We start from the raw sequence: 144,179 nt of genomic DNA on the forward strand, positions 1-144,179 counted from the left end.
TGTTTCTTGTAGAAAATATGACATTGCCGTGCTTTGTATGCCTCTGCAGGGAAATCTAGGGCATACTCCAAAATCGGAGTCCAAATCTCCTTTAATCAGTGTTGCACTTGTTCCTTTGCTGCTGTAATTTATTCTGCTACTAGAATAGACCCGATTTTTGCACACCACTGGGGAATAAGTGGGCCCTCTGGTGTCTTCAGCTCGAGCTATCATGATTTCTGCCGCCAGCAGGGGGTGCGTGATCAATGTGGCTCTCACCCCTGACCGTGGTTATACCTCTGGGACAGGGAGCCCCAACAGTAGCACCTCAGTTTCCAGCAACATCAGGACATAGGTGATGGACTCAATCGAATATACCAACTGTCGCAAAAAAACCTGAGCCTGTGGGCACCTCCACCACATATGCAAGAAAGTCCCATCTGCTCCCCATTTTCTCCAGAAGGATGGGTCTAGTGAGCTTTTGGTCTTGTGTAACCTGATTGGGGAGTAATACCAGACATATGTTAATTTGAAGGTGCATTCCTTATTGGCCATGCATAGTTTCTTGACCATATGTCCACCCATGTCCCTTCTATGGGGCTGTCCAGGTCTGCCTCCCACTGCGTCATGTAACTGGGTCGAAGTGCCCACCTATCCGTCTGTAGCAGCTTATAGATTTTAGATGTAGAGCCCGCCCTCCTGTGAGCCCCCTACTACAGCTGATTAAATGGTCCCCAGCTCCTGAGTAACCCCCCAGGCCCCTGCTGAATCGGGGGATGAACTGTCCAATGTCTGATCTGGGTATACCCAAATATAGGTATACCTATACCTATATAGGTATCTGCCTCAGTTAAGGCAAATTTGGTTTGGCAATATACAAAGGTTAGGAGAGACCCATTTTCAAAGAGTTGCGAGATGTGTTGTAGGACCCCTGTAACCAGCGGCGAAAGTCTGAGGGCTGAAGGACTGGGGTAAGATTTGGGTTGTGAAAGGTGGGGGTATGCCTGCCCACTTCTGATGGCATACCTGCCTGCCTCCTCACCCAGTTGCAAACCCTTAATGTTGCTCTTGTGGAGGTGATGAGTTTGGGTCATTGATTCCATGCCTGTCAGGACGTGTGTGGCAGGAAGCGGAGGGGCAGCGGGAGTTTGGCTTGCTCCAGCTCCATCCACTGGGGTGGTTCGTAGGCCTATTCAAGACGCACTCCTGGATTTCTTTTGTTGTGTTGCTTAGTGGAGGGTCAGGTTAGACTAGTTTTGGATGGAGAACAGACTCTTAGTTTGGACTACACTGTTGATGATGAGCACCCTAGCTAGCTTTGTGTTAGGTAGGGAAAACCTGTAGAATAGGGATAGAAAGGCATTTTCCTCATCATTTGAATAAAGAAACACTTTTGAAATGCCACCATTTGGTTCTCTTGTTCTACCGCGGTGCCCTAGAGTATATTTTTAGAAACCGACATTGGATAGGGATATCCCCGCCTATTGGCTTTTGGCACTAGGAGGATTGGGGTGACTTCACATATCCACATGCGCCAAAGAAGAATTGTATTACTCCAACATTTGAAGTTAAGTCAATTAGTGTTTAATGTTAATGAACAAATCATAAAGGTAGTTTTTCGGCCCTCTGTGATTACACGTGTTTCAGCAAACACATTGCCTTTTTCAAATCAGGGCAAGTCGTGATTACATTCTTTAGTCTCAAAGTCGGATAGTACCACTTTTCGTCATGGGTATAATCCCTCCAAGGAAATGTGCGTCCCTTTCCCGTCTGTCTCATGTCCAGCGGTTTGTTCATTAACATTAAACACAAATTGACATATCTTCAAATGTTGGAGTAGAACAATTCTTCTTTGGCACATGTGGATATGTGAAGTCACCCCAATCCTCCTTCTATTAAATCGAGCAGAGGAGCCTAGGTCTCTGTAACATCTTCACATTCATGCAACAATTTTACAAGACTAAAAGCAAGACAAGGGCACGGAGGTGGTGAAGTTGGTATCCCCTTAGTAGTTCCTCATACTTTCCAGCTTTTGGCACTAATTCCACCAAGTGGTTCCACTAAAACAGACATGCACTAACAGACTGCTGTGGGAGTGGTTTTGGAAGCTCTCAGGTGCAGTGGGTAAAGGCCATCTGTACCTCCATATTGGATTGGATTGGCCTAAACCTGCTTGGACAATGGGATACTATTCTCGACCAGATCTGCATTGAGGTCATCGGTCCCACATCCCTCATCTGGGGAGGGTGTAAGGAAGGCATGGAATCAACAGTAAGACAGATACAAGTGACCACAGTTCATGGTGTTTATTGAACTTCAAAAAGAGTTTGAAAAATGCCTATCTAATACTAAATCTATCTATGGAAGCAAAATACGACCATCAAATAATAACACAGTCCTAGTGGTATCTAGTCAAAATAAAAAAAGGGCCTATACTAATAAACCTATTGCCAGTCCTTACCTCTAAATACAAATAGTGTGGGGAAACAATGATATGAAAAGAAAGAAGTGTTCAAGAAATAATATGTCAGGATTTTCAGTCCATTGGCCTCCCTTCCCCACATTTTCATCACAGGATAATGCGGTACACTCAAGCTTAGCACAGTCTCTGGAGTTTGTTGCTGAAGGGTGCAGTTCAAACTTTAGCATCAGGGCATTTTGTGCCCAAGTCTCTTTGCCTTCCAAAGTCTCTTTTTGCAGAGGGCCTGATCCGACAAACAAACAATACGTTATTTTCCTCTCACAATTGCCCACATACTCAATTTCTCAGATGATTCACTATTCACCACCTCAGCCGGGGTCAGATCCGCTTTAACACAATCTTCAATAAGTCTCGCTCTGTTGGGTTCGGACAAATTCAATTCACTTAAACACAAACTGACAATTGATCTCCTTCTTTCGGGCTCGGACCAACTTTCTCTTTTTTGTCATCAACTTATTCAATTGATCGCCCTCGTTCGGGCTCCGGACCAACTTTCTCTACTTTGTCATCAACTTGCTTGGCAGTATCAACATTGAGGACTTTCGATTGTGCACAGGATTTTGCTTGACCGTCTCAGGACCACTTCTTAGCCACTCTTTCACCTTCGAATGAGAACGCACGCGTTGCCGGCCACTCTGTCAAGGTTATCCTATCTTAGTCTCAAAGTTCAATCACTCATCTGTTGTTCAATTTTTACCTGTATTAGTTATCACATGCGTTTCATACACTTTTCACTTCAGCACTCACCCTACAATGTTGCAGCTTGCAACCTTGTCTTCAACACACAATGGTCGGGTATCAGTCTCCCCACCTCACTGGTTGTGTATGATTTCACTGGCACTGCTTTTTTGTAGGAGCCAAGGACAGTACCACCGTGGCAGGTGATTCTCCCCACCCTGATTATCTACGTGGGAGGGATCCAGATACCTTTGACACACAATGCAGGATTCTTCAGCCTGGTTTCCTGGTCTTACGCTTTCTATTTGCGAGGCTTCTTGAAAGTAACTGTTCCTCGTCGAAAAAGGTCAAGGGAACTTCCCTCATTGCGATCCCCTTCTGTTGTGCTGTCTTTCTCCTCGTGTTAAACTGCTATCTTGGAACTGCTGTTTCCTCATGTGCTTTGCCCTGCTCAGAGTCTGCTCGTGTGCTCTGCCTTTTATCCGTGTGGGGAAGTGTAGTGGAAGTCAGGTGTGTGTGATGGTCAGTAATAGCCTGACCCTGGTTTTGGGACATGTTAGGTATAGTCCGTTTTCTCTCATAGCAAGCCGTCCATGAGAAAGTGTTTATGTTGTAAGGGGGAAGATTGCAGTTCCTAAGTATCCTACCTGATAGGATGGGGTAAAGGTGTTACAGGGAAGGGGATACTGTGTCTCGCCATCTGGGGTCCCACTCCTTGAGGACCCCTCACCCACACAATCCTCCCACACTGGTCCACCCCCAGGAACTGGATCCAAAAGCGATGGCCATGTCCTGGCCACCTGGATATATACAAATGACTCTGAGTCAGAGGCTTCCTTATCCTGTCTTCGCCTGACTGCTTTTTAACACCATTTAGACAGAAACAATTTATTCAAATTACTTAAACCTATGGTCTGAGTCCCTATGTCTAACTAAATGTCCCTATATTCGCTAATTGGCCCTCTCTTCAGGTAAGAGGCTCGCCCTTGGTGGTTACTAATATTACACCTGTCAAGGGTACACAAAAGGAGGTGAAGTCTATCCCTATCCTTGCTCACTACATTCCTGTCTGCTAAAATGTTGCACACATCATCAAGGTTGATATTTTTCTTTATTGTCATCCCCTTGGATCTGTGTGGCTTGCAGTACTCAAAGCCTTGATTTTACTAATCAAGGAATTTCTAAAACCAAAAAACAGCTACCTATCTTGTTGGGGCTGCTTATCTTAAAAAGATGCTACTATGTCTGTGCCGTGTCTACCACTTCCGTTTGTATCGAATACGGGATCTAGGTCATCACTCTTGGATCTGTTGTCTGCCGTTTTCAGAGGTATCTCATTATTTCCTGCTTTCTTCAGGACATATACTGATTTTAGCGTTACTGGTCTCAATTATTAATAACAGAACAGCAGAGCAGAAAAACAACAACAACAGGATTGGTGACTATTCTTGTCCAGTGTGGCTACGTTTATAGGTTGTGGATCCTTTTCCCCAATTTTCTGTAGGCCGTGGCATTTTGGTCACGTGCCCTAAAGGGGAAGAGAAAGGGAGAAGGGGGGAGGGGGTTTGATTGTTTTAATCGAGTGTATGTCAATTAATATCAAATATGGTTGCGTATCAGGGAGGATTTCTCACCTGTCTGCTCTTTTGTACAGATGATCTTATGTGTGCTTTTCCCAAACGTGTAATTCAGGTATCTGTAAAACATTCATATATTAGTTTTATATTTATTTTTTATATAGGAATATCCTTTTTGTCTCACCGCTACTTACATGGCCTGTACCTGTATCTTCCGGATCTGTAATTTCCTATTCTCCAGTTCTTTTCATGTCCCCGCCCGTGTGCGTGTTTATGGATAAGCCAGGCTACTGCCTTCTCGCTGTGCTTTCCACTGACTAGAGACAAGGGAGAAACACATTGTTTCTATTATGTGTATTCCCGGATTCTGCATATAATTATCCCAGGAGGATAGATGGAAACCAAAGAAGGACTATGATTGATTACTTAATGTTCTATTGTTATAAAAGCGGGGCGGGATACCTAAATGGATGTACAACCAATGTAAGACGACACGACTGCAGGAATATAAGGGAAGGTGAACTGGAGGGTGTCCGGTCAAATGGTCGAAAATAAATGGTCGAATGACCATTTGATCGAATCAAAATGGTCGGAAAAAAAAAGGTTGAATTTTTGTATTTATTTATATATTTTTTTTAAGTTTTGGTTGCTTAAAAAATATTTTTAATAAAGAAAAAGGGGGGTTGGGGGGAACCCCCCCATAAAATAAAATTAAAAAAAATAAAAAAATGCGATCTTTTCTTTCCACCATTTTACTTCGATCAAATGGTCATTCGACCATTTGGTTTTCGACCAAATGACTGGTAACCGAACTGGAGGCGGTTTGGGTTATTAGTTTGGACGGTGGGTTGATAAGATGCTATTTCTTTATAATGGATGCAAGCAGATAATGAACATAGTCTTGCTTTGGCCATTTCCGATACGACTCCTGAGTCCTTTTGTCTGATTTTTTAGGTTCATAGTTCAAAGAAGCAGCACAGCAGATCCCGGAAGGGGAATTGAGGGATGGTTTCCTTAACTTAGTTGGAGATGGTATGCATGCAATGTGCCAAACTCTCCAGTCGAGTCTGGATGCTTCTGACTGTGTGACTAGAGCGATGGACACAAACCCAGTGATGAGAAGTTTCTCCTGGCACTTGAAAAGGTCCTCAGGAAAAACAAATTCAAAATGGTTTAACTTTTTCATGTCATTCAAGGCCTGGAGATCCATGAACGGCTGGTGTCACATGACCTCCAGGGCGTTTACTTCCATGTGCCTATGCATCTCAAGCACAGAAAGTGTCAGAGGTTCGTGATCAGAAGTTCCCACTGTCAGTTTCAACTATTGCCATTCGGGCTTACCTCTGCCCTGAGGGACTTCACCAAATTGTTGTTGGTGGTGTATCCCAGTCCTTTACCTGGATAATTGGCTAATCAGGCCCACCTCATGGAGCCGGCCCAGCAGAATCTAAGCCACATCTGCTACTTCCTACACAAGCTAGGCTTCTCCCTCAACTGCAAGAAGTCTCAAATGAAGTTTTTAAAAACACTCAGACTCGCCCAAGCAGTCCGGTAGCACTGCCTCAAGCTCCTGCAGTTTCTCTATCTATCCCTGCAGCTCTGGTGATGGGGGTTGCAGAACGGGATCTCTGTCAGCGGTTCACCTAGTCAGGAAGGGGGAACACAATGACAGCCACCACTAACAGGCAGGGCTCAATCACTCATGATTGGGAGCTGTGCCAGGAAGCCCTTGCAGAGATACTTACCTTCTGGTGAACCCTTCAAGTGGATCTGTTTGCATCCAGTTCCAGCAAGAAGTGCGAGCTCTTCTGTTTCCGGGAATTTCCACCAAGAGAAGCAATTGGGGACGTGTTATACTGGAACTTTCAACTTCTATATGCGTTCCCACCGATTCCTGTCAACCCCCATGTCATCAGGAGGTTGAAAAGGTTTGGAACAACCATGATCCTGATTGCTCTGGGTTGGGCCAGAAGAATGAAGTACCCATACCTTCTGGACTTGGCTATGTGTCTCCCACAATGTCTTCCGATGAGTGTGAACTTACTCTCGCAAAAGGTGAGGCCTTGTTCTCCACCTGAATGTCAGCCCTCTCAATCTCCATGCTTCGTTTCTGAAAGGCTAATGTATAGAGACTGGGATCTCCTCAAAGATGGCATGGAGGTGTTGATTTCGGCTAGAAGGCCAGCAACTAAGGCTCTTTACAGCTGCCAGTGAAAGACATTTGCACCTGGTGCAGGGCCAATGACTTGGACCCCTTTATATGTGGTACTGCACAAGTACTTTCTTTCCTGTTATACATAGCCCATCAATGGTTACAGGTGGCTGCAGTCATAGGTTACTTAGCGACTCTTCCCATATTTTAACACATGCCTGACCTTTGCGTTTCCTGCTCTAAACTCATTGTACTGCAATTTTTGAAAGGCCTAATAAACCCCTTTTGCCTGGTCCCTTCTGTTGTGCCGCTGGGGATTTTAATGTGATCCTAACATTTCTAATGGGAGCCTTGTTCAAGCCAGTGCATTCTTTCCGGCTCAGGTTCCCTACCTGAAAAACAATTTGTGTTGTGGCAATCTCTTCTGCGTGCAAAGTGAGCAAGCTGCAAGTGCTATCTTGCAAACCGAAGGACAAGTTGATGCAAAGGCCATGTCCATTTTTCCTCCCTAAGGTGGTGTCCAAATTCCATTTCACTCAAAAGATTCCCTTTCCAGCTTTCTACCTTCCTCCTCACTGATCCAAGAATGAGGAAAGGTTGCATAGACTGCATACCAAAAGGGCACTCAGCTTTTATATTGCAAGAACAAGTCCATTCAGGATCGAAGACCAACTATGCTGGTACAAGGTTAGGGAAAGTAAACATTGTTGAGATGGATCATTTTGGCTGTCTTCGAGTGCTACAGTCTAGCTGGTAGAAACATTTGAGAGGGATGCAGGGCTCACTCTACCAGAGGGGTGTCAGCTTCTTAGACATAAACTATGATAGCATAAAAATAGATATGGCTAATTTAGATCAAATGCCTCTTTGATGGGATTTTAAATGTAACTGGAATGTCGTGAAACTTTTTTTTTACTTCTGCAAAGTATAATTATTATTTTTTATTATTTGTAATATAACTGTAAACATGCTGCTAAGATGAATCGGTATTAATGTACATACGTAATTATACGATGAACTGAAAATGATTGTATATATGTAAATACCAATGAGTGTGCAATGTAATCGTTGTAATAGTTGTAAAAAGTTTGTGAATCATACTAAAAACAACTAGATAAATAAAAAAGAATTTTTTTTAAAAAGAGTGTCAGCTTCTTGAGCGCTCCAGAGAGGAGTTCAAATTTTGGACGCATGACAGGCGGCGACATGGTCATCACTGCATACTTTCATCAAACGCTGTTGTTTGGATACTCTTATCAGGCAAGGATGCCTGCTTTGGCAGGGCACTATTAAAGAATGTTGTAAGATGCGACTGCAATAGAAGTTCACTCTTTTTCCATTCTCATATAAAGCGGTACTGCTATGGGATCCTGTCTAAAATGAGGAAACTGTGGAAAGGCACAATCCATTAGAAGAACAAATTACATACCTCTGGTAATGTTCTTTCTGATAGATCTTCCTCCCACGAATCCCTCATTGCCCTCCCATCCTGCCCTGCAATGAGCGCTCCTTTGTCTTATAAGTCTCTCTTTCATAGCCTTCCTGGCTATAATGAATCAAAGGATTAATCCTTCAAGTACTAAACGAAATTCCTCAATGCAGCCAAGCATGGGGGAAAATGAGTTAAATGAGGTCATGGGATGCATGCTATATATATCAACGTCATCTCTGGTACCAATGCCAAAGGACCTTGACTTCGATGCGGGCATGGTGCCCCCTGGTGACAAAAGATTTCCAAAATATGCTGCTGCAGGAGAATATATTAAACATAAGGAATCTGTGGGATGATCATAAAGAGGTAATTTGTTCTTCTATACCAATTGTGAATACAATGGCGAAGTATGTATAATCGAAGCCCATACATCTGCCATGTAATACATCACACACTGTGTTTATTTTAGGCTTCAGTGGTTGTCAATAACATACATTTGATGCAACATATTAGAGTGTATTCTTTTTGATGATCCTAGATGCAGTATTTTTTCGCTTGGGTATAGTATACATTCTAGTTTCATATAATATTGGCAATTTCCTCTTTGTACCAAAGTGTATTGTTTTCTTTATACAAATAAAAACAATTAAACATATTTGCAGTATCTGTATTCATACTCCCAGGCTCTTTGTTTCTGTTCCTGCACACATGTTGATATAAGGCAAGCAATGGGTGAGAGGAAGGTGGGTATCTAAGGAGTCAGTGAAAAAGGACATTGTTAAAACTGTGGACTTTGGCTAGTGAATGCCAGTGGTGTGGGTTGCACACCACTCAGTCTAGCTAAAAAGCCAGGTTAACATACAATAATGGTGTTGGTGATTTAGTTGCGTTCATAGGTTGAAAAATAGTAAATGACAACACGTTTTTGTTGAGACAAAGCAATGTGTTGACTAATATACCGTGGCCAATGCCAAAGAGCTACAAAGCCTATGCATTTCGGACCAGTTGTCCATCATCGGGGCATGTAGCTGTGCCTGTCATTAAGAAGGCCACCGTGACCGCAAACAATCAGTGTAGCATGGGCAACCCCATGCTGATGCCATAAAGATACATCATTAGTGAACTGTCTGGAAAAGTGAAAAATGCAAGTGGTAGTTTAATCCTGCCACCGCAATTACATATTTGACATAACACACAGCACGGTTAAAAAGAGACTAGAGGTCACAAAAAGGTAATTGATCACATGGTCCAATAAAACAATATCAATATGTAGTGGGCATCAATAAATCAAAGCAATTAGAACAATGTAAATGGGTAGGAAAAGAGAAGGGTGAAACAAATGAACAGAATGGAATTAGGTAATTTTTTTAAAAAATGGTATTAGTTTTTGACAACGAAAAACCTTTAAAGTAACAATACACAATACAACACAACACACATCTCCATACTACACAGATCCTCCAGGGTCTACATATACTGGCTTACAGATCATGACCTCCAGCATATTACATTGACAATTAACTTAGACTGGTTCCATTATAAGCCGATTTTCTATTTCAGATATCAGAAAAGTTAATGGCATTACTAGTTTCATATCCATTCCACTGTACATTTTCTGCCACCAATCATCTGCACACAAAGAAGGGTGATTTATCGACCAAGGTCCCAAATGTATTGCCCTCACATCTCTCAATGAACTACAAAACAGCACCAAATGTTTAAGTATCTTCTTTCCCTTTTTACACAGTCTACACAGGCAGTCTTTGTGTACATTCTCTGCCCATGTACAGAGACGTTCCTTAGTCTTAAATACGTTCAACCGAAACATCTTAAAAAGCCTCCTTGCATTCGACTCATGTAACCGGGCAATGTATCATTGAATGTTATTAAAACCCCTTGCTTCCGCAGGTACGTCTACCATCGCCTTTGAGGCTGCTGTCTGTGTCGACGTCAAATCCCAATTTGCTTGCCAGATCTTGAGCTTTGCCGCCATGGGATTCTTGTGTAGTTCCGGAGTGATGTCGAACTCTGTCAACAGAATTTCACAGCGTTTTACCCATAATGCAGTAATGTCATTTCCATTTGGTGTTACACTATGGAAAAGTTCAAAGTGAGTGATTTGTTCTCTCCCTCTCTTTTTTCGAAATAAAGACAGTAACTTCCATATAATTCTTGCATGCACTGATATCGAAGATAGTTCATATCTCATACATGCAGTCGAGATCCTTTTTGGTAGACCCAAGACTTTCGACCAGTAGATATTCTCCATGGTAGGCCACAAATCATGGGAGCATCGAGGTGTGTTTTCTGCACCATATGTTAGCACCAGTAATACTTTTTGTTGATAAAAGGTCAGAGCCGGTTTTAAGGAAAATTTGCCAAACTTTCTATTTAGTACACGCGCCTGGCATGCAAGTTGTTTGCATTTCCTTTTGATTTCTAAGATCCAGGGACCATCATATATACTTGCACTTATTACCATTCCCAAGTATTTTACACAACTCAACGTGTATAAGGGTTCGTGTGCCAAATACCAAGTGAATTTCTTTTTGCAAGTCGCTGTTTTTGTGTATTTCAAGTTTTTAAACAAAAAAATCTCACATTTCTTTGTGTTAATCTTCAGATGCTTGGAATTCACATGTTCTTGTACAGCGTCAAGTTTTCGTTGTAATCCAATTGGTGTTACGTCCATCAAGATCAAATCATCTGCATATAACCACCAACTGAGATGTGATGTATGTAATTTAGGTGGGAACGATTTCACAGTATCTATGCTGACCCCAATATCTGATATAAAAAGGCTAAATATTGCCGCAGCTAAGGGGCAGCCCTGTTTCACCCCCTTAAATGTTTTAATCTCTGTGTACAATGTTCTGGACTGATCTAGTCGAATCCGAATCGAAGTTGCGGTATGGAGCTCACGAATAGCAGCCATCAAGTCTTCTGGACAGCCCCACACCTGTAGCTTTCTCCATAACAACTCGCGGTCGATGGTGTCAAACACATAAGACAAATCAATAAATGCCAAGTAGACTTGTATTTGCGTTCTTAGGGCTTCCATTTTAATTAGGTTTAGGATCCTCAGATTCAGTGAGCACCTACATTTTTAACAGAACCCGATTGCCTCTTGTCCACTCAATAACATTTTGAAGCCCAATCGACTAATTTGTGTTTCAATAGAGTAGCGTAGATTTTGCCCATTACATCTAATAACGCTACAGGAATTAGGTAATGGATCGAGCTAATGTCGGTGCTATAACTGCTCAGAAATTAAATGTACCGTCCACCTACCTGGCACATAGAATGCACGTGGTGGTCAGGGTGTCTCAACGTGTCACAATAATCCCTTGTCCATCTGGCAGCACACCCATTGTTGAGAGCTTGCCAATGTGGACAAAAAGTAAAACACAGTGCATGTCGCAACCAACGATTTCTAATTCTGCAAATGAGGTAACAAACACCATAATGTTATCACTACAGTGCAACCTGCACTCAAAACAAATTACCCAGCCCGGTTCTGACATTATCTTACCTGTGGTAGCAGTGGGGGTGTCATCCTTCTACTCGCCTGGAGTGAAGTGCCTCACCTGTAACATGGTTCAAGTATAGTGTGTGCCTAATCACATTATCATAAGGATGACTCGGTAGTAGCTGTGAGGCCCGCAAGAGGGTGTCCTCAGCAGTGCCTGTCCCATGCGTGTGAGACAATGTGCGTGGCTAATACTACGTATATGCGGAAAGTATAGATGCTGCAATGCTAAGAACTGCAGGCTGGAGTGAGCTTGACAGAATACCAGTGCCTATTACTTGTAGGATTGGTGCACAGGGATGCCCATTCAACTACTGAGGTATCTGAACAAGTCAGAAGTACCTAGTCTGAAATATAGTGAAGTCTGATGGTGCCTCATTTGCAGTCTCAAGTGCTGCTGGGACGTACCAAGGAGGGTGACCTAACTCACTGAATGTGGTGATAATAGAGGTTAGGGCATGCAATGAAATACCCTGATCATATAGACTATAGTGTGAAGTAAGCGAAGGCGATGTCTGCGGGCACAAGGCCGGTTCAACGCTGGGGGCGTAATAAGACGGAGTGTCAACCCTGACGGATTCTGTGTGCCAGGAACTGAGAAAATAATTGCCAACAAAATGTGCAGTGCTGCGTAAGTACAGTGACAATCAGCAGCTGTATGACAGAATAAAAGATGCCTATTACAGAAAACAGAATAGGTTCAATTCTTTGTTCATACCACCTGGTACTAAGCATGCAAGCCTATGCACCCTGAAAGCTTCTCTCTCTGCTCTTTTCTTGGTGATGTCTCCTTGATATCCTTTGGTGCTCATCACTTCTAGCATTTGGAATCTCATTTGCGCTACGGTGTGTCTCATGGAAATGTCAGGCTACAGATGAGTTTGCCTTCTTGGTGCGTATGTTCGACTTGTGCTCGTTCCATCTGATTTGTGCTCGTCTCTTGGTATCTCCAACGTGGTAGCTTCCGCAAGGACACTTAATGCAGTATATGACATTCTCTGAAGCGCAAGTGACAAAATCTCTCAGTCTGATGTGTTCACCAGTGCGTGGGTGAAAAACTTGAATTGCCACAATTAAGACAAAGGTAGGTGCCCTGTCTCCTTGTACTGGTAGTGTAGGATTTGGGTTCCCCGGTGCTCACTAGCATGTCTCTTAAGTTCTCACTTTTCTGGTAGGCGAAGACTGGTATTTCAGAGAACATGTGTAGTTCTTTCATCACTCATCAGGATATTCCAGTGTCTGCTTATACTTTGTTTACCTTTGTTGCTTTGTAGCAAAAATGTAGAGACAAAGACCAGCGGGGGAGTCCTCTTTGCTCTCGTTGTCACAGGTTTCACTTTTTCTTACCTGTTTTCGCTGCTTGGCGGAATCCTTCGCCGGGGTTTTCTTCCGTGCTGTTCGGGTCTTGTATAAGCCCGCACGGCCGTCTTCGGATTCCAGGATACGTTCACCTTCTTCGTCCGGGATCAAGGAACTCCAGGAAGACCAGGAAGGAAGGCAACCTTCGGGGGCAGACCGCGTGGAACGTGGAAGGATAAGGTACAAGGAGAGGGGAAGGAAAAGGAGTAAAGAATCGGTTCCGGGAATTTGGGAAGCAACACAGTTCCAGGAGCACGAACTACGACACATGTCAAGCCAAAACTAACGGTAGCGTTGAGACGCGCAGAGCCTCAGGGGAGTAGCTAATTTATAGAGCGTGCTGCCTAGGACGTAAAGGTCGATAGACCGCGATCTGTGTATACGGTCATGTTGGGAGTACTACCGCGAGTAACCCCCGAAGTGCCAGGGACCAGGAAGACCAGAAAGGGCGTGATCAATGGATCATGACAGCATGCCCCCTTCTAAACCACGTTCCACCGGGTTTACCTGGATGTATTGGGGAACTTAGGTTTGAGACTGGTTCCCAGGTACGTTCACTGGGTGGATAGCCCTTCCACTCCACCAGATATTGAAGTTGTCCTCGTCTATATCTGGAGTCACATATTCGAGATACTTCGTATTCCAGCTGGTCATTGACAATCACAGAACTGGGTCTAAGATTAGTCCGGGTGGATTGGATGTAAGGCTTCAATAGAGATTTGTGAAAAACTGGATGTATTTTCTTCCAGGAATCTGGTAGTTTGAGTCGAAAGGCCACAGGGTTAATGATTTCTTTTATAGGGAAAGGTCCATAATAACGGGGAGCCAATTTATTCGGTCTGAGATGTCGGGGCTGTAGTTTCGAGGATAGCCATACCTTATCCCCAATAGTATAAGAAGGCCCTGGTCTTCTTCTTGAATCTGCATAGTGCTTGGTTTGGATTTGTGCCCTTTCTAGATGTTCTTTGGCTTCTCTCTATACATTCATGAGTGTTTCAATCCAGGAATCGACTGATGGAACTGGTGTAGGGTTATGGAAGGACTGAAGGTAAGACCGAAGGATGGAATCCTTGACTACAAAAAAAAGGGCTAGTCCCAACAGCCGAATGGTCCGAATTATTGTAGGCAAATTCAGCCACTGGGATTAAAAGTGACCAATCGGCCTGGACCTTAGTAGAGAAACAACTAAGGTATTGTTCAAGGGTTTGATTAACTTGTTCTGTGGCTCCATTGGTTTGGGGGTGATATCCCAAGGATAGGGCTCGTTGGATTCCTAGTATCCTGCAAAGATGTTTCCAAAACTGAGAGATATACTGTGGTCCTCTGTCCGATATGATCTTGGAAGGAAGTCTATGCAGTCGGAAGATGTGTTCCAGGAAGATTCCAGCAAGTTCTGACGAGGATGGTAATTTATACAGAGGTGTAAAATGAGCCATATGCGTGAACAAGTCAATGGTGACCATGATAGTGGTGTATCCTCTGGATGGCGGTAATTCCACAATAAAGTCTGTAGCAATGATTTTCCAAGGTCTTTTTGGTGGAGTAGGCTGTAATAAGAATCCCGCTGATTTCTGATTGTCATGTTTGTTTTGATTACAGACGGAACAAGATCGAATGTATAGTTGAACATCAGCCTTCATCCTGGGCCACCAGAATTGTCTTTGCATTAGACGGAGGGTGTTGGAAATGCCACGATGACCGGAGTGAAGATTATCATGGCAGAGGTTTCTTATTTTTTGTTGTAGTTTCTGTGTGGGGATGACCAGTTCAGTATTTTTAAACAAGTATCCATCCTTGATTCTCAGATCCAACTGATTCTTTTCTGAAAGACTCTTCCAGAGTTCTGACGTCTGAGTTTGCATACAAATGTCTTCCAGGAGATTTTTTGCTTGAGCTACAAATATTGTATGAGGAAACATCTTGGGATATGCCCGATCTCCCGGGGGCTCGTAGTCTGGACGTCAAGAGAGGGCGTCAGCTATTAGATTTTGTGTTCCGGGAACGTGGCAAATCTGGAACTGGTAGTGGTAAAGAAGAAGGGCCACCGAGCTTGACGGCTATTCCTACATTCCAAGGCCTGCAGTACTTGTAGGTTTCGATGGTCCGCGCGGACCTGGATGGGATGTTTCGCTCCGAGGAGTAGATGGCGCCACTCTGTGAAGGCTTGGTGGATGGCTAACAGTTCCTTTTCCAAGACTGAGTAATGGGTTTCACTAGGAGTTAATGTCCGTGAAAGGTAGGCGATGGGATGTTCCATCCTGTCCCCGAATAGCTGTTTTAGCACGGCTCCAATAGCGTAGCTGGAGGCGTCTGTCTCCACTATGAATGGTCGGTTGACATCAGCCTGAGCCAGGATGGGGGCCTGGGTAAACTCAGTCTTCAACCGTTGGAAGGCTTCCTCTTGAGCTGTGGTCCAAAGGAAGGGAGCATCTTTCTTTAACAGGGCAACAATTGGTTGGACTATCTCGGAAAAGGAAGTGTAACGCTCACCTGATTCCCGTAGAGGCGCCGGTCTTGACTGGGCGTATACCGTATCTTCAAAGGTGATGTGTAACACACGGCTGGCTCTTTGGGCTGGACCTCTGTGCACTGTATGTCTGACTCGAAGGGTAAGATGTCTGCAGATAGAAAATATGGGATTAAGGAACTGGGTTATTGAATGTCTCTCTCTTCTTCCCTTTCTCTTCTCCTGTAGAACCCCAAAGGTTAACGCTCTCACCTTAGGTAAGTGAACGCCGTGCTCTCCATCTGCCTCGGGGCAGGGTGCTGTAACCAGTTTCTTCACTGGATAAGGGGAGCAGGCCTCTTGACTTCAGAGGACTGCTGTCCGTCGTTTACTGCACGAACGGTAAGTTTCGAGTAATTCTAATGTCTTTAAAGTCTTTAGTAATGATGTTTCTTGTTTTGCAGGGTTCCGGCGATGGCGGATGACGGGCTGAAGTGAGTTGAAGATGGAGCCCGTGTGATGAATAGAAGCGCCTGGAAGCACGTAAGTAAGCGCTTGTTGCCTGCTTCACGATGCACTCTAACTGTCTTTTTATTTTGCAGGTACAAGTTCGGAGCGGCTGCAGGGTGCCGGAATACCCACTGGGTTAGATGTGGAAAGGAGTAATGGCACGTGAGTATTAAAGTTCCCCAATGTCTTTAAACACACCTTGTTTTGTCTTTCAGATGCGGGATGCAGCGCCGAAGGCCTCCGGAGCGTGCGAAGAGTTGGTAAGCTTTTGTCTTTCAGATGCCGGAATGCAGTGTGAAGACCTCCGGAGCGCACAAAGAGTAGGTAAGCCTTTGTCTTTCAGATGCCGGAATGCAGCGCAAGGCGTTGGTGACAGCCGATGGACCAGGTAAGTGAAGAGCTGTCACTGAAGACCGTAATGCTAACCTGTTCTTTCTTGTCTTTATAGGTGTTGCTGAAGACTGGATTCAGGATGGTAAGCCTTTTTCCTTAGGCCCAGGATCAGATGCAGAAGACACGATGAGCGTTCTGCTGCAGAGGGTGCAGAATAACGCAAAGCAAGATTCATCCATCGGGTGTGGTTTAAATAGCCTCCGGTAGTGCTTAGGTGTCTCCTTCCACAGCCACGCCTAGGTAAGAAAAGAGTTCCTGCTTTCCAGAAGAGTTCCAGTGTTCTGAATCTAGGGAGTGGCTCTTGCCCCACCCAACAGGAAAAGTAGTTCCAAACAGAAGAGGATCAGAGGCTCAACTGGCAGGCAAGTAAGCAGCATGGTCTGCTGCAGGTAAGTCCACCCAAGCATTATGAGCCCGGCGCTTCCAGCGCTGGGACTGGGCATATTTATGAGCCTGGTGCCACTGGCGCCAGGACTGGGTCCAAAAGGTCCCAATTGGGACTGGTTGGCACTCGGAACCTGGGTTATGGATCTGCTTCCAAGGGAGTTGGGAAAACCCTGACCTTTTGGAAGCAGAGATCATGACAGTGCCCCCCCTCAAGGCCCCTCGCAAACCGGGCTTCTCCGGGGGTTTTGGCTTGTCAGGAAATGTTCGGTGAAATCTTTTGATTAGGCGAGGAGCGTGGACATATTCAGCAGGTTCCCAGGATCTCTCTTGGGGGCCGTAGCCTTTCCAATCAATTAGGTAAAATAGTTTAGATTTGGAGATCTTGGAGTCCAGAATGCTTTTGACTTCAAACTCAAGTTCTCCATCAACTAGGATAGGTTTTGGAGATTTAGTTAGTCGGGTTTGAGGTTGCACGGGTTTTAATAGAGAGACGTGGAAGACCGGATGTATCTTCATGTGCGGGGGCAAGTCCAACTTGACCGCTACTGGGTTTACTATGGTAGTGATGGAATAGGGACCAAGGTATCTTGGGTTGAATGTGCGTGGCCCTTTTAGAGGTAGATATTTGGTGGATAACCAGACTTGATCCCCTACTTGATATTGAGGGGCTTCCTTCCGATGTTGATCTGCTCCTTTCTTGTATTGTTCTTTAGCCCTTTGAAGGTGAGAAACAGCTTCCTTAAAGGCTTGGGTGATTGTAGAATGCAGGTAGTCTACAGCTGGTGTTTCAAGATCTTGGAGGGGATCCAACTCCGAGGTTCGAGGGTGACTGCCGTACAAAAGAAAAAACAGGGTTTTCCCAGTTCCCGAATGGACAGAGTTATTGTAGGCATATTCGGCTATCCAAAGGATGTCTTTCCAAGTTTTTTCAGTTTGTTGCAGCATGCAGCGTAAATACTGTTCCAGAGTTTGATTGGTCCTCTCGGTTTGTCCGTCGGTCTGAGGGTGGTGACTGGTCGATAGTCACACATCAATTTGAGCCGACCGACAGCAACTTCGCCAAAAATGAGAAATAAATTGACTACCTCGATCTGAAATTAGAACCGAAGGAAAACCGTGCAGTCGGACGATGTTTTCGAGAAATTCTCGGGCCAGAGTTGCTGCTGTTGGCAAGCCTTTGAGCGGAATGAAATGCGCCATCTTGGAGAATAAGTCCACGATTGCTAGAATCGTATTGTATCCGGAGCATGGAGGTAGATCGGTGATGAAGTCCATAGAAAGCGTATGCCAAGGGCGAGGTGGGATGTCAATAGGGCGTAAGAGGCCTGCTGGTCTTTCCTTTTGACTCTTGTTTTGGGCGCATACTCCACAGGACATTATAAAGTCTCTGATATCTTTTTTCCAAGACGGCCACCAGAAGTAGCGCTTGATCTTTTCTGAGGTCTTGGCCATACCAGGATGTCCTTCCATTAAAGAATCGTGATAACAAGAGATTACTTTTTTCTGTAAATCTGTGCTGGGTAGGTATAATCGTTCTTGGAAATACAATAAGTTGTCCTTTACTGCAAAGTCCTTTCCCTGCAGATGCCAATTCTGTATGTCTGCTGGAGTTACAAGTTGCCTGGCTTTATCCTTAACTTCCTCTATGGATTCTGTGGCGATTACACCCAGAATTCTTTGTTCGGGAATGATTGGTACAGGTTTAGGGTTGATCAAGTGTTCTTCCACTCCCATCCGAGAAAGGGCATCAGCTTTACCGTTCTTTGTACCAGGTCGATAGGTAATTATGAAGTCAAACTCGGCAAAGAATAATGCCCAACGGAGTTGTCTAGAGGATTGGGCTTTTGCGGTTTTCAAATATTGCAGGTTTCGGTGATCCGTAATCACAGTAACGGTGTGTCGGGCCCCCAGCAGATAATGCTGCCAAGCCTTAAAGGCAGACTTGATAGCCAGAAGTTCCTTGTCAGTAATCGTGTAATTGATTTCAGGAGGCGAGAATTTGCGGGACCAAAATGCCACAGGATGCAACTGATTGGTTACCGGGTCCTTTTGTGATAGAACTGCCCCCATGGCAAGGCTTGAAGCATCAGTTTCCACGATGTAGGAGAGTTCGGGCGAGGGTGTTTTAAGATTGGTGCAGAGATAAATTTAGTCTTCAAATCCTGGAAAGCTTGTTCTGCCTCGTTAGACCATTCAAAACGTTTGTTTTTCTTTAACAAGGCAGTGATGGGCTGGACTATTCGAGAGAATTCGGGGATAAACCTGCGGTAAAAGTTAGCGAAGCCTAACATGCTTTGCACACCTTTTACGGAGGATGGTGATGGCCATTTGAGAACTGCATCGACCTTCTTTGAATCCATACGCACTCCGCCAGGTGATAATATGAATCCCAAGAATTCAACTTCAGTCACGTTGAAAACACATTTTTCCAACTTAGCGAAAAGTTTGTGTTGACGCAATCTTTCGAGGACCATTTTCACGTGTTTCCGATGTTCAGATTCCGATGAAGAATAAACGAGGATGTCGTCAATGTAAACAACAACACACACATCTATGAGCTCTCTGAGGACATCGTTCATAAAATATTGAAAGGCGGCCGGGGCATTGCAAAGTCCGAAGGGCATGACCTGATATTCAAATAGCCCATACTTGGTGCGGAAGGCCGTCTTCCATTCATCGCCCTCTTTTACTCGTACCAAGTGGTAAGCTCCTCTAAGATCCAGCTTTGTATATATGCATGCTTTTCTGACTTTGTCCAGGAGTTCAGGGATGAAAGGTAACGGATATCTATTCTTAACGGTTATCTGGTTCAGGGAGCGATAATCTATACAAGTTCTAAGGTCTCCTTCCTTTTTTGGAACGAAGAACAAAGCTGAAGAAGCAGGGGACTTGGAAGGACGAATAAACCCATTTGCCAGGTATTGATCCAGGTATTGTCGAAGGTGAAGGTTCTCAGGCTCGGTGAGGGCATATATTCTACTACAAGGAGGAGTAGATCCAGGTATCAGGTCTATCTGGCAGTCATAAGACCTATGAGGAGGTAGAGAGTTAGCCTGATCGTTCCGGAAAACATCTTGGTATTCTAGGTATTCGGGAGGTAACTGGGGAGTCTCTGAAGAAATTGCTGCCAGTGCAACACCAGGTGGAGGGTGACAAGTAGAGACACATTCTGGAAACTGGACCGTTCTTGCTCGCCAATCGATCAGAGGATTGTGTTTCTCTAACCAAGGTATTCCTAGAATAATCTGAAACTGAGGGGCCTTGATCACATCGAACACGATCTTCTCATGGTGTCCATCTTGACTTACTAGTGTCACCTCTTGAGTGGTATGCGTTACTGGCCCGGAGGCTATCTCCGTACCATCCACCGTAGTAATGAAGTCCTTTACAGCCTTGGGACAAAGAGTTAGATTCATCCTCAAAAGCATTTCATGATCCACATAATTGCTGATGGCACCGCTGTCGACGTAAGCTTCAATTGCATGTAATCGATCCGGATTATCAGGGCTAATGAGGACCATAGGTATCACGGAACTGGTTTTCACGCTCGGCAAGAGGACCTCTATTCTTGTCGGGCGAGGTCATTTCCCTGCTCAGAGTTTGTAACTTTGGTAACTGCAGCTCCTACTGCCTTCTTGGCAGGTTTCACCGGACAGTCTCGAAGAAAGTGCCCTGAGTTTCCGCAATAGAGGCATAATTGCAACTGTTTTCTCCTTTCCCGCTCCTTTTGTGTTAGAGGACCTTTCAGACCCCCTATTTGCATGGGTTCCCCGGAGTCTACTCCTTTGGAAGGAGTTGGCGGTTTGGAAAATACTCGAGCATCAAACTTGGAACGATCGGCCTTCCTGTTCTGCAGTCTGTGATCTATTTGAACGACTAAGTCTATATAGTCCGAACAATCTTGTGGGGGATTCACTACTTTGGCTAACACATCTTTGAGCTCTCCACGTAGACCTCTATAAAACAGCGTAATCCTTTTGTCCTCAGGCCATTGAGTTTCCACTATCAGTCTGTTGAAAGACGCAATATAAGCCAAAAGGTCTTGATTACCTTGTCGCAACGAAAGAAGCTCATTGTCCAAGGCCTGCCCCTGTGAATGTCTTGCGAACAGTTTTTCCATACTGAGCTGAAAAGCTTGAAAATCATGGAGGACCGGATCATCTTGATTTACTAGAGGGATCGACCAGTCTGCCGCATTGCCACTAAGGTACGAAAGCACGAAAGCTACTTTAGCTTGATCAGTTGGAAAGGCTGCTGGCCGGCATAAGAAATGCAACCGGCACTGATTGATAAATACTGCAAACCTCTTTGGGTCACCAGAAAATCGTTCGGGCGGAGCCAGAGGTACATTCCCAGGTAGGTTGATCTGCGCTGGATTCATAGAGGATGTAGAAGGAAGATTTCCCCCAGATGCGGGTAACGGGGTCTGTCCGGCTTGTGACTTTAGCAATTGTCTAGCGAGATCATCTGTTCGCTCCTTGGAAATAATCAGTTCCCTTCTTAGAGCGTTCGTTTCCTGACGGGCTGCATGCACTTCTGCCCTTAGTTCCCCAAGTAACTGGGCTAGCTGGTCGGTATCCGAGGTTTCCATAGCGCCTGGATGGGAATTTTGTGGTAGGCTTTGCGTTCTGTAACGCTCACCTGATTCCCGTAGAGGCGCCGGTCTTGACTGGGCGTATACCGTATCTTCAAAGGTGATGTGTAACACACGGCTGGCTCTTTGGGCTGGACCTCTGTGCACTGTATGTCTGACTCGAAGGGTAAGATGTCTGCAGATAGAAAATATGGGATTAAGGAACTGGGTTATTGAATGTCTCTCTCTTCTTCCCTTTCTCTTCTCCTGTAGAACCCCAAAGGTTAACGCTCTCACCTTAGGTAAGTGAACGCCGTGCTCTCCATCTGCCTCGGGGCAGGGTGCTGTAACCAGTTTCTTCACTGGATAAGGGGAGCAGGCCTCTTGACTTCAGAGGACTGCTGTCCGTCGTTTACTGCACGAACGGTAAGTTTCGAGTAATTCTAATGTCTTTAAAGTCTTTAGTAATGATGTTTCTTGTTTTGCAGGGTTCCGCGATGGCGGATGACGGGCTGAAGTGAGTTGAAGATGGAGCCCGTGTGATGAATAGAAGCGCCTGGAAGCACGTAAGTAAGCGCTTGTTGCCTGCTTCACGATGCGCTCTAACTGTCTTTTTATTTTGCAGGTACAAGTTCGGAGCGGCTGCAGGGTGCCGGAATACCCACTGGGTTAGATGTGGAAAGGAGTAATGGCACGTGAGTATTAAAGTTCCCCAATGTCTTTAAACGCACCTTGTTTTGTCTTTCAGATGCGGGATGCAGCGCCGAAGGCCTCCGGAGCGTGCAAAGAGTTGGTAAGCTTTTGTCTTTCAGATGCCGGAATGCAGTGTGAAGACCTCCGGAGCGCACGAAGAGTAGGTAAGCCTTTGTCTTTCAGATGCCGGAATGCAGCGCGAGGCGTTGGTGACAGCCGATGGACCAGGTAAGTGAAGAGCTGTCACTGAAGACCGTAATGCTAACCTGTTCTTTCTTGTCTTTATAGGTGTTGCTGAAGACTGGATTCAGGATGGTAAGCCTTTTTCCTTAGGCCCAGGATCAGATGCAGAAGACACGATGAGCGTTCTGCTGCAGAGGATGCAGAATAACGCAAAGCAAGATTCATCCATCGGGTGTGGTTTAAATAGCCTCCTGTAGTGCTTAGGTGTCTCCTTCCGCAGCCACGCCTAGGTAAGAAAAGAGTTCCTGCTTTCCAGAAGAGTTCCAGTGTTCTGAATCTAAGGAGTGGCTCCTGCTCCACCCAACAGGAAAAGTAGTTCCAAACAGAAGAGGATCAGAGGCTCAACTGGCAGGCGCAAGTAAGCAGCATGGTCTGCTGCAGGTAAGTCCACCCAAGCATTATGAGCCCGGTGCTTCCAGCGCTGGGACTGGGCATATTTATGAGCCTGGTGCCACTGGCGCCAGGACTGGGTCCAAAAGGTCCCAATTGGGACTGGTTGGCACTCGGAACCTGGGTTATGGATCTGCTTCCAAGGGAGTTGGGAAAATCCTGACCTTTTGGAAGCAGAGATCATGACAGGAAGATATGAATTTCCTGTAAAAATTTGCCAAGCCCAGGAAGGATTGGATTTGTTTCACAGAGGTGGGGCTCGGCCAGGATAATGTAGCCTTAACCTTGGATTGATCCATACCGATGCCTTCTGGACTAAGGGCAAATCCTAGGTAGTGTATAGTAGAAGCATGGAAGATACACTTCTCGGGCTTTGCCAGGAGCTTGTTTTCGCGTAGCCGCTGTAACACAGCCTTAACATGTTCTTCGTGCTTGGAAGGGTCCTTCGAGAATATTAGGATATCGTCCAGATAGACAATCACGAAAAGGAATAACATGTCTGAGAACACCCAATCCATGAAGCGTTGGAAGAGCCCTGGGGCATTAGCAAGTCCAAAGGGCATGACCAAGTATTCAAAGTGACCAAAGGGTGTTCGAAAGGCTGTTTTCCACTCGTCTCCTGCCCTAATACAGATCAAATGGTAGGCACCCCTGAGGTCCAACTTGGTAAAAACAACTGCGCCCCTTACTGCCTCCAGGATGTCTGAGATCAGGGGTAACGGATAGCGATCCTTAAGGGTGCATTGATTTGGACCTCGACAGTCCAGACACGGTCTGAGTTCCTGGGTGTCTTTCATAGGAACGAAAAACAGTGAGGCCCCTGCTGGGGATTCAGAGGGTCGTATGGTGCCATTTGCAAGATTTATATCCAGGTATTCTCGAAGGGCTTTCTTTTCTGGTTCGGAAAGGATGAACATCCTTCCAAAGGGAATCACAGCGGAAGGTTCCGTTTCTATAACACAGTCATCTGGTCTTTGGGGAGGTAGCGCCTGGACAATCGCAGAGGAGAAAACATCAGAATATTCCTGGTATATCTCGGGAACCTGGGTAATGTTTGAGACTGAAATTGTACCTTGATGGTTCGTAGGAAGTCCCTCTGACGGTGTCGGAACAAGGTCTGAAATTATGCACATACAAAACTCAGAACCCAGGAACAGGGAACCCTCTGCGGGCATTTTGAAGCCAGGGCATTTCCAGAACCACTGGGTAATGAGCCGACTTGATGATGTCAAATCTTATCTTTTCTCGATGGTGATTGATAGCAAGCTCAATTTCCTTGGTCTGAAGGGTGATGGGTTTTGAGGAAAGAGGTCTTCCATCAATTGCTTCTACAGGTTGCATTATAGTCCGGGATTCGTAAGGAATAAGATGTTTAAAAAATCTATGGAATTCTGGGGTAAGCTTCCGCTCTCGATGGCCGGTAGGGCCGGTCTACTTAAAATGGTTGCTCTCCCCCGCCTACTATATAACTTTACAAACGTTCCCTACAATATCCCCCCCTCCTTCTTTAAAAACATAAACAAACTATGCAGACGGTTCCTTTGGCAGGAGGGCAGACACAGGGTGGCGCTGGACACACTCCAAAGACCTTACGAGAGGGGAGGAGTTAAGGTCCCTAATTTCGAATTGTACTACCTGGCGAGCCAGCTAAGGCAAGTGATGCGATGGATGGCCGATGAGACCTCCTCGGACACTCGGCTCCTCCAACCTGCATTACCCTACCTCCTCCTGAGGGACCTACTGTGGGCACAGGGCAGATTCACACAGCCCCTTCCATACTTAATTAGACTTGGTATAAAGCTCTGGAACAGAGCGTGCAAAACTGTGGGGCCAGCTGATCCTTTCTCACCTCAAATCCCTATAGCAGCAATTATGGCTCATCAGCCATGGGGCTTTCACGAATCACGCACCCAATGGGAACCTTACGGAGTGGCCACCCTGGGAGACTTAATGCGGGATGAAGAGATCATGCCCTTTCCTGATCTCGCTGAAACTACGGGATTACCCGCTGGCCAATTTTTGCTCCATGGGGCAGTGATACACGCCATTAGGGTCAGATGGCCGGAGGCTACCACCCCCATGACGGAAAATACGGTCATAGAAACACTATTGAACACAGCCGAGGGCGGCCATGAAACCTCGCGATTGTACGAAACCCTGCTCCAGGGCACGACTAACACCGAGCTTAAATGTAGAGCAAAATGGGAAATCGAATTTGGCTTAGACTTCACGGATGCCGAATGGGAGAAAATAACCCATTACCATAAAAAAGTCTCCAGGAATGCCCGATTGCAACTCATTCAACTGTACATCACTAACAGAGCCTACCTAACACCAGAGGCTATATCTAATTTCAGGGGAGCCGAGGTCCAGCTATGCCCCAAATGTAGGGAGCCGAAGGCGGGTATGACGCATATGTTCTGGGGCTGCCCGGAGATACGCCACTTCTGGACACAGGTTCAGGGGAGGGTGGCGGACGCAGACATCGAGCTAGAGGTGAACTGCCCCGCAGTATGCATCCTGGGCAGATGCAAACGCAACCACAAAAACAAACCTCTGAACAAGCTCAAAGACTTGATCTACATAACTGCGAAGAGGCGCATAGCCATGGGATGGAAGAGCCCTAGGGCCCCGCATGAGGCATTGTGGTGGGGGGACCTGACTAAATGGATAACGGCGGAGACTGGCGCGTGGGAAACGGCAATCCTTGAACAAAGGCTAGACTCCAGCGGAGAACTACAACGCTGGGTGGCCTTGACTGAGCCACTTCTGCATCCTAATAACTCTGACGATGCCTCGGATGGATCGGACTTCCCTAGCCATCAATCTGGCCTATCGTAATGGGACAATAATGTTTACTTGGTCTTGAGTTGGGGGGGTGGGGGAGGGAGGGTTACGTTACTTTCTGATTATTCGTCTGATACTCAAGCGATGTATACTTGTTTTTGTTAATCTGTTAAAACCAATAAATACATTTTAAAAAAAAAAAAAAGGAATAAGATGTTTAAGGACCCATTCTTGGTCTATGTACATCCCCATAGCTCCACCGTCCACCAGTGCCAGGATGGGATATGTTTCCTTCTTGGATGGCGATAAGAAGGCCTGTAAGATTACCAAAGAATTTTGTCCAGGAGAGTTCAAGGATGGAATAGATGTGGAGCAGGCATCTCTCTCCCGAACCTGTGCTCCATTTAGGATCGGGAGCTGGCGTTTCCCGAACGCTGTGGGGGGGCAATTGGGCACTTTCTCACTAAATGTTTATCTGATGCACAATACATGCACAATCCGGTATGGATCCTACACATCCTATCCTGGGAGGATATAGGTCCACGGAATGCCCCTAGCTGCATAGGTTCAGGTTTGTTGCTGGAAGTAGAAATACCTTCGGTGTTCAAGGGTATTCCAATGGGATTCTTCTGGAGTGGTACCTTGTTTTTCTTTTTCTCTGCCCTTCTTTCTTGGATGCGAAAGTCAATCTGTAGGGCGAGGTCCATCAAGGCTTGATAGGAACTTGGGCGTGCCACTCTGGCTAGTTCATCCTTGATGTCTTCGTTTAGCCCTCTTTGGAATAGAGTAAAACAAGCTTCAGAGGACCAATCCGCTTCTTTAGCCAGCTGTTTGAAGCGAGTGACATACGTGAGCATATCCTGGGTACCTTGTTGAAAGTCGAGTAGACGTTCCTGGGCACTGTACACCTGTTCTGGGCAGTCAAACATGGTCTTAAGGGCCTGTGTGAAGCCGTCGTAGTCATCCAGGAGAGCATCCCCAGAGTTAACTAGTGGGGTGGCCCAGGTCAAGGCATTACCGGAAAGATGTGAGATAATAAACCCCACCTTAGCCCTGGGCGTAGAAAAATAATAGGGCTTAAAGGTAAAGTGGACCAAACATGCATCAAGGAATCCACGAAGGCTCTTTGCGGAACCATCATATTTATCAACAACGCCGCTCAGTATTACACTCTCTTTCGTGGCAGATTCACAGGATAACACCAATTGCCTTAAGGCGGCGTTCTCTGCATTTAAATTCTGCACTTCGTTCGTCAACTCTTGCATACCACGCATAAGGTCCTGGATGGCCGCTTCCATGTCCATATCAAAATCAATCAGGTGGAGTCTCAATCTATCACAGGTTTCACTTTTTCTCACCTGTTTTCGCTGCTTGGCGGAATCCTTCGCCGGGGTTTTCTTCCGTGCTGTTCAGGTCTTGTATAAGCCCGCACGGCCGTCTTCGGATTCCAGGATTCGTTCACCTTCTTCGTCCGGGATCAAGAAACTCCAGAAAGACCAGGAAGGAAGGCAACCTTCGGGGGCGGAGCGCGTGGAACGCGGAAGGATAAGGTACAATGAGAGGGGAAGGAAAAGGAGTAAAGAATGGGTTCCGGGAATTTGGGAAGCAACACAGTTCCAGGAGCACGAACTATGACACACTTCAAGCCACAACTAACGGTAGTGTCGAGACGCGCGGAGCCGCAAGGGAGTGGCTCATTTATAGAGCGTGCAGCCTAGGACGTAAAGGTCGATAGACCGCGTTCCGCGTATATGGCCATGTTGGGAGTACTACCACGAGTAACCCCCGACGTGCCAGGGACCAGGAAGACCAGAAAGGACGTGATCGATGGATCATGACACTCGTCAGCAAGAGCTCAGTGCGTGGTTGCTTGGCTGTTCTGGTGGTGGCTGCCTCAAGATCCTCTCCTGGGGCACCTCTTTTTCTGAATAAGTCTGAGAGTTTACTGAATTCCGCCCTGCATTCATCGGGATCACTAATGATTCTTTTGATCCTAAGGAGTTGACCATACGGAAGGTTCCTAAGAGTGTTGGGTGGAAGCTCACACGGTGGAGTACATTGTTTCTGTCAGTGGTCTTGGTGTACAATGTAGATGAGATGATGTTGTTGGTGACCTTTAGGTTAATGTCCAGGAAATGGACATGAGGTGTGCCTATCTCGGCCGTGAATTGGATCCGAGGAGCTATCTAGGGAGCAGGTGCAAGTGGATCTAGGTCACCTGGCCTAAGCCCCGCCTACCTGGCGCCTTCCAGGTTGCCGCTCTTTTCCCCACTTAGCAAGCCCCGCACACCTGGCACCTTCCTGGTTGCCGCTCTTTTCCCTACTTAAGGAGCCCTCCAGCCTATTTTCCTTTGCTGATGGGGAGCAGGTGCACGTGGATCTAGGTTGCCTGGCCTAAGGCCGGTCCAGCTGGCGCCTTCCTGGTTGCCGCTTTTTTCCCTACTTAAGGAACCCTCCAGCCTCCTCATTTGCTGATGGGGAGCAGGTGCCAGTGGATCTAGGTCACCTGGCCTAAGATCTGCCCACTTGGCGCTTTCCAGGTTGCTGCTCTTTTCCCCACTTAGCAAGCCACGCCCACGTGGTGCCTTCCTGGTTGCCGCTCTTTTCCCTACTTAAGCAGCCCTCCAGCCTCTTCATTTGCTGATGGGGAGCAGATGCAAGTGGATCTAGGTCACCTGGCCTAAACCCCGCCCACCTGATGCCTTCCTGGTTCCCTACTTAAGGAGCCCTCCAGCCTCTTCATTTGCTAATGGGGAGCAGGTGCAAGTGGATCTAGGTCACCTGCCCTAAGCCCAGCCCACGCTTTCTCAACTCTCATGCTGGACCTCCTTTGCACCTTGTACTCATGGTGGCCCTGAATCATGCTGTTATCATCTTCATCTTGTATCCTGGCTTGCAACATTATATGTTACTACTGACTTCTGTAATTGTATTCGCTCTCCCCTCTTGCTTTTCCACTCTTTTTGAATGCTTACCCTCTGTTCTCTCCTCCTCTCACTTTCTCCCTTTCCTATCTCCTCCCCTTCTCCCCTTACTTTCTTCGATGTAGTTACTCTATCAGAATTGTCCCTTGACTTAGTATGATAGCAGCCTTGTCTGTCTCTTTCCCCCTCCCCTTACTTGTCCCCCCCCCTAACACTATGTGAAATGTCATCAGGTCTAGTATGATATTCGCTTGTTTTGTGCATCCGCTCCCTTTCTGCACCCTCTACCTCACATTTGGTTTTTCTCCGGCTCTACCAGAAATGTCATCAGCCCTACAGTAGTCGCCTGTCTGTCTCAATTTTCTTCCCACTCTCCCCCTCCCTTCCTTATCTATGTCTTAGCTCTTGCACTATCTGAAATGTCGTCAGGCTGAGTACGATAGTTAATTTCACATCCTTACTGTTCATGGCCTGTAAGAATGGAATTGTATTTTCCCTTGGTCCCTCCTTGCCTTGAAGCGCTTTGAAACACATTGTGTATAGGCGCTATATAAATAAACTATCATGGGGTGGCGCTGTTGAGCAGCCCAAGATGGCTGCCTAGTCCTTCAGCTCCGTGGGGCTCCGGCCGAAATCCGCCATCAACTGCGGTATTACATATCATCACAGCCTTATTCTTCCTCGATCTGCTTATGCGACCTTGCTACAGGCACCACAGCAATCCCGGCCTGAATCGGGCCCGGGAACCCGACGAATCGAGCATCTTGCCAGTTGGCGGTATCACGCCGGGGCCTTTGCGCCCACCCGGCTCCCGCCTCCTCCTCCCTGCCGGATCTCTCAGAGGCGGGCGGTGACTGCTGGGCGCGGGCCCCGATCACCATCTAAGGCTCTCCAGCTTGCGGCCTGCACCGGACCCCCCCTGGGGGGTCCCGACATCGCCTGTGGGTTCCCCACCTGGAGCGCGTCGTCGCGTGGGCGGCAGCTGCGGGGGGCTGTGCCAGAGCGTGCCCACGCTTCTTCTCAACACACCAGCTCAGCGGCGCCCGCCTTGCGCCCCCATGTGGGAGAGTCTCTACTATCGGCTGCGGCCGCCTTTCCTGGGGTGCACCACTGCGCCGGCGATTGCCGTGGGGGGACTGCGCTGGAGCGCGCCCCCACCCCTCTCCCTCACAACAGCGCAGCGCCGCAGCACTCACTCCACACCCCCCCGGGGAGGAACTCTGCCGGGGCACGCCCTTGCTGCTCTCCCTCACGGCAGCGCCGGAGCACCACCACCACTGTGCTGCCGGGCGACTGGGCCGGAGCCTGGTTACCCACCTGATAGCTGCAGCTCACGTCCTGGTCACTGACGCCCAGGTGAGGAGCGGGAGCTCCTCTGGGGGGCCTCCATCTTGCTGCCAGTGAGGCCCGGAGCCTTTAGCTGCGCCCTGGAGGGGGGGGCGCTATATCCAGATCACCTGCGCCTGTGGGGGCCTTGGTGGAACCTGTTTGCTGACATTTTTACGCCTCCTTGCTCGGAGCTCCTGACTATACCAGGGCTCCCCCCCTTGCACGAGGCCCTTGGAACTCAGGGGCCATTTGACCAACTGAGTGTTTGACCTTCTTCAAACCCCCCACTCCCCTGGAGGCACCCCAATAACCAGTATCAAAACAGAGCCCCCGGATAGAGGAGGGAACTGAGAGCCGCTACATCTCTCCACCAGGAGAATTACTCCTCTATGGACTTTTTGTCTTCTCCAGCTGGCCCCTGATCAGTTTCACGCTCTCTACCTTGCGGCGGCCTCCTTGCCCGCACGGCTATCGCAATAGGCACATACCACTACCTCAGGTGCAGAGTCTGCCACCGCTCTTCGATCTGAGCCCCGCACTTCAGCCATACTCTACCAGCTCCGACTGTGCGCGTTGCCTTTTTGGAAATTCTACCGGCAATGCCCAACAAATCCAGAGGGAACTCGAAAGGGGGAGCCATGGACAAATTCACCAAATCTGTCCCACAGATGGAATCCGCCCACACTTCATCCCTACAGGAGGAACCAGATCCGGTCCCTCATCCCTGTGCAACTTCCCCCGATCTAACTACACTCATGGAAACTATGGCTAAAAACTTCGCCTCATTCCACGAGAAACTGGATGACATCAAGGCCAATGTGGCCTCCCTAAAAACACGAGTGGACCAGGCTGCCACTAGAATCACCGACGCTGAGAGCAGAATCAAACGAAGATGACATTCGAGCCTTGCAGAACACGGCCACCTCCTTATCAAGTGACATGCTAAGTGTGACGACTTAGAATCGCGCTCTCGTAGAAATAACCTGCAGATTATTAGGGTTCCCGAAAACGCCCTGAAAGGGCCCAAGGAAGATGCCATTGAAACACTGCTCAGAGATCTCCTCGGCAATCCGCCCTCTCTCCCTACTTTACAGTGGAGCGCGCCCATCGAGCCCTCTCACCGCGCCCCAAACCAGACGACATTCCAAGGCCCATCATCGCCAGAATTCTAAACTACTGCGACAGAGACCTTATCCTCCGCCTGGCACGTGAGAAGGGCGAGTTACGGCTTGAGGCCAACACCATTAGGATTTACCCAGACTTTTCAATAGCTGTACAGCAGGAGAGACGCCAATTCCTCGGGGTCAAGAAGATGCTAAGGGAGCGCAATGTCCCATACGCCATCCTGTTCCCCGCACGACTTAAAATCACACACAGCTGCAAACTATATTTCTTTACTGTGCCTGACGAGGCGGTGAAATTTATTGAAGCACACATCCCTCTTCATAAACCAGATGGTGGACACGCCGATGGAGACTGACGTAACGCATCGTGTCTTAATGGGACCTAATCAACCTATCTAGCAAAACCTCTTTTTCCTCGTTAATGCAAATGTGTAACTCGCAATAATGTACTTCAGGCTCACCATGCTTGGCCCCATCTATAGCCATCTGGCCTCAGGCTCACCGCTGGCACTTTGGACACCGATCTCAGTGCGCTTTCAGAGCTCGGAACTGAACATGACCACTTGGTACTCCCTAGTTCCCATCCTGCTTTCAATGGCCAGCTGGCGTGGGACCGGACACAAGATCCGCTTACCGCAGAACTTTCAACGGACGGCTACCGCTGTCCTACATGATGCTTAAGCAGGCGTCCTCACGGCAACAGCACACCCCGCTGCAATGGCAATGTTAATGTTTGGTTGGGCGATATTGATGGTTGGCCCCAGTTGGGCCATGGCAGGGGCACATCCCCGTTGGATGATGTCCTTCGTCTTCTTCTGTTTGACCAACATTGGGGGGAGGCGGATCTACACTGCAAGTTGGGGGTGGGCAGTGAGGGTGGGGGGGGAATTGTTGGGGATTGGGGAAAATGTTCTGGTAAAAGGCAGAGGCGGATTGGCAGACCGCTTCACATTGGGGCATCTGCATTGGAGAAGGCTTTGTCTCGCAACTGGTATACGACAACAGTCGTGGGATGTACATTAGACTTTTGAGATGCCTATAACTGCGATGTCTAGTGGCCCGCGGGGATTGAGCAGCCGTGTCGGGGCTCCGGAGTTTGTGGCACACGTCAATGGGCATGGGCGCAAACACTACCTATGCAAGAAATGCACCCCATGGGCTCTTTATTTAATTGCATCTTATTTAGATCATTGAAATGCCTGTAACGATAATGTCCTGGAATGTGTTGGGCCTAAGTAATTATACCAAGGGTCACAAGATTGTGGCGTATGCCAGTAGGCACGGCTGCAAAATTCTGCTCCTGCAGGAGACACACTCCACGGGCCCACTGGCTAAAAGTCTAGCGCCAACCTGGGGGCCTCACAGATATTTCACCTCACACTCTACTCGTGCCAGAGGAGTGTTAACATTGATCCATAAATCACTTAAGTTTGTTCTCCACAAGAGTTACATAGACCCTGAGGGGAGATATATTGTGTTGTATTGCGCCATTGCCAATAGTGACTATTTGCTGGTGAATACGTATGGCCCTAATGTTGACTCTCCTGAATTTGTTGATCAGGTAGTGTCCATATTACTAGGGTACGTTGGTCTGGGGTGGGGATATGAACTTCATTCTTGATACCATGATGGATAGGACTAGCACAGTCTCCAGACCCCTGTCAGGCGCAGCGCGTAAACTCCTTTCCCACTGCGCTAAACTCGACATTCATGATGCATGGAGGGCATTACACCCGCAAGCGCAGGAGTTCACCTACTACTCGTCAGTGCACGACAGTTCTTCCAGGATCGATTTGTTCCTAGTATCCAGCCCTGTGCTGGGCAGGGTTGTGGAGACATGCATATTTGCATGCACACTGTCTGATCACTCACCGATCTCTGTATCCCTAGAACTAGGAATTCCGGCTCCCACCATCAACACATGGCGCTTCAAATCGGCCGCTCTGCAAGACATTGGGCCTCATTACGACCCTGGCGGTAAGGGGTTAACGCCAGCGTTAGCTGCGCCGACCCCTTACCGCCAATTCCGAGTTCCCCTAGCGCCATGGAGGTTTTAACACCCGATTTTAGCGGGTGTTAAAATCCATGGCGCTAAGGGACCATGGAGTTAATTACGCCACCGTAATTTACGGTGGCGTAATTAACGCCTTCCCCACTCCCATTATGCCCTATGGGGCAAAAATGGGAATGGGGAAGGGTAAATGGGGATTGGGGACTTACCGCCCCGCCAAGGTCGGAATGGGGCGGTAAGTCCGCCAACCACCATGGTGTAAACGTAGTTTACACCATGGTGGTAAAGTCACGGCCCAGGCGGTAACTTACCGCCTGGGTCGTAATGAGGCCCATTGTGTTTAGGGCGGACATCCTTGCTGACATTCAGTCCTACTTTGAGCACAATTTGCCACAGTCCACCACCCTGGGGGTCCGCTGGGACGCCTTTAAGGCCTTCATCAGGGGGGCGTCCATCTCCAGGGAGTCGGGAGTCCTTAAAACCATAAGAGCTGCCCTATCCCGCACTGAAACTAAATTACGAGACCTGGAGCGAGCTTACCCGGCCTCCACTACCCTGGGGTCCTCTCCCAGATCAGCGAGGAGCCCAAGATCTTCAATGAGCAGGCCAATGGGGAAGTCCAGTACTTCAGCCGCCCACAGGCTGCACGGAAATACATGTGATAGGCCCGGCAAAACACTGGCCGTCTTGGTGAGGGGGGAGTGGGGTCAATCCCAAATTACTTGTGTAAAGGACAGTCAGGGGACGTTACAGTGGTCTGATCAGCATATCCTTGAGGTCTTCACAGGCTTCTACTCTGAATTATACTCTCAGCCCCCCGAACACAGTGACCCCCAGATGCGGGAACTCCTGGAACAGATTCCCACCACCATCGTCTCCCTTGCTACGAGAGAACAGTTAGACTCTCCCGTTACATTGGAAGAGATAGTGGAGGCTATTTCTAGTCTCCCAAAAAGAAAGGCGCCGGGCCCTGACGGGCTGACGGCGGAGTTCTATCAGGAGCATGTGGCTATACTGGCCCCCGAGTTGCTCGTGGTGTTGAACAAATCTCTCCGGTTGGGATCCCTTCCCCCGACATCACGCAATGCGGTTATTACGGTTCTGCTCAAGCCTGGTAAGCCTGCTGATGACTGTGGATCATATCGGCCCCTTTCACTCATGAACTTGGATACAAAAATATTTGCCAAGGTGATAGCTTATCGCTTCCTACCTGTTATGCCATACATGGTGCACGATGACCAGTCAGGTTTTGTGCCCGGGAGATCCACGTCACATAATATCAGGAGGCTTCTTAACGTCCTGGCACGAAAGATGTGAGTGCAGTTGCGGTCACCCTAGATGCCCAGAAGGAGAAGGCCTTTGATATGGTGTCTTGGAAGTACATGTGGTTGGTCCTGGAGACCATGGGCATAGGGGCTAGGATGATTGCATACATCAAACTGCTGTACACCTCCCCGGTTGCCAGGGTCCGTGTCAACTCTCAAACGTCCGCCTTGTTCCCTCTCTTCAGAGGCACCCGTCAGGTATGCCCGTTCTCCCCGATCCTGTTCGCACTGGCCATTGAGCCTATGGAGGACTTTGTCAGGGAGCGCCACTCACGCAAAGGGATACGGCTATGGGGTACCCCCGAAATTATCTCACTCTATGCAGACGACGTACTACTGTTCGTCAGAGAGCCGGACCTCCACCTTGACCCTATTCTGCGTGACATCACCCGTATTGGTACATACTCTGGCTTCACCATCAATTATACCAAATCCAAACTCTTCCCCCTCACGGGCTCCACAACTCAACCTGCCACGGAGTACCCGCTCCGTTGGCCCCCCGACGGGATTAAATACCTGGGAATTCAGGTGTCCCTGACCAAAGGAGCTCTCTTAACAAACAATTACCTGGCCGCGTCTGAACTGACGGAGTCCAAGATAGCGCGCTGGCGCTCTCTCCCATTGTCACTGGCAGGTAGATTATCACTGGTTAAAATTATTTTGCTCCCCAAACTGCTGTACACATTCACAAATGTCCCCATATGGCCCGGCAAGAAGTACTTTGCAGATTTACACAAGCTGTGCGCTCAGTTCCTGTGGCATTCTGGTGCGGTGCAGAAAAAATGGGCTGCCATGACTCTTCCCTACGAGAAAGGCGGGTTTACTGCTCCTGACCTGATGCGGTACTGGATCGCTGCGCAGGCACAGTTTGCCACCTACTGGTACCCTGGGCCCCCCCCCCTCGCCCGCATGTCAAGCTAGAAACCCTTGCTGCCTCTGGCACCAATATAATGACCTTAATTCTACATCAACATTTTGAGCCAGACTCACCTATAGATCCAGTCCGAACCACCATATCGGCCTGGAGGCGGATATTTGCTGCAGGCGTTGAAGAACACCCATACTACAAGTGGCTTCCCGCCTGGCAGTTCCCTGGATTGGAACCCACAAATGACATAGCCTTGGCACGACACTGGCGGTCCCTGGGTTACCTAGCCTTAACTGACTTTTACCCGGATGGGCTATTCATAACACCACAGACTTGGAAACCAGGCCACTTGGGTTCACCGATGGAACTGCTGCAATATTACAGACTCCGTGCTGCATTCCGCGACACGTGGCCTGAGTTTCCCAACGAACCCCCCGACTCCCCTGGGATTTCATACATCGCCAACTCGGGGGGGGGGGCCCGCGGGGTGGTGTCATCACTATACAAACTTCTTCTCACAACTGCCACACCGCAGTTCTCCAGGGTGCAGGATGATTGGGCTTCCGAACTGGAGGTAGAACTTATGGACCAACTATGGGGGAGAATGTGCTCCCACACCAATAGGGTCTCCCTGAATTTTCGATACCGCATTATACAGTATAAACTGCTGAACAGGCTCTACTACACCCCGCGCAGACTCTCCAAGTTCGCCCGCTCCGACCCACGGCTATGTCCTTGCTGTGGTGCGGAGGATGCGGGCCACTTACACATGTTCTGGCACTGCCCGCTGCTAACCCCATTCTGAAAACTTTGTCAGAAATCTGCGATACTGTTATTAACCCTGACCCATTGGGTGTACTATTTGGGGGTTGGGGGGATGAGGGAGCCAGAGGGGCTGCTAAATTCTTAAATGTGTGCTGTATAATTGCAAAAAATGTGTTTTACAAAACAGGAAGTGCTCTGCTCCTCCTACCTTCCGGAAATGGCTGAACTTATTGACCTGGTCTCGGAACTGCGAGGAGGAATACATTAGCACCCCCCCGGCACGATCCCGGCCTAAAAACATTTGGACTGCCTTTAATAGTTATCTTAATGGCCTGGACGCCGTCTCCTCGACAGATAACTCACCGTAATTATTATTACTGCGTGCCTTGACACCTGATGCTCGTGGTGCTGCAATCTCCATGTTGCTACTTCTCACTATTCATTGGTGCCACTGTAATCTGTTAAATATCTAGATTGTCTTTGCATAGCTGCTCGGATGTGTGTGTATGTCATTTGCCTCTGCCAACAAAAATAAAAGTTTAAAAAATAAAAATAAAAAAAAATATCATATCATATCACATCTCATTAATGTGGGTGAGGAAGTCTTGCAGGGTTTCTCGGGTGCCGTGCCAGATGACAAAAATATTGTCAATGTATCGGATCCATTTAACCAGGTAGTTCCACCAAGCAGGGTGGTGTAAACTATGCTGGAATTCAAATCGATGCATAAAGCAGTTGGCGTATGCTGGGGCCATAGTGGAGCCCATGGAGGTTCCAAATGTCTGGATGTAGTACTGCTCTTTGTATTGGAATTCTGAGTAATACATTCTAACAAAATCAGGAGGAATTCTTCTGAAGCGCCTATCTTGTCTACTTGTAAAAGCAACCATTCTACAGCCTCTTGGTATAAGTCATGGGGAATACTGTTATATAGACTGGTGACGTTAATGGAGAACTGTATGTCTTCATCAGTGAGGTTGACGATTTCAAGTGTTTGGATGAAAAGCATGGTGTCTTTCGGATATGTGGGGATAGTCTGGACCAGTGGCTGTAGAAAATGTTCTATGTAGGTGGCCAAAGGTTGCAAAGACCACCTGTAGCAGCAACAATGGGCCTCCCAGGGGTGGGGGGGGTCAACTAGTCTCTTGAGAATCTTGGGTAGCAAGTAGAAAATGGGTACAGATGGATGTGTGGTTGTCAAGAAGGCTTTGGTTTTGGGTGTGATCCATTAAAGCTCTTTGGCTTTGTGCAAAATTATATCTATATTGGATTTCATGTCTGGTATCGGAACGTCCTCGACAGCAGAGTACACATTCCAGTCGCTAAGTTGTCTTATGCATTGGAGGTGGTAATTGCAGGTGTTATGTATGACTGACGCTCTACCCTTATCTGCCGGGCGTATAGTGATGTTGGGGTCTGTGTATAATGATTTGATTTGAGATATGTCTCCTCTGTTGAATTACAGGCTTTTGAGGTCAGTCATATCCATATTTTGAAAGATGTCGATAGATGGGACTGGGATAGGTGGCATAACGTGCTCTTGGGTTAAAATTTAATGTATACGTCTTCCTCTTCTGTATCACTTACGCGTAAACTTGAATAGGTCCACTCTCATAATAAACAAGTTGGAACTATAGGTGCATGGTGTCCCCTCACACCTAGCATTTGTTCAAAGTACATTGTTACACAGTATTGTTAAACTTTTAAGGCCCTTCCTACCTGAGTCACCACTTGAATGCCTGTGCAAAACTATGACTAAACCAGGTGACCTCATCAACATAGTTTGTTGCACGCAAGACTTGAACCTACATTTGCAAAACTCAAAAGTTGTTATTGAGTTTCCCGCTGCTTTTAGGCTTCTGTTCAAGATGGGGGAAAACAGTTACATTTAATCGACTTTTTTGCATAACGTATTTATGCAATGATGTGTGTTTGTCGGAGTGGTTTATTATGATTTCTGTATACCAGCTAGAGCCTGGAAGATATATGTGGTCAAGGGCAGATCATTTTATCTCAGTGTCTTATCCGTAAAAAGTAGAATTCCTTAGAAATGATTCTGTCCACCCTGTACTCTAGAAACAAAATGCCCCACTCATTCTATTGCTCCATAAATAATCATAGTGACCATTCAGAGAGTGCTCAATAAATAATCATAGTGACCATTCATAGAGTGCCTGGATACCATAAAAATGACAGCATCATATATTGCCCATGACAAATAGCATTTTGGTTTACTCGTGACCATTTTTTGTAATGTTGCTTTTCATGACACCATCAGGTATCAAAGCTGTGTGGCACTTCCTGTAACATTTTCTGTGATTTCACACTGATGTCAACACATATGCAAATTACGAACCCTTTCACTTCCTTTGTCACACAGGCCTTCACACATTATAGAGCCTGCCCTGGATATTGATAAGTGCATCGTTTTCTACACACAATTACCTACATCCTTTCCAAGGGGCAGTATCTCACTGACATTGTTGTCGGCTTTCTCAGCAGAAGCATGTTGGATACCCCTTTTGAGGAACTGTTCCCTCAATAGCCTATCCATTGAGAATATTGTACATCCCATGATATTTCTACTCCAAAAAGTATGCATGTTAATAAACTCATTTTATTTATGTACACTGGAAAAACACTGTTGCGCTCCATTATTTTATGCAAAAAATGTATAAAAACTGATCTACACAGATTTGACATTTTGCGAAAACTCTGGAAAAAAAACACTGAAATTTACAAAATATAAGCACTGAAAACCAGAAACCCTAATTATTGATTTGCAAAAAAATTGAGAAAAACAAAAATAACCATTCAAAGCTCTTTGAATCTCTTACATGTGTCAGAAGTATGTACGGACCGTTTGAACTTGGAAATGTATCACTTATGTGATGCGCGGCACATGATAGTACAACTCTACACACTTAGACTAAGTCTTCCATGAATCCACAGGTATACGCTTGATGGGCTAAAAGACAGTACCGTCTGTTGATTGAATGCAAATACTGACAGAGGAGAATTTATTTGTACACTGCTTGAGGCTAACAAAAATTATTTACTATGGGACAATGAGAGTATAAATGACACACGAACATGCCTATATGTCACAAATATGGAATTAATGCAATGAAAAAGACTGGGATCAGGCCACTGGATGCACCTGGGACTACGTGACGACGAATTAAGTGCTCTGAAAACATTGCTATATTGGGGGTTTTTGTAACCACAAATTAGAGAAGCTTCTAACAAATAGGTTTTAAGTACAGACATTCGTATTACAGGATGAGGATTTATGGGTGACAGGACAAAGGAAACGCAACTACGAGTGCCATCAGATAGAAGAACAAGTTACTTCTTACCTTGTAACGTTCTTTCGATGGGATGTTCCTCCGACGTATTCCTTATCTTTGATAATACGTCTCCAGCTTGCTGGCCTCGGAAATGTTTTCTGTAGAGGGCGCTGCGCGTCGACGTCCGCCGAGTCGATGTCCCTCGACGGCCATCGTATCGGCGCCAATGTCACCATGCCCATAAATAGCCACGCGCGGCGTCCGTTGCTCAGTTCGGTTTTGTAGCATAAGAAAAGTCATGCCTCAATTGGTTATTGACCTTGAATCACTCTCAGCTCCAATAGGTTGATGTGTAGTCTGGACTCCAATGGAGACCAACGACCGCTGATGGTCAAGTCGTTGGCATGGGCTCGCCACCCCGTGAGTGAGGCGTCTGTGACTACTGTTATCTCCGGCCATGGTTGCCAAACCAGTTCTCCTTTCAAGATGTTCTCTAGATAGGCCCACCATTGAAGGTCGCGGGCTACCTTGTCCGGGATCAGGAGGAGATCTGTCATTCTCCCTGAGAATTGCGACCACTGAGTACTCAGTGCCCACTGAAGAGATCTCATTCTCAGACGAGCCTCTGGCACAGGGAAGATGCAGGATGCCATGAGGCCTAGCAACCTCATAAAGTCGAAGGCTGGGAGACGTTGGGCATTTTGAAACTTGTTGACCATCTGCAGAATATCTTGAGCCCTCACCTCTGGTGGCGAAGCTTTTCCCAGGGAAGTGTCCAGGACTGCTCCAATGAACTGGAGTCTCTGTGATGGTATCATCTGTGACTTCTTTAAATTGAGGGAGAAGCCCAGTTTGTGAAGGAAGTGGCAGACATAATCTAGCTGGATCTGAGCTTGTTCCGAAGATACAGCCCTGATCAGCCAATCGTCCAGGTACGGGTAGACGTGGATCCCTTCCCTCCTTCGACTTACAGCCACTACCGACTTTACCTTGGTGAAGACCCTCGGGGCATAGGTCAGCCCAAATGGCAGAACTCGAAATTGATAATAAGAGTCGCCAATTGCGAACCTCAGGTATTTCCTGTGTTTGAGATGGATTGGCACATGGAAATAAGCATCCTGAAGGTCCAGAGATACCAGCCAGTCCTGGAGCTGGAGGGCCTGAAGGATCTGAGAGAGAGTTACCATCTTGAACTTGTCCTTCCTGAGGAACTTGTTCAATTCTCGTAAGTCCAGGATGGGTCTCAGTCCTCCGTCCTTCTTTGGTATGAGAAAGTAGGGGGAGTACCAGCCCTTGTTCCTGTCCTCTACAGGTACCGATTCTATGGCACCTTTCTCTAGCAGGTCTATAATTTCCTGCAAGAGGAGCGGATCTGGAACTTTTAGAGAGCTGTGCCCCGGTGGATGACCCTGAGGGAAGTGTGGAAAGGGTAGGCAGTAACCCTGGGCAACTGTCTCCAATGCCCAAGCATCTGACGTTATAGCCTGCCATTCCGTCAGATAGTGAGTTAACCTGCCCCCTACAGGTGTTTTGTGTGGAAAGACCTCAGAGTGGTTTGGGGGTGGCTGATGCAGATGCCGAGGGTAAAGAGGCACCTGCTGCTGCTTTAGTACTTTTGACCCGTCCACCTCGGGTGGATCTCCTTTGGCCTCTTTGAGCTGGTTGTCCTCTGCCTTTCCCAAATGCGAAATAATAGCAAAAGGACTTTCCTCTTCTAGAGGTTCCTGAGGGGCGAAAAGGAGTTTGGCGGATTGCAGCTCCTAACGATTTTGCCACTGCTTTAGATGTCTGCAACTTTTCCAGACTGTCATCAGCCTTTTTTCCGAATAATGAAGAGCCGTCAAAGGGCATATTCAAAAGTCTGGCCTGTACATCTGGAGCAAAGCCAGACTTTCGCAACCACGCATGCCTGCGGATTGTTGTACTTGCCCTGCTGATACTGTCAGCGGAATCGATGCCAGTTTGAAGTGACTCGCACATGGCATCTTTGCCATCTTTAATAATGTTAAGGAAGGCTTCCTTTTCCTCTCCTTCGGGTATGCAGTCAGCCGCTGATGAAGCACACTCCCACAATGTGTGTCTGAACCTGGCGAGTGTACAGGTGGTGTTGATGGACTTCAACGCCATACAACAAGCAGAGAAGACTTTCTTTGCCATAGAATCGTACCTCTTGTCATCTCTATCCTGTGGGACAGTAGGGTAAGCGGTCCTGCTGCTTGATGAAGTTGCCGCTTGGACCACCAGGCTCTCTGGAGTCGGGTGTTTTGATAAGTATTCAGGGTCAGCTGCAGCTACCCTATACTTGGCTGATAATCCTTTGTTGACAGCAGGGATAACTTCAGGAGTTTCCCAATTAGATGCAATCTTTCTTTGTAAGGCTGCATGGAAGGGGACCACAGGATCCTCCTGTAGACCTTGGTCCAATATGTCTGTCAGGTCATCCTGTTGAAAAACAGGCAAAGGCGCAGACCAACCCATAAATCCATAATCCTTGCCATCAGGGTTCTATAGGGTGTTTCGGCATGTTCCCCTGGGTCTGGCTTAACAAATTCCACTTCTGTGGAAGTATCCAGCCCACTTGTCTCATGTAATGACTCCTGTAGGTCTTTCTACCTTCTTTCCTCACCGGTGAAATCCTCTGAAATAGGTAGTGTGGTCCTCTGCAACTTGAAGGTTTCCTAGTCAGAATATTCCCCTTCTTCATAAATTGAAGATAACCCAGGGTACTCTGTCCTCTGAAATGGTGTAAAACCCATTTCTAAGGCAGAAGGAGCCAAACTCGTCAATTTTGGGCGAGAAAAGCCGATGTCGTCGACGCCGATGTGACATGCTTCGAAGGCGCCGAGAACGGCGTCGAGAAAACTGGAAGAGGCCTCGAAGAACTCAAGAGGATCGGGATCCTACTCGAGGATGTCGACGACGGTCTCGGCGTCATGCCGGAGGCTCTTGGAATCACCGTTGGCTGTGGAGTAGCCGTGGTCTTCTCTTTCATCGGCGTCGATGTCGGCGTCGATGATGGCGTCGAGTCGATCGACCGATGCGTCGAAGAACCCTTCGACAACGGCGTCGATGGCGCCGATCCATGCGTCGAAGGGATCTTCGACGACGGCATCGAAGACGATACCTTCTTACCCGATGGCCCGTGGCGCTCTCGGGGGGAATGTTTCGCTGGGTGCAGCGACTCACTGCGTTTTGATTTTTTTCACCCGGGGTATCACCCTCAGCTGTCTTCGAGGGGGTCGAGGCTGCTTTCTCGAAGACGCTTAACATTTTCTTCCTGAATTACTCCCACTCAGCCTGAGAGCTGTGTTTTGTGGAGCAGGAGACCCTTTCTGGGGAAACAGAAGATGACGAGGAAGGGGATCTTCGACATCTCTTCTTCAACGAATGGCGGGAGCTACTTCGAGATCTAGAATGGGAATGTTTTCGACGGCGAGGAGACGAATGCCTCAACTCAGCCGAAGAAACTTTCGAGGAGGTTTTGACTGACTTACCTCTCTCGAGCTTCCCCTCGCGCTCCTTCAAGGTTTTCGCCGTCATGGACATGCAGACCTCACACTCCGAACAATGGTGCTCGGCTCCCAAGCACCACAAGCAGATCCTGTGTGGATCCGTTATCGAAATTCTTTTACTGCAGTCTCGACATTTTTTGAAGCCGGATCGCGGCGTTGTTGATTCTGATGAAGATGCCATCGAGAACGAGTTGTAGAAGGTTTATCTGACTGAACTGAGCAACGATGTTCCGAGGCCCCACGAAGCGCGGAAAAACGGAACTGAGCAACGGACGCCGCGCGTGGCTATTTATGGGCATAGTGACATCGCGCCGATACGGTGGCCGTCGAGGGACATCGACTCAGCAGACGTTGACACGCAGCGCCCTCTACAGAAAAAATGTCCGAGGCCAGCAAGCTGCAGACGTATTATCAAAGATAAGGAATACGTCAGAGGACACAATCCCTTCGAAGGGAACAAATCTGGTGGGGCATAATTGAGGTACAGTAATGTTTGTAAAGTTTAAGTTGGGATAATCTTTGCAATAACTTAATAATATACCCATTCATTCGTGGGAACACTGCAGACAAACAGTGTCACAAAGATCATGCATCAAGGCCATCCGCATTGAAAGCACTGAATGAGTAAGGCACGCAGCCCTGAAGTCACTTTGCTGCATTATGCACACTGGAGGAAAATAGTCTTACAGAATAGAGGCTCTGCAGGTTGAATCCTCTCGCCAACAGGTTTTTCTTCTAATGTGAGCATGAGCTGGCTGTGATGACATTGACTCCAACTGGAGACAATTTCTCCAGCATTGTATCTTTCATAGAGTCACATGCTGTATGAATATTCCCCGTCATCAGGCTGGGAATCCTGGGTAACATAGAGCAGTTTATTTTATAAAACTAAAACTGCAATCACTTTAGTGCTCTGGTAGAGTCATTTGAGTCGTATTGCCCACAGCCAATGGAAAGGCCACCCTTAGCTGCACCCTGGAGTCCATCTTCAGATTATTTACTGCATGCTATGTGTTGGGAGTCCTTAGTACTCTCTTGCTATAATTCTTCGATGTGTTTGACCAGCTGAGATGCACAAGAACATCATCCCTAACAGTGGACTGAGGGCGTTGAAATTCGGGACAGTAACAGGACCTTGGCAAGAAGGACTTGCACACTCTCCTCCGAAGGAGTAGCCATGCAAGAACATGTGTTCAGTTGAGCCCCCCAATATAGCGCTCGCTGAGAGGGGGTTAGACAAGATTTTTTAATGTTGCTCAACTGCTGCACGCAAGTACTTGTCCAACCCCTCCTTGCCATGCTTTGTTCACCCTGATAAGGAGGGCAACCATGCAGAGGTTTTTGGCAAGCATATAATAACAGCCGCCATTCATGAAGGCGGCCAATGCTATGGCTATTCTCTCAAGATATGACCAAGAACTTTGGTTCAAATTGGTTCCCATTCTCGAATTCCTGTCGGAGCATAAAAAGGAGGAGGCTTTCTCTCTGCTTTGTGAGGGCGAAGCTGCTTTGCACCATGCAACATCCGTCTCCATCGTCATTGCAGACACCACCTTCAGACAGCTAGGCAACTGTGCTGTCTCACGAAGTTCAAACAAAGGTAGTACACATACCCTTCAATGGCTTAGATGTGTTTGGTAAGATGGTGGACGAGACCTTGCAAAACAATCAGGGAGGACATGGAAACTGCACATTACCTGGCACGTTGCAACAACACTGCCAGTCCTTCAGTGCTGGAAAGTCAAGTTTCTCTCGAACATCAAGAGACTACCGGTCCTCATACCTGTTCCCGTCGTACAGGACAGAGGCATACTCAACTCCATACACCTATAAATCTAAGTACAAGTCCTACCGCGGAAAATGGGTATCCCCCAGGACTCCTCGCGCACCAGGAGCCAGCCAGCAACTAAACATACCTGTCCTATCTCAGGACCAGCCCCCCCGCTTTCACACCCCAGTGGGCTGGAGGCTTTCCCAATTGCTCGAACAGTGGAAATCCATCACCACAGATGGATGGGTGTTCAGCAGGGCCACACACTGGAATTTGTAAAGAAATCACCCACGATGTACTGCATCTATCCTGCTATTGAACTTAGCTGTGCCCTGAGGCTGTACTGTATTACATCTATCCTGCTAATTCTGAATTTAGCTGTACCCAGTGACTGTATTGTTCTTAATCTGTCTAGTTTTTCCCTCAGTGCTCCGTCACTTGCACCCCCTTCCTCTCTTCCTTCTTTCCCCACCCACCTTCTTTCCTCTTTCCCCTGTTCCACATCTCCAATGGTGCTCTTCGTTTATCCTATCTTCTCCAACTGTTTCTCTATCGACTATCCTAGTCTGCTCACTAACTCTGGTAGGAAGAAGTTCAAAAAGGACATCCTGGTTTCCAACCCAAGCCTCCCTATAACCGATGCCTACACCAGCTGTTCCTCCAGACAGACCCTCATCGACAGATTCTTTGTCGTTCCTTCGCCAGACCAACGGACTCCTCATATGGTCTCTGTGCTCTCTCCTTTCTCTTCCGCTCCCATTAATGGTGGCATCCGTTGGGAGGCCATCATGGCTTCCTTTCTCTCCTCTAAGGTCATCATTAATGTTTACCTTAATTGCACCATCTTGGTCAAAGGCCCTCAGGCCAACCTCCTCCTCTTTGATCGATGCTTCCTGTGCCTTATCAATTTCCTTCCCTCTCCTGCTGTCCCTTCTCTGCCTTCCACGCTCACTTGCCTCATCCATCTGCCAATACCTTGGCACCCTCTTCCTCCTCCTCAGCTACCTTGCCCTCTCCTCCTACCTTCTCCGCCCTCCCTCAGGGTGCTCCTACATGTTAGGGACAATTCTTATAAATGTGCTAATTCCCTTCAACTTAGAGAACCCCAGCAACTTTGATGGATTTTGAGGACTTGATTGTTTTACCTGGTGAGAGTGTGAGCCTTTTTTCCCACTCTCTCACGTATTTTGATGTGTGTTTTACTCTTAAATTCTTTGATTATGGTGTTTTAAGACAGCTCCATAGGCATAATCTTTTCATGTGTGTTACACAGAACCCTCAATGCAGTGACACAGGGAAGCCTTTTAGGCTGTCCCAAGGTTTAAATACCTTCTCTGGGATAAACTACTGTTTCCCAGAGAATGTAAAGTTAAATTGACTTTACTAGTCTTTTTAAATTCCTAGATCCAGCACACACTATCTTACAATATATTGCTGGAGGGTTTCCTAGTATCCCCTATGTCTAGAAACACATGTAGCAGTCAAATGCTACCCTTTCCTATCGAAATGGCTGATGGCAGTGGTTTTACAACGAACTACCATGATTTTTCCTGACCGTGAACACCGGTAGCTAAAAATCACAGGAGCCATGTTTTTCAAGATGGCGCCTAAGCCCCCTTTGTTTAAACAGGTCCCGGCCTTCTTTTTTCACCATTTCTTTTTGGAAAGGTCCTTCTCGAGTTTGTCTCTGCGCGCCAAACCAGGTTTGGTCCCTTTGTTTCTATGCCTTTGATGGGCGTCAGGGCTGAAGACCGCCTCTGGCGCCTGAGTGTCTGGGGTGGGTAGGAAGTGAAGGAGGTGCCCAAAGCTCCCTGTGATTTGTCTCCTAGGAGACCCAAATGCACTCTGGCGTGATTGGTTGGCTGACTGTCCGGCAAGGACAGCCACCCTGCTGGGTGAGTGGCAGCTAAGCTGGAATGAATGGTAGAAAACTGTTTGAAAGGTGATTCTCTTGGACTGAAAGGCAGAGTCGACCACTGGAACAAAAGAACCAAAGGCGAGCTGGAAGAGGACGGCTGCTGCAACTACTGGACTGTTGGTTTACCCGGTGGAGCCCTGCTACAGGCCCGAACCACCAGGTTCACCTCGACAGAGAAGCCCCTTCAAGGACGACTTCTTCCTTTGAGTTGGTGGGACCAATCAACTCGTAAGCCACTTGGATACCATTCTTGGAGCTGGTTAGGATTAACCAGGGAGAAGGGCACCAGCTTGTGTGCTTGAAGAACAGCAACCGGAATCGAAGATTTGCTAATTTGCCAACTTTGTGATCCATCCCCGTGCAGTGCAGGAGTTCCCTGACGCCCTCCCTCTTGTTCCCACGACCGAGGCTCAAGAACAGCGAGATCTGCAGGAACTGCTAGGAACAGAGTCTTCAGCTGCATCATTTTCTTCAATATAAGGTACTGTGAAAACCGACCGAGAGAACTTACCTCTCACCGCAGAAGTTTGTGGAACTTTGGCAACTTGCAGGCCTAGTCAGCTTGTGACTCGACATACAAACCTTTCATCTGTAAACTACTTCTAAGAACCGTGGCAAAGACTTTTCCGTTTTAAATGCCAGAACCGTTTTTACTTATACAAAACACTAGCCCATTGACTTTGGCCTACCTATTGCATTGAATCAACTCTTCTGGTGAACTCAAACTATTTGCACTGTCTTAAAGTAACTGTTATATTTGTTTTATCAACTTATGTCTTTTTGCTCCTACTTAAATGCGATTTTGCTCTGACTTCAAGGGAGCTCAAGTGCTTAGTAATCAGTAATGTAGTATAGTTTTTGTGTGATATTGGTTGCCTCATTTAGTGAATGCTTTATAAATGATTGTGTGATAAATTCAGAAGTCTTTTACCAAGAAACCTTGAGTATAAGTGTCTATCGGAATACTTGTTATTGTAGACCTTTGTGTAACACCCTTACAATCTCACATTCCCTCTTGAGATAAGCCTGGCTGCTCAGCTCGCAACCAAAAACTGTGTGGTACCGACTTATACCAAAGGTTGGTTTGCTTACACCTGTAGACCTAGTTGTGTGTAGTGGTCCTAGAGGGTACTGCATACAAACTTTGCCTAACACTACACCTCTGCAGGGAGTACCTCTGATTTGTACCCCCCAGAAGTCTTTCAAGGATGGCAACCTTCTCCACCTCGTCACTCTTAACACACGCTCAGCTGTCAAACACTCCTCTGACATCTGCCATCTCCTGGAACAATTAAACGTCGATCTCCTTGGTCTCACCGAGACATGGTTCATGTACAGCTCTGTCACGAGCTTTGACACTCTCCTTCCCAATGGCTACAAGATCCTCTCTGTGCAGAGATCCAACCGTTCTGGAGGGGGTGTAGGCTTGATCTTGCCAGAATGGATCCCTGCCTCTATCATTCCTATGCAGGCATACTCCTCCCTCAAATGCCTGGTCTGTAGTATCTCTCTCTCTCTCTCCTGGCCACTCTCTCACAGTTGCCACTATCTACTGGCCACCTGGTCCTCTCCAGATGGGTGGACCTCTTGTCCCTCCTGGCCTCAACCACTCAACTACTTCTTCTTGGTTATTTCAATATCCACCTGGATGTTTCCTGTCCCGCCACTGGACTCTTCTGCGACCCTTGCGACTCTCTCCCTCCCTCTCTATTCTTCCCTCTGGCCCGACTCACTCTGCAGGGCACACTCTTGATGCTATGATCTCCTCAGACCTCCGCCTCTCTAGCTTTCTCACCACTCCTCTCTCCTGGAGTAACCACTTTCTCCTCTCCCCTCATCTCTCTCTCTGCCCCTCAGGCCAGGCCTACCGCCACACTGCCACCCACCTTCTCAGTTATTCGACTCCTTAAACGTGTGTCAGCTGAGGTTTTCGCTGCAACTTTCTCTCCCCCTCTGTCATGATGCCTACCTCTAAGGAGCCAGGCTGGGCCCAGCAACCCCAGAGGCAGACATCATTTTCCCCAGGGAAGTCTCAGCTTGCCCAAGTCATAGTGGACCCCAGTCCTGGCGCCTTAGGCGCCAGGCTCATAGAAGAGGATATGTGTTTAAGTGCTTGGGTGCACACTTACCTGATGCAGACCTTGCTGCTTCATCCAGGCCCTCTTGAGGCCTGAATGGGACCACTTAACCTGTAGGACTACTTCACCACCCGGGTGTGGTCGGGGAAGGATACATACCTGATTGGTGGAAGGATACATACCAGGAACTTCTTCCAAGGCTATTTAAACCCCACCCGAACAGCCACACATGCTTCGCGTTGTTCTGCACCTAGCAGCTGGACGCTCACCGTGTCAGCTCCTGCATCCTGACTTCAGCCACGCCTGCCAGCACCCTGGAACACCTGCAAGGGGAGAAAGGAAGAGAATAGGAGAAGAAAAGCCCTTACCTGCTAAATCTGCATCCCGGAGTCATTTCTCCAACGGCCCTGAAAAGGAAGACATCATTTTAAAGGCATTTCGTTTCGATCGCTGCAGCGCTGCATTTTACTCACCTTTGCAAGGCGCTTCCATCTTCAGCAGCGATCTTCCGGATTCAGCTACGCCCCGGCGCCTAGAGGAAAAAAGACAAGAACAAAGGTGAGAGGGAGAAAAGGAATAAGGAAAGCTCAGTTTCCTTTTAAGTCTTACCTGTTGGATTATTCCCACTGCATTTCGGGTCCTGCCGCTTCCTGGCATCTCCGGACCCCGGCCCCTATGGGGAAAAAAGACAAAGACATTGAATGAGCGAATGCAAAGACATTACCTGAGCGCTCATCCAGAACTGTTTCACTTCGGGTCGGCGCCATATCTCCGGCACTCTGAACCCCGGCCCCTATGGGGAAAAAGACATAAGCATTAGCGCTTGTTGCAATTAGACAACGAACATTATTATTAAGCTTGAACTTTTGAACAGAACTTTTACAGCGCCTTACCTGAACAGTCAAGCTTACCTGAACTCCCATCAATCCTCAATCCAGTGAAGTAACTGGGTTTCAACGCGCCCCTGCATCAGAAGCAGGATGGAGAGCTCATCCTTCCAAACCCTAAGGAGGGTATCCAACGAGCCAGGGAAGCCAGAATAGAGGGGCCCTTCCTGTCCATCTTCAGAGTTCTGCGCCTTCGACGCCGCGCCTCCGTGGGAACCAGGTGAGCGTTACAGAACGCAAAGCCTTACCACAATTTCCCTCCTGGGCGCTATGGAGACTTCCGAGACAGATCAGCTGGCCCATCTTTTATGGGAATTACGGGCAGAAGTGCACTCAGCCCGCCAGGAGACTAATGCTCTCAGAAGGGAACTAATCCTATCCAAGGAAAGAACTGATGATCTGGCCAAAAGGTTATTGCAGGGCCAGGCAGAGCACACTCCTTTACCTGTTTCTGGAGATATTTCTACAACAATGGGTTCGAATAACCCGGTACAAATCAATCTACCTGGACACATGCCTTTGGCCCCGCCGGAACGTTTTGCGGGGATCCCAAGAAATATGCTGTTTTTATGAACCAATGCCGTTTACACTTTTTATGCAGGCCCGGGGCCTTCCCCAACGACCAGACCAAAGTAGCCTTTGTACTATCTTACCTCAGTGGCTGTGCTGCCGATTGGTCTATTCCATTGGTAAATCAGGATGATCCCATTCTCCGGGATTTCCAGGGCTTCCAGGCCAGCATGGAAAGATTGTTCGCTCGGCACTCGCAGGGACAGGCCCTTGACAACGAACTGCTATCCTTACGACAAGGTAATCAGGATCTTTTGTCCTATATCGCCACCTTTAATAGACTAGTTGTGGAAACCGGATGGCCTGAAAATAAAAGGATCACATTGTTTCATCGAGGCCTGCGCGGAGAGCTTAAAGATGTTATAGCTCAGATAGTAGATCCACCCCAGGCCTGCGCAGACTACATAGACTTAGTGGTTCAACTTGATCACAGACTTCAAAATAGAAAAGCAGATCGGCTCAAGTATGAAACCAGAGTACCTATCACGACCCACGTTAACTCCAAGAGTACTGACGTTTCCGAACCTATGCAAATTGGCAGTGTTAAAGGACCATTAACGCAGAAGGAACGAGAGAGAAGGCGACAAATGCAACTTTGTCTGTATTGCGGAACTTCCGGTCACTTTCTTCAAAGTTGTCCAGTTAAACCACCCAAGAAGGTGGTTGGAGCCACTGATAACGAGTTATTGACATCTGGTTCGGGAAACGACCTAGCCCGACAAGCGTAGGGGTCCGCTTGCCGAGCTTGAAAACAAACTCTTTGACCTCGCATTTTGTCATGCCAATGGTGCTTGTGAACCCAAAACAGCCTCAGCAGTTGCATGCTATAAAAGCATACATAGACAGTGGAGCTATTGGAAATTACATAGACCGTGAATTGGCTTCCAGGATTAAGATTCCTCTCCGCCCGAAAGTAACCCAAGATGTAATTACTACAGTTGATGGAACCGAAATAGCCTCAGGGCCTGTAACGCATTCCACAGTTGAAATCACTCTGGTGGGTCAGGACGGACATCGGGACGCAATCGTGTTTGATGTGATCAAGGCCCCACAATTTCAAGTACTTCTTGGAATCCCTTGGTTAGAAACACATAATCCGAGAATAGACTGGCGAGCAAAGAAGATAACTTTTCCTGATTGTGAACCAACCTGTTACCCAAGGAATCCAGCTATGGGTCTAGCCTCTGTAACTTCCACCCCTGTACAGCTACCATCTGAATACCAAGAATTCCAAGACGTTTTTCAGAAAGAGCAGGCTAACACCTTACCTCCCCATCAATCTTACGATTGCCAAATCGACTTGGTACCCAATGCACAACTACCTTGTAGTAGGATTTATGCTCTTACTGAACCTGAGAACCTGCATTTGCGCCAGTATTTGGATCAATACCTGGCCAATGGTTTCATTCGCCCATCAAAGTCACCAGTCTCTTCCGCTTTGTTCTTCGTACCTAAAAAGGAAGGAGACCTTAGGGCCTGTATTGACTACCGCGCCCTAAATCAGATAACGATTAAGAATCGTTACCCTTTGCCCCTGATACCTGAGCTTATCGACCAAGTAAAAGATGCTCGTGTGTACACCAAGCTAGATCTCCGAGGAGTTTACCACCTGGTACGTATAAAAGAGGGCGACGAGTGGAAGACTGCATTCTGCACCAAATTTGGGCTCTTCGAATATCAAGTAATGCCCTTCGGTTTGTGCAACGCACCTGCCGCCTTTCAGTACTTCATGAATGATGTTCTTCGGGAACTTATCGATGTTTGTGTCATCGTTTATATTGACGACATCCTGGTGTATTCCTCCTCAGAATCTGATCACAGAAACCATGTTAGGGCAGTTCTTGAGAAATTGCGCCAGCACAAATTATTTGCCAAGCTCGAAAAATGCGTTTTTCATACCACAGAAGTGGAGTTTCTCGGATTCATCCTGACACCTCAAGGAATCCGAATGGACTCGCGGAAAGTGGACGCCATTCTCAAATGGCCATCTCCTAGCTCTGTGAAGGGAGTGCAAAGCATGCTTGGCTTTGCCAATTTCTATCGAAGGTTCATCCCGGAATTTTCTCGAACTGTTCAACCCATCACAGCTCTCCTAAAGAAAAATAAACGCTTTGAATGGACTCTTGAGGCTGAACAAGCCTTTCAGGATCTGAAAACCAAATTCACCTCTGCACCTATATTGAAGCACCCGCGCCCAGATCTCCCTTACATCGTGGAAACCGATGCATCCAGTTCGGCCATGGGAGCTGTCCTGTCGCAAAGAGACCCAGAAACTAACCAACTACACCCTGTAGCCTTTTGGTCCAGAAAATTCTCTCCACCTGAACTCAATTACGCAATTACCGACAAAGAACTACTGGCTATTAAATCAGCTTTCAAGGCTTGGCGTCACTATCTTCTCGGTGCAAGACACACCATCACCGTAATTACGGACCACAGAAATTTGCAGTATTTAAAGACGGCCAAAGCTCAATCTTCGCGACAACTCCGATGGGCTTTATTCTTTGCGGAATTTGATTTTGTAATTACCTATCGCCCTGGCTGCAAGAATGGTAAGGCAGATGCCTTATCCCGGATAGGCATGGAAGAACCCAATTCGAGTTTAGAACCTGTGCCAATCATACCGGAACAAAGAATTCTGGGCTTGACTTCATTGCAAACCATTGAGGACATCCAAGCTCAAGTAAAACAGCTTTTTGACTCTTCTGCCTTACTGGAATGGAGTCAAAAGGGTCCTCACTACACCGTTAAGGATGATTTACCCTACTTCCAAGAGCGGTTATTTCTGCCAAGTAAAGAATTGCAGGAACTTGTCATTACCCGTCATCATGAATCATTAATGGAAGGACACCCCGGTATCGCGAAAACAGAAGAAAAGATCAAACGCCACTTCTGGTGGCCTTCTTGGAGAAAAGACATAAAGTCATTTGTGTTGTCTTGCGGAATCTGTGCCCAAAATAAGAGTCAAAAGAAAAGGCCAGCCGGCCTACTTCAACCTTTGGACATTCCACCAGCACCTTGGCACACCTTGTCAATGGACTTTATAACTGACCTGCCTCCTTGTGGTGGTTACAACACGATTCTCGTAATAGTGGATCTATTCTCCAAAATGGCCCATTTTATCCCTTTAAAAGGATTGCCGTCAGCTTCCACCTTGGCCAAGGAATTTATGGAAAATATAGTGCGGTTACATGGTTTCCCTTCCATATTAGTCTCAGACCGTGGAAGTCAATTTATCTCCCACTTTTGGAAGAAATGTTGCCAACTAGCACAAATAGACGTGCGGTTATCCACCAGCCACCACCCCCAGACCGACGGACAAACCGAGAGAACCAATCAGACTCTCGAGCAATATCTGCGGTGCATGTTACACCAATCCGAGTTGAATTGGAAGGACATCCTTTGGATTGCAGAATATGCATACAACAATTCAGTGCATTCTGGAACCGGACAGACTCCTTTTTATACCCTGTATGGTCACCATCCTTGGACCTCTGACCTAGATCCACCTCTGACCCTGGAGATGCCTGCAGTAAATCACCTACATTCCACAATAACCCAAGCCTTCAAAGAAGCTACAACCCACTTACAGCAAGCCAAGAAAAAGTATAAAGAAAACGCTGATTTGCACCGAAGTAAAACTCCTCCTTACCAAGTAGGAGATCAGGTATGGCTAGCAACTAAACATCTACCCCTCAAGGGTCAGCGAACTTTTAATCCCAGATTCATTGGGCCTTACCCCATCAAAGCTATTATCAACCCAGTGGCCTTTAAACTCGATTTACCATCCAACATGCGGATTCATCCCGTTTTTCACGCATCTCTTCTAAAACCAGTACAACCTCGAACCAGACTGTCTGAGCCCCGAGGCCCTGTCCAAATTGATGGAGAATTAGAATTCGAAGTGAAAGACATTTTAGATTCCAAGATAGTTAAGTCGAAACTCTTCTATCTTGTTGATTGGAAAGGATATGGACCTCAGGAAAGATCTTGGGAACCCAGTAACTATGTTCACGCACCACGATTAATTCAAAGATTCCATCGAAGATTCCCGCACAAACCAAAACCCCCGGAGGAAAAGACCTTGGGAGGGGCCCTGAGGGGGGGTACTGTCATGATGCCTACCTCTAAGGATCCAGGCTGGGCCCAGCAACCCCAGAGGCAGACATCATTTTCCCCAGGGAAGTCTCAGCTTGCCCAAGTCGGGGCCCTTTGGACTCAGTCCTGGCGCCTTAGGCGCCAGGCTCATAGCGGACCCCAGTCCTGGCGCCTTAGGCGCCAGGCTCATAGAAGAGGATATGTGTTTAAGTGCTTGGGTGCACACTTACCTGATGCAGACCTTGCTGCTTCATCCAGGCCCTCTTGAGGCCTGAATGGGACTACTTAACCTGTAGGACTACTTCACCACCCGGGTGTGGTCGGGGAAGGATACATACCTGATTGGTGGAAGGATACATACCAGGAACTTCTTCCAAGGCTATTTAAACCCCACCCGAACAGCCACACACACACATGCTTCGCGTTGTTCTGCACCTAGCAGCTGGACGCTCACCGTGTCAGCTCCTGCATCCTGACTTCAGCCACGCCTGCCAGCACCCTGGAACACCTGCAAGGGGAGAAAGGAAGAGAATAGGAGAAGAAAAGCCCTTAACTGCTAAATCTGCATCCCGGAGTCATTTCTCCAACGGCCCTGAAAAGGAAGACATCATTTTAAAGGCATTTCATTTCGATCGCTGCAGCGCTGCATTTTACTCACCTTTGCAAGGCGCTTCCATCTTCAGCAGCGATCTTCCGGATTCAGCTACGCCCCGGCGCCTAGAGGAAAAAAGACAAGAACAAAGGTGAGAGGGAGAAAAGGAATAAGGAAAGCTCAGTTTCCTTTTAAGTCTTACCTGTTGGATTATTCCCACTGCATTTCGGGTCCTGCCGCTTCCTGGCATCTCCATACCCCGGCCCCTATGGGGAAAAAAGACAAAGACATTGAATGAGCGAATGCAAAGACATTACCTGAGCGCTCATCCAGAACTGTTTCACTTCGGGTCGGCGCCATATCTCCGGCACTCTGAAACCCGGCCCCTAAGGGGAAAAAGACATAAGCATTAGCGCTTGTTGCAATTAGACAACAAACATTATTATTAAGCTTGAACTTTTGAACAGAACTTTTACAGCGCCTTACCTGAAGAGTCAAGCTTACCTGAACTCCCATCAATCCTCAATCCAGTGAAGTAACTGGGTTTCAACGCGCCCCTGCATCAGAAGCAGGATGGAGAGCTCATCCTTCCAAACCCTAAGGAGGGTATCCAACGAGCCAGGGAAGCCAGAATAGAGGGGCCCTTCCTGTCCATCTTCAGAGTTCTGCGCCTTCGACGCCGCGCCTCCGTGGGAACCAGGTGAGCGTTACACCCTCCTGCACCTTTGGCTGACTCACATCTTGACACAGACCTTTCCATGCTCCACTCTGCTATCTCTGATACTCTCGATGTACTTGCCCCTGTTATGAGGATCTGCATGAAGCCTAAAATCAAGTGCAACTCCTGGTACGATTCAGACTTCATGACCCTAAAACGCAAGTGTAGGGTGGCTGAGAGGAAATGGTTGGCATCTTGTACAGCCTCTGACAAACCGGCCTGTCGCCTGCTCCAAAGGCAATGATATGATATGATAGTTTATTTATTTTGCACTATACACAATGTGTTTCAAAGCGCTTCAAGGCAAGGGAGGAAACAAAGAAAAATACAATGACATTCTTACAGGCCATGAACAATAAGAATCTGTCGGCCTGGGGACATTTCATATAGTGCAAGAGGTAAGACATAGATAAGGATGGGAGGGGGAGAGTGGGAAGGAGATTGAAACAGACAGGCGACTACTATACTAGGCCTGACGACATTTCTGGTAGAGCCAGAGATTAACAAAAGGTGAGGAAGAGGGGTGCCGAAAGGGAGGGGAGGAACAAAACAAGCGACTAACGTACTAGGCCTGATGACATTTCAGATAGTGCTGGGGGTGGGGAGGGGGGAGAGAACAAGCAGGGGAGGGGCGGAGACAAACAAGGTTGTTATCATACTAGGTCAAGGACAATTCTGATAGAGTAAGTGCATAGAAGAAAGTAAGGGGAGGAGATAGGAAAAGAGATAGGAGGAGAGAACAGAGTGAGCAGTGAAAAAGTGGAAAAGCAAGAGGGGAGAGCCAATACAATGGCAGAAGTCAGTAGTAACACATAACGTTGCGAGAGAACACCAAATACAAGCCAGGATTCAAGATGAAAATAGAAACAGCATGATTCAGGGCCACCATGAGTACAAGGAGCAGGGGAAGTCCAGCATGACAGTTGAGAGAGGCTGATGCACCGTGAGTTAATGAAGTCCATAAAAGTCAAATCCAAACATTGGCAAAAGGCGTTGATGGTGAAATTAGAATGTATCAGGACAGACTCCTGCAGAGGTAGGATGTAGGGGGGAGGGTGTCATGATGCCTACCCCCGGGGACCCAGACCAAGTCCATCAACCCCGGAAGCAGGCATCAAGTTATTCATAGCAAGCCCAACAACCCCTGCTAGGGGCTATTTGGGTGCAGTCCTGGCGTCTATGGCACCAGGCTCATATGGAGAGTCAGTCCTGGCACCATAGGTGCCAGGCTCATAGATTAAAACTTACCTGATGCAGACCATGCTGCAAACTTACCTGATGCAGACCATGCTGCAAGAGCTCCAAGCCAAAAGAGGCTTGGAAGGGACTACTTTACCTAGGGACTATTTTTTTACTCGGGTGGGGCTGGGGAGGAATACTTACCTGGGACTACTTTGGAGGCTATTTAAACCACGCCCGAAGAGCAGCACACGCTCTGTGTTATTCTGCATCCAGCAGCGTAACACTCACCGTGCCTGCAAGTCTGCATCCAGTCTTCTGCCACGCCCGCCTCGAGTCTGGAGCTCCTAGAAAAAGGGAGAAAGAAGGAGAAAAGGTTAGAACAAGAGCAATACCTTTGATCCTTACCTGAATTCCCGATCCATTGCGCCTTTGAGCTGGAAGAAAGAAGTTATTTTATGCGCGTCGCCTCGCCTGCTGCAGCGCCGCACTGAACTCACCGGCCTTCGCAGCATCTTCACATTCCACCGCATCCTTCTGCATGTTCCTGCCGCACTCCGGCACCTAAGGGGAAGACAGGAACAGCAAGGTGAGCCAAGGGAATACACAGAGGCAATATTAGTTACACCCCATAAACTTAACTGATTATACCACCGGGGGTACTATTCCTCTTCACGGGTCGGCGCAGCTTCCACTGCATCCTCGCCGAACCCCGGCCCCTAAGGGGAAACAAAAGGACAGCAAAGTGAAATAAAAGGACAAACAAGGGGAAACCTCCTCACCACAATAGACTTACCTGATTATACCGCCGGAGGCATTATTCCCTGAGACTTCATACTTTCAGCGCCTGAATAAGAGAGAAAGCAACAGGTTACATATTGACATTATTTTCTCGAACTGTGTTGGATAATACAAATCCTTACCTGAATATTACCGGTTGCCACGAGGAACTCTTTGCTAGGGCCAAGCTGCAACCTGCAAGGAATCGGACAGAGTGAAAGTCAGACATTTGAACTCTACGAACTACATACTTACGGCGTATTGCCGGGAATCTCAGAGTCAATATTGTTCTGGAACTCACCAATTCCTTCGAGCCAGTGAAGCAACTGGTTATCTATGCGCCCCTGTGCTCAATGCAGGATGGAGAGCTCATCTTTCCAAACCATCAGGTGAGACTATAAGAGGGGACATCAAAGGTGATCAGTGGGGAGAACAGCGGGAGTGGGGGGGGTTAACGCTCAACTCCACGGGTGGTTAATTCACTTTCTCCATTTGCAGAAGAATATTCCTACGGGCCAAACAAACGAAGCTAGGTGGGCCAGTCCAGTCCGTCATCTCGGCACTATGCATCACATTGGTGGAGACCGCAGCTGCCAATGCTCAGATCGACGCCCCTGTGGGAGCCAGGTGTACGTAACAGAGGGTTGGAGGAGGTGGGGGGAAGCAGGGTAGAAGAATCAAGCAAAACAGGCAATTCCTGTGCAAACAGGCAACTCCTGTATGCGAGAAGTGGAGGCACAACGGAATACCGACTCTCTGTCCTCACTAAGAAGAGAGCTCACATCTAAGCCCACGTTTCTGCCACATCAAACAACTTGGCCGAACTCTTTAAAATCTGCAAGGAGCTGGACAATCCTGCCGCAATCTCTTTCTCTCCTGTGCCCTCCCAGACCCTCCATACGGCCCTGGCCCTCACTTCATCTCTAAAACTCAGGACATCCTTTCCACCCTCTCATCTTCTGCTACTCCCCCCACGCTCTCATCTCCCTGCGGCCACCCCCCCTCCCTTCTCTGCCTTTCCTCTCTTCTCCCCTGATGAGGTTTCTACACAAGTCTGATCCATGAAAACCTCATCTAAACAGGTTCATCCCTGTTCTTCCAAAACCATCAAGGACCACATTGACACCCTTGCCCCAGACTTGGCTGACTTCTGCAACCACTCCTTCACCTCTGGTACCTTCCCCCCATCCTGAAGCATTCTCTTGTACACCCTCTTCTCATGAAGCCCTCCGCTGACCCCTCAGTTCCGGCTAATTATTGCCACATCTCCATCACCCCTTTCCTGGGCAAATTCCTGGAAAAGCTAGCCATCTCCCAGCTCAATCTTCACACTGATGCTGTTGGCTGTCTCCATGACCATCAGTCTGGTTTCAGTGCAGCCAGAAGCACCGAAACTGTGCTCCTGAACATCCGTGAAGACCTGCTATCTAACTAGATTCTAATCTTCCCTCTGTCCTCATCCTACTTGATCTCTCCTCTGCTTTTGACACAGTTAACCATGCCATCCTGCTCAACCGGCTCCGTAATAATCTGGGTATCACTGTTCAGGCTCTGGCCTGGTTAAACTCTTTCCTCTCTGATCGACCCTTCCACGTCCAACTTGGGTCCTTCCTCTCCTATATCTCTCTCCGTCTGAGATGTTCTTCAGGGGTCTAACCTCTCTCCCTGGTTGTTCAACCAATACCTGGAACCTCTCGCCCAACGCATTGCTGCTTTGTGCTCCAACTTCCAGTGCTATACGATGACACCCAGCTCGCTTTCAGGCATCCCACTGCCACCTTTTCTCCTTCTCTAATCCCTGACTTCCTCTCCGCAATTCAAGAGTGATGCTCACCAGTGATCTCTCCTGGAATACCAGCAAGACAAAGATCCTCCTCATTGGCACACTTGCACCTTTCATTCCCCTCACTCTCTGGCTGGCCTCCCACAGCCCTCCTGATGTTCCCATCTGCGAGGCGAAGAACCTCAGGGTTCTCTTTGATTCCAAACTCTCCTTCTCTCCCACATTTCCGACATCTCTAAGAAGTCAAACTACCTACTGCACCTCCTCAGATGTATTCTCCCTTTCTTCCAGAAGTTCACTGTTTCTAAAGCTCTGGTACTCTCTAGGCTTGACTACTGCAACAGCTTCTTTTTAGAATCTGCCTGCCTCTACTCTCCGCCCTCTGCAACTCATCCAGAACAGGACTCTGATACTTGTCCTTGGCCTCAGGCCCAGGGATCGTATCTCTCCATCACTGAAGTCCCCCCATTGGCTCCCAGTGGCTGCAAGGATCAAATTCAAGATCCTTTGCATTGTCCACAAGGCCGTCTGGGGTCTGGGACCAAAATATCTCAAGCTTTCTCTTCTGAAGCATCTTCCTACTCCTGCCCTTCGCTCCTCCACCTCCAACGCACTGAGGGTCAGGCAATTTTCCAAGCAAAGAGCTGGGGGCAGATTGCTCTCTTCGGTGGGTGCCCCCCTCTGCAACAGTCTCCCTGCCTCTCTGAAACTTCAGCAGAACCATCTCCGGTTCCAGAAGCACCTTAAGACCTTCCTCTTTGCTTCTGACCTCTCTCTTCCACTCCTGTCTGTTACTGCACTGGTTAACTGGCTACCCCCTGAGCCATGGGGCCAGGTCCCTGCCCTCACAGCTGCACACCTGCACTGCCACCTGACAGCCCCCCGAACTGCACTTTCTAGCACTTGCTGTTCTGCATTTAACCTTGCATTTTCCACCTCATGGCCGCACTTCTTTCTTATTGTTTAGCTTTCTATGTCCTGCACTTGCTCCTCCCACAGCACTTCTCCATTTTTCTCTCCCCTGCGCGATCTCAATATCACTGTGCCTGGTAAGATCGTTGTCTTGTTCCCTTTTCCCTTCCCCTGCCTCATCGCGCTTTGAAACAATTGTGTATGTGCGTGCTATAAATAAAATATCATATCACGATTTTTCCCTTGCAAAAGTTAGAAATGCAGGTGACCCTACTACTACAGGAAGTGCAATTGGTCCTGGCGAAGGGAGCCATCAAATGCACCCCATCAGGTCAGCAGAGACAAATGTAGTGTACTCCAGGTACCTTCTAGTCAAACAGGAAGATGGAGGCCCATCTTTAACCTCTTGGTACCCAACACATTTCTGAAGGCCCAAACCTTCAGGATGGTGAATCTACAGCACATCTTATCTCAGCTTCAAGAAGGGGATTTTCTGGCATCCTTGGACTTGGGGGATGCATATTTTCACATCCCTATTCATCAAAACACTACAACTGCCTGCTCTTCGCAGTGGTAGGTCGCAACTTCCAATTCAAGGTGCTGCCCTTTGGGCTTCGGTCCGCCCCGAAGGTGTTTGCCAAATGCCTGGCCCTGGTGGTTGCACGAAATACCCACAATTGTCCCCTGAAGCCAATTAGGGGAATACCACTGCACTCTTATGGGAAAAACTCCCGAAGAAATTTTAATAATAATTGAAACAAGAATAAACATTAAAAAAATTCTATAAGTATAACACACATCTAATTTCAATAAATATTTATTAACCAAAAAACATTTGATAACAGACCTTAAATTCAGTAAAAAATTGCTTGTCGAGGAAATTTGATTAATGTAACATAATATAATAATCTGCTCATATAAGGCACTGCAGTATATGAGACACACTTTTTCTCAAGTGTTCCTACAGAAAAGGATGATACCCCTCACTAGAGGGTTACGAAATTTGAAATATTGTCTATTTCTTGTTTAGATTTATCCTTTTAGCCAGGGATATCTTTACCAGTTGCACTAGAAATTGTATTTACATTGTTACATCATTTATCAATTTAGGGAACTCTAGTGTGTCCCTCTGTGAGGAAACGTGTGTGGAGAAACCCAGATGGGGTTTGCAGGGACTGACTCATGGAGTAATGGCACCTCAAAAGGGGGGAGCCGTTGAGCGGAGGGAATATCACGACATACAGGCACAGCGACAACAACACAAACTTCCCTTACCTCGTGGCGACGCCGGGGCGGATGTCGGAGAGTGCGGCTCACCGCCGATGCCGGAGGCTGCGGAGAGGAGACGCAGTCAGCTGAGTGAATTCCTCTCACCGCCGGAGCGCAGGGAAAGGCAGCGATGCCAGCGAAGAGAATCCGTTTTAGGAGGTGGAACGGGATACCACACTGGAATGGAGGAACACAGCACCAGAGGAGTCACGTGCGGGGCAGCCGGCCTCACAGGGCCCAAGGAGCAAGGGCAGGGGATGCAGCAGGAGCACCACTTTAGACCACCGGGGTGTTTTGAAAAACCAAATTTTGGCGGCAGTCTTTAAAGGAGACGGGACATCATCCAGACAGCCAATAAAAAGCCTGTTAGTAAGGGGCAACGGTGATTGGTGGGGAAGTGAGGCAGGATCAGAAAACAGAAGCCTGTGAATTCACCCGCTCAATGTTGTTGTTGTTTCTAGAACGTTGAAGAGACAGGAGCTAGAAAGAACGACTGGTGGGCCCATCCGGACACCAAGGACTAACAGAAGATTCAGGAAGGAAGCCTTCTGCCGTAGACAAAGGAACACGGACAGTGAATGAACTGTCAAGAGCTCAAGAGAACTTTTCATTTGTTGATCATATTTCTGTGAAGAATAAACTTTAATTTCTGCAGCATTTCGTGCTCCTGAGTCATAATTCCACAAGTGGCGATGAAGGTGGGATTTTTGACAGTGCAATGGAGTCATTGATCAAAACCTTGTCAGAAGGCCAACAATAACTGCAGCAATTACTCCAGCTGCAAACACAGCAAGCAGCCGCTGACCGTCAAGCTTTCTAACAGGCCATACAAATACAGAGCACTTTATAAACAACGGCACAGGACAAGCAGCATGAGAACCTCACCAGGCTCACTGATGCCGTTGCCAGCTCCAGGAACCAACCCATGGTACAATCGGCATTGCTCAAAAGTACAAGAAGGGGGAAGATCCTGCCTTCTTTTTCACCAGTTTTGAGAGGATTGCGAGGAATGCGCAATGGCCGCCTGAGCGATGGGGACAGTATGTCGCTCTCTTGTTATCTGAGGAGAGGCAGGGGGGCTACCAGGCCGTGAACCCCAAAGTAGTACACCACACAGGTAGATCAAGGCTGCAGTGTTAGATCGCTTAGGGTTGGATGAAGAGGCCTATCGGATCCAGTTAAGAGACACCAAACTAAAAAACGGAGAAAGCCCAAGGCAGTTATATTATCGCATCAAAGACCTGGTGGAGAAATTGATGCAAAAGCCGACCCCGGAAAACCAGCCCTTGCTGGACAAGATCATTCTGGAGCAGTTCATTGAAGCCCTTCGAGGCCCTATGCAAAGGCGGATCAGACAGCACCACCGACCTATGCTGGTTGAAGCCGTGGACATAGTGTCAGTTTACGAGAAGGCTGGTTATAACCGGTTTCCAACAACCAGGGCTACGGAAGGATGACATTACCCGGTACAGACCATAGCCTCACTAAGGGGGTAAAGGCTACCTTCCTGAGATGGAGACAACCAGAGGAAGGCACGCAAGAAAGCTCGAAGAGAGAAGACCAGAACATGAGGAGAAATCGTCTATTACCCCGGGGTATCGGCAACCACAGTTCTTCGAATGCAGTGATTGGGGCCACATAGCCCGATTCTGCCCGAGAAGGAAGACCCCTGAAACCATGGAAATTGGCTATCTGAAACCGTATCCTGAAGAACGCATTGCTTGGAAACCAGAAGATCATGAAGACTCCCTCAGTCTGGAGACCTTAACCGACTCCACCCTTTGTGTAGCCCGGGAAAGAGCAACCAGTGAGAAGGACCCGGACATGACTAAGGGACTAGGATTCCTGTTCCGCCAGGGGCTGTTGTATAGGAAGTATAAAGCAGAAGATGGAATAATCGGGGAACAACTGGTATTACCAAAACCACATTGTATGGTAATAATGCAGCTTGCCCATAACCACCCCTGTGGAGGCCACATGGCTTCCTTAAAAATACAACAGAACATCCTAAAAAGGCTCTACTGGCCAAGTATTTATGGAGAATTGGCTGGCTTCTGTAAGGGATGTCCTACTTGGGATTGGGATGCCACAGGCCCATACATTGTGGACATACGGGTGGATGGCAGGCCGACAAGGGCGCTCCTGGACAGCGGCAGCCGGCAGACAACCATCTCCCCAACTGTGATAGCTCACCTAACTTATCTAATATAACAATACCGATAAAGTGTATTCATGGGGATGTAAAGTCTTATCCAGTGAAGGAGACACTGATAGAAGTAGGCAATAAAACCACTCTATTGAGGGCTGCCGTCTTACCCGCTCTACCAACCCCGATGGTCATAGGTACAGACCTACCACACTTTGACAAAGTAATGAAAAGCCCCGATGAGAAAAAGGGTCTACCCGCCGGAATTGAGGCCTCGAAGACAATGAACTACCCAAGGAAACCACCAGGGCAGCAAAGATGGAACCGACAGGCTAGGTGCCAGGCTAGCTACATGACTCGGCCCATAGATTGGAAACCAGAAGATCATGAAGACTCCCTCAGACTGGAGACCTTAACCGACTCCACCCTTTGTGTAGCCCGGGAAAGAGCAACCAGTGAGAAGGACCCGGACATGTCTAAGGGACTAGGATTCCTGTTCCGCCAGGGGCTGTTGTATAGGAAGTATAAAGCAGAAGATGGAATAATCGGGGAACAACTGGTATTACCAAAACCACATTGTATGGTAATAATGCAGCTTGCCCATAACCACCCCTGTGGAGGCCACCTGGCTTCCTTAAAAATACAACAGAACATCCTAAAAAGGCTCTACTGGCCAAGTATTTATGGAGAATTGGCTCGCTTCTGTAAGGGATGTCCTACTTGCTAGCTAACCAGCGGAGTCCTACCTACAAAAGCCCTGTTGCAGTGGATACCACTTATTGCTATTCTATTCCAACAGATAGGCATGGATATTGTCTGACCCATAGAACCAACATCCAGAGGATACAAATACCTGCTGGTGATCGTTGATTACGCCATGGGGTATCCAGAGGCCTTCCCATTGAAGGGAACCTCAGCACAACAACTATGTGACCAACTTATTCCATTCTTTGCAAGAGAGGGGATAAACTCAGAAGTCATAACGGGTCAAGAAACAAACTTTATGTCCACTCTCCTTCATCAGGTTTGTGGAAGACTGCAAATCCAACAGCTAAGAACATCTGTGTATCATCCACAGACGGATGGCCTTGTCGAAAGGTACAATCAAACAATCAAAGAAAAGATACGCAGAGTAACCGGACCGGAGGGGAAGAACTGGGACCGAGTGGTGCAGTTGGTCTTGATGGTGTTGAGAGATACACTGCAGTCTTCTACAGGGTTTTCCCCCTTCGAACTCTTATTCGGGAGACAACCACGGAGCATATTAGATCTAGTCAAGGAGGAATGGGAAGCCTCGGACGAAATTTCCTTAACCGTATATTGAAGAACTCAAAGACCATCTGGCGACGCTACAATCTATGGCTGAAACGAATCTCAACCAGGCGCAGTTAAAACAAGAAAAGGCCTACAAAAAGGGGAGCTGAATTAGAACATTCAAACCAGGGGACCAGGTACTGGTTCTCCTACCCACCAGCGCTAACAAGCTACTGGCCAGATGGAGGGGTCCCTACGAGGTCAAGGAGGTACTTAGTCCAGTAACATATTGGGTACACCAACCCGACCGAGCCACACCAAACAAGATATACCATGTAAAACTGCTAAAGGCATGGACCAAGCCGCTCCTAGCAGCCAGGGCAGAGACTTGCGAAACAGAACCAGAACAAACAGTAAATAGGGAGAAAGCAAGTCTGGAAGACATACAATGGCCAAATGCCCTAACACCCAATATGAAGTCGGAAGTCGGAATTGTTGACCAGACTGTCCCCCTTTGGTGAAACCTTCTCCTCTCTGCCGGGGAGAACCAACCTAATCGAACATGGAATCGAAACAGAACCCGGACAGACCGTCCGGCTAAGACCATATTGCATTCCAGAAGCTAGACGACAAGTGATCAAAACCGAGGTGGGAGACATGCTACGAATGGATATCATTGAACCCTCAACCAGCGCACGGTCTTCCCCGATAGTGCTGGTTACAAAACGGGACGGTACCGTTCGGTTTTGCATGGACTACAGACAGTTGAATTCTATTTCCCAATATGAGGCATACCCTATGCCCCGAATGCACGAACTGCTAGAAAGACTACGATCCACACATTACCTAAGCACATTGGACTTAACAAAGGGCTATTGGCAGATCCCCTTAAGAGCCACGGACTGGAATAAAACCGCCTTCACAACTCCACAGGGGCTATACCATGTCAAGGTCTTACCATTTGGTCTACACAGTACTCCCGCAACCTTCCAAAGACTGATGGATGTTGTCTTACAACCTCATGATGAATATGTAGCAGCCTACCTGGACAACATTGTGGTAAGCATGGAACGACCATCTACACTACTTGGAACGGGTAGTAACGGAGTTACATAAGGCTGGACTCCACATAAATCCTCAGAAAACCAAGATGGGGGCTCACGAAACTAAATACCTAGGACACCTGGTCAGGAGAGGCCTCCTACGACCCCAAGTCTCCAAGGTAGAAGCCATTCACAAAATCCCGACAACCAAGAAACAGATCAGGGCGTTTTTGGGTTTCATCAGCTATTATCGGTGATTAATTTTGGATTTTTCCACAATTGCTGCCCCCTTAAAAAAAAACCCTCAGGCACTGGAGGCTATCGAAATCCTCAAATGGAGGATCACGTCGGATCCCATACTATGCTGCCCGGATTTCCAGAAACACTTTTTTCTACAAATAGATGCATCAGACCACGGACTCGGGCCCATGCTCTCGCAGGAACATGAGGGGTGGGTCCCTTCAACCAGTATGTTTCATAGGCAGAAAACTCATACCTCACGAGATTGCATATTCTACTGTCGAAAAAGAGTGTTTGGCCATCAAATGGGCAGTGGAATCCCTCAAATATTACCTGTTGGGATTTACGTTATATACCGACCATGCACCCTTGCAGTGGCTCGCTAGGCAAAAAGACACCAACCAGCGAGTACTCCGGTGGTTCCTTTCCCTTCAACCATACAAATTCCTCCCTCTGCACCGGCCAGCCGGATTCCAACTGGGGTCGCTGATTATCTGTCCAGGTCCTCTCCCTTGCCCGATCGGCCATGGACTATGGTGCGGAAACATGTATGGAGAAACCTGGATGGGGTTTGCAGGGACGGACTCATGGAGTGACGGTACCTGAAAAGGGGGGAGCCGTTGAGCGGAGGGAACATCACGACATACAGGCACTGCCACAACAACACAAAAGTCCCTTACCTCGTGGCGACGTCAGGGCGGATGTCGGAGAGTGCGGCTCACTGCCGATGCCGGAGGCTGGGGAGAGGAGACGCAGTCAGCTAAGCAAATTCCTATCACCGCCGGAGCGGGAGCGCAGGGAAAGGCGCGATGCCGGCAAAGAGAACCCGTCTTATGAGGTGGAACGGAGGAACACAGCACCAGAGGAGTCACGTGTGGGGCGGCCTCACGGGGCCCGAGGAGCCCCGTGAGGGGCCCGAGGAGCAAGGGCAGGGGAAGCAGCAGGAGTGCCACTTTAGACCACTGGGGTGTTTTGAAAAAACAAATTTTGGCCGCAGCTTTTAAAGGAGGCGGGGCATCATCCAGACAGCCAATAAAAAGCCTGTTAGAAAGGGGCAACAGGGATTGGTGGGGAAGTGAGGCAGGACCAGAAAACAAAAACCAGCGAATTCACCCACTCAATGTTGTTGTTTCTAGAACGTTGAAGAGACCGGAGCTAGAAGGAACGACTGGTGGGCCTATCCGGACACCAAGGACTAATAGAAGACTCAGGAAGGAAGTCTTCTACCGTAGACAAAGGAACATGGACAGTGAAGGAACTGTCAAGAGCTCAAGAGAACTTTTCATTTGTTGATCATTATACTGTGAAGAATAAACTTTAATTTCTGCAGCATTTCACGCTCCTGAGTCATAATTCCACACCCTCCAATCCTGTTTTGTAACCTGGTGGTTACATACCATCATCACTTAGGTGCACACTTCTCACTGTACCTAGACGACTGGCGGCTGCGGGCAGAGTCCCTTGCCCTAGCAGCCTGCCATACTGCAAAAACTATCCAATGCCTACAGTCTCTAGGGTTCTCTGTGAACTTTCAAAAATGCTGTCTAACCCCATCTCGGCAAGTGCTCAATTTGGGGGCTCAACCGGACACACGTTTTTGCATGGCTACTCCTTCAGAGGAGGTGTGCGAGCCCTTCTTGCCAAGGTCCTATTATTGCTCCGGCTGGCGACTACCTCCGTCTGCCTCCCGAAGTCCCTGTTATGGATGATGTCCTTGTGCTTTCCTCTGCTTCAACACTGCAGGGTAAGCATGCAGCTGCTCCATCAGTTTCTCAGTGCACGCTGGTGGTCTACCTCTGGGTCCTACGAGGACAAGATCGCTTTGATGAGGCAATTCACAGATGCTCTACTCTGGTGGTCAATCTGTGCTCATCTAGTCCAGGGCGCTCCATTTTGCCTTCCCCCACATCAGCTCACTGTCATGACGGATGCCGTCCTGAAGGGATGGGGCTTGCACACAAATGGGATCTGCATGCCAGGGGTATCTGGACATGCAAAGAGAAAAGACTTTATACCAATCTTTTGGAGTTACACCAATGCTCAAGATAAGAGTTCAAAGTGGGACTATTTTACTCCCTATTTATTAAAGTTGGGAGTACATTTTTTGGGGCGTAGAAAGGTAAGTCCCATTCTCAATGGGAGTATTTTATAAGTGATGTGAGGAGCCAGGAATGAGACGCGGACACAGAAAGGTCATAGTTTTGGCTATACACTTTTATTCAAAATAAAAGGGAGTTGGATAATGCCTTGCTGACCCTATTCTAAGAGGTGTTTCCCTACCTCAACCAAAATTAAAAGTCTGTCCTTTGTCGGATGTCCAAAGCAAACACATCCTGTGTCTGAAATTCTATCCTAGCCCCCACATTCTAAAAGTAGGTGTTAAGGGTACTGTCTCTGGGCTTGAAAGTGCACAAATGTTCAGTCTCAAAAGAAAGATGTAACTCCAACACAAAAGTTCACCATGGATAAAGTTCACAGTTCCAGAGGAGGATGACTCCCTTCTCCTGACTTCCTGGCTGACACTGAAAATGCACTGGTTACCTGCCCGTCCTCTGATCTCGGTCCCAGTTCCCCTTCCCAGACAGTCGCACTCCTGCACTGCCTTCCTGGCAACTCCCGCTCTCGGGGACTGTTTTTCTGTATCCCTACAGCCCCACTACCACTTGACACCTGATGTCTGCACTTACCCTTGCACTTGCCACCTGCTGGCCGTACTTTTACTTATTGTTTAGTTAATTTCTTATCCCATGTACTGCATTGTCCTCTCCCCCTTCCCCCGCACTTCTCCTCCTTCTCGTTCCCATGCACTTGCGCGATCTGAATGACACCCGCCTAGTAGGATTGCTGTCTGTCTTCCCTCTGTTCCCCCTCCCTTGCCTTGTCACGCCTTGAAACACTTGTGTATAGGCATGTTATAAATGCCATATCATATCATATCCTGGTTTTCTATTAAATATACTTTAAACTCTTAAGTATATGAGTCTTCCTTGGACTTTTCTTGTCAATAGAAAAAACTAATTGTCTGCAAAACAACTTGGATGCAAGTCCCCACTTTGTAGGATACCTGGTATACTCCCCTGACAGGTTTTTCTCCACTTGAACATAACTTCACTCACAAGCTTGGCTTTACCTGGTGTACTCTTCTTCCAGGACTTTCTTATACGATTCACTTTACACACTTGCCAACTTGACTTTTCCTGGTTTACTCTTATGCCAGGGCATTCTCATGTTATTCACAATCCCAAGGGCATGGATCTTCCTTGGGATTCTTTCACACAATTGACTTTACCCGGTGTACTCCCCTGCCTGGACTTTCTTGCACAGTTTCTTTTAGAATCTTCATTTAATACTCCAAAGGGGTATGCGTCTTCCCTGGAGCTTTCCCAGCCTCTCACAATTTGTATCAATATACTTGGTGCAAGCTCCAGACTCGCAATACACCCCTGTCCCAGCTTGGTTCACTCTCTTGCCCAACCTTGGATCTTCTCGATTTCCTTTCAGGGTCTCTGACCCTCTTCTTAATGGCTTCTCAACAACGTGTGGGTCGCACTCTGGTATAATACTTTCAGAGTCCTGTGAGAAACCTGAGGGTATCCTCAATCCTACTCTCTCTGGATCCTCTTCTCAGGTGGCCAGGGAAAGGCCATCACTTTCGGATTCTGACTTTGGGGGTGGTATAAGGAAAGCATTGTATCAACAGTAGCACAGACACAAGTGACCACAGTTCAAGGATGTTTATTGAACTTAACAAGGGTATGATAAACGCCTATCTAATCCTAAATCTACAGATCGGAGCAAGCTACGACCATCAAATAATAATGCAGTCCTAGTGGTGTCTTGTCAAAATAAAAGGGTCTATACTAAAACACGTATTGCTAATCCTTACCTCTAAATACAAATAGTGTGGTGTAGTGTTTATGAAAAAGAAAGAAGTGTTCACAAAAAGTATATGTCAAGATGTTCAGGCCATTGGCCTCCCTTTCCCACGTTTTCAGCACGGGACAAGGCAGTTCACTCGAGTGTAGCACAATCTCTGCCTTCTTTAACACGAGAATACAGTTCACTCATTAGAATCAGGGTCTTCTGTGCCCAAGTCGCTTTGCCTATCAAAGCCTCTTCATGCAGAGTGTCTGATACGACAAAACAAATGAAAAGTTATTTTCCTCTTACAAGTACTCAATTCAGTTGATTCACTATTCACCCTGGATTGCCCGCAGCCGGGCTCAGATCCTCCTTCACAATGTTCATAGAATATTCTTTCTCGTGTGACTCACGGTTCACCCTGGATCCCCCTACGCCAGGCTCAGAGCCCCTTCTTAATACAATGCGTCTTCCTCACCCGGGTTCTGACCAATTTCAGTAAGCATCAACTATCGAAGACTTTTGAATGTGCGCAGGGTTTGGCTTGACCCATTGTAGGGCCACTTCGATTCCTTTTTACATTTGCCACCTTGCAGTTGGATACCCAACAGCAACCTTCGAATAGGCACCCATGTGGCACTGGACCACTCTGTTTACGGTATCTGTCTTGGCTTCAAAGGTTTAGTCACTCATGTGCTGTTTAATTATATTTGCGTCGCTTGTTACATACACTTCACACACTGTTCTCGTCAGTTTTCTCTATACAATGTTACCAATTGCAACCCTGGCTTTAACACAGACACGTCTGGTATCAGTCTCCCCAACTCACCGGCTTTGCTGACTTTACTGGTGCTGCTTTTTTATAGGAGCCAAGAACAATACCACAGTGGCAAACTATCTTCTCCACCTTGGCTATCGACTCGGGAGATCCCCGGGTACCTCTGACACACTGCAGGTTTCTTCCGCCTTGATTCCAGGTCTTACGTTTCGTATTCTTGAAGGCTCATGAAAGTAACTGTCTTTCTCTGAAAAGGTCAAGGGCACTTCCCTCCTTGTAACCCTCTTCGGTTTTGCCGTCTTTCTCTTTGTATTAAACTGCCCTCTAGGAAGTGCTGCTTCCTTGTGTGCTTTGCCTTGCTCCAAATGTGCTTGTGTGCTCCGCATTTTATCTGTGTGGGGAAGTTGATGGAAGTCAGGTGTGTAATGATCAGCAATTGCTTGACTCTGCCTGACCATTGTATTGGGACATGTCAAGAATATGACTCGGGTGTTAGTCCATTTTCTTTCACAGTGAGCTGTCTGTGAGAAAATGTTCATGTTGAAAAAAGGGGGGAGGTTGAGTTCTTAAGTATCCTACCTGGTAGAATGGGGAAAGGTGTTACAGGGAAGGGGATACTGCTTTTTCTTCTGGTGTCTCACTTACACTCCCCGAAGACCCCTCATCCAGGTAATCCTCCTGCACTGGTCCACCCCCAGGAACTGGATCCAAAAGCGATGGCTGTGTCCTGGCCACCTGGATGACAGATCCCCAGGGACTAGCGGGTGAGACACCTTCAGGTTTCTCACAGTGAAGAAGCGAGGGAGGTTCACCGGGGTGGAGGGTCCTTGGGGATTGGGAGCAGGGTACCCATAGGAGAGACATGGTGTCCTCCTTTTCCCTGTGAAGGCCAACCTAACCCCTCCCCTGTCCCACCTTTATGGTTCACTCTCCTGCCCAACGTTGGGTCTTCTCGCTTTCCTTTCAGGGATAGGACATATGGGCTACTGTAAGAATTTATTTTCCATAGTCTGAATGGGAAAAAACTTTGCGACGGCTGGATGGATAGTTCACCAAATTTGCAGCAGGTATCAGGGGCTTGGGTCAGAAAGCGTGCTTTTTGTGTGTTTGGTGGAAATCGGACCAGTACTTTTGTTGCAAAGAACTGAAATGTACATCCCAAAAAATTAGTGATATCTGGGTCCGCTCCGCTGACCCATTTCCCCGTTTGTTCCGCGGACCGAAGTCTCATTGGCCTGCGGTACGCCGTGCTGTCGGTGAACATTGGACGCGGCCGGTGGTTGGCTGGAGGGAAGCGTGCTGTGCATCAAAGTTTTTGGGAAATGCCGCCATGGTTTATTGGAGGACAGTGTTGTGGTGTGTGTGCCAAGCCCCTAATGCATTGTGTTCATGGCTGGGCCTCTTGTATGTAACTGTGTGGCCACTAAAAGTAGTCATATCTGCCTCCGCTCAAGTATCCCTTTTCCCTGTTCGCAGCACGGTGAACAATGTGATTGCACTGCAGTGTACAGTGATGTGTTGTGCATGAATAGTTTTTGATAATGCCGGCATGTTGTTTCCGAGGGCAGTGCGGCAGCGAAAAGGCTTGAAAAACATAGTTTATGGCATCTGGTGGTGGGAAGAAGGGATGGAAAGGGTGGGGGAGTGAGAAGTGCTGCAAGTGATACATCTCATTAGAAGAAGACGGTGGTGTGCCAGCGGTATCCGCGCATAGTGCGCCAATTCGCGGTTATCTCAACAGGCAAAAATCTTGTGTGGTCATTGCAGGCAGCCTTCGTTATGGCATGCCAGCTGCAGCGGCAATGTCTTTCTGTGATGAATGGTGACAGGCACATTTGCAGAAGGGGAGTACATTCCACAAGACATTTAACATTTACAGATAGGGTGTACTATGGTGTGCTGTGTGTGGTAAGTTTGTAGCCCCTTTAATGCACTGGACAGAAAAGTAGGTCCACTGATTGAAAAGGTATGTCCACTGTTTGAAAGTCGGTGCCACATTGTCACTTTGTGTGTGTTGTTTGGCTGCATTGTACATATTGTTGGTTGCATGTGTGTGATGATTGATAGAACACCGTACAGTTGTCAGTGTATGGGTGGAGATGCTGCAGTGATCAGTCGTGTAATGTGCCCACTGGGTGCACTAATGGAATAATGTAAATATGGAAGAGGTTACGGTGCAACTGGTTCTTACATGTGCTTGTGTAGTGTGCATTGCGTGGATTAGTAAGTGTTGCAGTGCACTATGCAGTACTGCTTCTGTGCATACAATACAGTGTGGAGAGCAGGACCAATGTTGTGATGATTGTGTTGTTTGGTTGGCATTATTACAATGGTTTCTGAATGGAAGTGGGTAGCGGTGCCAAACCCTGTGGTATGTTTGTGCATTACGGTAAGTGGAACATGTGTGCATGCATTCCTGCTTTAGGGTGCGGAGATTGGGTAGAAGTGCTGGTGCCTATGTTGCCTTTCCGATTTGTGCAACATGCCTACGTGTTCGCCTGTATAACTTTGTTATGTTGTGGTGGGTGTGGGCAAGGCCTAGACTGTTGGGTGCATGGCCGAAGGCCGTAGGCCATAAGCCATGCACCCAGCAGGCTAGGCCTTCATGACAGCCACCACAATGTAATGCAGTCATGCACTTGTCCGTCTGCATGCATGTCAGGTTGGTGACTAGTACACAATGGTTGTGGAGGACATTGTAGACTTGGTAGAGCAGTAGAGGTGAGCTGCTGTACGTACATTAGGATACAGTGCACATCATTGCCCCTGTTGCACAATAGGAGGCCACATGTCACCATTTGCATTTTGCTATGGTTAGGCTCTTAGAAGACCCTTGCTTTAGGAAGTGCTGTAAGATATGGCAGCCGGAAAGGATGTGCTCAGCAGCACACATGTAAAACATGGCCAATGCACGCAGCCTCCTGCATACAGTTCACCACACCTGCACCCAACAGCCTAGGCCTTTATAACAGCCACCACAACCTATTGCAGCCATGCAGTTGTCACTCTGCATGCATTTGAAGTTGGTGACTTTTACACAATGGTTGTGGAGGACATTGTGCACTTGGTCGACCAGCAGAAGAGAGCTGCTATGTGTGAATTACCATATGGTGTACATCACTGCCCCGGTTGCACAATAGGGCGCCACATGCCACCATGCACATTTCAAATGGTTTGCCCCTTATAAGTCCCTTGCTTTACGGAGTGCTTCAAGAGATTGCAGCATGAAAGGAGGTGTTCAGCAGCACACATGTAACGTATGGTTAATATATACGGCCTCCTTCATACTGTTCAGCACACCCAACGGACCGTTATGCAGCCATGGATGCAAATATGTGCCCAGTGTGAAAGCTGGTAGGCTGAATTACAGATGGGGAGATCAGTGTACATGACATGAGCATTTAATCATAGCCTGTACTATGGCATGCTCAATTGAAGATGGGGAGTACAGTGCACATGGCATGAGCATTTAAACATAGCGTGTACGATAGTGCCTGCATGCATTTGAAGTTGGTGACTTTTACACAATGGTTGTGGAGGACATTGTAGACTTGGTACAGCAACAGAAGTGAGCTGGTATGCATACATTAGCATACAGTGTACATCATTGCCCCTGTTGAACAAAAGGGAGCCACATGCCACCATGAGCATTTCCTATGGTTTGGCCCTTATAATCCCCTTGCTTTTGGGAGTGCTGTAAGATTTTGCAGCATGAAAGGCTATGCTCAACAGCACACATGTAAACTATGGCTAACATTCTCAGGCTTCTACATACCGTTCAGCACACCTAATGCAACATTATGAAGCCATGCGTGCATATATGTGCCCAGGGTGGAAGCTGGCAGGCTGAATTGTTGATGGGGAGTGCAGTGCACACGACATGAACATTTAACCATAGCCTGTACTATGTTGTGCTTTCTGTGGGGGGCGCCTAGCACCTTGCATGCATGGCTGGAGTGGAAAGCGAAAAAAAAGAGTCCTCCTGCTTTACTGGGGCGCAGCCCTCCCGGTACTTCGGGAAGTGTACATGCCACATTCTGCGTTTCTCACCATGCTGGCCAATGAAAATGGGACTATGGCCTTTATCCAATCAGGTGCTCAAGATGTGCGTCCCAGGCAAGAGCACCAATAGGGAGAAAGACTCCTCCTGCTTCACTGGGGCACGGCCCTCGCAGTACTTGGGGTCAGGCATGTGCCACATTCTGCGCTTCTCACCATGGTGGCCAATGGAAATGGGACTGTGGGGAATGTCCAATCAGGTGCTCAGGGTGTGCGTCACAGGAAAGGGTGGCAATCATTTTTCCCATTAGTTTGTGTAGTGCGGCTGGCAAACATGGCAGGACGCACAGTTTTCGTCATGGGTGATGCCTTTGTGGAAGATCTGTTCGTGTATGCCCTCCAAGAAGGCTTTTGTGGCAATTTCAGTTTGGAGGGAGTGGACGGTTTGTGGTGCAGTGTCGAAGCGTGCTGTTCCGGCAGGGTGCTTGTAGAATGTTGATGCAAGGGCTCTTCGGCAACTGTACATGTTGTGGTTGTGCACTTTCGAGCCTTCTTTTTGGGTTCCATGCCTTGTTCACGGGTGTACCGTCAACTGAAGAAGATGATGAAAGGTGCTTTTCTCATGTATACTCCCGAGAATTGTGTGGAAATATTCCAATGATTCCTGTCGCCAGCCAGAGGTCAGAAGGGGTCTCATCAACGGAAGCATGTGTGACTTCTTGAGAGCTGCTGGGATGTTCTCCTGTGAGAATGAGAACATTGGTACGCAATATATAAACCTTTTCAAAGGAAATGGCATGTCTTTGTCGAACAGTGGCAATGACATTTCGTTTCACAATCTACAGGCTGCACTGAAGACCCTATTGTAAGAATGAGAGCTGATGTGGAAAACACAAACTTACTTATAAAAACTGCAAAAAAAGGTGTTTCTATGGATGCACCGTTAAAAAAAAAAAGGCTATTTTAAGAGCCGCCACAACTAATGACGTCCCCTACCCTGCTTGAAAGCTATTCCCCCTCTCCTGGATGCACACAGCATGAAAGGTCTGCAAATATTGCGATAGTTGCACAGTGGCACGTGTTGGATATGCCCATTTTGCAGATGACGGCCATAGAAATGGGCCTGTAGAGGCTAAGGGTTTGGTCACTAACGTTTCTGGGTGTGGGGTGTGCGCACTGACTGTGATACACAGTGTATTTGTTGACAGAAATGCAGAGGGTGCGGTTATGGCTGTGTGTTTCACAAGCCACAGTGTGCAGGTTTTAGGGGAGTTTGAAATACATTGACTGAAAGTGAATGGAAAACACTGTGCAGTGGCTGCTCATTTTGGAATCTATCATGTGGATGCATAGTGTTATGGAGTACCTACAATAAAGTCACTGATTTTGGTTTGTCTGTGTGACACTTTGGTGACACGCAATCATGCCGATATTATTGTTGTTCATTGTGGAGGGAAAATTGCACAGCATGTTACACGAGTTTCGGTGCCGTTTGCAATGAAGGAGGCAATTTCCCAGGTCATGCGTTTGTTTCCGATCTCTTGCATAACCTTCTATCGCATTATGCGGACACTGATGTGGCTGCGTCATTTTTTATTTGGTCCGCAAATAGAGAAAGCACGGTATATTGCGAAGAAGTGTATTTGTGCCTTTGTATGACATGTGCCATTGGTGTACTTCACACATCGGAACATGATGTTTCACAGCACAGTTTCCCCAGGTATAACATTCATCTTACTATGCTTGCCATCCTGATTTCTGCACACCCCATCCAAATTGCCTTGGTGCCCTTCTTGGAAGTAGTGGACATTTTTTTGTAGTAAGCGTTGCGCAATGACACTCTTCAAAACGCTGTGTACCACGTAAAGAAACCTCTTCTACAGTGACCCCCTTTCTAACTGATTCAACTACAGTGTTTTGCACAATCACACGCCTCCCGCCCTGATTCCGTTCATTGTCAGTTCCATTGTTCATCTCTAAAAGGTGCTTTCTTTATTTCCTTTTTTTCCTTTCCCAGTTCATTTCCATTTATTATGGTCTTTTGACACACGCCACAGAAGGAACGTCCGGAAAGGCCCGGTACAGAAGGGGCATCACCTGCATGGATACCATAGGGGACGTGCCGAGAGACAGAATTATTGGGTGGCCCTCACCTACATAGGCGCCAATCATTGTCATGCTCCCGGAAGGACCCTTCCCACGCACTTCCAAGTGCCTTCCCTCTGTAGAGAAGCGTATTGCAGTATATGCACAATACAGTTCCCTTTGCTGGGTAAGGGTATGTAGCGCGGTATATGGTCTGCAAGGATGTTTTAGAGCTCTGCTGCCCTACAGGAGTGCCACTCTTGTTTCCTGCTGTACATGAAATTACCCTATGTAATTGTTGGAAGGGCGGTAGACTGCCCACTGGTCCCTTGTCCTTTCATTTCAGTTGTCGTCACATGGAGTACAAACACTTCATGCTACACCATTTGTCTTAGGAGTAGCATTCACGGAGATGCATACATTCTGCAACAAAAGAATGTTTACAACAACGCGAAACACAGCTTCATTACGTGGAGCAGGAAGCCAATTATTATGTGCAACCCATGCAGCTACAGTACTTTTCTAACCACCACTAACATCGTTTGCGTTCTGCACATTCTGCTGTTTGCTTACTTGCCTTACATGTACTAGTATGTGCGTGACCAAGCCACACCAGCTTTGCCATTTTGCAAACTCACTAGAAACTATCCCACCTGCAGTTACATGATTTCTTCAACTGTACGACACGCAGGCAACCTCTTGACACTTTCCGTCACACTGCTCAGTGCAGACACGATGTGTCTGTTTCACGGGTCATCGAAAGGAAAGCAGCACATCAATCAAATTAATGCGAAATTTAACACAACCACGTTACACTGCAGGTTGCAGTTCCTTGTTTACCAGTGGGCGTCATACAGTCAGGCGTGCTTTTTCCACACATTGGTAGGTTTGCAGAACCACCTACGTAGTTGTCAGGAGTACTTGAAATGTGGTAGCTTCTGCATAAATCCATAGGGCTGGCGACAGGGGCGGTGTTACCAGCACAGAGTGGATGACCTATGCATGGGTATAGGTGTGGAACGGATACACATGCGCTTCCACAACTATTTAGAAGCGCATTAGAAGATGCGGACATGCGACCACTAATGGAGTCCTACGGATACTGGCAATGTGACTGCACATACGCCAATCCAGGTGCAGTCTCCTTAGGAAATGTCCATTATTGCTAATCTGTAGTCATCTGGGCCAGTACTGTGCGGCACAGATCCACCATGCATTGTTAACACAAAAAGAGAAACTACTCAAACATTCACCAACATTTACCATGTACATCTATAATTGCTAAGATACATCAACACTATTCGGAAAAGGAAGGGTTAGCGCAAATGGATACATACACCAGACAATTTGGCCTTTCCACACGTTTATCATGAGGGCAGCCAAGGAATCAGTAACAAATCGTTGTCAACGGGACGTTATGGTTCTGTTGCAGTACCAAACAGCTACCATCTTTACAGAAAACACTATGCTAAAGCAACGTTCTTGTTACAGTGCCCTACTAAAAACCTATGAAATTCAATAACAAAAACATTGTTAAAGGGACGTTATGGTTAAGTTGCACTAGTAAAAACCTATGCAATTCAATTGACAAACGTTGTTACAGGGACTTTATGGTTACAGGTAAAACCAAAAAAAAAAAAAAAAAAATCCCCAGTTATGGTAAGCTAACCAACCATAACTCGCGCTACCAGTGTGCACTGCAAGGATTAACACCCATGACATCAAAGATGCCATCACAAATCTCATTGATGAAATTGCATGTGTGGCTGCCCCTTTTTTGTTCTCTGGCATAAGTTGGCCAGGTGCTTTTCTTCACTAACAGTCACCGAAGTAACAATTCAAAAGGTTCTATCTTTGTGTACGGCACCCTTCTCATATGTTCTTGCAATACTTTCCTCAGGGTTCACTCACATCATATGATACATATACATTTAAGGGAAGAAGAAAGCGTAAAACGCAGCAATCATTTCTGTGTATGAAGGTAATCAGTTATATTATGAACACTTTGTGGTAATACTGCTCCTTGTTTGCTTACTGTAATTTCCCTGTATATGCTCATATTTGTGTGCATTGTGGTGTCTTTGTTTTCTGTGCAGTAGTGCAATTATGAAGGTAAGGCAATGGTAGCTACCTCTTACATGTTTCACAGTACCCGAAACTCTAAAACGAAAGCATTCATGATTTCACTATGTAACATCGGAACATTTTCAAGATTACACTTCTATGGGGCATGGTGCAAACAATGGATATGTGTCGTGTCCACATGAGTTGGTTCATGTACTGCAAGGAAGTCTGTAATACAATGGTGTGTATAGCAATGCATTGCGCAATGAACTACTTATCTCATGATAGTTCTTCCAATGATCTTTCATAGTTTTCTGGCACCATTACAATAACAATCCCTTGTGGAGGCTTTCCATGAAAACTAATTGCACATGTGATGTCATCAATGAGATTTGTGATGACATCTCTGATGTCATGGTTGTTAGTCCTTGCAGTGCACACTGGTGGTGCAAGTTATAGTTGCTTAGTTTACCATAACTGGCGAATTTCATGGGTTTTTCGGTTTTACCTCTAGCCATAACGTCCCTGTAACAACGTTTGTCAATTGAATTGCATAGGTTTTTACTAGTGCATCAGACCACGGACTCGGGCCCATGCTCTCGCAGGAACATGAGGGGTGGGTCCCTTCAACCAGTATGTTTCATAGGCAGAAAACTCGTACCTCACGAGATTGCATATTCTACTGTCGAAAAAGAGTGTTTGGCCATCAAATGGGCAGTGGAATCCCTCAAATATTACCTGTTGGGATTTACGTTATATACCGACCATGCACCCTTGCAGTGGCTCGCTAGGCAAAAAGACACCAACCAGCGAGTACTCCGGTGGTTCCTTTCCCTTCAACCATACAAATTCCTCCCTCTGCACCGGCCAGCCGGATTCCAACTGGGGTCGCTGATTATCTGTCCAGGTTCTCTCCCTTGCCCGATCGGCCATGGACTATGGTGCGGAAACATGTATGGAGAAACCTGGATGGGGTTTGCAGGGACGGACTCATGGAGTGACGGTACCTGAAAAGGGGGGAGCCGTTGAGCGGAGGGAACATCACGACATACAGGCACTGCCACAACAACACAAAAGTCCCTTACCTCGTGGCGACGTCAGGGCGGATGTCGGAGAGTGCGGCTCATTGCCGATGCCGGAGGCTGGGGAGAGGAGACGCAGTCAGCTAAGCAAATTCCTATCACCGCCGGAGCGGGAGCGCAGGGAAAGGCGCGATGCCGGCAAAGAGAACCCGTCTTATGAGGTGGAACGGAGGAACACAGCACCAGAGGAGTCACGTGTGGGGCGGCCTCACGGGGCCCGAGGAGCCCCGTGAGGGGCCCGAGGAGCAAGGGCAGGGGAAGCAGCAGGAGTGCCACTTTAGACCACCGGGGTGTTTTGAAAAAACAAATTTTGGCCGCAGCTTTTAAAGGAGGCGGGGCATCATCCAGACAGCCAATAAAAAGCCTGTTAGAAAGGGGCAACAGGGATTGGTGGGGAAGTGAGGCAGGACCAGAAAACAAAAACCAGCGAATTCACCCACTCAATGTTGTTGTTTCTAGAACGTTGAAGAGACCGGAGCTAGAAGGAACGACTGGTGGGCCTATCCGGACACCAAGGACTAATAGAAGACTCAGGAAGGAAGTCTTCTACCGTAGACAAAGGAACATGGACAGTGAAAGAACTGTCAAGAGCTCAAGAGAACTTTTCATTTGTTGATCATTATACTGTGAAGAATAAACTTTAATTTCTGCAGCATTTCACGCTCCTGAGTCATAATTCCACACCCTCCAATCCTGTTTTGTAACCTGGGGTTACATACCATCATCACTTAGGTGCACACTTCTCACTGTACCTAGACGACTGGCGGCTGCGGGCAGAGTCCCTTGCCCTAGCAGCCTGCCATACTGCAAAAACTATCCAATGCCTACAGTCTCTAGGGTTCTCTGTGAACTTTCAAAAATCCTGTCTAACCCCATCTCGGCAAGTGCTCAATTTGGGGGCTCAAACGGACACACGTTTTTGCATGGCTACTCCTTCAGAGGAGGTGTGCGAGCCCTTCTTGCCAAGGTCCTATTATTGCTCCGGCTGGCGACTACCTCCGTCTGCCTCCCGAAGTCCCTGTTATGGATGATGTCCTTGTGCTTTCCTCTGCTTCAACACTGCAGGGTAAGCATGCAGCTGCTCCATCAGTTTCTCAGTGCACGCTGGTGGTCTACCTCTGGGTCCTACGAGGACAAGATCCCTTTGATGAGGCAATTCACAGATGCTCTACTCTGGTGGTCAATCTGTGCTCATCTAGTCCAGGGCGCTCCATTTTGCCTTCCCCCACATCAGCTCACTGTCATGACGGATGCCGTCCTGAAGGGATGGGGCTTGCACACAAATGGGATCTGCATGCCAGGGGTATCTGGACATGCAAAGAGAAAAGACTTTATACCAATCTTTTGGAGTTACACCAATGCTCAAGATAAGAGTTCAAAGTGGGACTATTTTACTCCCTATTTATTAAAGTTGGGAGTACATTTTTTGGGGCGTAGAAAGGTAAGTCCCATTCTCAATGGGAGTATTTTATAAGTGATGTGAGGAGCCAGGAATGAGACGCGGACACAGAAAGGTCATAGTTTTGGCTATACACTTTTATTCAAAATAAAAGGGAGTTGGATAATGCCTTGCTGACCCTATTCTAAGAGGTGTTTCCCTACCTCAACCAAAATTAAAAGTCTGTCCTTTGCCGGATGTCCAAAGCAAACACATCCTGTGTCTGAAATTCTATCCTAGCCCCCACATTCTAAAAGTAGGTGTTAAGGGTACTGTCTCTGGGCTTGAAAGTGCACAAATGTTCAGTCTCAAAAGAAAGATGTAACTCCAACACAAAAGTTCACCATGGATAAAGTTCACAGTTCCAGAGGAGGATGACTCCCTTCTCCTGACTTCCTGGCTGACACTGAAACTGCACTGGTTACCTGCCCGTCCTCTGATCTCGGTCCCAGTTCCCCTTCCCCGACAGTCTCACTCCTGCACTGCCTTCCTGGCAAATCCCGCTCTCGGGGACTGTTTTTCTGTATCCCTACAGCCCCACTACCACTTGACACCTGATGTCTGCACTTACCCTTGCACTTGCCACCTGCTGGCCGTACTTTTACTTATTGTTTAGTTAATTTCTTATCCCATGTACTGCATTGTCCTCTCCCCCTTCCCCCGCACTTCTCCTCCTTCTCGTTCCCATGCACTTGCGCGATCTGAATGACACCCGCCTAGTAGGATTGCTGTCTGTCTTCCCTCTGTTCCCCCTCCCTTGCCTTGTCACGCCTTGAAACACTTGTGTATAGGCATGTTATAAATGCCATATCATATCATATCCTGGTTTTCTATTAAATATACTTTAAACTCTTAAGTATATGAGTCTTCCTTGGACTTTTCTTGTCAATAGAAAAAACTAATTGTCTGCAAAACAACTTGGATGCAAGTCCCCACTTTGTAGGATACCTGGTATACTCCCCTGACAGGTTTTTCTCCACTTGAACATAACTTCACTCACAAGCTTGGCTTTACCTGGTGTACTCTTCTTCCAGGACTTTCTTATACGATTCACTTTACACACTTGCCAACTTGACTTTTCCTGGTTTACTCTTATGCCAGGGCATTCTCATGTTATTCACAATCCCAAGGGCATGGATCTTCCTTGGGATTCTTTCACACAATTGACTTTACCCTGTGTACTCCCCTGCCTGGACTTTCTTGCACAGTTTCTTTTAGAATCTTCATTTAATACTCCAAAGGGGTATGCGTCTTCCCTGGAGCTTTCCCAGCCTCTCACAATTTGTATCAATATACTTGGTGCAAGCTCCAGACTCGCAATACACCCCTGTCCCAGCTTGGTTCACTCTCTTGCCCAACCTTGGATCTTCTCGATTTCCTTTCAGGGTCTCTGACCCTCTTCTTAATGGCTTCTCAACAACGTGTGGGTCGCACTCTGGTATAATACTTTCAGAGTCCTGTGAGAAACCTGAGGGTATCCTCAATCCTACTCTCTCTGGATCCTCTTCTCAGGTGGCCAGGGAAAGGCCATCACTTTCGGATTCTGACTTTGGGGGTGGTGTAAGGAAAGCATTGTATCAACAGTAGCACAGACACAAGTGACCACAGTTCAAGGATGTTTATTGAACTTAACAAGGGTATGATAAACGCCTATCTAATCCTAAATCTACAGATCGGAGCAAGCTACGACCATCAAATAATAATGCAGTCCTAGTGGTGTCTTGTCAAAATAAAAGGGTCTATACTAAAACACGTATTGCTAATCCTTACCTCTAAATACAAATAGTGTGGTGTAGTGTTTATGAAAAAGAAAGAAGTGTTCACAAAAAGTATATGTCAAGATGTTCAGGCCATTGGCCTCCCTTTCCCACGTTTTCAGCACGGGACAAGGCAGTTCACTCGAGTGTAGCACAATCTCTGCCTTCTTTAACACGAGAATACAGTTCACTCATTAGAATCAGGGTCTTCTGTGCCCAAGTCGCTTTGCCTATCAAAGCCTCTTCATGCAGAGTGTCTGATACGACAAAACAAATGAAAAGTTATTTTCCTCTTACAAGTACTCAATTCAGTTGATTCACTATTCACCCTGGATTGCCCGCAGCCGGGCTCAGATCCTCCTTCACAATGTTCATAGAATATTCTTTCTCGTGTGACTCACGGTTCACCCTGGATCCCCCTAAGCCAGGCTCAGAGCCCCTTCTTAATACAATGCGTCTTCCTCACCCGGGTTCTGACCAATTTCAGTAAGCATCAACTATCGAAGACTTTTGAATGTGCGCAGGGTTTGGCTTGACCCATTGTAGGGCCACTTCGATTCCTTTTTACATTTGCCACCTTGCAGTTGGATACCCAACAGCAACCTTCGAATAGGCACCCATGTGGCACTGGACCACTCTGTTTACGGTATCTGTCTTGGCTTCAAAGGTTTAGTCACTCATGTGCTGTTTAATTATATTTGCGTCGCTTGTTACATACACTTCACACACTGTTCTCTTCAGTTTTCTCTATACAATGTTACCAATTGCAACCCTGGCTTTAACACAGACACGTCTGGTATCAGTCTCCCCAACTCACCGGCTTTGCTGACTTTACTGGTGCTGCTTTTTTATAGGAGCCAAGAACAATACCACAGTGGCAAACTATCTTCTCCACCTTGGCTATCGACTCGGGAGATCCCCGGGTACCTCTGACACACTGCAGGTTTCTTCCGCCTTGATTCCAGGTCTTACGTTTCGTATTCTTGAAGGCTCATGAAAGTAACTGTCTTTCTCTGAAAAGGTCAAGGGCACTTCCCTCCTTGTAACCCTCTTCGGTTTTGCCGTCTTTCTCTTTGTATTAAACTGCCCTCTAGGAAGTGCTGCTTCCTTGTGTGCTTTGCCTTGCTCCAAATGTGCTTGTGTGCTCCGCATTTTATCTGTGTGGGGAAGTTGATGGAAGTCAGGTGTGTAATGATCAGCAATTGCTTGACTCTGCCTGACCATTGTATTGGGACATGTCAAGAATATGACTCGGGTGTTAGTCCATTTTCTTTCACAGTGAGCTGTCTGTGAGAAAATGTTCATGTTGAAAAAAGGGGGGAGGTTGAGTTCTTAAGTATCCTACCTGGTAGAATGGGGAAAGGTGTTACAGGGAAGGGGATACTGCTTTATCTTCTGGTGTCTCACTTACACTCCCCGAAGACCTCCTGCACTGGTCCACCCCCAGGAACTGGATCCAAAAGCGATGGCTGTGTCCTGGCCACCTGGATGACAGATCCCCAGGGACTAGCGGGTGAGACACCTTCAGGTTTCTCACAGTGAAGAAGCGAGGGAGGTTCACCGGGGTGGAGGGTCCTTGGGGATTGGGAGCAGGGTACCCATAGGAGAGACATGGTGTCCTCCTTTTCCCTGTGAAGGCCAACCTAACCCCTCCCCCGTCCCACCTTTATGGTTCACTCTCCTGCCCAACCTTGGGTCTTCTCGCTTTCCTTTCAGGGATATGACATATGGGCTACTGTAAGAATTTATTTTCCATAGTCTGAATGGGAAAAAACTTTGCGACGGCTGGATGGATAGTTCACCAAATTTGCAGCAGGTATCAGGGGCTTGGGTCAGAAAGCGTGCTTTTTGTGTGTTTGGTGGAAATCGGACCAGTACTTTTGTTGCAAAGAACTGAAATGTACATCCCAAAAAATTAGTGATATCTGGGTCCGCTCCGCTGACCCATTTCCCCGTTTGTTCCGCGGACCGAAGTCTCATTGGCCTGCGGTACGCCGTGCTGTCGGTGAACATTGGACGCGGCCGGTGGTTGGCTGGAGGGAAGCGTGCTGTGCATCAAAGTTTTTGGGAAATGCCGCCATGGTTTATTGGAGGACAGTGTTGTGGTGTGTGTGCCAAGCCCCTAATGCATTGTGTTCATGGCTGGGCCTCTTGTATGTAACTGTGTGGCCACTAAAAGTAGTCATATCTGCCTCCGCTCAAGTATCCCTTTTCCCTGTTCGCAGCACGGTGAACAATGTGATTGCACTGCAGTGTACAGTGATGTGTTGTGCATGAATAGTTTTTGATAATGCCGGCATGTTGTTTCCGAGGGCAGTGCGGCAGCGAAAAGGCTTGAAAAACATAGTTTATGGCATCTGGTGGTGGGAAGAAGGGATGGAAAGGGTGGGGGAGTGAGAAGTGCTGCAAGTGATACATCTCATTAGAAGAAGACGGTGGTGTGCCAGCGGTATCCGCGCATAGTGCGCCAATTCGCGGTTATCTCAACAGGCAAAAATCTTGTGTGGTCATTGCAGGCAGCCTTCGTTATGGCATGCCAGCTGCAGCGGCAATGTCTTTCTGTGATGAATGGTGACAGGCACATTTGCAGAAGGGGAGTACATTCCACAAGACATTTAACATTTACAGATAGGGTGTACTATGGTGTGCTGTGTGTGGTAAGTTTGTAGCCCCTTTAATGCACTGGACAGAAAAGTAGGTCCACTGATTGAAAAGGTATGTCCACTGTTTGAAAGTCGGTGCCACATTGTCACTTTGTGTGTGTTGTTTGGCTGCATTGTACATATTGTTGGTTGCATGTGTGTGATGATTGATAGAACACCGTACAGTTGTCAGTGTATGGGTGGAGATGCTGCAGTGATCAGTCGTGTAATGTGCCCACTGGGTGCACTAATGGAATAATGTAAATATGGAAGAGGTTACGGTGCAACTGGTTCTTACATGTGCTTGTGTAGTGTGCATTGCGTGGATTAGTAAGTGTTGCAGTGCACTATGCAGTACTGCTTCTGTGCATACAATACAGTGTGGAGAGCAGGACCAATGTTGTGATGATTGTGTTGTTTGGTTGGCATTATTACAATGGTTTCTGAATGGAAGTGGGTAGCGGTGCCAAACCCTGTGGTATGTTTGTGCATTACGGTAAGTGGAACATGTGTGCATGCATTCCTGCTTTAGGGTGCGGAGATTGGGTAGAAGTGCTGGTGCCTATGTTGCCTTTCCGATTTGTGCAACATGCCTACGTGTTCGCCTGTATAACTTTGTTATGTTGTGGTGGGTGTGGGCAAGGCCTAGACTGTTGGGTGCATGGCCGAAGGCCGTAGGCCATAAGCCATGCACCCAGCAGGCTAGGCCTTCATGACAGCCACCACAATGTAATGCAGTCATGCACTTGTCCGTCTGCATGCATGTCAGGTTGGTGACTAGTACACAATGGTTGTGGAGGACATTGTAGACTTGGTAGAGCAGTAGAGGTGAGCTGCTGTACGTACATTAGGATACAGTGCACATCATTGCCCCTGTTGCACAATAGGAGGCCCCATGTCACCATTTGCATTTTGCTATGGTTAGGCTCTTAGAAGACCCTTGCTTTAGGAAGTGCTGTAAGATATGGCAGCCGGAAAGGATGTGCTCAGCAGCACACATGTAAAACATGGCCAATGCACGCAGCCTCCTGCATACAGTTCACCACACCTGCACCCAACAGCCTAGGCCTTTATAACAGCCACCACAACCTATTGCAGCCATGCAGTTGTCACTCTGCATGCATTTGAAGTTGGTGACTTTTACACAATGGTTGTGGAGGACATTGTGCACTTGGTCGACCAGCAGAAGAGAGCTGCTATGTGTGAATTACCATATGGTGTACATCACTGCCCCGGTTGCACAATAGGGCGCCACATGCCACCATGCACATTTCAAATGGTTTGCCCCTTATAAGTCCCTTGCTTTACGGAGTGCTTCAAGAGATTGCAGCATGAAAGGAGGTGTTCAGCAGCACACATGTAACGTATGGTTAATATATACGGCCTCCTTCATACTGTTCAGCACACCCAACGGACCGTTATGCAGCCATGGATGCAAATATGTGCCCAGTGTGAAAGCTGGTAGGCTGAATTACAGATGGTGAGATCAGTGTACATGACATGAGCATTTAATCATAGCCTGTACTATGGCATGCTCAATTGAAGATGGGGAGTACAGTGCACATGGCATGAGCATTTAAACATAGCGTGTACGATAGTGTCTGCATGCATTTGAAGTTGGTGACTTTTACACAATGGTTGTGGAGGACATTGTAGACTTGGTACAGCAACAGAAGTGAGCTGGTATGCATACATTAGCATACAGTGTACATCATTGCCCCTGTTGAACAAAAGGGAGCCACATGCCACCATGAGCATTTCCTATGGTTTGGCCCTTATAATCCCCTTGCTTTTGGGAGTACTGTAAGATATTGCAGCATGAAAGGCTATGCTCAACAGCACACATGTAAACTATGGCTAACATTCTCAGGCTTCTACATACCGTTCAGCACACCTAATGCAACATTATGAAGCCATGCGTGCATATATGTGCCCAGGGTGGAAGCTGGCAGGCTGAATTGTTGATGGGGAGTGCAGTGCACACGACATGAACATTTAACCATAGCCTGTACTATGTTGTGCTTTCTGTGGGGGGCGCCTAGCACCTTGCATGCATGGCTGGAGTGGAAAGCGAAAAAAAAGAGTCCTTCTGCTTTACTGGGGCGCAGCCCTCCCGTTACTTCGGGAAGTGTACATGCCACATTCTGCGTTTCTCACCATGCTGGCCAATGAAAATGGGACTATGGCCTTTATCCAATCAGGTGCTCAAGATGTGCGTCACAGGCAAGAGCACCAATAGGGAGAAAGACTCCTCCTGCTTCACTGGGGCACGGCCCTCGCAGTACTTGGGGTCAGGCATGTGCCACATTCTGCGCTTCTCACCATGGTGGCCAATAGAAATGGGACTGTGGGGAATGTCCAATCAGGTGCTCAGGGTGTGCGTCACAGGAAAGGGTGGCAATCATTTTTCCCATTAGTTTGTGTAGTGCAGCTGGCAAACATGGCAGGACGCACAGTTTTCGTCATGGGTGATGCCTTTGTGGAAGATCTGTTCGTGTATGCCCTCCAAGAAGGCTTTTGTGGCAATTTCAGTTTGGAGGGAGTGGACGGTTTGTGGTGCAGTGTCGAAGCGTGCTGTTCCGGCAGGGTGCTTGTAGAATGTTGATGCAAGGGCTCTTCGGCAACTGTACATGTTGTGGTTGTGCACTTTCGAGCCTTCTTTTTGGGTTCCATGCCTTGTTCACGGGTGTAACGTCAACTGAAGAAGATGATGAAAGGTGCTTTTCTCATGTATACTCCCGAGAATTGTGTGGAAATATTCCAATGATTCCTGTCGCCAGCCAGAGGTCAGAAGGGGTCTCATCAACGGAAGCATGTGTGACTTCTTGAGAGCTGCTGGGATGTTCTCCTGTGAGAATGAGAACATTGGTACGCAATATATAAACCTTTTCAAAGGAAATGGCATGTCTTTGTCGAACAGTGGCAATGACATTTCGTTTCACAATCTACAGGCTGCACTGAAGACCCTATTGTAAGAATGAGAGCTGATGTGGAAAACACAAACTTACTTATAAAAACTGCAAAAAAAGGTGTTTCTATGGATGCACCGTTAAAAAAAAAAAGGCTATTTTAAGAGCCGCCACAACTAATGACGCCCTGCTTGAAAGCTATTCCCCCTCTCCTGGATGCACACAGCATGAAAGGTCTGCAAATATTGCGATAGTTGCACAGTGGCACGTGTTGGATATGCCCATTTTGCAGATGACGGCCATAGAAATGGGCCTGTGGAGGCTACGGGTTTGGTCACTAACGTTTCTGGGTGTGGGGTGTGCGCACTGACTGTGATACACAGTGTATTTGTTGACAGAAATGCAGAGGGTGCGGTTATGGCTGTGTGTTTCACAAGCCACAGTGTGCAGGTTTTAGGGGAGTTTGAAATACATTGACTGAAAGTGAATGGAAAACACTGTGCAGTGGCTGCTCATTTTGGAATCTATCATGTGGATGCATAGTGTTATGGAGTACCTACAATAAAGTCACTGATTTTGGTTTGTCTGTGTGACACTTTGGTGACACGCAATCATGCCGATATTATTGTTGTTCATTGTGGAGGGAAAATTGAACAGCATGTTACATGAGTTTCGGTGCCGTTTGCAATGAAGGAGGCAATTGCCCAGGTCATGCGTTTGTTTCCGATCTCTTGCATAACCTTCTATCGCATTATGCGGACACTGATGTGGCTGCGTCATTTTTTATTTGGTCCGCAAATAGAGAAAGCACGGTATATTGCGAAGAAGTGTATTTGTGCCTTTGTATGACATGTGCCATTGGTGTACTTCACACATCGGAACATGATGTTTCACAGCACAGTTTCCCCAGGTATAACATTCATCTTACTATGCTTGCCATCCTGATTTCTGCACACCCCATCCAAATTGCTTTGGTGCCCTTCTTGGAAGTAGTGGACATTTTTTTGTAGTAAGCGTTGCGCAATGACACTCTTCAAAACGCTGTGTACCACGTAAAGAAACCTCTTCTACAGTGACCCCCTTTCTAACTGATTCAACTACAGTGTTTTGCGCAGTCACACGCCTCCCGCCCTGATTCCGTTCATTGTCAGTTCCATTGTTCATCTCTAAAAGGTGCTTTATTTATTTCCTTTTTTTCCTTTCCCAGTTCATTTCCATTTATTATGGTCTTTTGACACACGCCACAGAAGGAACGTCCGGAAAGGCCCGGTACAGAAGGGGCATCACCTGCATGGATACCATAGGGGACGTGCCGAGAGACAGAATTATTGGGTGGCCCTCACCTACATAGGCGCCAATCATTGTCATGCTCCCGGAAGGACCCTTCCCATGCACTTCCAAGTGCCTTCCCTCTGTAGAGAAGCGTATTGCAGTATATGCACAATACAGTTCCCTTTGCTGGGTTTGGGTATGTAGCGCGGTATATGGTCTGCAAGGATGTTTTAGAGCTCTGCTGCCCTACAGGAGTGCCACTCTTGTTTCCTGCTGTACATGAAATTACCCTATGTAATTGTTGGAAGGGCGGTAGACTGCCCACTGGTCCCTTGTCCTTTCATTTCAGTTGTCGTCACATGGAGTACAAACACTTCATGCTACACCATTTGTCTTAGGAGTAGCATTCACGGAGATGCATACATTCTGCAACAAAAGAATGTTTACAACAACGCGAAACACAGCTTCATTACGTGGAGCAGGAAGCCAATTATTATGTGCAACCCATGCAGCTACAGTACTTTTCTAACCACCACTAACATTGTTTGCGTTCTGCACATTCTGCTGTTTGCTTACTTGCCTTACATGTACTAGTATGTGCGTGACCAAGCCACACCAGCTTTGCCATTTTGCAAACTCACTAGAAACTATCCCACCTGCAGTTACATGATTTCTTCAACTGTACGACACGCAGGCAACCTCTTGACACTTTCCGTCACACTGCTCAGTGCAGACACGATGTGTCTGTTTCACGGGTCATCGAAAGGAAAGCAGCACATCAATCAAATTAATGCGAAATTTAACACAACCACGTTACACTGCAGGTTGCAGTTCCTTGTTTACCAGTGGGCGTCATACAGTCAGGCGTGCTTTTTCCACACATTGGTAGGTTTGCAGAACCACCTACGTAGTTGTCAGGAGTACTTGAAATGTGGTAGCTTCTGCATAAATCCATAGGGCTGGCGACAGGGGCGGTGTTACCAGCACAGAGTGGATGACCTATGCATGGGTATAGGTGTGGAACGGATACACATGCGCTTCCACAACTATTTAGAAGCGCATTAGAAGATGCGGACATGCGACCACTAATGGAGTCCTACGGATACTGGCAATGTGACTGCACATACGCCAATCCAGGTGCAGTCTCCTTAGGAAATGTCCATTATTGCTAATCTGTAGTCATCTGGGCCAGTACTGTGCGGCACAGATCCACCATGCATTGTTAACACAAAAAGAGAAACTACTCAAACATTCACCAACATTTACCATGTACATCTATAATTGCTAAGATACATCAACACTATTCGGAAAAGGAAGGGTTAGCGCAAATGGATACATACACCAGACAATTTGGCCTTTCCACACGTTTATCATGAGGGCAGCCAAGGAATCAGTAACAAATCGTTGTCAACGGGACGTTATGGTTCTGTTGCAGTACCAAACAGCTACCATCTTTACAGAAAACACTATGCTAAAGCAACGTTCTTGTTACAGTGCCCTACTAAAAACCTATGAAATTCAATAACAAAAACATTGTTAAAGGGACGTTATGGTTAAGTTGCACTAGTAAAAACCTATGCAATTCAATTGACAAACGTTGTTACAGGGACTTTATGGTTACAGGTAAAACCAAAAAAAAAATCCCCAGTTATGGTAAGCTAACCAACCATAACTCGCGCTACCAGTGTGCACTGCAAGGATTAACACCCATGACATCAAAGATGCCATCACAAATCTCATTGATGAAATTGCATGTGTGGCTGCCCCTTTTTTGTTCTCTGGCATAAGTTGGCCAGGTGCTTTTCTTCACTAACAGTCACCGAAGTAACAATTCAAAAGGTTCTATCTTTGTGTACGGCACCCTTCTCATATGTTCTTGCAATACTTTCCTCAGGGTTCACTCACATCATATGATACATATACATTTAAGGGAAGAAGAAAGCGTAAAACGCAGCAATCATTTCTGTGTATGAAGGTAATCAGTTACATTATGAACACTTTGTGGTAATACTGCTCCTTGTTTGCTTACTGTAATTTCCCTGTATATGCTCATATTTGTGTGCATTGTGGTGTCTTTGTTTTCTGTGCAGTAGTGCAATTATGTAGGTAAGGCAATGGTAGCTACCTCTTACATGTTTCACAGTACCCGAAACTCTAAAACGAAAGCATTCATGATTTCACTATGTAACATCGGAACATTTTCAAGATTACACTTCTATGGGGCATGGTGCAAACAATGGATATGTGTCGTGTCCACATGAGTTGGTTCATGTACTGCAAGGAAGTCTGTAATACAATGGTGTGTATAGCAATGCATTGCGCAATGAACTACTTATCTCATGATAGTTCTTCCAATGATCTTTCATAGTTTTCTGGCACCATTACAATAACAATCCCTTGTGGAGGCTTTCCATGAAAACTAATTGCACATGTGATGTCATCAATGAGATTTGTGATGACATCTCTGATGTCATGGTTGTTAGTCCTTGCAGTGCACACTGGTGGTGCAAGTTATAGTTGCTTAGTTTACCATAACTGGCGAATTTCATGGGTTTTTCGGTTTTACCTTTAGCCATAACGTCCCTGTAACAACGTTTGTTAATTGAATTGCATAGGTTTTTACTAGTGCAACTTAACCATAACGTCCCTTTAACAATGTTTTTGTTAGTATATATATATATTTATATATATATATATTCAGTGAAAAAACTTTGTTAAAAGGGACGTTATGGTTAAGTTGCGCTACTAAAAACCTATCAAATTCAGTAAAAGAAACTTTGTTAAAGGAATGTTATGGTTCAAAGTAAAACCGAAAAACCCCTGAAATTCGGCAGTTATGGTAAGATAAGCAACCATAACTCGCGCCACCGTGCACTGCTAACACTAACACCCAGGACATCAAAGATGACATCAGAAATGTCATTGATGACATCACATGTGCATTTACTTTTCATGAAAACTCTGTAGGAGGGATTCTTATAATGTTGACCAAAAAGTGTGAAGGATCATTTGAATAAATATCATGAGCTAATTAGTGCATTAAGCAATGCATTGATATAAATAGCCTTCTATTATGAAGGTCTATCCGGTATACTAAGCAACTCATGCAGAAACTTAAGCAGTGTGTGCAGTATACATGATGAAGGTGCAATATTCATAATCTAACATGTAAGAAGTAGCTAATAAAACCCACTTAATACTTAATTACACTTAATACAGACAAAACACAAAGAGACAACAACACGTACAAATATTAGTATACACAGGGACAGAGAAGTAAGCAAAAAAGCAGAAGTAGTAGCAGAAAGAGTTCATAACCTAACTGATTATCTGTATGCAAAGAAATTATTGCTCTGTTTCAAAGGTGCTACTTACTGTATGTATGTGTATCAAATGATGTCAGTGAACCCTAAGGAAAGGAGTGTGAGTACAATGTATACAAATATGAGCATATACAGGGAAGGTATAGTAATAAAAATAAAACTATGAGAAAGTGCTGATAACTCTAATGATTAGCTTCATGCACAGAAAGGATTGCTCTCTTTCAAGCCTGTGTCTTCCGCTATATATATGTTTCATATGATATGACTTGACCCTAAGTCTACAAATATAGTACCTTTTCAATTTTTACTTCCTGACTGTTACTGAAGAAAACTATGTGGCTGAGATATGTCAGTAAAGGAAAAAAAGGGAGAGCCAGCCATGTGATGTCATCAGTGATGTCATCAATGACATTTGTGATGTCATCTTTGATGTCCTGGGTGTTAGTGTTAGCAGTTCACGGTGGCGCAAGTTATGGTTGCTTATCTTACCATAACTGCCGAACTTCAGCGGTTTTTCGGTTTTACATTGAACCATAACGTCCCTTTAACAAAGTTTTTTTACTGAATTTGATAGGTTTTTAGTAGCGCAACTTAACCATAACGTTCCTTTTAACAAAGTTTTTTCACTGAATTTCATATGTTTTTAGTAGCACAACTTAACCATAATATCCCTGACTTTATATACATGTAACATAGAACATACTGAACCCCTAGGTAGTGATTTCGATGTCCGCGGACTACCGCCATGTCCGCGGACATATCGAAAATCTGAGCGTGGTGAATGTAAATTTAAATAGTGTGTCCCATTTCCCCTTTGAGGTTGGCTCTGAAAAGAGCCGTTTTTCTTTTGGTTTTTTTGCAGCTACTTGACAGACACCTGTTATTTTGTATTTTTTTATTTTTATTTTTCTTACTTTACTCCTAAAATCTTCACATAACCTTCTCCAAATCAACCCTTACATTCCAAAACAGAATGGCATTTCCCATAAAAGATAAGGAAATGCCATCTTCCGTAAAATAAACAGCATTACTGGAATCAATATTCTCATTATTACAGAAGAACATACCAGCTCTAAGCATGAAAGCACACATGCCTCGGTTGATTACACACCTAGTATGGTTTTGCTGAGGACAAAAAACTGAACTATTGTCCCATATTGCCCTAGGTACTAATCCAGAAAAAATTACTTTGGCATTTGGAAGGATGTTCATTACTGCTTGAACCAAGTGTTCCAAATCAGCCAACAAAGTAGGGGTACTGACATAGCCCAAATGGAAAGCACCATAGTGCAAAACTACCACATGGGGACTGTTGATCCTGCCCATATCTTCACAAACGTGTACAATTCCCTGTACATTACACACCACCTCCACTCATTTAACATCAAAATTCTTTGCAACATGCCTGTATTGAGCATACTGTTGTAAACCATGCACAAACATATCTCCGAGCACCAACACCCTGACTTTCTCCACTTCTGCCATCTTCACTACACACAGTCTCTTTGAACACAAATCCACAACCTCAACATCTGATTGGCTGATCCCTACAGACCTCTTTCCATTCTGGATTTGCTGGAAAACCCCGGATGTAGCACGCCCTGTCCGCAGACCGCATAATTCTTAGACAGCCCTTCTTCCATTTCCACTTCATTCTCTGTGCCATTGCCTCATTGGATACAGCTAAGCAGGCACACAATACGGAGAACGTCCTCAGAACACCCCCATTTTGTTTATTTTCGAACATTTCAGGACACCGCGAGTGTTCTTAGAACACATTCAACTTGCCAGCGAACAATACGGACAACGTCCTCAGAACACCCCCATTTTCTTTATGTACGAACATTTCATAACACCGCGAGTGTTCTTAGAACACTTTCAGCTTGACAACGAACAATACAGACAACGTCTTCAGGACACCCCCTGCGAACATTCCAGGACCCCACGAGTCTTCTTAGAACACTTTCAACTTGACACCGAATCCATTCTGTTTATTTACGAACATTTCAGAACAGCCGTGTTGTCCGCAGAAAAATCGAACACAACAAAATTGTCTAGCACATTAAAAAACAGAACATTGAACCTATCTCATACTCGCCCACCCTCCCCAAACACTCTTACACACCAACACACTCCACTAAATACAATTTTGAATCCAAGTTGCTCCGCGCTGTCCACGGTCGTCCGCGAATGCAAGATGGCAGACGCCACAGAAAATCTGACGCGCTTCACGCACCATTCTGTCCAATCAGCGAACATGTCGCATGTCCGCGGACATCACGCAAGCCGCTCGGTCAATCAGGGCACTGTCCGCAGAGCGAACCAGGAAGTCTGTCCGCGGAGCGAATGGAGATATCACTCATTTTTTTGCATTACATTTTGGTCATTTTAAAAAAAACTACTGGACGGATTTACACCAAATTTGCAAAAGCACACTTACAGGACCAAGCCCCCACTCCTGCCGCAAATTTGGTGTAAATCCGCCAGCGGTGTGGGCTGTAGGCGTGCGCAAAGCTTTTTCCCATTATGTCTATGGGAAAAAACAAACGTTTTGGGACCCCCCTATAACTTTGCCCCCCCTGGACCAAACCTCTCCGAACTTTGCAAAAAAATTCAGAATGGGCCATATACTTTTTTGCAAAGTTGGTGAGGATTCGTCCAGAGGGAGCGAAGTTATAAGCCACCCAAAAAATGCTCTTCCTATGGAAACACCAACTTAACCATAACTACATGGACGCTACTGCGTCCATGTAATATATATATATATATATATATATATATATATATATATATATATGTATTACAGGGCCTGCGGTAGCGGCCCTGTAGTTATGGTTAAGTCGCTCAAACCATAGGAAGAGCACTTTTTGGCCGACTTATAACTTTGCGCCCCCTGGACAAATCCTCACAAAACCTTGCAAAAAGTATATGGCCCCAGCAGATTAATCATGCAAAGTTTGGTGAGGTTTCATCAAGGGGGGGCAAAGTTATAGGGGGGTCCCAAAATGTATGCTTTTTCCCTTAGACGCAATGGAAAAAAATGTTTGCTCATGCCTACAGCCCAAACCACTGGATGGATTTTCACCAAATGTGCGCAGGAGCGGCGTCTTGGCCCGAAAGAGTGCTTTGTAGATTTGGTGTAAATCCGTCCAGTAGTTATTATTTAAATGACCAAAAAGTAGGCCAAAGAAAATGTGTGATATCTGGGTTCCATCCGCGGACTCACTTCCCTGTTCGGACGGGCATCCGATTGGCTCAGAGGCTGACGTGAGGTCCGCGGACATCAGACGTGTCCGCTGATTGGTCAATAAAAAACGTGAGGTGCGTCAGGTTTTTTGAAGCGCCCACCATGTTGAATTTGCAGACAGTGCCCTTAGCCCGCAAACATTGCGGTAAAATCATATTAAAAAATACAACATTGGACTTCCCAAACTAATGTAACAATCTCTAGGGAGGTGAGGGGTGATGAGGATGGGATGGGATATGGCCTTAAAAAGCCAAGAAACAGGTGTTTGTCTTAGAGGGGGGGTCTCAACATTTCTAGATGGCTTATAACTTTGTTGCTGTTTGACGAATGTGGACAAAGGTTTTCAGAAAGATTAAGAGACCCAACCTTGAATATTTGTGCAAAGTCTGAGTGGATTTTGTCAAGTGGGGTCTAAGTTATATGACTATTTTATGTATGTGCATTTGGACACTTTTGTAAAAATAAAACATGGGTGGATTTCCAGCAAACTTGTGTAAGGACCATTGGCAAGGACCTGAAAGCATGGTTTTGCAAATGTGTCAGTGTGTTATTTTTTGTCAAGTGTCATAATGTAGGTACAAAAAATAGTGATATACCTTTGGTGACTGAGGTATAGCCTACGGCCATGGGCAGTGGCCAGATTGTCCTGGTCATAGCATAAGGTCATGATCTGGACAATCTGGCCATGACCATGAGGGACGACCAATGGGGATAAAGTGGCCATGTCCACCAGGAACCGGCTATGTGGTAAAGCTTTTCGAAACTGGGATAAGTTTGAAAGGGGAAAAATAACATTTGCTTGTGGTAATACGGTCATAGGGTTCTCTCTTCACCTTCTGCAGCCCGCCATGGAAAGGGAAGAAGGGATCTATATGGAGCCCCGCCTTCCCTTTCCATGGTGGCCAACTTGGAAAAGGATTTTTCTTCCTACAGTCGGACGCCGCGCGCGTTCTGGTTTAGGAAGACAAATCCTCTTTTTTTTTTTAGCTCCTTCAGGTTATCGCTATGGCAACCCGGGGTGCTAATGGCCTTCATCCCCCATTGAAGTTGTATCTGAAGTAGTCCAGTGTTCTGGTAGATGTTGCGGAAGAATCTCTTAAGATCAAGCTCCGTTTAGAAGGATTTGGGCATACAAGATACACCACTTATATCTGTAGCTTCATCTCCTGGACCACACACAAGGGATGAGTTTATCAGGCATATACCATAGGAATACTGACCACACGGTAAGAAGAGTGACCCATTTCAATGAAATGGCCACTTTCTGTTGTAAAATTAAGCATTAATATGCTCTAGAAAATAATAACAATCAATTCTGGAACTACATACATTCTAAACCACTTGTCTCTTGTCATTCCTTTGACAGAGAACAGTAGGACACCTTCGGTTCAACCTATTTTTTCCGTCCTGATGAAGGCCAACCACTTGACAGCTCTATTGAACGGCTGATATTTTGGCTGAAACACAGTCGTGTCCACTACCTATTTTTTGTCACCAGTTTGTATCATCAGCACTGTCAATCGTGTACTCTGATGTACTTTATATACATGTTATTTGTACAGTGATTCCCCTAGATATTGTAAGGGACAATACATGTTCATCGATATTTAACTCCAGTCAACATGACTGGACTGGATTTTTATGTATTATGTACAGAATTTTATAAATAATGTGTGTCCTGTTCTGAAAAATAAATTGGAAGATTATATACTTTTATGCATTTAAAGCTTTGGGGTGAAATGTTATCTTTTGACCCACACAGCACTCTAGAATAATGTTTTTCTTCATGTAGTGGTAATATGATGAATGTATGTAAGTTCAGCCGCCCTGATCGTTGTGTTATTATATAGTCTGTTACCAAAGCATGGCAAGTACATAGTTTACAGAATTAACAAAATGAACTGCGCTTACAACTACTAATTTCAGCACCATTTCAAGGCAAGCAAAGAAATGCATCTGTACTTTGACAACAGTGCTATCTGTACATTTTGCTAAATAAATGAAAGCAACAGGACATTATTTCTGCAACATTCTGCAATGGCACTCATGTAGCAAGCATCTATGTGTGGGAAAGTTAATAAAATTACACGCACTAACATTCTTCTTTCTAATCTGTAAATTTTTCTGTGCTTCTACCTTTTTCTCACCCTGCTAGACCTTGCACTACTCCATTTCCAATGCAAGTACTGCAACAACAACTCACGCACTTGAAACAGTACAGCCCCGTAGGGCATACTTATCACTGCACCACTGGCTCCCCTACCAACAAAGCTGTTGCTCCAAAGTCCCCATTCCTATGGAGTGCTGTACAATTGCACACACATACTGAGTAACATTTTCCAACACCTGACTTTCTAGGACAACATGCCCTGTAATATCCTAGTGACACTGGGAAGCTTGCTACCAAGCAAGTGTTAAGAATCTAGTAGCAACCTGTATGCACCAACAGTAGTGTTACAAGTGTATTCGTAATCACATAGAATGTTACTAACTCTTCCTCCCAACAAATCCTCCTACAAAGTAAAATAATGTGTTCTCCTAGTGCAATTATTATGCCATTAACAAACATATCCATTAACTTCCTTCTTTGGCAATTACAGCGAGGAACAGCCTCCTAAAAGACAGAAACGTCTCTACTGGAAGATAAAACCCAGAAGAAACCTACTCTTCACATCCAACAAAGTGCAGTACTGTAGTAGAATTCTTCCTGTTACTCAGACAGTGCAGCGTAGTTGTATCGTACCCTACAAAATTCTATCCAAGTAAACAGCATTTGCTTCACTCTTACTCATTGCACCTAAGCAGGTCCACTCTTTGTATTCTCACCTGAATACCAGTATCTTAACACCTACTAGTTTTGTGAAAACATTGTAATGTCCTTACCTATTCATGCACAGTACACTGTCATACACACTGAAGCAAACCTTTCCCACATCAACACACACAGATACCAGTAGACCCTTCCCAGCCAGAAGTATCAGCCGATTGCACAATTACACACCCCTCTATTTATATCTACCCTGATATTCAGACAATCATGCACAGTGCCTGCAAATACATTGCATAACTTTGAAACTCGTAGTTTCCTTTCGTCTCCAACAGACAACAGAGAATGCCTACCAAAAAGTAACTCTGTAGAAAACAACGCAAATACAGAGCAGATAAAACTAAAAGCATGCAAAATAGTAATCTGCCTCTAGCATAGTGTGTACGAAATGTTCAAACAAAACCGCTAATACAGTCACTGAGCAAAACTGAACCAGCTAGCAGGAAAAAAAGTGTTTCCCTCTTCCAAAATGTAAAAATAAAAAGAAATGCATTAAGAAGGATACAACTGCCAGTAGTGCTAGCACTGCTTCTACCAATGTTAATGTAGCCACAGGTAAGCATTCCAAAAAATGTATTTTACAAAAAATTTTCCACCGTAGAGTCCTTCAGAACCTTATAAAAACAGGAGAGAATTCACGCTCAACCCTTAAAACTTACAGCAGAAGACTGATCCTGGAGGCTGTCATTGGCAGTGCAATGCTCCTCAAAAGAAAATTGTTCATATTAATTTTAAATAGAATGAAACCACTAACAAAATGAATTACTAAACTACAGAAAGGACTTCGCGACATGCGCAATATAAACATAAGATATCTTTGCAAACTTCTGTGCAGGTGAGTGGATTCACACAACCAGCACAGAGCCATATTTCAATGAAAAGGCATACAAACAAGAGCAGACAACCCCAATTGCCAAACATAGCATTGGCCGAGGGTATGAAATGGTAGACAACACCATTATGGCAGAAGAAACGCTCATTGAATGAATGTCCCTAACCAACTTACAATCAACTCTCCATTCCACAGAACCAATCCGTCCCGTGTACAAATGTCCCTGCACCTCAATGTGTAACATGCAAAAACAATCCTTCACATCTTTACAGCAATTCCTCAATCAGTATGTGAAAGTGAAAGAGAAAATGAGAATGAAAATGTTTCAAACCATGGACTCCTGTCCAGTGTGCAAATACAAAGGATTGTGGGGACATTCATTAGCCTGCATTTCCGGGCCTGCCTGCAGAAGCACCTTCCACCTCATCAAAATGTTAGCGACACACCATTGCACTATATGGAATCTTCTCCAGAGACTGTACTATGGGAAAAGTCCTGCTTTAGAACTAGAGCAATTAAATCACATTTGCCTGCATGGCACAGCCAAATAACTACTGGAAGAAATAGACCACATCCAAAGCAAATATTTTGGAAGTGAAGAGCACTTACAAAATGCAGTAATTTTAGAAAGGAGTAGCGGGCAGGCACCATCATCAGGCTCCTACCAAACGAGAGGCAGATACCATCAGATCCCCACAAGATACTAGAAACAACGAGGCAAGAGGGGATCTGGCCAGGGCATGGCCCAGGCCAAGAAAAGATGACTCCAGGACGACGCGCCTCCCACATCGCACCCCGGTGGGAGAACGCATAACACATAACGACATTGGGACACTATCACATCACACAGATGGGTGTTACAGGTGTTAAAAGGGGGCCACACCATAGACTTCGTACAGCAACCTCCATTGCGACCTGGTCGAACAAGGAACACACACTTATTGGAACAACTGTAGGCAGGGCTTGACAAGTTAATGCGAAAAGCTGCAATAGAGTGGGTCCCGCATCGACAAGAAGGCAAGGGCTTTTATTTGCATTCTTTCTGATAAAGAAAAAGAATGGGCAGTGGCACCAAATATTGGATCTAAGAGCCCTCAACAAATGAGTGCGTCACCTCAAGTTTAAAATGACGTCCTTCCAGCTGGTCCTCCCATGGTTCACCAAGGGTGATTGTCTGTCCACATTAGGCCTAGAAGACGCCTACCTTTATGTTCCCATCCAACCCTCTCACAGGAAATTCATCCGGTTCTCAGTGGGCAACAACATTTCCAATTCAAGGTGCTCCCCTTGGGGCTCAAGTCAGCACTGAGAGTCTTCACAAAATGTCTAGCACCAGTAGCCACCCACCCCAGGTAGTCGGGAGTACACGTTTTTGCATACCTAGACGACTGGCTCATAAAAGGCGTTTCCCTGAGAGCAGCGTCGGAGGCAGTGGTAAGGACAGTTCTACTTCAAAATCTAGGGTTTTCGATCAACAAGTGCAGGTCCTCTCCCATACCAGCACAAACATCCATCTTCCTGGGGGCAGCTCTGGGTACTCGAGTCCCATGGGTATGTGCATCTCCAAACAGGGTGGCAACAATGCAGGGCCTCATCACATGGTTTCAAAACAAGACACGCTCCACTGTAAAACAATACAAATCCCTCCTGGGCATGATGTCCTCCTGTATCTTCCTTGTACCCAATTGCAGACTAAAGATGCGACCGCTTCAGTAGGAGCTGGACAAACAATGGATCCCATACAGAGGATCATGGGAGGACATTGTGCACCTCACACCGATATTTCACAAGGCCTTAAGATGGAGGGCCAAGGACACCAATCTTCTACGGGGCATGCTTTTCCAAAAGCACTTTACGCGCTATTTCAGACACACCTCTCATGGGTCACTCATTTCCAGGACTTGTCATGGGTTTAGGAGATATTTAACCAGTCTTGGCTTAAAAAACATATGTTCTTTTTCGGCTACATATTCCAAAAATGGCCACCATGTGCGGGGGAAATTGGGCATCTTCCCCTCAATTGTGGCTGTAAGTTTTTCCATTCCGAGTAACTCCCAAGTCTTCACCCACCAATAAGCTATGTGAGGGCCCTCTACCTCTTTCCAAAAACGGGCTTGTATGAGTCGAGCTGCCATGAGCAGTTGAGTAATCAATTCAGCTCTAGGACCCGACAACGGATAGGACCCATCTTCCGGAGCATCGCGCAGCAGCATTATTTGCGGATCCATGGGCAGAAGGGCCCCACAGATTTCCCTGATCCTTGATCTTATTTACAACCAAAAGGATTGTATGATAGGGCAATACCACCACAGTTGGCTCAGATCGCCCCTCTTCCCACAGCCATGCCAACACATGTCTGGGTAGTCTGGGTTCATTGCGTGCAGCTTTTGCGGAGAGAAGTACCAGTGAAAACAGAGTTTAAGAGCTCCCTCTCTTACCCCAGTACATCTCGAAGATCTATGGGCCCTACCCCATATCCTCTGCCAGGATTGTTAAGAAATAGTGATTGCCAATTCCCTCTCCCACGCCAACATATAGGGGAGTTTCTCGTCCTCCGGAACATTCTCCACGAGACGGTAACAAGTAGCTATTCTGTGAGAATGTTGGTCTTCCAAGACCGTTAATTCCAATCCTGTGGGGGACCTTGTGGCTGCTCGTATCGTGTTCGGATTAGTTACCCAATGACGTAGCTGTATATACCTGAATATTTCAGTTCCTGGGAGTTTAAATTTCTCTTTGCATTGGTCGAAGGTCAGGGGCAGATTATCAGCATAAAGGTCTTGCAATCTCATTGGTTTCTAAGTTGACCAGAGACGATAAGAGTTAGGTTGAAGCCCTGGAGTGGAGGCCGGATTCTGCGTGATGGGGGAAAGTGGGCCAAGACCCGATGTAAAACCTCTTTGTGTGCAGGCTCTATCCAAACATCGGAGTGTGGCTACCGTGGTGGGGAGAAGGGATGCCTGATAGTTGCGCGCCTCTTGTGGGAGAAACAGCAAATAACTCAGGGGAGCCCGTATATTTAGTTGTTCAATGTCATGCCATTTAGGGGACTCTATTAGGTTGGTTCAGCTCAACATAGCTGCTATTTGGGGTGCTCGAAAATAGCGCAGGATGAAGGTAAGCCCCAAGCCTCCTAACGTTCTTTCGCACGTGAGAAGCTTACGCTGAAGTCTTGGTGTTTTCCTCTGACATATAACACAGCCTATTTCTTTTTGCAGTTCAAGAAGATCTCGCTCTGGGATCAGCACCGTGAGGGCATGGAATGTGTACAAAAGTCTCAGGAGTATGACCATTTTAAATGCGCTAATGCATCCGAGCCAGGATATCTCCTGCGAGATCCATCCTTCCAAGCATTCCTTAGAGTCCTTTAAGAGATTGGGGATATTGGCCTTCAGCAGCCCCGCATAAATTGGGGTCAAGCGCACCCCCAGGTACGTGATGTGTGTGTTCTTCCAGTGAAAGGGATATATATTCTGCAGGGTGGTTAAGGTGTCAAGGGATTCTGACAGATTCAGACCCATTGACTTAGTTGTATTTATTGTAAATCCCAAAACCGATGCAAATTGAGCAAGTAAGTCCATGAGCGCTGGAAGTGAACTACGAGCCTCTCTCAGAAAACAAAGCACATTGTCCGCATATAACACAACTTTGTGACTTTGCCCTCTGACTTCAAACCCCTGGATCTTCGGGTGAAGACGAATCTGCTGGGCTATGGGCTCCATCGCTAACGCAAATACCAATGGAGATAGTGAACAGCCCTGCCTAGTCACCTTACCCAAGGCTATCGGGGCCGCCCACTGTGAGTTAACTCGTACTCGAGTTGAAGGGATCTGGAAGTTTGACAGGATTAGTCTAGAGAACTCTGGACCAAAGCCAAAGACCTTTAACACCAAATTCAGGTATTCCCAAGACATGCTATCAAACGCCCTGTGGGCGTCTAGAGACAGTAACAAGAGGGTAACCGGGATTGTGGGGGCCAAGGCCACCAGATCTATTGCTCGACGAATGTTGTCATGTGCAGATCGACCCTGAATAAACCCAGTCTGATCCCTATTTATTATTAATGGCAAAACCTTGCCTAAACGCCTGGCTATAATTTTGCTGTAAAGCTTTGCATCCGTATTGAGCAAAGCTATGGGGCGATAGGATGTGAATTCTGTTGGGTCTTCCCCAGGCATCAAAATTAGGGTTGTGGTCGATTCTGCCATTGGCTGCATAACAGAACCTGTTTCCCATAAGAAATTGAATAGCTTTGAGAGGTAGGGTGTGAGTTCTTCACTTAAGGTGTTATAGAATTTGTTCGTAAACCCGTCTGGGCCCGGGGCTTTACCAAGGGGAAGGGATTTGATTGCAATTTCAACTTCCTGCGTGGTTATTGGGTCTTGTAGAGGATCACCTAGGGTTTGTGGAACTTCCGGGAGTTGCGCATTTGTTATAAAGTCTCTGGAGGTTTGCAAGTCCCCTGCATGCAGGGCCGCCTGCTCCCTAAACAATTTTTCAATAATCTGGAGTTTGCCGTCCTCTGAGGAGACATATCTGCCTTTACCATCTCGTAGGGTATCTATACTATTTCGCTTTGTTTGTTTTTCAATTTAGCTGCCAGCAATTTGTTGGCTTTGTTCCCCCTTGTGTAAAAATATTGCTTTGTGAGCATCATATGGCGAGCTGCCCTCGCCGTATGGTGTGCCTCCAAAGCTTTCTTAGCTATTCGCAGATCTCTCAAAGAGCGCCGCAAACCCTTTTCTTTATGTATTGCTTTGAGCCTTTGGGTTTCTCCCTGTCGTTGAGCCTGCAATAGCCTCCTAACCCCCCCACCCTGTGAGGCTTGCTCAATCAGGTGCCCCTTAATTACTGCCTTACTGGCTTCCCATATTGTGTCCCAACTCATATTTCCAGTATCGTTCTCATTTAAGTAGAGTTCCATAGCCTCCCTTATATGAGTTTGAATTGACAGGTCCTCTAATAGGAAATAGTTTAGTCGCCAAGGGGGCTTCCGGGAGGGGGTTTGCCTGAAGAGAGGACATTGTTAGTCTCACTGGGGCATGGTCTGAAAGGGCCTCTGGAAGTATTTCTGCATCTATCACCGAAGAGATTAGTGAATCTGAGATTAAACACATGTCTAACCTGGAGAACCCCTTGTGAACCGCTGAGAAATAGGTATAGTCCCGCTCTTCCTGATGGCAATAACGCCATACCTCAATGCGTGAGTTTTCCCGCAGTGTGGTAAGGGCTCGAAAATTACTCTTGTCATTGGCCCTAGGGGGCAATGTTTTATCCATTAAGGGATTGATCACTGCATTAAAATCTCCGCCCAAAATTATTTCGCTATCTGCCTGTTCAGACAGAGCTTTAGATAATTTTGCAAAGAACACATCTTGCTTAGCATTCTGTGCATATAGGGAAACCAGAGTGATTCTGCGCCCTTCTAGCGTGGCCACTACCAATAGAAACATCTTCCCCTGTCCACATGCCCCTCCATATTAGTGCTTGGTGCCTCTTCCCTCATTTCCCTCCCTACCTTACGTTCTATCCTCTCCTTCAAAAAAACAAGAAAAAAAGGTTCCTTTAGGAACCACCTTTCACAGTTAAAAAAAATAGAACTAAAAAAGAAAAAACGTATAGACTTCATCTCTGGATTATGGGCATCAAAACCAAACAGGTTTCAAACCAAAATCAATCTTTATCCCACCACCACATACCATACCAGGTGAATTTGATACCATGAGAAATTGGTTACCAAGGCCTACCTCGAAGGTCTAAAAAGGAAGAACTATTACCAAGACAACATAGCCAAGGAAGAAAGGACGGTACTAACAGCTCTAAATAGAGACAAACAATTACTAACAAATTCACCGACAAGGACAGTGGGATCGTCCTCATGAACACAGCTGACTACGAGGGTGACTCTTCACTGATTTCTTCCTAAAACCTTTTGTGGGTCAGATGGATTCCTACATTAAGGATGCAACTGACACAATACATATTTTGCAAAAGGTCAGACTATCTGTCCGGTCCCGCTTCCTTCTGGCACGTTCTTCCGCAACCAGAATAAATCATCACACTCTGCTACACCGTCTAAACAATGGGAGGGCTGCTTTTTCTCATCCTTCCAATGCCCAACCCCTGTTTTTCCCAAATACGACTTCCCAGCTTCCGTTTACGCGGGTTGTCATGGGGACTTTGGCATCCACTGCATGCACGGTACAGAGTGTGACGTGTCGGGGGAGGAGTTCGGTTTCAATGCTTCCCTTGAAATACTTCCAGACTTCCGCAAAGCCCCGCTTCTGATTTTGAAAAAACCCTTTACTTTGTCTCGTTTTTTTTAATCCACGTCCTGTTTTTGTCCTTTTATCTACTGTCTTTGCCGATATTCAGACCCAGAACGCTAACCAATTGATCCTTGCCTGCCCCTACCTGTTTTGTCTGCTCCTGTGTACCGAACCCGGTCTGCTTCACTTCTTCTTTTCCGCCTGCCGCTCTGACTATATACCAACTGCTCTTCCCTTACGAACTTGGAACGTTTACTGGATTGCCTCCCGCCTGCTGTTTTCCTAATGAACTCGGAATGTTTACTGGATTGCCTCCCGCCTGCTGTTTTCCTTACAAACTCAGAACGTTTACTGGATTGCCTTTTGCCTGCTGTTTTTGGATCATTTCACAACTCCACAATGCCGAACCCGGAACTCTTTTGACCATTCGCCAGGAACCCACAGGAACCTGCATTCTAACTGCCAACACTGCACCAGGGTGTTCCCACGAAGCGCTTGAACTAGAGACTGTCCACCACTGGCGCTTAGGTCATTAGGCATCCTCGTGCCGGCGGTGTAGACCTGTGACTAGAGACTTGTGCTATTCGCCTAGGCGTCCACATGCCGTTGTGTACAGTATAGGCTGTAACACACAGGTGCCTCCGTTGGTCCTGAAAAGGCTCTCAGGTTCGCCTTGGTAAGTCCACTTCTGAGTAAACCCTTTGCTTCCTTGTTGTTTTCCTGTTTCTGGTTTCTTCATGATGTACTCTGTCTTCCCATAGAATATCATTTGCACCTACCATCTGGAAATAGGAATTATACTGGCCAGTTACAAGGCTTCTCCATTAATAATGGTCAGTGTCTTGTGGTTATTTTGTTCACTGGATATACTGGAAACAAACTGTTAAGTAACCTGCTGTTGTTCCTTTACAGGGCATGGTCTTTCGTGTGGTGTTCCATACTCTTTCAGCTAATTGACTCCTCTGTACTTCACCTTGTGTGTCCAGAGGGGTACATTGGTAGGAAGAACTCGTCGTCTACACTTCGAGTTCAACTGCCACGGATTCTGACACTATCAAGCAACTGTATCCTAGTAACCATGGACGTAGAAGCCCTATATACCACCATCCTGCAACAAGAAGGATTAGAGGCTTTAAAATTGTGTTTAGATAAGAGAACAGATACTGTATCTACTCCCACTGCATTCATTCTGGAATGTGTGAGATTGGAAATGTCTGAGAACGTCTTCCTCTTTAAAGATCAGCTTTATAAGCAAACAAAGGGAGTTAGCATGGGGACTACTTTTGCCCGCGATGTTGCCAATCTTTACATGGCACAGTACGAGGCAGATCATATAACCTCCAACTCCAACCCCTACAAGGACAAGATAGCCCTCTGGCGTCGATATATCAATGACAACCTTTTAATATGGGTTGGGACCCACGATGACTTGGCCATTTTCCATCAATGGCTCAACAAACGGAACGGTCACATACGGTTTACCATGCAGTGAGATCATCATGCGATTAACTTCTTACACCTACATATCGGTTCAGGATACAGTACAACGTCCTTTCATCATGGGACGTTTTTTCGAAGGGTTTTGTACCGCAAAATTTTTCATGAAAAAACCCATTGAATATTTGGGCGGGGGTTAGAAAAGTATATATATATGTGTTGTGGGTGTTTGGGAATAGATAAAAAAAATTAAAGAGAATAGGGGATTTGGGGGGTTCCCCCCAAAAATAATTGTAAAAAAATTCAATGGGTTTTTTTGTTAAAAGATTCACGTTGAACAAACCTCGAAAAAACATCCTGCGATGAAATAACATGGAACCCAGGAGACACCCTGAAGACAGAACTCTACCGTAAACCCACAGACCGAAATAGCTTGTTGCATTTCACAAGCTATCATCTGCAAGGACTAAAATATAATCTACCATACTGACAATTCCTGAGGATCAGGTGGAATTGCTTCAACAGGATGAAATATGAATTACACGCCAATAATCTACAAGCAAGGCTCCTAAGCAGAGGATACCCCAAGAAGTCCATCAGGGATGCCAGGAAGAGAGCTGCTAATACAGATAGAAACACATGCCTAACCGCCAAGACAAAAACACCCTTGGACCGACTAGTTTGTGTCACTACGTACAGCCCACTGAGTAACATGATCAAAAGCGCGGTAAATAAAAATTGGCACTTGATCAAGAACAAATGTAGTCTGGACAAAAACCAATCTTTGCTATTAAGAAAAATCGAAATCTGAAGGGCACCCTGGTACACGCGTACATTGACTCCACAGATAAACCAAACACACTGTGGGACCTGCCTCTGGTAAAGGGACAATATAAGTGTGGACACTGTATTGCATGTGACTTTACAGATACAAAGAAAACATTTGCCCACAAAAACATCCATTGGGAACTAACAACTCACACAAACTGTGACAGCAAATATGTTATTTATATCATAGAATGCCCGTGCAAGCTTCTATATGTGGGCAAAACTATCAGAGCAGGCAAACAAAGAATATCGGAACACAGATCCTACATCAAGAACAAGGTACCGGCAAGCCCTTAGTTGAGCACTACATCAAATTGGGACATTCCAATAATGACATCAAATGGTTTGTGTTAAAGCAAATGACCCCGCAAAGACTATGGGGGATATGAACAAGGCCTTGACCCAGCTGGAGCAAAGATGGATGCACAAACTCAACACAGTGAAAGATGGCCTAAATATCACTGTCAAATGGAAACATTTTTGGCACTCCTGAAAATACATTTTTTCCCCACCATCATTATATTGAGGCACTGGGAAAATTGTGCTACATCCAATATCAAGCCACAGAAAGTGGGCCCATGGATGGGTAGAACCAGACTATATCCCCACTGAGATGAGGAATCTTTGCCAGTCAGACTGTTCCACATCAGGAATACACTACAGTCAAGAGAAAATGTGCCCTGGATTAAACAAGGTATTCGTCTATGTTTAGCTGGATGGAATTTGGAATTCTTCTCCCATAGATATGGCGTATGACACATCCTTAATGTGTACAATTTTGTCTCCCTATATGACTTGCCCAACAGACTGTATTTACGTAACCATACAGCAGGGGAGGCCGTTTTACTGTAACAAAATTATATGGAATATCAACAATATATATGTACACCAGTGGAGTGTCCACATTTTGGATTATGCCAGTGTGTAGTGTTTATATTGATTTTTTCCACTTCCACTGTATTTTCAACACAAAAGGATTGGTTGTACCACCACAAATGGACAGCTTTTTGCACTAAGTATATTTTTTCATATTTTTTGAAGTATTGTCACAACTCCATTTAGGCCACACTGAGACATGTTGTGTGAACTCTGGCAGAATGCCCCGCTCTCACAAATGGCGCCCAAGTCGATCGCCATTTAAATCAGGCTACAGACCCGGAAACATCGCCCCCGGAATGCAGTACAAACCGCATTAATATACAAAAATATGTCCAGGATGCTCGCTGCCAACACAGGCCCTGAGCACTAATCCAACCACACATATTGGTCGGTACTGATCGCACCGCCCATACAGCATTTGCGCAAGGCAGACGCCGTCCCACGTTGCCAGTGCAACGCGAGTAGGGCTCACTGCATTTCGTTGCAGCCGCAAGGAGCGACCATAAAGAGATTCCAATATGGCTGCTCCTCGTATATATGCCGTCGTCACCAAGGCAACGGTGCACAGCATCGCAGACATGACTGCAGCGCGTCACTTCCCATTGAGTGGGAGCGTCTCGCTGCATTGATTTTTCTCATAGCACAACCAGCTCCTATAGGAAAGAGAGCATTGTAGACCCTTTGAATGTTGTGCATATTTACGCCACTTTGAACATAACTAATCCCCACCCGTTTAAAATAGTACTTTGAACCCCGGGCTTCACTTCTCCGTGCACCTCGGTGCACAATTCCAGGTCTGAGCACGCCATCAATCACCATAGCTCTCAACTCACCCGCTTTTGGCGGGTGTCACCCGCCTTGCAAAGGGCTGACTCACCCGCCCAGCCTCCTGCACGCCCATTCACTCCAATGGGCGTCTCACCCGCCAAAAACAAAATCGGGTGATTTCACCCGCCTTTGCGAGACAAATGGTTGAGAGCTATGAATCACAATAGATAACTAACAACATAAGCTCACAAACGCCACACTAAACTCGGCCCCACGTTCACCCAGTGTACTAAGGCATGTAGCTAGCACATTGATTTGTTAATATTTTTTGTGCTCCGTTACTTCACCCAAACGTGGCACCAGCATGGCTTACTCGAGCCCTGCCCTTTTGTACACCAATCCAGCACAGTAACAAGGACCATAGTGAGTAGCGTTTCTGTACAATGGCCCCTTAATGACCATCAACACTACCTCATTCAACGTAGCTTTATTGCTTTAGGGGGCTCAGAAATCTTTTTTTCTGATCCCCCAATATTGGATACAAACCCCGGTGGAACACATCACTCTGAGGACATGGATCCACATGTCTACTAAGAAGATTTTAGGATCTCAAGCCCAGGGAACGCCTCCAATTGGTAAGACTAACCTGGTTACCATTGTGCATATCACATATGTATAGGATTTGGATCAAAGACCCACCACTACACTAAAAGTACTTTGGGCCTTTCTCTTTCTCTTCCTCATGTTACCCCACAGGCATTCGGGCATACAAGATACACCACATATATTTGTGGCTTCATCTCCTGGACCACACACAGGGGATGAGTTTACAAGCCTATATCGTAGGAATACTGACCACACGGTAAGAAGAGTAACCTATTTCATTAAATGGCCACTTTCTGTTGTAAAATTAAGCATTAATATGCTCTAGCAAATAATGACAATCAATTCTGTCATACTGACATACATTCTAAACCACGCGTCTCTTGTCATTCCTTTGACAGAGAACAGTAGGACACCTCCTGTTCAACCTGTTTTTTCCGTCCTGATGAAGGCCAACCACTTGCCAGCTCTACTGAACAGCTGATATTTTGGCCGGAACACAGTAGTGTTGACTACCTATTATTTGTCACCAGTTTGTTTTATCAGCACTGTCAATCGTGTACTGTGATGCACTTTATATACATGTTATTTGTACAGTGATTTCCCTAGATATTGTAAGGGACAATACATGTTAATCAATATTTAACTCCAGTCAAGATGAGTGGACTGGATTTTTTTGTATTATGTACAGAATTTTATAAATAATGTGTGTCCTGTTTTGAAAAACGAATCTGAAGATTATATACTTTTATGCATTAAAAGCTTTTGGGTGAAATGTTATCTTTTGACCCACACACAACTCTAGAATAATGTTTTTCTTCATGTAGGGGTAATATGATGAATGTATGTAATGTCAGCCACCTTGATCATTGTGTTATTATATAGTCTTAAACCAACCTGGCTAGATCAGGGCCGAGCCAGGAGCCCTATTTTTTCTATATGCTTTGGTAACATATATGCAGTTTTCATTTTCTGTGTGCATCCTGGGCATTCTACAACAGGTGTGTTAGTTGGAGAAGTGGTTATAAAAGTGACAGAAGGAAAGAAGAAAATAACAGTTTCCACATTAGAATGGGTGATATGGGCAAGCATGCATGTCGTGGTGATATATTGAAGTTTCACATAGCATCTGGCACTTGACCTTGCTGTACAAATGTTCCCAATGTGGTTTTCTTTTTGTTATCTCAAAGAAATGACAGAGTGCTGCTCAAATTTAAACATGTGGTTTGCAACAGTCATGCAAGTGGGCATTAAAAGAAAACTTGGAAAGCACATAGCATTGTAAGTAACTTCTACTTGATGTCAGGAGATGGGACAAATTAGACTATGGGCCTCATTATGAGTACGACCTTCATAAGGGCATGGCTGCCTCCATACTGGGTTCTAGTACCGGGTTCTGTGAATGAGGAATTACTGGGTTATTCCGACCTTGGAGTACCCGGTAATTCCTCATGCACAAAACCATTCCCCATTCCCATTTGAGCCTCCATAGGGCTCAATGGGAATGGGGATGGAGCTAATAATGGGCCCATTAATAACTGGCCTGTTATTAGCTCCTTGGTCCCCTTGTGGGACCTGGAAAGGACGTCTGGTTTTACCAGATGTCTGTTCCGGGTCCCGCTAGGGGACCTCGTAATTAGACATCCCGTAATGAACGGTGCTGGTCCCGTACCGGCACCCTTCATTACGGGAGCGCAAGCCTCGTAATGAGGCCCTATGAGTAGGTTATGCAGGGTAAGTGGCAGGCAGCCTGTTCATATGCATTTCGAAAAGAGTTGCAAATGTCCTCTACAAAATATATGCATACCTGTAGTTTGTGTTGATGGATGCAGATGTAGATGAATCTGGAAGCAGACATTTTGGAGAGTTTTTCAGTACTTTTTGATGGAGGTGCTTTGGAATTATAGGAGACCTGTACTCTGAGTGTTCAACAGTACATCTAAAGTGTTGAACTGTGATGACAGAGTTAGATGCAGTGTTCTTGGATATGATTGGTGGATGGTTGTGGGACTGCTTAACAGTAGCCAATGAGGGAGTGCTGCAAAAAATGAAGTGGAAAGGGAGGAAGGGCCTCCCTATGTTACGGGGTCCACAGACAGCGTGGTCGCCCGTGGACAGGGCGTGCCACATCCGGGTCCTTCCAGGATGCCTGGCATGGAAAGGGAACTTTTGGGATTAGCCAATCAGGTGTTCAGGTTACAGGAAGAGAGGGAAACACTTCTTTTCATTGCTGTGTTGGTTGTGTAGTGAAGATGGCTGGTGTTCCAGAGAAGCATAGGGTTACTGTATGGATAGTGGGAGATTCCTTTGTATGTGATCTGGAGAGGTATGCAGAGGGAAGATGTGTTTCTGTTGATCTTGGTTTTCAAGACCTGCAGGCTTTGTGGTACAGTGTGCCTGGCTGCAATTTGCAAGGAGTGCTTGCACTTTGCAGAGACATGGCTAGTTTCAGTACTCCTGATGTTGTGGTGGTGCACTGTGGAGGAGAGCATTTGGGTTACATCAGTGCTCCAAGTTTGCTCAGTGCACTGAAGGAGTTGGCACAAGGATTCAAGCTGCTTGTTCCTACTGCAAAGGTGTTTTAATTTCCCAAATAACAAATAGAGCACTATGGAACAACCCCAATGTCCTTTGTCCCCAGCAAAATGCTGGAAGGTGCCTCATTAACAGAGGCATTTGTGCATTTTTGCAACGTGCTGGGATGTTCTTTTCCATAATCAGATGGAATTTCGTTGTCCACCTTTGGAAATGCTATTTTCTTACGTAATCTAAGGGATGCTTTGCAGAGGTTGATTTAAGTCAGTAAGGAGAAAAAGAAGAGAACCCCCCCCCCCAAAAATACAAAACAAAAGGTGTTTGTTTACAAGTACCTTTAAAAAACAGGCTCTTTTCAGAGCCACCACTATAGAGGAAATCTCCTACACTGGGTTAAATTTATCTCCCCACCCCCTTCAATTGGATGATTTATCCGTGGATACTGTGGTAGTCCGCGGATTGCAGATGCCACATCCAGGGCTTTTGAGGATGTCAGGCATGGAAATGGCACTGTGGAGGCCAGGGGATTGGCCAATAAGGTTTGCTGGGTGTGGTGTGCAAGGAGAGAGTGTGGCAAAGGGTCTGTGTGGTGACAGGAGTGCAGATGGCTATGGCTATGGCTGTGTCTTTCAGGAGGCAGAGTGTCTGGATTTTGGGGGACTTGTGGATACATTGGTTGCAGGTGTATACAGAGCACTGTGGAGTGGCTGCACATCTTGTATTTCATTATGTGGATGTGCACTGGTATGGAGTGTGCGTCATGAAGTAGGTGGATTTGGTTCTCCTTTGTGCCACTTTGGTGACGTGCCATCATCCAGCTATTATTATTGTTCATTGTGGAGGGCACAGGTTAGGCCATGTACCAGAATCTCACTGCAGTTTGCAATGAAAAAGGCACTTGGGAAAGTCATGGACATGTTTCCAAACTCCAGAGTAATTTTTTCTCGCATTGCCCAGAAACAGATGTGGCTGCGCTCTTCTTCATTTGGTCTGCAAATGGAGAAAGTGAGGCACAATGTCAACAAGGCTGTTTGCACATTTTGTAGTTGTTGGCATGCCGTCCTTCCACAATAAAAACATTACATTTCGTAGAACCAATATTTTTCACAAAATTGCAAACAGTCTCTAGATTGCCTGGGGCATGCTCCAGGACCTCTGCGACAGTGAAGTTTCACTGTAAAACAGCTGGGATTGCTAAAAAAATACCTTTTTAGGTATCCGGGGGCCCAGACAGTGTCCGCGAATAAGGACCGATGCGCAGTGTGGTTGGTCACATGGTGACATCGCGGATGAGAAGGCTGTCCGCAGGACACCTATTGCGCGGGATGCGATGAGCGCATGTGCCTAGGTGTCCATAGGACACGGGCGGGATCCCCGAACTAATTAAAAGTGTGACACGTGCAGCGGACCTTGCAGACAGGTGCAGTGTTCAGAGGGCACAGGGGATCAAATGCGCATGCACCCAGGTGTCCGTAGGACGGGGTGGGATCCCTGACCTAATTAAAAGTACCCCACAAGTTTACAGACCTTTTAGACAGGCGCTGTGTTCAGAGGGCACATGGGATTAAATGCACATGTGCCCATGTGTCCGCAGGACAGGGGCGGGATCCCCAAACTAATTAAAATTGTGACACAACTTTACGGAATTTGCGGACAGTTGCAGTGTTTGAAGAGCCCAGGGGATCGAATGTGCATGCACCCAGGGGTCCGCACAACAGGGTGTGGGTCCCCGAATCAAATAAAGGTACGTCATGACTTTGTGGACATGATCCGGACAGGCGGCGTGTCCGCAGGACACCTCCATCTTGATTGTGGACAACCCGGACAGATGCAGTGTCCGTAGGACACCTCCATTTTGATTACGGACAGCCCGGACAGTCATGGCTCCACGGACTCCCAACAGGGCTTTCTTTTGTAAAGCACACAGCAACAGTAAACATGTAGAACTTTATTAACACACACTAAAAACATTGCATTAGGAAAGGGAAGGGTTAGCGGAATGGGAAACATATACAGGGGAATTTGGGTATTGCACAGGCTGGTCATGAGGGGAGAAAGGGATTGAGGTCTCATTATAGCATCTTTGACTACAGGGAATTTGTGGGGATGGTTAGCTGGGACAGGGGGAAGGTGTACAGGTACACGTGGGGCAGTGGTACTTAATATTGTCCATCATGTGTCTTTCTACAAATGTCTTTAACTCTGCAAACTTGTTGTTTAACTGATCAATGTTTGCACAGAGGATTCTTAGTTCATTTTCCCCATTTCCACTTTGGGTGTTTCTGTGCCCATCCTCTTGTACATTGGCTGGTGCTTCTGGCTCGTTTACTTCATTTGCAGTATGCAGTGTTAAAAAAGAAGCATGTTTCAGTTACATGTGAAGCAATGTGCATTAATGTTCCTACTTCAAAAATGGTATTGTGTACCATTGGCGTTGCTATCGTCACTCATTTCATCATGAGGGAAATTCTCCTCAGGCCACTCCAAGGTGCTTGTTGTTTCGGTGTAAAAAAATATGGCTTTTTACTAGTCATGAACACAGAACAAACAACACCGTTACAGGAAGAAATGTAGTGTACTTACTACTTTTCTGTGTGGTTGTCCTCTTAGAACGTTGCACTTCTTTCTGGCAGTTGCTCATCCCTGTGTATGCAAAGCAGCACTGAGGTAATATTGATGGATGCACATTTTTCCGCTTGGTGCATTCCATTATGTTGCACAACCTATGAAATATCACTGCTGCTTTTAAAAGTACAGAGTTTGTTGACCTAGTCAATTGTTCCTTCTAATGCATATATGTGTTGCCCTTCTAACATCTTCTGTTTGTTTGCTACACGGTACAACAATGTAAGAAAACTCTGAGCTTTTGGGCAGTGAGCATGCTTACCGACGTCCGTGGACAGTCGCATTGTCTGCGGACACTGTGGCTACCATGTTGGGCCAGGGGGGTCAGTATGTTGTATGGCACATGTACACAAATGAAGGGTATCCTGGTAAAAACCAGTGTAATTCAGTGAAAAAACGTTGTTAAAGGGACATTATGGTTAAGTTGCGCTAATAAAAACGTAGCAAATTCAGTGAAAAATCTTTGTTAAAGGGATGTTATGGTTAAATTGCACTAATAAAAACCTGACAAAACCAGTGGAAAAAGTGTGTTAAAGGGATATTATTTTTACAAGTAAAATCGAGAAAAAAAAACAGAAATTGGCCAGATATGGTAAGCTAAGCCACCATAACTTGCGCCACCACCATGCACTCCTAAGAATAACACCCATGACATCAAAGATTACATCACAAATGTCATTGATGACATCACTGATGACATCACATGTGCATTTACTTTTCATGAAAAGTCCCTACAAGGGGTTGTGAATGTAAAGTTGGTAAAAAAAAGTGTCAGGGGCGATTGGGAGACGTATCATGAACTACATACTTCATTAAGCAATGTACTGCTATAAACAACATTCAATTGTAGTGTTCTTTCCAGTACAGGAACCTACTCATACAGAAACATAGGCATTGGCTGGCTGCAGCATACACCATAGAGGTGCAATATTTGTAATTTTGCATTGTTGGATACTGAAATCATGAATGCCTCTGTATCAGGCTTTTCCGTACTGTGAAACATGTAATAATTAGCTAATCATGCATCACTTACTCCATACTTGTACTACTAAACACAAAACATAAAGAGACCACAATGCATACAAATATGGGGCATATACAGGGATAGGAAAGTAAGCAAAAAAGAGGCCCTATCATTAGAAACTGTATATAACCTAAATGATTGTCTTCATGCACAGAAATGATAGCTGTGTTTCAGGTCTGCTTCTTGCCCTATGTATATGCATCATATGATGCGCCTGAAAACTAAGAACAATTGAGAAGGGCAACTTTTACAAATATAGTACTTTTTGAATTTTCAGTTTCTGACTATCAGTGAAGAAACCCACCTGGCCTAAATATGTCGGTGAATAAAAAAGAAAGGTCCAGACATGTGATGTCATCAGTGATGTCATCATGGATGTTATTCTTAGCCGTACATGGTGGTGGCGCGAGTTATGGTTGCTTTTAGCTTACCATAATTGGCGAATTTATAATATCCCTTTAACACAAATTTTCCACCGGTTTTGATAGGTTTTTATTAGTGCAACTTAATGATAACGTCCCTTTAACAAAGTTTTTTCACTGAATATATATATATATATATATATATATATGTGCATTCTTATTTCTGCTCACTCACTATGTTCCAGGAACACTGCTTAGCTTTGCTAATTTGTGACTGCATCATGCCTAACCCCAGGAAGACCTCACACTTCATGTCTTTAGCAGTTTGTGAGAGGCAGGTGTCTGTCTCGGACGACTGCAGGATATGCCTGTATTGTTTGGGAGAGGCACAAGATCTGCAGGATTGCGGGTCATGCCAATTTATGCACCCAAAAGCTCAATGGCAGCATGCAGCAAAGTTATTCACCTTTTGCCACAGGGATGACAAGGGACCTCCTTCAAAGTCTCGAGGCATAGACTGGAGAAAGGAAGACAAACACTCTCCGGTCCAGAAGGACATGAAGCAGCAGTGAAAGTGATCCCACTCCTCAAGCTACCCTTTGACAAAGAAGAATGATGATTCGAAGAAGAGGAAAGAACTCAATCAAGGAATCGGCTCCCCAGATACCGTTTCACTCCCAATCTTCCACTCTGGAGGAATGCAAGGATTTCCAGCTCAAAATGGTGGACATGTTCACCAATACTCAAGTGCAAATACCTTCACATGACCCACTGTGCTTTGGAAAACCGGCAGGGATTCCTTGCAAGACCAATACTGCGTGCCTACATACTTGCCCCCAGCTCCAATGGACATGGTTCTGACGTGGTACTGTGCTTCTCCCCCTCAGGCATCAATCTCTTAGCACCAGTTTACTTCACCTTAGTGCTGCCAACTCTGATTCCCTTCAGGAGTATGCCCTGCTCCCGATTAGCAGGTTTGTCAAAGATGTCCATTGTCTTTTTTGAAGAGGAGAGTGATCCTTTCACATTCGGGATGAAACTCAATTATTACAGAGGGACCGGAGATTTCCCTGACGTTCTATGACATAGGGGAGGACTTTCTGGATGTGGCCACAAACCTGCAGGAGGGCAGAGGCCTCGAAACCTTGCCACAGATGGACATCCTTCTGTTACTGACTCTGGGTAAAACTTGTGCTTTTTTTTAGAAGATGATGGCAAAGTTGGTAGAAACGCTAGGATTATCAGCAACCACCAGGCCGGAGGTTCTGTTCAAATGGACTGACATCCTAGATGAGGGCTGACAGAGGGACCCTGCATTCTTTGACCTGACAGTAGATGCTCCAATGTTGGAGGCCTAAGATAAAACCAGCATTGATCCCTGCAGTTGACTCGGACCTTGGCAAAAAGCATCACCAGGCCCCTTTGGATCTGACTTTCCTCTCCACCCATTAATTCATGCAGCGTTTGGTGGTGCAATCCTTGATGGCCAACTTCAAAATCACTTCTTTCTCCTCTTTGCCTCTCGACTATGTGAGCAAGAGATTGGGCTTTAGTGATGTAAGATATTCAATTCAGGTAGCCTTGCCCTGAGAGCAGTAAATGTGTCTTGTTCCTTAGGCACATTTTTGTTTGTCCTCTGTAGCACGGTATCTGCTGTGATAGAGAATCTCCCAGTTGGATAATGGAGGGAGGGCTTCAATGCGCCGGATGAACAACAGCAGGGAAGTAGCATGCCAGAACTTTTCTGGGCTTTGATGGACATAACAGTTTTGGAGCAAATGCTGCTGATTGCGTACAATTATTCCAGGCATTCAACGCCACTGGAAAATCTGTCTGCCTAGCTGTCCAACAGCCCTCCACTCCTGCCACAAGAAACGGGGGTTTTCGGCCCTTCACATCCTATGACCACCATGGTTGGGGACAGACACCATCTGGCAAGCAGCAGGTGTGTCATTGTCCCCTACTCACTAGGGCGTAGGTCATGGAGCACAACAAGGTGATATTGCCACCTCAGCTCCCCGCATTAGCCCCAGGTGCAGAAGCTCTCTAGAGAGGGCTTCAGATATTCAACCGAGGTGGATGGGAGAATGACCCTGTGCATACCACGTCTGGCACTTGGCCTTTGCAGGTTGTAACTCCAGGTTACTGTCTACCTTTTGCTCAACGTTCTCCAGACCATCCTCTGACCAACTGTCTCTGCCTCTGGTCCCTCACCTACTGGAGTAAGTTTGTCCCCTTCTGGCAAAGGTGGTTATAGAACTGGTAGCCACTTGCAATAAGGCAGGAGCTGGTATTCCCTTTATTTTCTGGTTCTGTGAAAGGACAAACTCTTGAATCCTTGATCAGATGCTTTTGAACCTCTACATGTGCAAGGACTAGTTCAATATGTTCACCTCGGCCTAGGTTCTCAGGCCCTCGAGCTACATGACTGGTTATTTTCCCCTAGATCTTCAGGACATCTACTTCTCTGTACCAACCTATCACAATAGCACACGAAGTACCAGAGATTTGTAGTTGGGTGTACCACACTACCAATTCAGGGTTTTACCATTTGACCTTTCTTCAGTTCCAATGGTCTTCACCAAACTGCTGGCAGTGGTTGGCACTAGTCACAGGGGGAAAACATACACGACTTCCCTTACCTGATGACTGGCTCATCTGAGCTTGCTGTTTGGACTTGGCATCAGCACATCTGTAATGCAGGTGGAGCCTGTTGCACAGTTTAGGCTTCTTCCTTAACATCAAAAAGTCCAATATTTCACCATCTTAATCCCTCTGATTCATCAGTGCGGTCCTGAACATACAGCTGGTCAGGGCCTTCTCTCCCCAAGATCAAGTGGGGAACATCTTCCAAATGGTACATGTCTTTCGGACCCTGAAGCCGCTTCCAGCGTCTGTCTTCCTGTTCCTACTGGATCTCATGGTGTCCTACATTCTGATGGTTCCAGAGGCCTGGTTCACATGCAGTTGCTTGAGTGGCTAATTATTAGTCATCTCAGTTCCTGGGCAACATGTCAGACCATTTGCAGATCTCGAACAATGTATCCTTGGAGCTTATATGGTGGTCCATGCAAGACAACTTACTCAAAGGGGTATTGCTTCCTCCCAACTGACTGTAGTCTTGGACGCATCCCCAAAGGGTTGGGGTGCTCACTTTTTGGACCTTACAGTGAGTGGACTCCGGTCTCCAACAGATGGCCCAGGAACACATATATTTGCTGGAGATGTCAGCGAACAAGCTGGCCCTGATTGCCTTAATGCCTCTGTGAGACGCAAAAGTGTACTGATCTTGACAAACAATACAGTAGCCATTGTGGCGACAAGGAATCAAGAGACTCACTAAGTGGTGCCATGGTGATTGCTATAAATGTTTACTTTAAAGTGAAAGATAAATCTATCTGTCCTTAACTCTAATGGAGTTGCTGTCCCTAAACTAAAGAAATTTGGGTGCTCGTCAGGAAGTCTGTGAAAGTCCAAATCAAAAGGCACCATCCCAGTGCAAAAGCGCCTATGCTATCCCTGTCACCACATTAAACAATAACTAAAGTTTGGATTCTTGTACTGACCCACGAGAAAGACTCTCTTCTCCTAGATAAAAGTATTTCAAATTAAAAGTTCCATGAAAGTTCCAAGGTTTCCAAAACAAAAACAGTTCTATGAGGTTCTCACAGAGCTAGAAGAATGACTCCCTTCTCCTAGCCGGTTCCCCAAAGTTCTGTATGACTGCCGCTTTCGTTCTACTCTTTAATTTGCCCCCACTGGGACGATGAAGTTGTTCCCTGAGTCCCTCTAGCGACTCCAGCACCAAAATGACCACAGAATTTTGGTACAGAGCGATTTACTTATTTCTTTGCCTCTTCACGATTTACAGTCTCAAATCTTCCCAGCCCTCTCCTGAACTTGTACTTGTTCCTGTTACCTTCTATGTGAAGTTTTCACCAGTTTCGCCAGGGGTTGCGGGCCCTTTCTCTCTCTGCATCTTCTTCTTCTTCCATGCAACTTCTGCAGCCTGCTTCTCTCCAAGGGCACTTACTGCTGGTGGTCTCAGCATAGTTGACGGCCCGCTCGGTCCACCCACGACAGGTCATGTCACCACCACAGTCTCGCACTCTCTGCACCTCTTCTGTACGCTAGGCGGTCTCTGCAACGTTGTCGGAGCAGATGGTACACCCACTATAGGCTGCACCACCACCTTTCCGTCTATCCAGGTCTACTGCGTCAGTTCCCAACCAACTCACAAGATGCTTATCAGGAGTCCCGCTGTTAGTCTCTTTAACTTTGGAGACGTGCCTCGCTGCAGTCTCCAGAAGCCTAAATGCAGCCACCTCACTCGCTGGGTTACAGCAGCTCTCAGCAGCTCTCAGGTCTCGGGAGGATAGCTCAGGGGCAACGTGCTCGCCTTGGAAGCAAGACGACACAGAACAATGCAGGAACGATACCCAGGTCCGCGCTTAGAAACCTCTGGGTACTAAGCACGTTATAAATAACCTATCAGATCCTATCATAGCAAATGCCGAATGGGTCATAAGGCGACGAAGAACTTAGTTCTTCTTTGCTGTTTGGTTTAAATAGTGGGGACGGTCACATCATAACGTCAGTCCAATTGACAGCAGCTGATCAAGCATTACTATGGCTCAATAATAACATTCTCAAGCTCTTCTTCGTCCCTGTTCCTATTACATCAGGTTGGTTTGATATTCTACAATAACACATAGTTTCGGTTGTGATCTTATGTGTAGAAGATTCTGGCATTAACATCAGCCTGCGGGGTTGAGGTTTAAGGGGGCAGTGTCATCCACTTGCATCCTTCTCCCCAGGAGGGGAGTTCCTCTCCATGAGATCTCCCATGTTACCACCCCTAGGGGGACTATTGGCTAGCGGCCTCACTTCCCTAGCCTCATGCAAATGGGCCCCCTCTTGGGAGAAGTGACGCTATCTGAAGGATCATCAAACCATTCACTACCTAAACAAGCGGGGTGGTGTGCGGTTGTTTCCTGCCCATCTTGCCCGGATGGGAAATATCATAGTGGATGCATTGATCAGACATCCTTCTTCCTTCCATGAGTGGAGGCTCTGCCAGGAGGTTCTGGACAAAATCCTCTCTTTTTAGGGGGACTCAGGTGGACCTCTTTGCAGTTCAAACAGGAAGTACTATTTTTCCTGCTCCATGAAGTTTCCTCTGCGGATTCACTGACGGTCTAGTGGAAATGTAATCTCTTTTATGGGTTCTGCTGATCCCTGTCATTATGCTAGTTCTCAAGAGACTGTTATTGTTTGCATCCACCGTACATGGTACCTGGAGCTTCTGGACATGTCCATCTGCCCTCCTTGGTGGCTTCTGGCGAGCGTGGACTTGCTATCCCAGTCAAGGGGGCGAGTCCTGAATCCAAGCCTCAGCAGTCTGGCACTTCATGCTCGGCTGCTAACAAATTGAGATATAAGGAGTGGGATTTATCAGAGTACATCCTGAAGGTACTCCTTTCCGCTCAGAGACCGTTCACCAAATCCACTCATGCCTAAAGGTAGCACACATTCTCAGCTTGGTTTTGTTAGAGGGGTTTGACCTTTTCATCCCTCTTGCCTCCTCTGTCGTGGATTTTCTACTTTCTTAGGTCCGGATAGGCCTGCAGATAGGCACTCTAGGGTTACTTAGCCACCATCTGGTTTTTTAAAGAGACCCCAGAGCACAACTCATTCTTCACCAAAATCCTCACTCTTACGCACGCTGTGTCGGTAGGGTTTGAGGAACCCGTTTCCACCTACACCAGTTTGCTCCAGCATGGAACTTGAATTTAGTGTTGACATTCCTTATGGGAGTCGATTTAAGCCCATGCATTATTTTTCATTAAGGTTACTCATCCTTAAGATGATTTTCCTGGAGGCCATGACTTCTGCGAGACAATGAGTGTGAGTGGCAGTTGTCGTCTGTTAAGCCTCCCTAATTGGTGTTTTCCCCTCCCTAAATGATGGTTACTCCTAAGGTTGTTTCAGACTTTCATCTCTCTCATAAGATCCATCTTCCTGTTTTCCTTTCCTTTGCCTCGAATGTCCATGATTTAACCAAATCAGAAATGTTCGAGGGAGGAAAAATGAAATGAACGAAAATTACTTTTGGTTTTCACTCCCAAAACATTTCTGGTAACCCCCCCTCTCCCAACCCCAACCCCTTACTTACCTTTTGGTGGCACACTTCGCTGTGTGCAGCCGACTTCTCTTTCCCTCTGGAACACTGGTTCCCTTTACTTAGGTGTATGAGAACCGGTGCGGCAGGGTCCTTTTTGTAATTTTTTTAAACTTTATTTTGACTTAACAGGGGACACCGCCTGAGCCATTATAACGAACAAAGGTGTGGGGGACGGATGTTTGTGATTTCTTCTAATATATTTCTCCTGCCAGAGATTTGACCGAATCCATTTCACTGACAAATCAAATCTTCTTTTACTTTTTTTAAATGTGGGGGAAGACAGGTCAATTATACAGATTCCCCTTTGCCTCATCCCTCACAAATGGAGGAGGGATTCCACCAGCTAGCTTATGCGTGCTGCAGGGCTGTGACTGACAAGACCCTGTCAAGGTGTATTGAATCTGGGCAAACTCATGTGTGGCCAACTCATCGTACCTGTTTTCCCACATTTTTATGGGGGCTACCCTTATGTTCCCAACCCCTTCCCCAAAATTTAAAACATATATCCTAACCCCACACCCTGACAAAAATTCAGCAAAACAGCAGCAATGAGTTGGCCCCTAAGAGTTGGGACAGTACCGGTGGATCAGCCTCTGCATCATATTTGGTCTAGATTGGTTGCACAGTTCTCCAGAATGTTCTGGTTTGGGCGGTGTCCTCTCTCCTCCAAACTTCGATACCTTTATAGGAGTCTATCATAGATTAGGAATCAGTGGAAGGAAGGAATCAATTCAAAGAACACAATATTTACCTCTCTGTAATGTTCTTCCTGATAGATTTTCCTCCCACACATTCCTCATTACCCTCCCAACATGTCCCTCTTAGCAGACAGCTTGGACACCTCGTCTGTTCTGTGATCCATCTGTGGCTGAGTGCTGGGGAAAAAGGGCAGAACTGAAGTCATGGGGCATGGTCGGCTCCATATATACTGGCCCTGATGTCATGTCTAGCGTGGGGCACGTAACGGCATCAAGTGGAGCCGACGTGAACCTATGCTGCGCCCCTAGTGGCACTGGAGATTGAATATCATAGATGGGAAATCTGCGGGAGGAATGTCCATCTAAGAGAACATTACTCAGAGGTAAATCATTTGTTCTTTATTGGCATGAGAAACTTGTTTTTGAACCTGGCTATTAACTCATTTAGGTCAATTTTTCTTGGGTAATCTCTTCTCCTTGCCCTTAATTCTACACCAAACTGCCTCTGATTTAATTGCACTTGCTTCATCTATGTTTTTTTTCTTTCCCAGAAAAAACCCTCCCCTGTGGACCAGTCATTTACAGGACTGGTTACTGTCCAGAAAAACATTTTTAGCACATGTGACCACCATGAAACTGAATTGGACTGATCACAGGTCTATAAAACTTCAGACGTTGGTCGAACAATTTGCGACCTGTGAAAGAAGGCCTAGTAAATTATTAAAATCGGAACTTTTCTTACAATCCATAAGACATGGATTTTCAAACATTCCTTTTTCTAACAATGTTGATGAACAAGTGACATTTTCCAATAAAAACTTAATGGACATTACTAATCAGATTGCTTCAGTTATAATGTTAATAATTTCATCTAAACCCTTAAGGCAAACATGGTATGGACATGAATTTAGAATGTTCCTGATAAATGCAAGCGAAGTTCAAAGGAACTGGTCCAAGGATAAAACCCAACTAAACCTAGGAAAACATATGCTTCGATGTTATGCAAAGTTATTACAGTGGCAACTTATTTTTTGTAGAGAGATTGAAGCTTCAACAAACTGACAAATGTTCAATACTTTAATGCTAATGGGAAATAAACCTCAACCTTTTCTCCCCAGGCACATCATGATATGATAGTTTATTTATATAGCGCCTATACACAATGTGTTTCAAAGCGCTTCAAGGCAAGGGAGGGAACAAGGGAAAATACAAGGACATTCTTACAGGCCATGAACAGTAAGGATGTGAAATGAACTACCGTGCTCGGCCTGACGACATTTCAGATAGTGCAAGAGCTAAGACATAGATAACGAAGGGAGGGGGAGAGTGGGAAGGAATGAAAACAGACAGGCGACTACCGTAATAGGCCTGACGACATTTCTGGTAGAGCCAGAGAAAAACAAAAGGTGAGGGAGAGGGGTGCAGAAAGGGAGGGGAGGAACAAAATAAGGAACTATCGTACTAGGCCTGGCGACATTTCAGATAGTGCTGAAAGGGGTGGGGGAAACAACTAACGGGGGGAATCAGAGACAGACGAGGTTGCTATCATACCAGGTCCAGGGACAATTCTGATAGAGTAAGTGCATCGAAGAAAGTAAGGGGAGGAGGGGGAACAGAGAGTAAGCAGTCAAAAAGAGTGGATAAGTAAGAGGGGAGAGCGAATACAATTGCAGAAGTCAGTAGTAACACATAATGTTGCAAGCTAGGATACAAGATGAAGATGATAACAGCATGATTCAGGGCCACCATGAGTAAAAGATGCAAAGGAATTCCAGCATGAGAGTTGAGAAAGGGTGACGCACCGTGAATCAATGAAGTCCATAAAAGTCAAATCCAGCATTGGCCACAAGACGGTGATGGTGAAACCAGAATGTATCAGGACAGACTCCTGCAGAAGTAGGCTGGAGGGAGGGAGGGGGACAGAGGGAGCAGGGTAGAAGAATCAGCCAAAACAGGCAACACCTGTGTGCGAGAAGACGGGGCGCACAAGGGAACATCACGGACCGACCAGAGAGGGTGGGGATGGTCTGTGGGGACAGAGGGAGTAAACACGTGTTGGTGCATGGTTACCTGCTGTCTGAGCAGGGGGTCATGCCCTGGGTCCTCCCAGTCCTAACAGATCCAAACAGGAATTGCCCTTTTCTTTGTCAGCCCTTCACTTCAGACGTTCGGGCGAGAGACACCCTTGATCTAAGGAAGAGGCAGGGCTAAGAAGGTGGGTAGTGCTTAGGCCAGGTGACCTAGATCCACTTGCACCTGCTCCCCATCTGCAAAGGAAAAGAGGCTGGAGGGCTCCTTAAGTAGGGAAAAAAGAGCGGCAACCAGGAAGGCACCAGGTGGGAGGGGCTTGCTAATTGGGGAAAAAGAGCGGCAACCTGGAAGGCGCCATGTGGGTGTGTCGAGTAAGGACAAAGGCAGCGAATATGGCAAGGGAAATGTGCACAAAATCACACATTGAATAGCTTTGAGTCAAAACACAGGAACCAAGACTCATGTATACTAAAAACCAGGAGTGCAAACAGAGTGTGACAACAATACAAATATATGAAAAGGGATGTGGGGTAAGCACTTATATGCTCCTTATGACTGCAAGGAAAGTCGGCAAGCTCCTTACCCACAATTGCTATTACAGGTACTGACAGCGCTAAGCCCACGTAGAGGGCAAGCAACGACAGGATCTGTGATCTAACACTCTTGATGGTATTAAATAAGGAAACTTAAAAACAGTACTCACGAAGACGAGAAATACCAATTGAATGTCAGCAAGCCCACGAACCCTGTTGATCAAACGGGGACCCCGAAAGGCTGTAACAGCAATGGAAGGATAACTAAATACATAACACTCAAGACAAGGGGCAAGTAGGAACAGTGATTACAGAATAGTGAGGAAAACATAGGCATTCACACAGGAGCTAGCTACAACCGTACATCACACCTAATAATCAATGGGAAATATATGCAAGGGTGCAAGGGAAAACATGGAATGGATTCCAAGAGAAAGTAAAGGAACAGGAGCAGGGAAAAACGAAATTACAAGGGCAAACTTCCCCCACTCATCCAACGAAAAAGGCAGGAAGCTAATCTATAAAGAGGAAAGACTAAAGTATCAAGGTTTACAACAGCAAAGGACAAAGTCAAACAAATATAGAACACAGGCAAACTGGGCTGCACCAAAAGGGAAAGCACTGAGAAAAGCTGCCTGCTAACAGAGGAAGACAGAAAGGGAATCTGGGAAGCAGAAATCAATTAAGCAGATAAATTCGAAATCCAAGGATAAGGAACAAGTAATAGAAACTTGGAACTAGGGACAAGGCTAAGAACCAGGAACAAGGGGCCAGTCACAAACAGGAACACTGCATCAATGACCAGCGCTGGACTGAAGCAAACTGAGGCTTTTAAACCTGCTTAACGAGCACACGCCGCAGGTGTGCTGCTTGCTGCACCTGCAGCCACAGGTGTTGCCTATCCTCCACCCAGCCTTGTCCTGCAAGGGTGGAGATGAAGCTGTGTGCCAGTCATTCTGGGAAGCATAGTCATTTGATTAAAGCAGGATATTGGCTGCCAAAAACCTGGAATGGATCCGAAAGGGAAGTAACTTGGAAAATAAGGATTTAGCGCTCCCAATTCATCACAGCACTGTAGCATAAGGTTCGGAAGGAAAGTCCAGTAGGGAATAAACCCCAAATCATGCCCCCAAGTGGTGGGAATGAGAGTGAAGGAAGCGAATAGTGACAGGGTCGGGCTTAGGCCAGGTGACCAAGATCTACTAACACCTGCTCCCCATCAGCAAAGGAAAAGAGACTGGAGGGCTCCTTAAGTAGGGAAAAAAAGAGCGGCAACCAGGAAGACACCAGGTGAACGGGGTTTGCTAAATGGGGAAAAAGAGCGTCAACCTGGAAGGCACCAGGTGGGCAGGATTTAGGCCTTGTGACCTAGATCCACTTGCAACTGCTCCCCATGATAGTTTGGGTAGAAGAGATGCAGAATTTCTTTTTTTGCTTTTTTTATAGAAACATGATATCCATCAGAATATTAAGTGTAACAGGTCTACATTTTTTGAAGTACAGAACATCAAGCAGTCTCCAGCAATGACTAATGTTTTGATTTTAATAAAGTCTCATCTGATGAATTTCATACCTAGTAACAATACTGAATCTAACCTCCTGTCTGGCTGGCCAATGCCCTCTATTATCAAAAGCTGCATTGATGACTTAATTCCATCTGTGACAAAGTTTATAAATATCTCTCTACAACAGAGCCATATCCCAACCAATTGTACTGCATGTGAGGGGTCAGAAATATGTGGCGTACAACTTTATGAAGGTTTTTCAAAAGATGCCATTTTATTTACTCAAAAGGTTGGATAAACGCCTCACTATCTCTACCCTGACATATATTTCCCTGCCTAAAATAAACTAAAGGAAACACTCTAACAAAAGGATTCTGTCCCTCACACTTTAACATTCACCAAGGCAATATATGGCAGTTCAACAACAACAAATATAACAGTTAACTTTACATCATAGCAATTGTTTCTACTTCTAATCTGGGTGACTTCCCCTTCCCCAGATTCAAGCAGGATTTTGTTCACCATTTCAAAGAAATGTTTAGGGAGATCCTGTGCCTTAACAAAGTTCCAATTCAGTTCACATTTTCGTTCCAATTTGGTGACACAAAGTTCCAACTTGTATTCAACCAACAGTTCATAAGTGGTTAACAAAGATTTCTGCATCAGTTCACAAAACCACTTGTTTGACCATATTAAATTCTTCTGCAGCAGTTCACACGACACTTGCTTCAATGATATTAATCTGTCAGGATGATTTTGCATTATTCCAAAAAACACTTTAGTGGTTCTTCAACTTCTTCTTCTGTATCTTTGACCACACCACAGTACCTCAATGGTGTCCACCTGGTCCACTCACCTTCTAAGCCTACTAAGACAAAGTTCTCTGATCTGGTGTATTCTCCTGCCAGAACAGATCGAAATACCACTACATTCTCTGACCTGATGTACTCTCCTGCCAGGTCATAATAATCTACTACTTGCAAATATTTATGTGGTAAAAGTTAAACTCAGACAGGTTAGAAATGTATTTTTCTCCACAATATCAAATATAAGAAACACTTCAAGAGAAAAAAGAAGCACAATGCTGCTGTTTGTTACACCTGTGTGATTGCCACACTCTCTGCAGGTTATGCTCCACTCCACTCCCTCTCAATGTCTTCCTTCAGAAGGGCAGGCTTGATGCCACTCTTGTTTCTCCACTTTTCCACTAACCAACTGCTGATAAGGATTCCATTTCAATTTCACACTTCTTTGGCTTTGGATGATGTGGGTTTAAGCCATTCTCAAGGGCAATAGTTTTTACCAACAATGGAAGTCTCAACTGCCTTCTTTTGGCTTTGGTAATTCTGTTTTTTTCTTAATTGCCTCGATATGTTTCTCTTTTGCCTATGGCTATAATGGTTTATCTTTTCTCTTATAGATATTGCCCCATTTAGTTTCGGGCTCTTATTATGCCCCACAATAACACACTCACACTCCTCTGGTATGGTAATCAAGCACTTAATTTGCCATCTCTGCCCTTTTAAATCAGCTTGCTTCAAAACAGAGAAATTAATCTGCTTTATATTGGTTTGGTATTAAAATAAAATTCGGAGTGCTCTGAGTCACAACCTAACAGTGAACTCACCAGATCTGGCATGCACGTCTATTCGCCTCGCTGCCTCCAGGTCCTCTACTTCTGTTTCCCCACACGGTCCCGAAATCTCTCCTTCTCAGCCATCCAGGACACATGCCTATCACCAGCAGGGCTCTCCTGGTTCCCACAACTCTCCGTTGCTCGCCAGCCACAGGAATTTGTCTGAAAATGGGGGAAACTATTGAAAGGTGCGCTTCCCACTGCGTGACCTCTGCAGCTGTGATCCACAGAGGGAGAGTCAGCACTCCCAACACTTCTCGTTGTGCCAGCTCTGCAATCACAGGCTTGAGCATAAAAGAACATTTTAGGACCAGCATCTAAGTTACACAGCACTGTGGTCCTGGCTTCTCTGCTCACATCTGACTTCTGCTGCCACGTGGAGGTAGGAAAACGACCCCACCGTCTTCTTCTCCTCCTCCTCATGGCCTGCACCTGAGGGGGCGTTTTATGTCTCTCAGACCTCCTCAGGTGTGGGTCATTATTCCTGATTGACTGCAACCTGCAGTCCTGTGCCTCTGCAGTCCTCTTCTTCGTCCCAGTACTTTGGGAATTGTGGGACATGAAGTCCACAATATCAAAGTTGGCTTTTCTAACATTTTATATTTTACAGTAGGCTATTACAAGGTTGGGATCTTGGGGAAAGTTATATAAAGGGGTTTCCCATTCGTTATGACCTGGTTCACCCCTAGCCCCTCATGTGATCCTCCCGCAGAACACCAGCCCAAGGGTCAGAATCGGAAAGAGTCTGCCTTTCCCTAGCCACATGAGAAGGGTCCCAGGCCAGGTTTCCTGGGTGAATCATCTCCGATTCTTCACATACACCAGAACTATGGTCCTATAGTTAGCATTCCTATAACATTTTAGACTAGAACGCCACAGCTCATCTTCAAGCTTTTATTAATAATAATAAACTGTTAGGCAACCACCACTCAGGTTTTCACACCTAAGAGATATATCAAGACTACATGCATAAATGTTGGAGCAGTTATTCTAAAACATAAATGAGCATTCCAACACTCTGCTGATCCTTTCAACATCGACATCACGTCTCGCCTACAGGCCCTTTTGTCTTTTCCAGCCCATTGTGATGGGTCTGGGAAGGGGTACAGCGAGACGTCTTTATGCAAAATGAGAAATTGCATCAGCAGCCCCCAGGAGGCTGAGTATCTGGTTATGCTGGACCAACTCCCAGAAACACGTGGCTGCTTCCCTTGATTTACATGATGCAAGGAGAGTGTGAACATTGGCAGGGGAAGCGGGCTGGCCATAGATTTATGATCTTTGCAGATGGAACCAGGCTGGCCTGCGAAACAGGAATCAACTGGAAAGGCAAGTAGGCTGAGGACAAGCAGATCACAGCAGCAGGCAGGCATATGAACAGGGCAAAACCGATAAGAAAGTAGGCTGGTGAAACAAGAAGGGGGAGCAGGGCACGATTGGTAGAAGGGGAAAAGAGGTGAAATAAAATAGCATATGGGTATGGGAAATGCAGAGGACATGCAGGACAGGGAGAAGCAGGCAAGGATCCAATAAAAAGGACTAGAGGGGACAATACTGATCAGGGTTGAACAGTAAGTGGCAGAAAGGGAGAAAAGCTCTCTGGTTGGAAAGAGCAGACAAACACTGAAGTTCCCTGGTAAACGGCTGAGCGTATTAAGACAAAGGTTGGATTAAATACCCTTCCAGGCTTACAATTACGCTGTGCATGATCTGGAGTGGTTGCTGTGGCAACCTTTAGAGTGCTAATCGAACCCACCTGCACGGAACCCACGAGCCAAGCAGCCGCACATGCTAGGTGAAGAGAACATGGCAGCGCCCATGAAGATCAGACATCTGAGCTCGGCTCGGACCCCGTTGACACCCAGCTGTGCCATGCTCAGGCGCAGCACGTGTGCTACTGGTAAGTGAATAGATGTGTGTTTGGTGGTCTGTGAATGTTGCTCATGGTGTGTCTGGTGTGAGAGTTGCACTTGGTGTGTGTGTTGGCCGGTTTGGCTGAGCGTGTGACAGTTAGACCTATTTGCTGCATTAGACAACCTGGATCATGAGATCATGTTGTATAGAGTTCTGTCCTTTTCCGGGGTGTCTGATAAAAATATTTCTTGGATTATATTCTAATGAACCAATCATTTTGTACTATGCCTAAGGGGAAAGTTCTCTCCGGAATGTTATTGGCTTTATGGATCGAGCATGTATTTTTGAGCACATATCAAATGATCCCAAAAGAATTCCAATGCGTCTTACCTTCTGTTTTCTCATATTTCCACCATGAAAGTCAAGGGTTGGAAACCTCCATCTTGTCATAATCTTATCCATTGATCCATCATGCTAAATTCAAGTGCCCCTGCGGAAGTACATCATATCACCCGCCCCTCAAGCTGACATCATTAGACACTTACGCCCCTTGTCACAACGCCAATGCACGTCTCATTTGAATGTCCTTTGTGCACAATCTACTGACTTGTCTCCATGGAAATATCAAGACACCTCTTTCCACGATAAGTATCAACAAACCCTTTATGATCAGACAACACTGGAGTTTCTTCTTCCTTTGTGTCAGTCTATTTTATTCCGAGCCTCCGTTACTTCTTTTTGCTCTGTTCAGCTATCTACCAAGTACGAATTACTAAGAAAAGGTACTTACACTACCTCAAATGAATTAACTCTGTATGCGCTGTCTATTTAAATTTGTTTTACATACTTGACAAATGTCTTTACCAAAGCATATTTACATTTTATATTTACATAACTTCTTTTTGTCCATGTGCCAATGCAAACTTTCCAAGTTTGGGCCTTTTCCTCTTGTCTTTGCACTATGGGTTTTTCTAAAATGTTTGTTTCTTCTCATAATTGTCTTATATATTGCATTTTAAACTAAAACCTAATTTCATTAATTTATCCAAATTACAATGGACCTCATTACAAGTCCGGCGTTAAAAATCTGGTAGTATCGTTTCTGCCACTGCGTGGTGGCGGAAACAAGGTAGAATTATGGCTTGGCAGCTGCGCGCACCAGCAAACCGCAGAACTGGTGCCACCGCCATCACGGTAACACTGACGGAGACAGATGTACCACCACAAATGTTGGCGGTGCATCCGCCTCCACCGCATGTATGCCGGACATAGTGGTACCGCCTACGCAAAGGCGGAAACACCGGAACCGGATATACAGTGATCGCCGGAATCGGAAAGAGAGCGGCAGCCGTTACAAAAATCACAATCCACTGCACTCCTCTGGTTACAGAAGGCATCCAGCAACTGTGAGTGGCCAAACCTACAGAGGGACATGTCATCCAGAATTCCACAAAACCGCATGCGCAAACCGCTCTTCAGTGCAGCGGAACTCACCCTGCTTGTTGACCACATAGTGGACAATGCAGGGGAGTTATTTTCATCTGTCCAGAGGCACAGCAGGCAGCTGAGGCGCGAGGCCATATGGGTTGAGGCTGCCCAGAAGGTGTCAGCTGTGGGGGTCCTACTGCATTGTGATTTTGCGAATTCACTGATGATATAAATTTTCATATATTTGAAAAAAGGTATAGTTCTTAGTTCAAGCCAAACTATTCAACATTCTTTTTAGTAGTTTAACAATAAAATGTAATTCATTTTAAAGCTAAAAAAACATTTCCCAGTTTTCCTATTTTCTTATGGTCTGAAAGGGCATACACATTTTTATATAACCGTTACCTGAAATTAATTGTACTTGTGAGTACCCACAAAGGTACTTTTTTTCATACCAATGCCTTGTAATTTAGAAGATAGGCCAGACAAGATAAATGCAATTATTGGATTCATTTAACAAAACTATTTCTGGATCTGTTACATAGATGGTACAGACTTGTGGCCCATCCATCATGTACTGGTGTATTCATGGGACACTGGGATTCCACGTTAGATATGTAATACTTGCCTGTGTGGTTTGAGCCATTCGTGAAGAATTTCCTAGTGCCTCTGAACAATACAACAGACAATACCTCAACCACAGCAGTATAATGTGTAGTTTGTATATACCATCAACCTTTTCTAAAAAAAACTAGCATTTTACTCAAATATTTAACTTTCAATGAAAAATGTATCTATAACAATTTTACATTGTATTTTTTCGAATTACTTCAAATTACTATGTGTTTCATTTAAAGTTTTCAGTTTTCCTTTCAAAGCTCAAGTTTTCAATAGCAACATACAACAAGGCACAAACTCTACAGTGAAAATAAAAATAATCTGTACTTGCATCAAAAGGTTTATTGCAAATCATATTCTTATAATTTATTTATTTATTTATTTATTTTTAATTTGTTTATAATTCATAGAAATGAATTTTTACAAACGGTTGAGGACAGCAGCAACCCCAAGTGAGATGCGCCTCGAGCTTTCATTTTGTTGTGTCAGATTCCTGTAAGAACGGGATTATCTCTTTCAGCTCAGTATAGTGTATAAAAGATGTAGGTATGGGCTCACACGGACATAGGTGTCTGAGCGGGGAATAGATACCGAAGGGAGCTTGATCTTCCTTATCAACATTATTGTGGGGGAGTGGAGTCTTCGGGAGTTGAACTCCCGCTCGTAGTTTGTGAACTGGAACTGATCATTTCAAAGGCAGATTCCAGGATTTTGACAGTCGCGATTGTCCATCTGGTTTTTTCTCCCGACATTAACCTGTTCCACCAAATAAGTTCTTCTTCCTCTCCGAAAGATGAGTGTTCGCAGATTAGTGTCGACAGGTAGGTGGCTCGAATTTTTCTCACATTAGGACATCTGAGTAAGAGATGTTTGATTGATTCTGTCGTAGTGGAATTATGGCAAAGGCGACAGATAATGTCAGTTGAACTGGATCTGATTGCTAAAATTTCTCTCGTCGGCAGGAGGTTGAAACGAGCTCTCATGAAGAATTTTCTTAGCTGTTGGCTTGGAAACTTAGAACAGTATGGTATAGGTACCTTGAGTCTGTTAAAGGTAGGTGGGAGGTTCCTGGCCAGTTTGTTTGATTGAGCTTTCGATAGGGTCAGGATCCAGTCCAATTCCTTTAACTTTCTTTTTACTCTTTCCGGATTGTGCTTAAGATCTTCAACTGAGCATGCAATATCAGATAGCTTTCCTTTTAAGTTTTCTGACCATGCATTTAAGTTCATTGTTCGCTTCTTTACGATTTCATCAGCTACGATTTTATAAATTAATGGACTGTCTGGTATTAGGGTGTTTCTGAAGAGAGTGAGAGCGTGTAGCATCACCGTTGCTTCTAACGACTGTAGGCCCAAATCTCGTCTGATGAGATCCATCGAGGTGGAATTTGGTAGTCCTAGAACTGATTTCCAAATCAGACTTTCTAATCTGCGCCAGATGCTATTTGGTATGGTCAAGGTTGCTCCCAAACCGTATGTGAGTGTAGGCACCACTTTTCCTTTGTAAAATTCAATCGCTGGTTTAAGTGAGAATTTACCAAATCTGTTGTTAACTGTTTTCATTTGGGCTGCGAGGTTGCGCGCTTTGTCCCATAAGGCTTGTTGCATCGTGGCCTCCCTGGCTGAACGGTCGATGTGAACCCCTAGGTACTTAATGCTGGTAACCACCTCAATAGGAATTGAGTCCATGGTCCATGTGAAGTGTGGATTGATCTTTTTTCCACCTTTTCCGATTATCACGATTTTTGATTTCTCTTTGTTGATTTTCATGTTGTTCTTTCCCATGTACAGGGCCAGGTTGGATAATTGGCGTTGAAGTCCGATCTGAGTCTGATCTAATAAAATTAGATCGTCGGCATACATGAGACGTGATATATGCTTGGTACCCAGCTTCGGTGGTGCCATCTTAATGCCAGCTTCTGTATCTTTCATGTCTCCTAAGAAGGAGATGAATAATTGAGGGGCCATCGGGCCGCCTTGTTTGACCCCTCTCTCTACGGATATCTCTCTTGACAGAAGACCTTGGTTGTTTAGTCGGATTCTTAGTTTGGTGTTGGTGTGTAGAGCCATCACTGGGTCCAGTATATCATGAACTAAGCAGAGTTATCCCTTATGAATGCACTCATTTATTAAAAGCCTTTTTTGCGGGGTGGGGGAGTAGCATGTTAAACACAGTGTTAGTGAATGTACAACTCAACTTGTTCTGGCATCTATTGACAATTGTTCACCTAGCACCTGTTGTATCCAAACTCCCCTTAGAACTCCACATCACTGCATTGTACATATCTCTGTGTACTTTGACAAGGTTCTGGGGTTATTGCACTAGTTTCATCCTTATCCATCCCCCCTCCCTTATCAAAGGCAGTTCTAACCTGGGCCTATGCACTCACAACGGGGTGTGTGGATGGGAAGGCACAAGGTGCCGAATACCATGTACGCCACAAAGGGGACTTTCGCATGGGGACCATTGGCCACCCCGACCCGGTGTCTCCAGACTAAGACCCTGTCCTCGCAATCAACATATCTTTGTGTCCTTTGACTAAGTTCTGATCCTTTTGTGCTTGCCTCATCCACATCTAACTCCCTCCGGTATCAAATGCCGTTCTCAACTGGGACTGTGCACTTGCAATGTGGCTGGGTGGATGGGAAGACACAAGGTGTCGAATGCCATGTAAAACTCTCCAGAGTCACCTTTGAGGACCTTGTCCCTGGGATCAACATATGTATGTAACCATGCAGGAGGCCCAGCGCTCTTCCTGTCCCTTAATCCTTATACACGCACGCCCTTATCAAAGGCAGTTCTCACATGAGAGCTTGCAATAGTTGTCTGTAGGTGCCTACATTCTTCTTTGAAATGTTGTGTTATCAAACCCTCACCGCCATCAATCTTTTAACATACCCAAATATGGCTATATAACCATAGTACATTACACCCCACCCCCAGAAAAGACCAACTAATTATAAGGGCGGTCAGTTCACATGACAAATTTGCACACACACACATACTTTTCTAAGTGTTTATAAACTCCTTCAAACTTAGCAAGAAAACATATCTGCTGTCTACTACGGATATCATCATTGGACCGCTTGTAATTCTCGTTGCTGAATCACCTTGTCGATTTTCCTATTACAGGTAATTGAACTCTTGGTTATTACAGTGTCCTCGTCTTCAGTTTGGGATTTCTGTGGTGCTTTTTATTATCTCTTGAAATACCACATGACATGACAGTGTATTTTTTTAAAATGTTATGTTTTGTCATCTCCCTTTTCTTTCGGTGGCTCAAAGGATGATCAATGTACTACTAATACATTTCTTCATGTGACAGACCATTGACTTATAGGTACTTTGTTTGCCTGGCTGGTCAGACTAGGTTATATGACAGTTACAAAATTATACAGCACTTTAGGCTTCATCACGAGTTGGGAGGTATCCCGGCGGCGCTGCCGCCAACCCCCGGTGCTATTATAGCTGGATCACGGGTTTTGCGGAACAGGAATTCCCTATTCCCCATTGGGCCCGTTCGGGAATTCCCCATTCCCCATTGGGCCCAATGGAGAATTTTTCAGCGCGACGACCGTCGGTGGTATTAACGGGCAGTAATTGTGAGAAAGAAATGGGCAAATTCGTGGCAGATTTACCCCCAGCTCACAGCTGCATTTAAGGGTTACCGACAAACTTGTGATGACCCTGTTTGTCTTTAAAAGCTTTTTGTCCGTTGAATGCTGAGGGTTTTCCCTCTCAGTGCTGATCCCTTTTTTGGTGATTTTATGTAGACATTCAGTCCCTTGTAACTTTTTTTTGTTATATGTGATATCTGGCCCAAATATGGCCTCTTTTATTCCCCCATGTAGGCGGTCATAACACCACCAAGAAATCCTATTTTGCTTTATGGGGGGTGAGAAAAAATAACAAAATAGAGAGCAAATGTTGTGTTTTTTCAGAAAATGACAATATAACGATGTACAAAGATCCCTGTGGTTTTTTCCTTGTAAGAGCTAGAAAACCATCAAAGACAACATTGACACCCTCGCACCAGCCTTTGCTGACCTTTGCAACCTCTCCTTTTCCACCAGAGATTTCCCAACTGCTCTCAAGCACTCACTTGTGCACCGTCTGCTCAAGAAACCCTCTGCTGACCCCTGCATTCCTTCAAACTACCACCCAATCTCTATCACTCCTTTCCTGGGCAAACTCATGTAGAAGCTGGCTATCTCTCAGCTAAATCTCCACACAGAAGCAATCAGTTGTTTCCATGACCACCAGTCTGGCTTTAGAGCACCTAGAGGCACGAAAACTGCTCTTCTGAACACCTGTGAAGTCCTGCTCTCAAATCATGTCACTAACACTCCCTCTGTCCTCATTCTCCTTGCTCTGGCCTGGTTAACCTCTTTTCTCTCCAACTGCCCATCCCAGATCGAACTTGGTGCCGTTCTCTCGACTATCACCCTCTCAACCTGCGGCCTTCCCCAGGGTTCTAAACCTATCCCCCTGGTTTTTCAATGTCTACATGGCCACCCTGGCACGTATAATTGCCACTTTCACCTCTAATTTCCAGTGTTACGCAGATGACACGCAACTATCCTTCAGGCTATCCTCGGCCGCCTCCTCCTCCTCCTACTCACTCATACCTGACTGTCTGTCCGCTATTAAGGCTTGGTGTACTGCAAACAATCTATGTCTCAATGCCAGTAAAACTGAGATTGTTTGCATTAGGGACCCCTACTCCCGCTTTCCCCCTGTCACTCTGGTCGGCCTCCCTTGGCCCTGTGCCCACCCCCATCTCTGAGGCCAAAAACCTTGGGATCATCTTCAACTCCACTCTCTCCTTCTCCTCATACATTTCTGACATCTCAAAAAAGTCTATCAACTACTCCTCCTCAGAGGCACTCTATCTTTTCTCACTTCCCCCCAGCGGCTCACTGTCTCAAGAGCCCTAGTTCTGTTTAGGCTGGACTACTGCAACAGCCTCTTCCTCAACCTCCCTGCTTCTTCCCTGCACCCTCTGCAACTCATCCAGAACAGAACCGCAAGACTTATCCTTGGCCTCAAGCCCAGGGACTGCATCTCTCCGGCACTGAAATCCCTCCACTGGCTCCCCGTGGCTGCAAGGATCAAATTCAAGACCCTCTGCATTGTCCACAAGGCTTTCTGGGGCCTGGGATCTACTTACCTTCAACGCTACCTTCCTAAATACTGTCCCTCCCGAGCCCTCCGCTCATCTACCTCCAACCTTCCGCAAGTGAGCAGGTTCTCCAAGCAGAGATTTGGTTGGAGATCCCTTTCCTCAGCAGGCGCCTCCTTCTGGAACAGCCTCCATGCCACCCTCCGTCTTGAGCCTGATATTCTCAAGTTCCGGTAACTCCTCAAGACCTTTCTCTTCTCCTCTTCCTTCTCTCTCACTCTGCTAACCTAGCTCTCTGCTCTTCCCTCTCTCCCTCCTTCCATACAGCTCACCGACTGGTTGCCTGGTGTGCCCTAGTGTCTCACAGGTCCCAGGCACCTCTGCCAGTCCTACTGCACTTACCTCAGGGCCCTGGACCCCACCCACTCACTGCACTTGCAATACATCCTGAGAGCTTCTCGCTCTGCACTTCTGCAGTCTCTACTGATTGGGTGCACTTGGTCCCCTTCCCCTCCCTCGTCCTGCCTGCACTTGCACTACAGCTCTGCCTGTAGATCTTTGTCCTTCCTTGTCTTACCCCTTAATGTGCACTTGAAAAAACTGCAGAATCGGCGTCAGGCCCATTTGTTGTATCCTAACTGTTAAATGTACCATATCCACTTAATCTGCCTGTGCAGATCGTTATCGCTTCAGAAATTCAAGGGCTCTGAGCGACTGTTTTTTTTCCCTGTGTTCCCACCCTCTTTGAGCGCTTTGAAACACTTGCCTGTGTATAGGCACTTTATAAATAAACAATACCATTCCAATACCAGGAACAAATGGTTGGCTGTTCTGAATTCGCCATTTTCCAGTCTTTCAAGAACAGGTTGAGTGGAAACAAAAAAAAACATATTTTTATAAGGTTACCATCAGTTTTGTAAGAGCTAGGCGATTTCTCCCTTTTTTTCCAATAGGACAGGCGTGGACGGAATGGAAGAGGACAGTAGGAAAGCTGAATGGGAAGACAGAAAGGCATACATTTCTGAAAAGTTTAGCAAGGGATCATTTGTGCAGGTGAAGCAACAACTATGTGGGTAAAATTCCCATAGTTTGGGGAACAATTGGAAAAATGACAGAAACAAAAGTTATGTACTGGACATGTTTGGACCTGTAAGGTAATGGCTTCTGTAAATATTGAGAAAATCAATGCACTGCTACATTTCCCCGATTCTTATAGTTAGGAAATTGCAAATTTTTTGTAATGTTTCACAAAACAAGCAATTCCACAAGGCAAAAACTGAGCCATAGTACACAGGATTTCCATGCTGACGGCGTAAACAGAAGTATTTAGCATGTGGAAATAAGGAAAACAAATGTAGTGAGGAATGGCAAGCATACATTTTCTGAAAGAGCACAAGCAGACCTTTAGAAGGATAGGTGCAGGTTACAAAAGTGTACAGTGCCTAAAGCAGCGACCAAATGTAGGGTACATTTGGGAAATGAAAGGGTTTTGTGACAAGGTGTAGCAGCAAATGTATGAAAACGTTATCAAAACCAAGAGAAAACAACAAATGTCCTACCTTCCCACATTTCCACTGGTGTCCAGATGAAATCGGTACCTCACATGTGTGGGTGCACCTACCCGGGCGCAAAGGAAGAAGGCCACACCAATGGTACATCAAATGCCCTGGGGAAGACTTGATCTGGCTTTGGGGACAAACCACAGATTTGGGATTGTGGTTTTGGAACAACCAAGGAAAACTGGGAACGTCATGGATTTCTGAAAGGAAGATACCTGTGGGAATCCACAGAGGTCTGACTTGCGCCAATCACCCTAGAATGTATTACTAGCAAGTCCCAGCAAAGTCCAAAATTTAGGGAAAATACTCATTTTTCAGACATGCCACCGGGATACCACTGAAATACGCCGCCAACAACACTTGTCCTACCTTCCCACGTTTCCACAGGTGTCCCGCGGAACACAGTACCTCACATGTGTGGGTGCACCCCTGTGCCCAAAGGAAAAAGGCTAAACCACTGGTATCCCAAAGGGTTTCGGGAGAGCACATTTTGCAGGATTTTGCTCTTGTGGACAAACTACAGATTTGGCCATGGGGTGTCTCAGCCACCAAGTAAAACAGGGATCCCCATGCATTTCTGAAAAGAAGACAACCACTGGAATACACAGAGGTCTGACTTGCGCGAATCGCCCTAAAATGGATTACCCACTAGCCCCAGCAATGTCCAACATTTAGGAAATAAAACACAATTTTCAGACATTTGCCACCAGAAAACCACCGGAACAAGGCACCAACAGCCCATGTCCTACCTCCCCTCATTCCCACAGGTGTCCTGACAAAATGGTACCTCACATGTGTGGGTGCACCTAACAGGGCGCAAAGGGAAAAGGCTAAACCACTGCTATCCCCAAAGTGTTTGGGGAGACAACCTACAGATTTGGAGCTGGGGTGTTGCAGCCACCAAGGAAAACAGGGAACTCAATGCATTTCTGAAAAGAAGACACCCACGGGAATCCATAGAGGTCTGACATGCGCAACTCACCCTAGAATTTATTACCTACAAGACCCGGCAAAGTCCAAACTTTAGGGGAAAAAACACAATACTCAAAACTTTCCCACCAGGAAACCACCGAAACACACTGCCAACAATGCATGATCTACCTTCCCACATTCCCACAGGTGTTCTGACGAAACACCTGTGGGAGCCAGCGCTCCAGGATGGTTGGGGGTGATGTCCCTGGCCTTGGATGGCTGTCTCCCATGTGGGCTGACCGTCTCCAAGCCCAGCAGCGGTTCCATGAAGTTCCGGCAGGGTCCCTGTCCTTTCTCGGAGGGAAAAGCTGTAACGCAGGCCTGCCAGAATTCCAGGATGGTTGGCAGTGATTTCTCTGGCCTTGGGCACCTGTCTCCCATGTTGGTTGACCATCTGCAAGCCCTGGCTGCACCCCTGGCTGGGCTGCGTTACAGATTTTCCCTCTGGGGGATTGGGGACCCTGCCGGGGCACCCCAGAACGGCCGCTGGACTTGGGGACGGTCGGCCTACATGGGAGACAGGTACCCAAGGCCGGAGACATCTTCTCCAACCATTCTGGAATTCTAATTGGCCTGCATTACAGCTTCTCCCTCCGGGAAAGGACAGGGAATGTGCCGGGACTCCCTGGACCCACGCATGGCTTGGGGACATTCAACTCACATGGGAGACAGCCACCCAAGGCCAGGGACATGACCCGCTACGGCGCTACCACCCTGGAACTCGGACTGGGTTGTTTTACAGCTTCTCCTTCTGGGAAAGGAGGGGGACCCTGCCGGGGCTACCTGGAACCGCTGCTGTGCTTGGGGATGGTCATCCCACATGGGAGACAGCCATCCAAGGCCAGGGATATCACCCCAACCATCCTGGAGCTCTGGCTGGGCTGCATTATAACATTTGCCTCTGGGAAGGGATGGGGGCCCTGCCAGGGCTCCCTGGGACTGCTGCTGGGCTTGGGGACGGTAGACATCACCCCTAACAGTCCTGGAGTTCTGGCTGAACTGTGTTTATTTATTTTTAAATGTTTTTATTGGCATTTATCAACCATCAACGTTTACATAATAAACAATTAGTTATGACTCGTTAACGTAATATGGGGAGGGGAGAAAAGGGAGAGAAAAAGAAAAAAAACAAAAAAAGTGAAAAAACTAAACATTTAGTCTTCATAGCCGCGTATATGTACTAGTGCTCGTGACCCGGTCTGTTTGCTCTGTCGGACATCCGGAATTCCCGAACAGTGGGTTGGTTCGGGGTGCCAGGTCCGGCAGTTCTGCAGACTCCCCCACTGGATGTTGGGGTCTGTTCTTAGTCTGTTATTGTTCAGGTAGACAGGGGGCAGCTCAAGGGGGTTTGTCGTCCGATGGGTGGAATACATCTCGTATTAGGGATTTCCAGTCCTCACAGGCTGGGCTTAATTCTCCTCTCGCTATGTTCACTCCTTCTCCCCATACCGTTGTTTCGGCCCCTGACCAGCACTCCAGTTCTTTGTGTCACCTGACAAAATATGGGCCCATGGGAGATTTCCATTCCATAGCTATAGATCTTTTAGCTAGCATGCATACCATGTCCATGAGTTTCACTATGTGTCATAGTTTGCTTATTCTTGGGTATGCCCCCAGAAGGCATTCTTTTGGGGACCATTCATATCGTGTCACCCCTGCTCTTCTGCAGAGCTGCTCTATCCTGGACCAGAATTTTTGGATCTTCGGACAACTCCAGAACATATGTATCATCCCTGCTTTATCTGAGTTGCATCGGGGACACAGGAGGGTATCACTCTTGCAGAGCTTGGCTATCCTATCTGGAGTCATATATGTCCTGTACAAGACTTGTAGTTGGATTAATCTGAACCTGCCGTTCCTCTAAACCTCCCTGGGGTACATCAAGATTCTTTCCCATTCCTTTTCAGTGATATCAACACCCAGGTCCGCTTCCCACTTCATTTTAAGGGCCTCACTCTTGGGGTTGGGTCTGTCCACCAACTGTGCGTAGAGCCTAGGCATAAGTTTCCATCCGTCTCCCAGATTGCATAGTAATGTTAGCAATGGGTCTTCCTCTGGTTCTTCTGGCCAGTTTTTCCATTGCGCCTTAGCGCCCTCTCTAATGCTTCTGTAGCATAGGAATTGGCCTTTGGGTAGGTCTTCTTTCTCTATCATGGTTTCGAATTCCCTGAAAGTCTCATCCTCATATGTGTCCCCCCAAGTGTAAATTCTGTGTCTTTCCCATTTCCTCATTAGGGCTAGGTCTGCCTTCCCCTTACAAGCCCCTGCTGCTATCGGTATATCTGCCGAGTAGGTGTGTGCCCCTCTTTTGAGTTTCAGAGACCTGGCCCAAACTTTCTTGCCCAGCTCTACCAGGGCCGGGGGTTCTCCTAGACATCCCATCGGGACCCATAATATTTCTTTCAAATTGGCCGGTGCTATTAACTGCTGGAGTAGTCTGGTTTTGTAGGTGCGCTCATCCACTAGCCACCTAGCTATGTGACTCAGTTGGGCGGCCAGGAAGTACCGCTCAAGATCTGGGAGTTGGATTCCTCCCGCCGTGTACGTGTTACGCTCACCTGGTATCCACAGGGACGACACCCAGCCGTAGGGACTCT

Source organism: Ambystoma mexicanum, chromosome 13 (genome assembly GCF_040938575.1).
Source record: "Ambystoma mexicanum isolate Mex_15411 chromosome 13, UKY_AmexF1_1, whole genome shotgun sequence".
Taxonomy (NCBI): Eukaryota; Metazoa; Chordata; class Amphibia; order Caudata; family Ambystomatidae; genus Ambystoma; species Ambystoma mexicanum.